This window comes from Trematomus bernacchii, unplaced genomic scaffold, assembly GCF_902827165.1.
Source record: "Trematomus bernacchii unplaced genomic scaffold, fTreBer1.1, whole genome shotgun sequence".
Lineage (NCBI taxonomy): Eukaryota > Metazoa > Chordata > Actinopteri > Perciformes > Nototheniidae > Trematomus > Trematomus bernacchii.
This window is the reverse complement of record NW_022987582.1, coordinates 1,589,550-1,716,050: the sequence shown is the minus strand read 5'-3', so window position 1 is coordinate 1,716,050 and position 126,501 is coordinate 1,589,550. Positions and strand designations below refer to the sequence as shown.

General features: G+C 39.3%; 8 protein-coding genes and 3 long non-coding RNA genes across 14 annotated transcripts; 10 read left to right on the top strand and 1 right to left on the bottom strand.

The window, feature by feature from the left end:
* Positions 1–16,701: 16,701 nt before the first annotated feature.
* On the top strand, positions 16,702–27,731 carry efna1b (ephrin-A1b). The gene is made up of 4 exons (XM_034127618.1): positions 16,702–16,991; positions 25,744–26,039; positions 26,134–26,319; positions 26,462–27,731. Exons 1-4 carry the CDS (start codon positions 16,894–16,896, stop codon positions 26,581–26,583), a joined length of 702 nt encoding a protein of 233 aa, XP_033983509.1. The 5' UTR covers positions 16,702–16,893; the 3' UTR covers positions 26,584–27,731.
* Positions 27,732–29,932: 2,201 nt separating this feature from the next.
* On the top strand, positions 29,933–35,257 carry slc50a1 (solute carrier family 50 member 1). Of its 2 annotated transcripts, XR_004555657.1 has the most exons (7): positions 29,933–30,158; positions 30,373–30,450; positions 30,556–30,679; positions 30,788–30,949; positions 33,947–34,066; positions 34,191–34,423; positions 34,459–35,257. XR_004555657.1 is itself a non-coding variant. In XM_034127617.1 (6 exons), exons 1-6 carry the CDS (start codon positions 30,091–30,093, stop codon positions 34,290–34,292), a joined length of 654 nt encoding a protein of 217 aa, XP_033983508.1. In that variant the 5' UTR covers positions 29,933–30,090; the 3' UTR covers positions 34,293–35,257. The 2 variants fall into 2 exon arrangements, 1 of the variants encoding a protein (XP_033983508.1); XM_034127617.1 differs by having other exon boundaries at positions 34,191–35,257.
* Positions 35,258–41,869: 6,612 nt separating this feature from the next.
* Positions 41,870–50,182, bottom strand: trim46a (tripartite motif containing 46a). 2 transcript variants are annotated; one of them, XM_034127330.1, is made up of 13 exons: positions 49,935–50,182; positions 48,755–49,013; positions 48,100–48,250; positions 47,044–47,242; positions 46,811–46,957; positions 46,640–46,735; positions 45,875–46,128; positions 45,662–45,783; positions 45,235–45,564; positions 44,137–44,366; positions 43,955–44,022; positions 43,066–43,474; positions 41,870–42,221 (listed from the first exon to the last, which is right to left on the bottom strand). In XM_034127330.1, exons 1-13 carry the CDS (start codon positions 49,992–49,994, stop codon positions 42,162–42,164), a joined length of 2,385 nt encoding a protein of 794 aa, XP_033983221.1. In that variant the 5' UTR covers positions 49,995–50,182; the 3' UTR covers positions 41,870–42,161. The 2 variants fall into 2 exon arrangements, with proteins under 2 accessions (XP_033983221.1, XP_033983222.1); XM_034127331.1 differs by having other exon boundaries at positions 42,047–43,474.
* A 468-nt stretch (positions 50,183–50,650) lies between these two features.
* On the top strand, positions 50,651–52,735 carry LOC117480469 (transmembrane protein 107-like). 2 transcript variants are annotated; one of them, XM_034127804.1, is made up of 5 exons: positions 50,651–51,078; positions 51,252–51,319; positions 51,407–51,507; positions 52,066–52,162; positions 52,319–52,735. In XM_034127804.1, the coding sequence occupies exons 1-5, from the start codon at positions 50,992–50,994 to the stop codon at positions 52,386–52,388; spliced, it is 423 nt and encodes a 140-aa protein (XP_033983695.1). In that variant the 5' UTR covers positions 50,651–50,991; the 3' UTR covers positions 52,389–52,735. The 2 variants fall into 2 exon arrangements, with proteins under 2 accessions (XP_033983695.1, XP_033983694.1); XM_034127803.1 differs by lacking the exon at positions 52,066–52,162 and adding an exon at positions 51,901–51,997.
* A 646-nt stretch (positions 52,736–53,381) lies between these two features.
* Positions 53,382–55,423, top strand: krtcap2 (keratinocyte associated protein 2). Its single transcript, XM_034127211.1, has 5 exons — positions 53,382–53,537; positions 54,152–54,306; positions 54,520–54,583; positions 54,723–54,789; positions 54,907–55,423. Exons 1-5 carry the CDS (start codon positions 53,534–53,536, stop codon positions 55,025–55,027), a joined length of 411 nt encoding a protein of 136 aa, XP_033983102.1. The 5' UTR covers positions 53,382–53,533; the 3' UTR covers positions 55,028–55,423.
* A 1,519-nt stretch (positions 55,424–56,942) lies between these two features.
* Positions 56,943–63,966, top strand: LOC117480501. The gene is made up of 5 exons (XM_034127847.1): positions 56,943–57,055; positions 57,960–58,114; positions 58,228–58,387; positions 63,126–63,274; positions 63,405–63,966. Exons 2-5 carry the CDS (start codon positions 57,977–57,979, stop codon positions 63,591–63,593), a joined length of 636 nt encoding a protein of 211 aa, XP_033983738.1. The 5' UTR covers positions 56,943–57,055; positions 57,960–57,976; the 3' UTR covers positions 63,594–63,966.
* Positions 63,967–69,654: 5,688 nt separating this feature from the next.
* Positions 69,655–70,682, top strand: LOC117480118. Its single transcript, XR_004555638.1, has 3 exons — positions 69,655–69,765; positions 70,143–70,285; positions 70,420–70,682. It is a non-coding gene; the product is annotated as an uncharacterized LOC117480118 (long non-coding RNA).
* Positions 70,683–79,626: 8,944 nt separating this feature from the next.
* LOC117480117 lies at positions 79,627–80,605 on the top strand. Its single transcript, XR_004555637.1, has 3 exons — positions 79,627–79,720; positions 80,069–80,208; positions 80,319–80,605. It is a non-coding gene; the product is annotated as an uncharacterized LOC117480117 (long non-coding RNA).
* A 4,448-nt stretch (positions 80,606–85,053) lies between these two features.
* LOC117480119 lies at positions 85,054–86,360 on the top strand. The gene is made up of 3 exons (XR_004555639.1): positions 85,054–85,160; positions 85,780–85,919; positions 86,030–86,360. It is a non-coding gene; the product is annotated as an uncharacterized LOC117480119 (long non-coding RNA).
* A 3,600-nt stretch (positions 86,361–89,960) lies between these two features.
* On the top strand, positions 89,961–90,988 carry LOC117480116 (protein S100-G-like). Its single transcript, XM_034127301.1, has 3 exons — positions 89,961–90,069; positions 90,407–90,546; positions 90,648–90,988. Exons 2-3 carry the CDS (start codon positions 90,412–90,414, stop codon positions 90,765–90,767), a joined length of 255 nt encoding a protein of 84 aa, XP_033983192.1. The 5' UTR covers positions 89,961–90,069; positions 90,407–90,411; the 3' UTR covers positions 90,768–90,988.
* Positions 90,989–98,491: 7,503 nt separating this feature from the next.
* LOC117480115 (protein S100-G-like) lies at positions 98,492–99,519 on the top strand. Its single transcript, XM_034127300.1, has 3 exons — positions 98,492–98,600; positions 98,938–99,077; positions 99,179–99,519. The coding sequence occupies exons 2-3, from the start codon at positions 98,943–98,945 to the stop codon at positions 99,296–99,298; spliced, it is 255 nt and encodes an 84-aa protein (XP_033983191.1). The 5' UTR covers positions 98,492–98,600; positions 98,938–98,942; the 3' UTR covers positions 99,299–99,519.
* Positions 99,520–126,501: the final 26,982 nt, after the last annotated feature.

The window sequence follows — 126,501 nt, the reverse complement described above, 5'->3', positions numbered from 1 at the left end:
GGTTAATGAGTTTGTTCAGTCACAGCCTTGAACGCCTGCTCTCCTCACATTGGTACACACACACAAACACACACGCTGAACTAATTGTTTCCCCTTGGACACAAACATCAGAGACAAACAGAGTTTTGACAGAGACACAGAGAGCTCTGTGGTACGAGGAAATAGCAGCGAAGCCAAACATAGATTGGGTGATTGATGCAAGTATGAAATGATGGGGAGGAGGAGGAGGAAGAGACGAGCAGAGCTTTGACCTACAATCGAGAGCTAGGCCACGCTGGCTCCTTTAGTGTCAGACTTACATAGATGTATTATAATTATTTATAACCAAAAAGAGCCTGATTAAGGGTGTTATTTACCTCTGTTTACCTGCCTTATTTATCATATCTATAGAGAAAAAATATTTACATTTTGGAAATACACATATCTGCTTTCTTGTTAAGAATTATAGGAGAAGCTTGATATCAAGATGTATATCCTGACTGTTATATATAGGTGCTAGGAGGCAAACTACGTAACTTTTGGACAAGCCATACTAACTGTTTCCCTTCATTTAAATTCTTGATGCTAAGCTATGGACGCTATGGACTCTGGACGTTGGCAAGAACGTCATATTATGCATTTAGACAAGAGAGTAGTATCATTTGATCTCTCTTGGCAATAAACTAAAATGTCAACCTTTTTCGTTACCTTGATTTGCAGATTATGATGCTTCACTAAAGGCAGAGCCATAAAGCAACACGTGAAAACATGAAACCTTGGCGTGTTTTTGTTCAGTGTGTACAATAAAGGATATAGTGTCATAATAGTGATGTTTTGAAGGGGAGAGTATTTCTATGCTGCGAAGATACCAAGTCATTGACTGTGGCCTTGTGTATTATGGAAAAAAGATACAGAAAGAAACCCTCACTCCTCAGCAAGATTCTTAGCTTACTCCATTTTAATGTTTATTCAGTTTGCTTGTTTCTTGAAACCCAATCAAACCTCCAATAACAAAGTCCTGTCGGTTTACAAGAACAGACAAGCTACGATTCGCAGGTAGAGATAAATAAACGGGCATCATAGATTTTTAGCACTGAGCAGAGGGTTTCAAGTTTCAGTGCCTGGAATAATGCTGACAACATCATGGCATCACACGGTGAATGTGGTGGAGGGAAACAGAACAGGTTGTGAGTAAACAGGAGTAGTGTTTCTGGGCGATGCACACAGTGTAGTATCAGTGACCTGCCTTACCAGCAGGCATGATGTCACCTTGTTCGAAGTGTGATAAGACAAAAGGCCACGTGGAACCTCAGCTATAGTTTGTTCTTTCTCTCTTTCTTTCTAGTTTCTGAAATCGTTTCTTTGTGGACATGTTTGCTTCATTTTTGTACTAACGTGTTCACTCTAAGTTTTCTGTATTCTTAAGCTTCAAAGTCTCTGTCTTTCATTTTCACATCAATGCACAGTGTTTCTTTTGTACCCTGACACCAAAGTCTATGATCTCCCTTCAATAAGACATTATGGCATACCATCATGCATGCATACATAAACCCATATGCGTATGTACACACTAGCAGATACCTTCCACACACTGGTGCACAAGGCAATAACTATGCACATGCATGCACAAACAGAGACAATGGTGGTCTGAGGAAGGGACAATAGAGGCTGTGTTAGCCTTAGCGAGTGTTGCTGTGCCTGGCTCTGTGGGAGTTAAATGGATTCCAGCCAGACTCACAGAAAGAAAGGTTTCAGACCTGAGTTCACAATTTTACAACGTCTGTTTGGCCAAAACAACCCAGCTTTCAAAGTCCGTTTCAGAGAACAGACGTGAACTTTGCACGTTCACTTGTACGATAAAAGTTTTATTGAGTTATGATAACGATTACAACCGTACATGCTCTCCTTCTCGTGTTTTATATCGCTTTCTCCCTGGCTTTTCTTATCAGTTTCTGTACAAGGTGCACACATCCTGGTTTATAGGTCTCACAAATGTGGAGCTTGCCATGACCTACTGCACGTACTCTTGCACGTGTTTTCCGGGATGGCAAAACATCATAACATGATTTGTGCCACATTCTATTAATCCTGCAATACTAGATGAATTAGCATCTACCCTCATGAGTGTTGAGTGTGTTGGCAGCTTGTACTATGGGAGTACATCACCTTTTCTACATCCTATAGCCTACATCCCATAAACCAGCCAGCTGTGTCTTTTGATGCAAAGGTAACCTATGCTAGGACTCTAACTACAATCTGCCATTACGCACTCTTTCCCTCATTTTTCCTCCCTACACCCTCCTGTTTCTGTCTGCACAAACATCAACTCTCCTTTTCCTCTCTCCCCAACTCAGGCTTGACAGAAACAAGAAAATGTGTCTTTTGATAGATATGTGAGACAGAGTCTGCTCTTTCGGTCTTTCAGGCATCTGTCAATTAAATTCAGTCTGTGTGAATCCGTCTGATCCTCCTGACCCGCAGAGACCAAGCAGGCTGATCCAGGTTGGACTGTAATAACCAGTCCTTCATTTGTGGAGACTTTAGTACACTGAAATGTCTTTTAAGGACACGGGATCAGGGCTGAAATGTCTGGGGAAACTGTCCCAAATACAGTTTGTCCTCCGTCTCTGTTTTTGCATGATACACCCAGGAAAATGTGCAGCCTTTATTTTCTCAGGCTGCTCAATTAACACTGTACTAAGACCAGACCAGGATCCTTTAAGCTGTAGTAGATTTCCGTAACGTTATTTGTAAGTACGGCTTAGCCTACTGTCAGCGCTCTTAAACTATGGACAGAAAGATAGGTCAAGTCAGCCCCTACGGATGGACACAAGTTGAATATACTGTATGTATAGTATATATATAAGCTCTTTCTTTTCATCCAATGTTTTCTTAAAGGGGTCAGACAGACAAGCAGTGCTAGTCATGTTTTGACTGCTGTATGTCCACACATTAGGTCATTCTTTGCAGAAAAGTCAACACCAATCGTAATAAAACATTAACAGTGCCAACAAGCACACAGACGTAATTCAACAAGAGTCAAAAACACCTCGTTGCTCAACCCCGAAGCACTTGAACCCCACCCAAACACTCAGAAATAGACCACACAGTCCCGAGAGACAAATATCATCCAGAACGAGTGCTTTGGGTGTTTACCTAAGAAAACTGTGATTTCATTGACATTTGGAATTGCAAACAACTCATTTTTTCCATTTGAACATGACTACTTTTTTCTGTTTTTAGCTGTCATATGTATATAATTCTTTCTGACAACAGCTGCTCATGTACATTTTTCCGTATTCTGGCTGTCAATCATTCTGGTTCATGTGGCAGAGCAATAATTGGTGCTGTATTGGACTTCACTTAACCTCTTCAGACCAGCCAGCAGGCTATCTTAGTCCTTCACTTATTTAGTTCCCTCTCCTCTTTCACGGCTCCCTTCTTTCCAATCTGGTACTAGTGTCACTTATTTTGCATTTCTAATCTTACATTTTCTCTCCTCGTGTATCTCTTGAACCCAATCTACATATTTCGACCTAAATTACTCTCTCCCGTGGGTAACAGACTCAGACGCTTCTCTTCTCCCCAGCCCTGTACAGTAGATCTGCTCAGTGACACAGAGCTGTTTCTGTAACCCTCAAAAATAAATGTGGCTTTATCAGGACAGAGATCAGGTTACCCCCCTCCATCATCACCCTACCCCCCTTTCTACTCTCTCTTTCTCCTTTCTCTTTCTCTCTGTGTCTGCGTCTTTCTCTTTTAAGATCTCCCCATTTCCTTGTAGCTTTGGAAATATATCCTTACTTACCTAATTCCCCCATTTTACTCATGCCTTAAAATTCACCCTCATGCTCATTTCCTGCGGTCTCTGGTTCCCTTGTGGACCGGAGCGCAGTAAAAGGAATGGCATAATTAGAATCACACACTCTTAATTGGCCCTTTCCCAGCGCCATTCATAACGACTCTATTTAAAATCCCACCCCTGTCAGGGTGCCGGCGTCTGCCTGTGTGTCACTGGAGGCAAAAGTGTGAAATTAAGCTCACCAGAATGCAGTTAAAGCAGTGAACTCTGGACACGATGTGTGAGTGTGTACTTGTGTGTGTTCCCAATATATGTGTGTGGAGTGCACTCATTAGCCAATGTCCTCTAATGAGAGCCACGGGTGGTTTAACACCTCGGCCCTAAAGATGGGGCCTGGCTGAATCGGGCCTGATTGTAATTATGGCCGTCAGTCTGGACAGACGACAGTGAATTAAGAGCTCTCTCTCTGTTCTGTAATTATAAATGTCACCACTGACCTCTTGTATATCTTTGGCCATTTCTCTGCCTTTCTTCCACAAAGACATGGAAGACACACAGCTGGAGATAGAATTTAACCAGCAGCCAATTTTAGTCTGGGAACAATTTCCAGTGGGCTCATGTGCGGAGTGGAGGCCAGAAATAAGGTGATGCAAAACAGCAGGGATTAGTCCAATGAATCTGTGTGTGCGTGCGTGTGCGTGTGCGTGTGTGTGTGTGTGTGTGTGTGTGTGTGTGTGTGTGTGTGTGTGTGTGTGTGTGTGTGTGCGCGCGAGAGAGAGAGAGAGAGAGAGAGAGAGAGAGAGAGAGAGAGAGAGAGAGAGAGAGTGTGAGCACATGAGCACAACCTGAACCACAGTGTGCTGAACTGCAATTAAGATTTTTACTGAGAATAGTGAGAACATACTCAACTTCTGCGCTGACCATGAAGCTTAAACAACCACACATAAAAGTGTGTCTTGCACATGCAAAGCGACACTTCTTTTCTCTGTTTAGTTATAAAAAAAATCCACTTCAAATGTCTCTGCTAAATATGCAATTGCCAAGGCGGTTTACTGTGGACTCGCTTATCAGCAAACATACACACCTTGCAGAATGACAACCTTGAGAGAGCTTGACGTGAGAGCTTTTTCAAGCCGTCATGGTTCACTGATTAATTGAGCATTCATATCATCCAGCAAGTGTACTTTAATGAAATTTCAAGTTTGCTACATTTATATTACCACCAATATTTAAAGCCCCTAAAATACACAGTGCGACGAGCAGGCTTTCAGTGGAAATCAATTTCAAAAGTTGACATTTTATTGAAATCCCTCTCAGTGTTGCACAGTGCATCACATAACTGCTTAATGCAACTGTGGCTCCCAATGATTTTGAAATCCTCTTTAGTCAGGTAGAGTAACATTAAACAGTAATATTTGTTGCCGTGAAGAATGATAATTTCCCTGGATACAAGAGAGACAGAATGGCTCATTGCAAATATGACAGAGTGAAAACATACCTTCACAAAATACAATAACAGACCTAACATACATTAAATGAAATTGTGTAAATCCTTGGAAAGATAACATGATGACAAACAGTGAACAGAGTTAAAGCATTTTGTTGACACTTGCAACACACAAGTATCAAGACAATACATCTGATGTGTTGTTGATAAGAGCATTACATAGTTTCTTGTTTGGAGCAATCACTTCCAAATCTGACATATTTATTTGACTGATTCAGGCCAATGCACTGATAAACTCCATAGTGTTTTTATACCAGAATACTTGGTACCACTTTACAATAAGACTACCCTTATAAAGGATTCATAAAGGGTTTGTAATTAGGTTGTAAACACTTTATTAATCATTAAGAACCATTTATAAACCAGTTTTCATACATCAACACAGGCTCACTATTTGGCAAGATAACTAAGCCTTATATTGGCTACTTAGCGAGAATCAACTCAGTGAGCAACAGATACCAAGGATGCTGGCTGATGAAGAAGACGAAGTAAGCTAGGTAGCCAATATAAGGCTTAGCAGTACAGATAAATGTGGGCTCACCATTTGGCAAGCAACCGGTCACAGTTGCCCTGTTTATCTCATGTCTTATAAAAGCTTATTAATGATTTATAAAGTGTTCACAACCTAATTAATAAATTAATTACAAACTATTCGTAAACCCTTTATAAGGGTAGTCTTATTGTAAAGTGGTACCGAATACACTGTAGAGTGTGAATGTTCACTCCAATTCACAAAGATGCACTTATCGCTGTGATAGGCATAGCCCCTGACATTAACCGGACACCCCCCTTCCCCCCCCACTCCCATTGCTCCCCGGGCGCTGTACAATAGCTGCCCACTGCTCCTAGTACTAGACTCCTGGTACTAGGATGGGTTAAAAGCAGAGGCCAAATTTCACTGTGTGTGCTGTGTGCTCTGCATGTGTGACCATTAAAGAGGGTTTCATCCCTCCCTATTCTATTCTTCTTCTAACCGACTTAAGTCTAATATCCAATAATAGGATTAGATCCTTTATTCCATTGACGGTGAAGAGTAAAGAGAGGAGAGGGTCCCACACACACTGAGACGACCGTCAAATCAATCCTCTGCGATGCCACAGGATTCATTCTTATACTCAATCTCTCCCTTTTCATATCCTCTCCAGTTTAAATTGAACCAAAAACAGATGTGAAATTGCTGTAACAGATTAGATGATAAATACTGAGACTTCAGAAAGATGATGCCAAGTTCTTTGAAGCTAACAGCCCTTTACCTTAAGCCTGTTATAACCAGAATTATTGCGTCTCCCCTTCTTACCTTATCCCTCTGTATGGACGTGGACACAGTAATGTGATTGGTTATAATCCTATAAGAGTAGCAATAGAGACTTTGAGGAAGTAGGTAATCCCGTCCGGTAATGTTCTTCTATCGTTCTTTACGTCCACATCCAAGCTGACCTCCGGCTGTATTACTGTATTACATGACATGCTTACACTGTCAACCGGAAGAAAGAGGTGTGGATAGGCTTCAAGTGGAGTTTTCACAAAGTGTTGTTTTTCCTTTAAACATCTCTCTAAATTGGAATCTCAAATGTTACTAAAGCAGTACATGGTAGGCCTTTAGGAATTCTAACAGTGAATAATAATTCAATATCTGAAGTCTTAGGTCAGTGTTACACCCACTCTGTGACTCCATGTTTCTGAACGATGCCAAAATGTCACCAGGTTTGGCTAGTAAGCCTTTACAGATGGGATGGCAGTGATCAAAGCCAAATATGACCACAATATTATCATTCTGCCTGCACGCACCTATCCAATGTTGATTTAGTTTGGAGTTCACGTCTAGTCTTCCAAACATAATCAAGAGACATGTAATCTGCAACATGTCTTACAACGCACCCCATTCATTTTTTAGGCTGCCGTGTTTATGAATCATTCCACAATGACTAAGTTGTCTTTATTGTCAGCATATTGCCCTTTTGAAAGTCCTATAAAAATCCCCCTCTGGATTTGAACATTTCATTTGAATGAGTAGAGTCCCTGATGAAAAGGCTTTTCCAAAAGAACCTCCCTTTCCATGCAACTGAATTATCCAAAAGACATCCTTCAGATCCCCATGAGCCTCTTTCCTTGCAGGATCAATGGGTGTTTCTGTGTATGTCTAACTGAATCAGGCTATTTCATCCCATTAGTCCATTCTGGTAGAGGACACCATCTGTTAGCTGTTAGGAGCTTGGGAGGAGACCACCGCCCTAACTGAACTTTCGAACACTGCCTGTTTTAACTCTACCAATAACCTCCAAAATGGGAACTGACCTTCCCTCGGCCCATCACCTGCTGTCATCAGAAAACTGGACGCACAACCTGCATGGCCCACTCAGCTAACGTCCATAAATCACTCAAGTGAAGCAGTTCTACCTGTGTTTGGACGAACCGCATGCTGATCAGGTTCTGCAGCCCTGCAATAGGAACATATATATCATCTACCAAAGATACAACATCCATGTGTGTGTGCGTGTGTGTGTGTGTGTGTGTGTGTGTGTGTGTGTGTGTGTGTGTGTGTGTGTGTGTGTGTGTGTGTGTGTGTGTGTGTGTGTGTGTGTGTGTGTGTGTGTGTGTGTGTGTGTGTGTGTGTGGGTGTGTGTGTGTGTGTGTGTGTGTGGGTGTGTGTGTGTGGGTGTGGGGGCGTCTGGTCTGGTTCAGCTCCTGTACACATAACTAGAGGATTAACTAAACAGCTCACTAATCTAATGAGGACATTTTAGCGAGTCCCGCATAAGAGCTAAAGTAGGAAATGTAGTTTAGTAACAGATTCAGATTGTTGTGATGTAACTATTAAAGGCAATCCCTTTGTTTTAGATTAACACTAAACTATCCAGATATAACTTTGAGATGTGAGGCTATGACAACATGAGCAAACAATGTCAAGTTTAAAACAAAATCCTTAATATCTACCAATTCTTTGTATTACTAATGGCCATAAGATTCTACAGATCCACTCATTTAACTTTCACTTTGCCATCATACTTAGATTGTTTTTCTGTGCATTGAGAGATTTAAATGTGTATGATATTTACACCTTTTTTGGTTTAGCTGAAATGGCTAAACTTGACCATCTGGCACAGGGTTGAGCAAGGATTTTAGAAATAAATTAAGTAATGAGTGCAAATTCCCACAGCAGCAACCACATCCAGCAAGATTTTAACAAACCACCAGCAGAACGGAATTACAAATATAACTTACATTTATTAATTCAACTATTAAATGATATATTTTATTAATTGCTCACCCTACCATATTGTCAGAATATTGATTCAAAGCGTTCATTACTAAGCCAGGGATGTCATTCTGGCAGAGATTCTGGCAGCACATTTTTTACTTCACGACATTTAATTGAAAAAGCTCAGAATCACTTTCATAAAATGTCTAATATTAAGGATGTTAATCTTTTTTATTTAACTGCACACATTCCCAGAATAATTAGCAAAAAAATACATTTATACCTTTGGCCCACATCTGATCACTCTCGTCTTTGCCCTGCAGTGGTTTTGCCACATCCACATAACTCACAGTATGTAAACTTACAAAAAAAACAACAGGATTGATTATAATGAAAAAGCCATGTTGTAAGAAGAAATACAAATGTTCTGTATGACCTCAAGTAATACTTGTACTGTAATACATCATCAATTCAACGCTCTCGCTAGTATAGAAACACATATATAAAGATGTTTTTGTTCATGTATGTTTGCCTTTGTGTGGTAATTTGATATCTGAGGACATAGCTGCCACCCACTTGTGTCACTTAGGAGACCCCGGTTTTGGAGATCACCATGGTGACCAGTCTTTGCCAAGAGGTGCACACACCATCAAGTACACATCTCCTGTTTGACTAGAGTGCATATCAATTATTAATGGCCTCTGCTCACTAAATGAATTCCCAGTCTTGTATTAGACAATCTTTTAAATGATCAAACATGAGCTGCCCTTCTGAGTGACTCCTCTTGTCTTATCATTATCAACATTTGCACAATGTGATCTTGGTACTCCTTTACAGGAAATGTGAACCTACAAAAACCTGCAAAAAAAAACGCATGTAAAAGCTTCAAAAGTCTATGGGTGGCTGAGCGTGGGTGGATGTGCCATTGTTATACTGGAAGTTGTATTACATTTACATCTACAGGTGCTTTTCTAGTGGCACATTAGCATTATGCAAAACATTCTGCTCAACAGGGGATGCAACAAAAGATGCAGAGTTAATGGTTAAAGACATGAAGGAGTCTTTGATTTAGTGTGTGTGTGTACGTGTGAGTTTTTGGTTTGTGTGTTTACGTGGAGAAGGGAACAGAGACGGCCCCACAAGTGCCAGACTGAGCGTTCTTGATAAGTAAGCGACTGTGCGATTATGCAATGATCGTGACCATGCCAATGATAGACAATGAAAGAACAGAACAGGAGGCAGAGAGGACAGTGTGACTGGGTTGGATGGATGAGAAAAGAAAAGAAACACCACTGAGAGAGAAAATAAGCATTGCATTGCAAGATAAAGTTGAGTTCTTTGGTATGTTTTTGCTGTTTGTTGGACGGAAACTTTTATGGTGTGTAAGTTGGGATTTATGCTACTAGAAAGCATGCAGTAAACTATATTTGGAGGGGGTCAGCCAATGTGTGCATGCATTTAGAGAATGCTTAGGTATCCATGACACACATACATGCACTTTGGCCTTGCACCTGTAACATTGTAACCTTAGCAGACTGTGTGTGTTTATGTGTGTGTGTGAGTGTGCATCGTAGGACCTAAACTTGGTTAGCAGAAGGCTATTAACTCCTTGCCTTCTCTAACTTGTTTATCCTTTGGGCCTATAGACAAGGACGATAACTCACTGATAAATTGATAGGTTTAGCTTTAACATTTTCCAAAATAAACTACATTGCCATGTAGGGCTGCTCGATTATGGCAAAAATCATAATTTCGATTATTTGGGTCAATAATTGATATCACGATTATTAAAAAACGATTATCCATTTACTTTGAAAACATCCATTTATTTAAAAAAAATGTGAACAGTATGTTTTTAACAGTTGATTACCCTGAACTTTAAGTAAATTCAACTAAAAAACCAATACAAAAAAAAAATAATAATAATAATAAAAAAAAAAAAAATAATAATAATTTTTAAAAAAAATCGTTTTATTTCGATTACGTTGTTTTCGTAATCGTTGCAAGCCAAAATCGTAATTGCGATTAAAATACGATTAATTGAGCAGCCCAATTGCCATGTTGACTCGTGCAAATCATGACTCTCCAAAGAATTTGAGGACATGGATGCAGAGATTTGCTTCCATTCAGCCAGACAGACATTTTTGAAGTTGGAAACTGACGTCGGGCTCGCAGTTGGAATTCCAGGTCATCCTGGAGTAGTTATATGAGATTGAGGTCAAAACTTTGTACAAGCCAGTCAAGGTCTTACACACCATTTATTTATGCCTTCTCATTGTTTGCAGATGCATTTTCATGCTGAATGCCTTCTGCAAAAATCTTGCCACAAAGTTGGAAACAAACTTTTACAAACTCTTTAACATTACTGAAGCATCTAGATGTCCCAAACAATACCGACAGAGGCCAAACCATTACAGGAGTATTTCTACATTTTGAGAATGATGCTTGTTGTGCAGCGTTACAATAAACGATCATTACTCTTAAAGGCTCTCTGTGAAGTTTAGGGCCTGTTGGAGCTGTTTTTGGGTTACATTGTTGCTATATACACCATCCTAATAATGGTATCTAACTATTCTAATGACAGCTGTAGTAACATGCCAAGATATGAAGGTATCGAATATAAGACTGCAAGCCAGTACGTTTTAATGTCAGGAAATTCTGGATGTATATTGAATCAGCTTTGGAAGTGCACACAAAACAGTCTGTAATGTATGATGCCATAGTATACTTATAAACTGATGTCTCTAGAACAATGTAACATTTTCTAGGAAAGGGAAGCCAATCACATCATATATTAATATATCATCTGTCACCAAACAACACGCCTCTGCAGTGTGGCAGCTTTTTCTATATGAGGAATTACTCAAGCGTCTCCAAGTAAAAGCAATAATGGGACGCTTGGCCCGAAGGTGCTAAATTATCACTGTAGCCAATAAGCAATAAACATGACAAAGCTATTGTTCTGTATTGTAGCGCTGCAAGATTGAGATGTTCTCTCAGAGCTGCTCATTTTGAATGTGTCTTTTCAAAATGATAGTACAGGACTAGCTTATGACTCACTTTATATTCAAAGAGAGAACAAATTCTGCATGAACTTTAAGACCTCCTCAGCTGCAGTCTGATCAATTTTATATTTGGCTTTATGAAAGAAGGTCATAAGAGATGCACAGCATAATAACCGAGCAATCTTCTGCCTGGAGGGAAGCAAACACTCTCTTTCTTATTCAAATGCTGGTATGAACACATGTACCACAAAACATGTAGACACATAGTACATGCACATATGAACACAATTATGCACACGTGTACCTAACAGCCATGCATGTACACACACACACACCCACACACACACACACACACACACACACACACACACACACACACACACACACACACACACACACACACACACACACACACACACACACACACACACACACACACACACACACACAAACCACCCACACACACCCTTGGAAGAAGCAGCTCACACCTCGCCCCCATAGAGTACATGTCAGTCCATCTGGGATCATTAACACTATGTTAATGAATATAGGGCTGGGGCCAGGAGCATGTGAGGAGACGAGGGAGGGAGAGACAGAGGGAGGGATGGAGAGAGAGAGAGAGAAAGAGGACAGAAGGTGGGAGGATGGAGGAAGATAATGGATTCTCTACTAACAAATACACTGCCCGAGGTACTTGTAGACTGGGGGGGGGGGGGGGCAGGGATAAGAAAAGATTGAAAGTGAGCGGAATGCTGCAAAAGAGAAAAAAGGACAACACTGAGACAGGGGAAGCAGGAACTGATAGGGAGCAATATAGCATATCACAGAGTAAAAGAGGAGACATTCAAGAACTAGTCAATGTGAAAAGGAAACAAGAGAACGGAGAGTAATCAGGGAGAGATGTAGCCTACTCAGTAAGTTCTAGCCAGGGGCTGATGAGGGCTCTGTGGAAATAACTGAACAGATGAACAGAAGAAAGGGAAGGAAGGAAAGACAGCAGAGACAACAGATGAGCCGAGAGAACAGGCAGGGAGACAGACGAGGAGATACAGTATGACAAATGATGGCCGAGGCAATGCAAGATGAGTAGCGCGGTTAAATATTTCACCGGGGTTTGTTTGTGCTTTTGTGTGCCGGTGTGTGTGTGTGTGCATGGGATTGAGAGTCCCTGGGAGAAAGAAAGGAGGACAGAGCAGCAGGGAGGGAGCGAACGAGTAAAAGTGTGCCTGTTGACTGGGCCAGTTAATGATTCCTGCGGCCTGAATAGTGACACAGTGTTACTCCAGGAGGGAGGGAGGAGGCTCATTTACCCCCTGCTGACATACACATGCCACATTGTTTTATTTAGTTTGTATGTGTGTCCTTGGCTTGTTTTGATACCATGTCAGCCATGGAGATTCCTACAATGGTCAGAGCAGAAACACCACCTCATTACAAGTTTAGCAATGCAAGAATCACTATGTTGTCCCCCAACTGGGCTACATCTAGACACTATTAAGCAGAAGTGTGCCTGCCTGTGTTCGAATGGGTTGACCACCTGTATGCAGATGAATGGATGTGAATAGGGGGACATGCCTTTGTGGTGCCAGAGATGGAGCAGCTTGGCGGAGTGTGCCGCTATGAGCCAGAGGGGGCGAGGGCCCACGGGAGGCCAGGGATAAAGGGACAGAGGGCAGCAGGGTGACAAGCTGTCCACGTGTAGATGAAACAATGCCAAGTGTTAACAAGCCTAAGCTAGCGGTAATGACAGAGGCTGGGTGAACAAAAGGCAACCATTTGAAATGCAATATGTGATCAACTAGAGTCAATGAGGAGCATATTACGGTGATTTAGCCCCTTTAAGGCTCTTTATACCCTTTTCAATAGTTGATCTTCCAGATGACCTTTTTTTTCAATAACAACTAAGGCTATTCTCTGAGGGAGTGGCTCAGAAGGATGGGCACCAATTGCACATCAGCAGCTGAGGCAAAGGCAGAGGCTCCAGGGCACGACGAGTGATCACGTGATAAGTCAGGACAAAAAAAGAGGCAGAAATGTATTCAACGGGATAACATCTCCTGCTTTCCACTGCAGCAACAATGAAGACAGCAGCGGGGATCAGAGCACTCCTACACAACCTAAAACTTTAATAAAAGCCTGTGCAAGCACATACATGTGTATATGTTCATATAACTGCCTTAAGCACTAAGCTGTTTCTCTACCATCCCTGTTTGGTTCTTGTTATGTTTCGGTGTGGCTGACGCCCATGTGTTTCCATGAGCCTCTCATCTATAACACCCTACTTTTAAAGTTTCACTCCAACTCGTGGTTTGATTTACTCTCTCGTCTCTATTAAACACTCCTGCTATATATCTCTGTGTGTTTCAGAAAAACTTCAAATTTCGAGACAGCGATCCCTGACCAACTCTGATCCCTGCCTGAGGCCAACAGGATGAGTGGAGAGGAAGAAGTGAAGGAAAGAAGCAAGACTGAGAATTTAATAGACTGAGGGGACTCCTTTTTTCTAAATAGCTGTCTCCCACATATCCTTAACCCTTTTTTCTTACCGTGCTGATACTTTCTTTTCCCTCTGACACCATCTGTTTTTGTTTTCATGTATCTTTTCACTCCCCACAACTCATCTATATCTGAAAGAAAAGTATTTGCCAAGGTTGAGAGAGTAGGAAAGAAAGAAATCAGGTATTGCCAGGTACAGGTAACGCTACACACTCTGTTTTTTCTACTTACTTACGCAAGTTATATAATTGTGGGATTTCCATAGCATGTTGAACAACTCATGCCAGAAACTGTGACGCCTGGACACGTAATACCTAGGAAATAAACAATGCAATTCCTCTTTGCTGAGAAGTGTATAGCTGTCAGGTCTTCCCCAGACTTCCTTTAATCCACTTTTAGAGCTGTCGAGCTAACACTTTTCTTCTGTGAGTTTCTTTTTTTAGCCATCAAGTTTCTCTGCTTTACTGTCATCCGCAGAAGCCCCGGTCTTCCCTATCTGTATCTATGGGCTGTGGGAGGATTAAGTCTCAAACTGAGAGTCGATCATAGTTTCTATAGCTACAACACCATCATAAGTGCCAGCAGAGAAGACCTAAATGTTTGTTTGCGTGTGTGTACATGTATAGTATGAGGGATCCCTGCCACCTGACGCTTGGCTGCAGCAGCAGAGAGGAGGTGTATTTGTGGGTTGTGAATTTCTAAATGTGTGTTTCTGTCTTGTAACAGGGCTGGTTATGTATCATGAGAGGAGCCCATGTTAGACCCGCGGAAGTCTGCTGGCAACGAGAGCAACTGACAGTGACTCCTAGTATGTTGTGTCGGCCTCTGAGTGGGAACCGGGGTTCCTGTTGCTGGTAGTCTGAAGGCCGTGAATCACTCGCTAGTTTTGGAGCTGCTGTAACAGTATTTGCATTTCAGTCATTCCTTAGAGGAAATCAATACTTATGTTTAAAGCAGTTTCTGGTGTCAGTAGAGCTAAGTGAAAGAAGGTGGGCTTACAGGAATAGCTACTTGTTTATATGAAATCACCAATAGGTTTTAAATAAGGAAAATGTATTGGTAGCTAGGCTTGTTCACATTATTCTTGATCACGCATCACTTCCTCACCCCTCTTCCTCCTCATTTCCCGTCATTTTTTGGCGAGACATTATTGAACGGAAAAGCACCCTCAGCCGTGATTTACCCCCACTGCCTACGGGGTCTGTGTGAGTGTGTGAGTGTGTGTGTGTGTCTGAGTGTGTGTGATCCTCTCAGAGTGCCAGGACGTGTGTCTGCTTGCCCAGCGAAGCCTAGGGACAGTTAGACACTCAGCTTTTCTGAACACACTCACACACACACTCACACACAATGCTGTTACTATGCAGCTATGAACCAGCTAACCGAGGCTGGGGTCCATCCCTGCCCCAGGGAAGCCCTCTCCTGCTGGGGCCTCAATCCCGCTGACACCCTGTGGTCTGGACTTTATCCACACCATCTGTGAGGTTGTTTTCTAAACGTACCTGTCTGGGGACACGGCTAAGCAGAGAGCAGAAGATTAGATTGGCTGATAAGAGGGTAATCATTATTTATTATCTTGCAAAATGTAATTAGCACTCCAGCGGGCCTACACAACAACAGCCTGCAAGAACGCACGTCTCTTTGCAGAAGATTCTCAAATGAACACTGGGACACATTTCTTGTTAGTATATCATATGTTCAAGTTATGTCATACAGAAGAAAGTGCAGCCACATATTTACAGCTCGGTTCCAAAGTCCATGTCAACAAACAGTTTTTAACAATGCATTTTATTGCAATGAAAAAAGTAGTTGACAAACTTGTATTACAACCATAGATTACAACACACAATAACAAGTTAACAACTCAATACAAAACATTTGCAACATACAGTGGGTCACAACATAATGCAACACAGCTAATTAGCAAAGTGTTGCATTGTTACAACATGAACAAAACAATAACAACAAGAAAATACACCACCATAACACAGTGGCTGTCGAAAATCACTTTAATCAATTTTTAAGTAATTCTTTTTAAATGTAAAACGTATTTCCATGTTTTTAAATGAATCCTTCTACCTCACTACATTTCAGAGGTGAATACTGTACTTTGTACTCCACTACACAAAAGCAAGTTACTACTAAGTTACATTTCAAATGTTAGTTTGAACACTGTATGTTTTTGATTGCTGGACATTGACTAGTAAAAGACTATATTTATAATGAAGAAAATGTGTTTTACTTGATCTAAATAATGCATTTGAAATATATTCTGTGATCACTCACCTCTGCAAATTGTATTTTTTTTAAATGTCCTTATTGTATGGTAGCCTTTAATAAATCAAATGTGTTCATCACTCGGTGCTTATTAAGTCTCTCAAAAATCTATTCCATATACTGTAGAGATAAGCCTATTGTTTTTTAATCTATTAACATTTTCACTTGTTTTGTTCATAATGTCTTATCCTATCAGCCCAATATGACACAGTGGCTTACATTTATTTGTTATTCTTCTAAGATGTTAATATTATAATCCTAGTGGAGTTGTTTTTGTGTTTTTTATGTTCCTGCTGTAGAGTAGGAGCAGCTGGAGGAGCGTCTCCAGTGGCTGCTGTAGGCTGGGCATTCAGATTTTGTCTTAATGCTATTGGCTGGCACTATATCGGGGGGTGGAGTGTATGCTCCACAAAACAGACAAGTTGCGCTTATGTGAACCACTGAAGAGTTCCGACAGTATTTGGTGAACTGCATCACTTGATCTGCCTTCATTGCTACTAGAGGACTTTCAATCCGTTGTTGTTGTTGTTTTTCGGTGCGCGTATTTACGCATTCAAAACTTCAATAACAGAAGCGTTTTTTTCAATTATCGCTTATTTAGTTTCACTCAAGCGTCCTTTGGACAGGAGATATGGAGTTGGTGTATCTGATGTGTTTGGCGCTGAGCATCGGTGCTTGGTTCGCTTGTGCAGAGAGGCACAGCGTCTACTGGAACGGCTCGAACCCAAAGTAAGTGCTGATCTGTGATTGTGTGCGCTATATGGCTATATGTCGTGTGCGAGTGATATGTATGTGGCTCAAGTTGTATGTAGTTCAGTCTCAGTCTCACTGCTCTGTCTGTGTGAGTGTGTGTATTTCCCGATGTTTCAAGTGATCTAATTTATCTTATTTGACATGTCATGTGAAGCTTCTATATTGTAGACATTGTGTCATTAAGGCCCGGAGGCTGTTTACATTCTCTAAAGGCTACAACTGGCAACGCTTGTTGTTGTTTTCATTCAGGTGACAATTAAAGGTGCGTGAGACGGTTAAGGTGTGAGGTCTACCTTTTTAACTCGCCTAACAGGATTATGCTCAGACTGTAGCAGCGGGGTTTAAAAGCAGAAGACTGTGAGCAGGATGCCAAGACAGATGGACAGATTCTCCACTATATTTAACCGCAACACATACACAGACATGTACTCCAATAGTAGAAAATAGCCTGACGAGTATGAACTTGGCCACTGAGGCTGTCTGTAGGGTCTGCAGCTGTGTGTGTGTGTGTGTGTGTGTGTGTGTGTGTGTGTGTGTGTGTGTGTGTGTGTGTGTGTGTGTGTGTGTGTGTGTGTGTGTGTGTGTGTGTGTGTGTGTGTGTGTGTGTGTGTGTGTGTGTGTGTGTGTGTGTGTGTGTGTGTGTGTGTGTGTGTGTGTGTGTGTGTGTGTGTGTGTGTGGTGTGTGTGTGTGTGTGTGTGTGTGTGTGTGTGTGTGTGTGTGTGTGTGTGTGAGAGTGTGTGTGTGTGTCATGGAACGTTTATAATTGAAAAGTAATCAGTAGGTTAATATCATCAGTTTTATAAATATACCACATCAAGACTCTGCCGTATGATAGTGATATGGGAAGGTAGTGAATATGTTTAGTGTGTGTGTGTGTCAGAGTGAGAGGCAGATATTGCTGATTACTTTGTTTTGAGGTCAGAAATGTAATGCTATCCTACCACTCAGTGGGATCGATGGAGCTTGACAGACGCGCAATATCGCAGTGCGATTTATTGAGCTTTTAGCGTGGAGCGAGTGATCCCCCCCACGCTTGAAATACAGTATTATTTTATAACTGAGCTGAAACAGAAGGACGGTCCCCGGCCGATCCTCTGCTCCCGAGATAGGTCGATTAAAACCCGCCACCGAGACTAAACAAGGGCAAAAGCCATTATGGCCTTTTAGCCTTTGTCTTGATTACATTACTGGCTCAGGCTCTCTAATTGCCCTTTAAGAATGACAATAGACGCGGGGCTAAAAAAAAATAGCCCCTGCTGCAACAAGGAAAACAATTGTCCTGATAATTGGATAAGAGGAGTCTAATGGAAAGTCCTGTCGTCAGAGCAGTGCTTGTGTCATGGGTTAGTCCATGTGTGACTCACAGGCTGGGTTTGGACCCACCTGAGTTTTACACCTGAGTCACCACACACAGAAGCAAAGAACTCTGGTTCAGGTGAGACAGAAAGAAAAGGTAGAAAAGAAATGTGAAACCAGAGGCTCTTTGGTCTGGAGAGAGAGGAAACTGGAGCTTCAAGTTTTAGTTCAAATAAGAAAGGATAATGAAGACAAAAAGAGGGCAGATATGGAGACCCGGGTGGTCCGCCATCTCTAATCCATCCCTGAACTATTTATGAGAGTTGTATAACGAAAAATCATAAGTCTAATCTCTTTTGTCTAAACATAGACCCTGACACAGACAGATATAAACTTCACATTCAACAATTGAGACTCATCACAAATGTCTGCTTGTACAGTTGAACTAAGACCTTTCACTTTCCCCAATGCTCACTCAAGAGGATAATGACATATAAGCCTAAATGAAACTATAATCGGCTGACCCCTACATGCCACTTGTATTATATGTTATGACATAGTACAGTCTAATCTCCACAACTCTAATCCCTCATTCCCCTCATTAACCTCCCCCTTAACATTACCTCTCACTTCTGTCTCTTGTCCCCTCTTTTTCCATCATCTCCCTTTATCTTCTGGACTCCTGCTTTCTAGCTAAAAGCCCACCTGCCCCAAATCGTTCCCCAGTGATCAATCAGTCACCTGTTCGAAAGGATCATGTTGATCCATCAGCAGGGCTTAGACGGCACCGGGCCGTGGATAATTGATGCTACTTGATTCTAGTGATTGAGAAGCTGTGATTTGTCTTAGTAGGAGGACAGTGACCAGATGGCTGCATTCTGCCCATTCATGTAGTTGAATATAGAGACGTGAAGTACACTGACAGCAGCTGAGGAGTGTGTTTGTGTGTGTAGGGGTGTGTTTGATTTTCACTAACTTGTCAGTACAGTTTAATGTAATCCTATACTTCAAGTCTTATAGGGATTTCATACGAGTGCGTGTGCAGATTTCCTATAGCTGACAGGTGGAAAGCATGTTTTTCTCAGTCTGGTCCAATCTTGTTTTTAGACTACATGTCTCTTCCTGTGTGTGTGTGTGTGTGTGTGTGTGTGTCAGTGTGTGTGTGTGTCAGTGTGACTTGTTGAACTTGTGCTGCCCTTTGCCAGCCTTTAGCGGGAAGTGATTTTGTTTTTGTTTTGGAGAGTACGTGATTATTAGTGTGTCTCCTAGTGAGTGTGTGCTTGCTCCAACGTCAGAGTAAAATAAGGAGTGGCCGTACCCGTAAGCAGCCTAACCGAGACACGATAAAGGTGTGACTCACACTTACACACTCTGGGGGGCAAGAGAGGGAGAACTTGTGTGTTAATATTAGCTACAGCCAGCATTCCTCCCTGCTGTTACTATACTAATCTCAGCTGTGTGTGTGTGTGTGTGTGTGTGTGTGTGTGTGTGTGTGTGTGTGTGTGTGTGTGTGTGTGTGTGTGTGTGTGTGTGTGTGTGTGTGTGTGTGTGTGTGTGTGTGTGTGTGTGTGTGTGTGTGTGTGGTGTGTGTGTGTGTGTGTGTGTGTGTGTGTGTGTGTGTGTGTGTGTGTGTGTGTGTGTGTGTGTGTGTGTGTGTGTGTGTGTGTGTGTGTGTGTGTGTGTGTGTGTGTGTGTGTGTGTGTGTGTGTGTGTGTGTGTGTGTGTGTGCTCGCTGTACGTGTCTCTTCCTCTCCCCATCTTCACTCCTTTTACTCACTTAGCTGGGACTCCTCCCAGAGTGGCCGCTGGCCCGGAGCCCTCCATCTCTTTTTTTCTACTTACTGATTCAAGTGCATTTAATATCTCCAGTTTTCAGCACAGATGTGAAAGCACAGCCTCCTTTATTACCGTTATCTCCGTGTTATTTGGCGTCTTTCATCCATCTAGAGTGGCCCGGGTTTATTTCCCATGCTCCCTGGTATCCGTGCAAATATCTTTATCAGGAGTTTGGTGTAATGTAATATTCTGTTTATCTCCCTCTATGTCTGGCTCTGTCTGCTTCACTGTTATTGAAGCAGCCGGGCCTGCCTCGACACGTAGATTTGGCCTGGAGGATGACTCCAGCCCCCCCCCCCCCCTTTAACTCCCTTTAACTTGTACATTTTATACATTTTGTTCCCTCTATCTGTCTCCCGTTTCAATCATTATTTACCCCTCCCCACCCCACGTCCCGTCTGGTTCTTGGCCTCTAATCTCACCAGACTGAGAGCATATACACACACACACACACACACACACACACACACACACACACACACACACACACACACACACACACACACACACACACACACACACACACACTCCCATACACATAGACACACTTACATAGAGTACAGATGACTTGTAATCTGACCATCTGACCCATAGACACAAAACCATCATCCTGCTGGCTATATTCTATACATATATATATGCCCATGTGATCCTGGGATGTAACTTTTGTCATTTTCGTTAAGCTTTATCCACTATAGTCTGTGTATGTGGGTCAGTGGTTTATTGTGTAATCATTACAATATATATATACATTCCTTAATAAACCTGGAGATGTCATAATGAATAATTCACTCCATAATCTCCCTGATGGGATGCGTCCTTCATCAGAACAATCAATTACAAGCACTATTGGACATTTCATTTAGCCTGCTGTGCATACTTTACATTTAATATCAGAAGGATTTGTGTGATTTCCCTACTGACATAACTGTCCTCTTTCCATACATGCTTATAGAACATACATACTTTCATGCATCATCACACCCAGCACCAGCTGGCTAAATAAAGCAAACTACATTATATATTTCATATATGTGTCCCAGGTCTTTGGGCATTCTCATTCCCGGTCACAGTATCCTTGCACCTCTGTTTTTCTCTCTGCTCTTCCTCTCGCTTCCTTATCTGTGGTCCAGACTTCCTCCCAGTCCCCCCCATTCTCACAGGCCTTCCTCTGTTTTGGCCCCAGTAGTTTTCCACCAGAGGAAGACAGAGCACCTCTGAGCTTTGGCTCTGCTAACATTAGAGAGGCCTACTCCTGCCTAGCACTATCATAGTATGTGTGGGCAAGCATGCGTGTGCGTGCTATGTGTACACTGCTCATTCATAGCATTTCAGGCATACCGGGGCACTGTTGTCCACTCGTAACCCACGGTCGCCCTCTAAGGGCAGAATTGGCTAAATATTTCTCACAGATGGACTCCTGCTCAAGTATTTCGAGGACGTTCTGCCTCAGTTAATTAACACTTTTTTTCAAATATGACAAGTTAAATATTTCATTTTAGAAGAAGTTACTGAACTTTTTCCCTCTCTCTCAGCTAATCAAGACAGACAGAGGAACACAGATTAACTCTCAATGACCCCAAAACATATGAAACCAAGCATGATAGCATTTGGCCTTCCTCTATTCATCGCAGACAGAATAGGAGGCTACAATAACGGAGACAGGGTGAAAGGATTTTGCGGGCAGAGAGGAGGAGGAGTTGAGGCCGGGGTGCAGGGTGAAAGAAGGGTGAACTAGAGAAAGGGATTTGTGTTGAGAAATTAGCCTGGATGAAGAGCGTTGGTATATTATGTCAGCATTAACAGACAAGAGAAAAATAGAGGATAGGCAGAGGGGGGATGGGCTGATTTTAGAAGAATAAAGGAGAGGCAGACGGAGGGAGGAGAGAGGGGACAGTGATGGATGAAGGGAGGGGAGACGTTTTGAATTGAATAATGGAGAAACGGCTGGACTGACCATTTTAAATGCTCATCTCAAGGGCCAAAAGGACTCTCAGTATTTTAACTATAGTGCATAATAACAACACACAGATTAGCATGTAGTTACTACAGTGAAGCTGAGTAGGGACAGCCAATGGTATTGGTGCCTAGTAGAGGAAGAGTTGTCTTCTTATTGCAAGACAATGAGACAGAGGAAGAATGAGGCTCTATTACATTGGAAGCTAATCTAGAAAGATTTAACAGTGTATATTAGATTGGCTCAGTAATGGAGTATCCCACTAGTGAGCAGCTAAACCCATTAGAACCACTGACAGCTCCTCTGCCTGTGTGGAAGGAGGTGTGAAGCTGCTATACCACAGCAAATTAATAGGGTATTAAGTGTACACGTCAAAGTAAAAGTGTGTGAGAGTGTGACTGGAAATTTGATGAGCGCGCCTTGTGAGAACATAGTAAACCTTCCAAACCGCAGCCCTCCCCCCCACAGATCTAACATTCCAGTGTGTGCACACTTACTACTTGATTACCTGCAAAGCAAATGGAGGGGGATGCATCTGTTTAGTGTTTGACGGTGCTGACTTGCTCAGTGTGTGAAACGAATATCTTCAGCGCTGACTCAGATGTTAGCGTGTGTGAGAAGTTGCGACCCTGAACTCTAACCCCTCGACCCAGCTGACAGTTTGAAATGCTCCCTAGAGAGAACGTTGAAAGACAGAGTTACTGTGTCAGTTGTTTGACCGCAACCAGTGAGAGTCAGGCGACAAACAGCGGGACAACAGGGAAAGAGGAATGGCAGAAAGAAAATGAAAGAGGTGGTAGAGCTGTGCAAGGACAATAGCAGGACTTCAAAGCCTAAGTGAGAAGGCCGAGTGTTGAAGAGCTCACCTACTGTCATAACCCATTTTATAACCTTAAACTCACACACACACACATACACACAACTTGCCCGCTGACGTAAAAGCAAGAGTAGCTCCGTAGTGAGAAATGACCTCTTTGCCGCAGAGAGGAAGAACGGCTACAGCCACCTTCAACCCTTGCTGTGTACCCACACCTCAGTCACATGCAAGAAAACTCACACACACACTTCAACACACAAGAGGCTTCAGTAGGCCTTGATAAACAGATGTGCTCATGAGCCCGGAGCATGAGACGCCCTGAATAAGGGTCTTCAGAGAATCCCTCTCCCATGAAAACACTCACATACACACAAACAAACTAACACACGGGAAGTAGACCCTGTGTGGAAAGGAGGTTTGCAACATCTCACACACCTGGCTCTCACTCTCACACACGACATAGCTATCACGTTAACGCGACTCTCACTCTCCCGAGAACTGTCAGTCAGAGGCGAGAGAAAACGCAGAGGGATACGAGAGTCTCCGAGAGTGGAGAGCTTTGATGAGTGAAACGTAAAGTAGAGAGAGCGAGGCGGATGGAGTGAGACAAAGGTTTACTTTGCAATTCTGGCCCTGAGCTTTTTCCAGTTACTTGATTTGTTGCGAGATAAAGATAACAGAATCCCAGGGGGGAAAAGGATTGTTCAAGCATTAACAAAACTGGACATCACAAACATTAAAACAACTGCAATACACTGGTAGTCATATGAGCACACATATAACACATCCACAGCAGTCAGGGTAGTGAAAGCTCCACATGGGGTAAGGTAGGGGTTGAAAGGGCCCTGCAGCCTTCAGGCAATCTGTCTTTGGGGAGGGAAAGGGTATAATTACACCCCATTCATTCCCCCTCCCCTCCTTTTCAAGAGAACACGTTGGCCCCAGACCCCTAACAGCTTTTAATTAGCCAGACCAATGGTGGAGTGCAGGAGGAGGGGGGCAAATGAGGAGGTGAAGAGAAGGATAAAAGGAGAGTTTTCCTAAAAGCATGAGTTGTGAATGAAATTAGCAACAGAGACTGTTTTTGTTGGCTTTTGACAAGCCTGTGTTTCCAAGCGGAGGTAGGCCAGGACGCAGTGTGGGAAAAAAGGTGTATCCTATACAATTTGAAACTACTCTTTACTTCAGAGGAAACAACTAGAGATCTCCAAGTACCTTGTTTTCTTTTACTCTGTTATTACTGCTCCTTCTCAAAAGAAAACAGAGCAGAGAGGAACAAGACGAGAGATCTTTTTTGCCAATTAGGCTGCTACAGACTATGTCTGTTTTTTTCTTTCACTAAAACATGTGCACTTGCAAATACACACAAACAAAGGCGTGCACACCTACACAGGAGTGTACACGCATACAAAGAACCTTTTCTATGCGAGAGCAGTGATTGCAAGTGGAGGCTGATCAGCCTGTTAGCCCTGGATAACAAGTGTAGAGCTGTGCTCAGGGAACAAAGCATGTTTTGACAGGTATAGGTTAGCTCTAACGACACACACAGCGGCAGGAAGGAGGGGTTAGAGGCCCACGATTGGAGCCAGTTTGTCTGTGACTTGACCAGGGGGTCCTAACAAGAGCCACAACAACAGGACAAGGGGGGCTGGGGACACCGTGTCCCTGGCTTTGATGCCGGGGCACACACACTTACAGCACACATAAACAATTGCAGACATACAGGAGCTGTTTTCATGTCACTTTCAATCTCCACAACGCGCTAAACACAAGCATCTACAAGCAGTCATTCAACATACAGGTTCATATGTGGCCCCAAAAAATCAGTTCATCACTGATTCATAGCTAATTAATATCAAAGAGTTCCATTTTAGTGAGGGGGAAAATGTAACAACTCGTGTTTTGTATGAACATTGTCACTGCAAATATGCAGTGCTGCATTTCTAGTAATTGCTCATCTTTCCTCTAAACTTCATTAGGACCGCAAACAAGCATAGGAAGTGAGCAAAGAGGAGCCGGGGAGTCTTGAAAAGAGCCATAAAACTAAATGAAGGGTGAAGATGAAAAGGGAGAAAGAAAGCGACAGTCTGACGGTCTCCACCCACTCTGTCTCTGTCTTTAATGAAATCCCAGAGAAATAAGAGACAGATCTTCAGATGGAGACAGCTAATTAGTGTCAGGCTTCACAACAGGAGCTTTGACACGTTAATGGACAGACACCCAGGTGGACAATTTAGTGAGACAGACACCCAGGTGGACAATTTAGTGAGACAGACACCCAGGTGGACAACTTAGTGAGACAGAAGCAGTTGAAAAAGACTTGATGGAAAAATACACTGGGTTGTATAAGATAGAAAAGTGGAAATGCAAGAGAATGGGAGAATCTTGTCCTTACAAGTGAGAAGTGAATATCTGCTGAAGGCAAAACAGGGGGAAGAGAGCATGAAGGTGTGTGAGATTCTAGCATTTTTTCTCGTTCGTAAAAAGTGAACAAGTCCGACCTGATCCGCCTTTGCACAAGTACAGCACAAACACCCTCACATGGTACCTGACCTACACCCTAGTAGCTGTGACTGTGTGTGAAAGTGTGTTATCGCGTGAGTAAGCCTGTTTGCTGTTGCTGCGCGTGCAAATGTGTGATTAGCCCTCATTGTTACTCTTAAAGTGGTGTTGTATGAGCCATGCTGTAAGGGTGTGTTTAGAAAATTAACAAAATCCCAACAGATAATATTTGTCTCTGTTTTTTTGGTAACTGAAAACATTCCCTGCTCGATTAATACATTTGTGAGTAACCTCCTCCTTTCTTTTTGTCTCCCTTCAGCTTCCTGTGGGATGAGTACACAGTGGAAGTGCGTATTAACGACTATCTGGACATCATCTGCCCCCACTACACCCACGGTGAGGTGTCATCGCATGCAGCTGAGCGCTACGTTCTGTACATGGTGGAGAAGGAAGACTACGAGGTGTGCAAGCCTCACTCCTTTGACCAGCTGCGTTGGGAGTGCTCACGGCCGTTCGCTCCCCATGCCCCCGAGAAATTCTCAGAGAAATTCCAGCGTTTTACCCCCTTTACCCTGGGCAAGGAATTCAGACAGGGAGAAAGCTATTATTATATCTGTAAGTATAATTAATAAAACATTTTCATCAACTTATTGTGATCCTCAGAAGGTATCTTGTACTAAAACTGTCCCCTCTTCCTTATTTTCCACAGCCAAGCCAATGCATCACCATGGCCAGGATTGTCTAAGGCTGAAAGTGGATGTTGCCGGGAATAGCGGCTCTGCAAAGACCAATGTAGAAAAATCCAAGGCAGAAAATACAGGAAAGAGCTCAGATGGAGGCAAAGGGAAGTTACCCTCTGGAGGAGTTCACAACCCTTCTAACCGGCTCCCAGCAGGTGAGGATCGTTCAAACAAAAAATACCAGACAGATGCAACATAGTCACAGCAGTCCCATGTCTGAGCAGCTCAGCTGGGGGTGTTTTACATGCCTGATTGATGAAATCCAATACTGACTCTGCCTCCCTTTTCTTTTCTCAGATGACCCTGCTGCGATGGAGCCAAAAGTACAGAGGAGCGTCGGCAGTTCACAAGCAAAGCTGGTCTCCTTTTCCCTCGTCTTTACCCTGCTCCCAGCCCTGTTAGCCCTGATGCTACACTAAGACTGAGCAGGATGCTGAAACAGAGACAATGTCAACTCAATGCCGGTCATTGGGACCATGAATGAACACAGATTTTTTTATACAGATTTTTTATACGAGCATGGACAGTGCTGTGAGTGTGCGTTTGCGTGTTTATTTGTGTGAATGTGGAACGTGGATCGTTCCAAAGAAGAGGACCTTTTTTATTAGCTTATAACGAGGATGGAAATTCTCCTTTATGATCGTTTAAGATGCACTCTTTTTTTAAAGTCATTACGAACAAAACTTCAAGCAAACCGATAAAATACTTTGTGGATGATTATCAATGTGAAAAGGACAAGAGGAATACATTGTATTCATTATCCCGTGTTTTCAACTTTGGTACAAATTTGTATTGTGCTCCCCATCTCCAAATGTTAGTCATTTTTATTCCTCTACATGTAGAGAAGTTATTAAGTCTGTGTATTGCAAATGTTGTCCTCAACTTCCAGGACTGTAGGATTTTTGTCATGTTGTTGTGTAGCACTCAGCTCCCTATTGTTCCATCTGAAGTCTGTTTTCTCTTTCAAGTCTGTCAAAACACCACTGTGAGATCCACACGGATACAAAAGCAGTCAATCTGGTTTAGCTGAACTCCACTGAAAGGATCTGATTTCACACAATCTTTCAGTTCAGCTATAAGACAACACGGGCTCATGGGTCATTAAACACTAAAGTAACATAATACATTTAATGAAGTGTTTGATTTGATTAGAAGAAATGCACCAGAATCAATTAGGATCCTAAAAATATGTATTATTTTTTGTGTCCCAAGTCTTTACTAGTCGATTACATGTTCTCATTAGGTAGAGAGCCACTGATCAGCAGACAAATATATGAAGATACATTTGAAAACAAACATGGGATTCAGGGAGCTGAGCATCTTCAGTATAGGTTATTCACTCATTTCTACATGGTACACTGGCTGATGTGCAGATGTGTTTCCATTTGCACATAGTCAAACCTCAAACTGAAGGGACTTCCCAGATTACATTTACAGTTGTTTGTTTTCTTGTTAATCATGCTTCATTTTGTAACGGTATATATGTGAATATGTACATAGAGAAAACTATAAGAAACTGTTTTAACATGTGAAAATATCTTAAGTGAAATAAAAAAACGTGACGTAATTATAGTTTCTTTGTTTTTCATTAGCACCAGTGGTATTTATGTTGGGTCTTAAAATCCCGCTGACATCATTGTTATGAATGACACAATATTTTGGTACCGATAAAATCTCTCCTCTACATTTCCAGGTCTTTCCCAACCTCAATTCTCATCCCCCCTTTTCTCTGCCCTCTCCCACCTTTCATCCCTGGGTACACAACTTGCCCTGGCTTAGATTTCACAGTCTGAAAACCAAACATGAGTGGGGTACGATGAAGGAGTGGGTATACAGGATAGTGCAGCCAGAGAGGCCCACGAGCAAACTGACAACAGGGTGTGAAGGTGTCACTCTTGCCTCCTTGTTTACACTATTTTTTTCCCTCCTTTTTTCCCCTTTCTTGTACTGCTCTCTACACACTCTTGGATCTACACAGCGGTATGTTGGAATGAAGAGGAGCACAGTGCACTGACCTTCATACCTGCAAACCTCAGAGCTGACTGAAAACTGCCAAAAGTCACTGTCCCCTGTAAAACCACGCAAAATACACATTCAAATCCAGGAGTTAAACTGAGTTGTTGATATTTCTATACTCACGTCATAGTTTAAATTCACCGCAGATGATCACACAGCCTCTGAAATCTAACATTGATGTAATTGTATAGTTCTGTGCAGGTTAAAGCAGGAATTTCACTGCCCGATGAAACACACCAAACATTTTGGTTTTCACAGTACTGTCTCAATAATGTTTCATGATGTCATACAGCAATGTGCAGAGATTATGAAATGCAAACAGACTGTAACCCTAAGATGAACAAAAGTAAACAGTACAAGCCTCACAAATAAAAAACACCATCAAACTGGAGACAAAGAAGTAGCAACAATCCCTCGAATCAGAAATGTGTATATTTTCATACTTTTACGTTAATGTTGTATGTCAAATCTTAATTGGCACAATGTCTAACCACAGCAATCAGATGTTGCAGAAAATAAGAAATAATTCAGTATTTCCCTCTGCATAGGCGGACCAAAAGTAAAATACAATGAAATGCACTTCAAGTTGTACTTAAGAAAGATATTGGCAAATATACAGTTAGTTCTTCTAGAAAGCAAGAAACCACGTGTACTTAGGAAACATATTGAGATATTTCTACACAAAGTATAGACAAGACAAAGGGTCCATTTAGGAAAGAGCTTTAGATATTGCAATTACAGTCTATATTTTATTTACAATTTAATAACAGGAACCAGAGACAATAGTGCATCAATGTAGAAATGACAATAATCATTATAGGATAAAGTGAAAAATAAAATGTCAGATGCAAACTCTTTCTGTTAAAGCTAAAATAAAAATAAAGTGAAGAAGGGAACATTATACATTAAAGGTCAAGTTTGAGAGATTGTTAAAAATTGTCCTTTTTTAAACTCACCCACTTCTGCAGCTATGATGCTCGGCCTGAGTCGTCTGATCGAAAGGCCAATGGTTGTGGGGGAACAGAGGTAATTCTGGTAGTCCTGCATTTACAACACGCTGAGGTCAAAATCCATCAGCAGGATCAGTGAACCTTCAAAATTCTAATATCTGTCAAGTAATGATTTATTGCTGATCATATACACATATTCCTTAAAATGGTTTGGATTCGGTGAATATTACATGATTAATCTCAGTGTAGTTATATTTTATTATTTTTGACCAATTTAATTTCCTAATCCAAAATCTGAAGTGAAAAGTGTTTTTGGTGAATTGCATCGCTAATAAAACCATTATCCACTACAGGAAATCACCAAAATCATGCAAAAGTATATTTCTTCAAAGTATAAATATAGGATACAATTATTGTGTAAAGCTATTTCACTTCACTGAATGAAGTTATTGAATATTTTTGCAGTATTTATTTTCGGTGTTGCACTTTGTAGACGGTCCCTGAGCACTCGTCCCCAGTCCTGCTTCAGTAGAGATCAATGCAAGTTGTACAGCTCGAAGGACAGCCCGTATTAGCTTAGCCTTATTACTGTTTTAAAGAGACGTGGTTTGTGTTTTAAGAAGGTTTTGTTCTTTGATCGGTAAAGTTTGAATCCGTCTTTCTAACTTACTTCTACCGACTACTTTTTTCAACGTCATGACGACGCGTGTGCAAATGACATCGTTTCAACATCCTATTGGAGCAACCCTTCCCACATGCTTCATCGCACAGCCAATCAGAGCGCAGAAACACTGAGCACACTGATTGCAAACACGGAAATACACAGTGAGATAAGCAGATCGTCCGCGTAGTTATATTCTATCTTTTATTGCAACCAATTTAAGCACTAGTTAATAAAAGCATACCTTGCTCGTAAAACACACAACCAGGTAGACTGTTAGAGTCTTTTTCTCTCCTTCTATGGATTTAATGCCGCTTCTGTCATGGGCCTGCATCGTGTTTACAGTCGGGATGTTCTCGACTGGACTGTAAGTTAAATTGCTGACTAATGTAATCTTGTATAGCACATTTTCCATTCTCGTGTTTATGCTACTTTATTGGTTTGAAGGACACATTAGTGCATTAAAAATAATTGTTTGAACCCATGTTATCCACAGTGGTGTTAACTTGTAAAATAAACGTTACTCTGTCTCTCTGTCTCTCTGTCTCTCTGTCTCTGCCTACGTCTGTGCGTGTATTTAGGACCGACCTGAAGAAGATGAGAGAAACCAAGAGTGCAGACAACATCCAGTTTCTACCTTTCCTTTTCACATGTCTTAAGTGAGTGTGTGTGTGCGTGTATGTGTATGTATATGTGAGTGTGTGTGTAGTATTGTTGTCCTGCTGTCCCGGTCATCACATCTGATGCCCATCATGTTTCCACAGTAACCTGGGCTGGTTGTATTATGGGCTTCTGAAGAAAGATCAGACGATTGTCTTCGTCAACGTTATCGGAGCTCTTCTCCAGATCCTCTACATTATCGTGTACCTCCACTACACAACACAAAAGGTGAGCCAATAAGGGTAGACGGATGCCACTCAGTGCGGTTCCAACTATTATTAAATTGGCACAATCCTGTCTCACATCAACTCTGTGTTTTTTGTGTGTTCATGTCAGAGGCTGGTGACGTCCCAGACTGTAGCAGCAGGGACGGTGCTGGCGTGCGGTTGGTTCTACTTCACCATGTTTCTTCCTGAAGGAGACTCTCAGCTCAGCCAGCTCGGCCTCACCTGCAGCGTGATCACTGTCAGCATGTACATGTCCCCACTCACTGACCTGGTACATGCTCACACGCATTACAAACAAACACAACACGCACAGTGAATGCTCACAGTCAAATGAAGATATGAGGAGATTAAAAAGTATCCTATTTTTAGAAATATGCAATACCCACTGGTGGTCATTTACAGAAATACTTTATTTAGGTAAAATGTTGAGGTAATTGTCCTTTACTTAAGTATTTCCATTTTCTGATTATGTATACGTCTCCTCTTCTACATTTCATAGGCACATATTTTACTTTTTACTCCATTAAGGGCATAAAAATAAGGGTAGACTTAAATGTTCACTGGAGGAAGGGTATATATATATGTATATATATATATATATATATATATATATATAAACTAATTAAAATTAGCTTCACCTTCGGCAGCTGCAACCTTAAAGTAGAGAACACTTTAATAGATCAATTATTGCATTCCAGTAAGATGATGTATCACTCTGAAATGGTCCATTCTGCATCATCAAGATTTGTACTTATGGTGCTTTAAGTATATTTTGGTGACAATACTTTTGTACTATTCGATGATAATGCTACTTTTAGTCAAATGTTTGAGTAGACCTACTTTCACCTCTGCTACCAATATGCAAAGTATCACAGGGACAGACAGTTGCCCGATAAATACACTTTCAAATCTTCCGTCTTTTGAACAAAATCTATAAAATGCCAAGATGAAAATGTAATGCTGCTAAGTTTTTTTTTATCACTCTTAATTGCTTGTTCTGTTGTGCAAATCTAGAAAGTATAAATAATCACTTAATACTTTATCAACAAACCAGTTATGATATACATACATAGGATTGCTCTTCATGTAGTGAAAAAGCAAACAAGATAGTCTTTTGATTTGATCATATGCGTTCCCTTATTAGTGTCATATCTTGTTTGGATGGCACTCTTTTTTTAATTATAATAACTCTATGAGTTATTTATCAAAATTATGTTGAAAGAGTTTAAGAAATGAGCTTAGTGAATTATTGCACAGCCCAAAGTGTAGGCAGTCATTCATGTTACTAGTAAATTCTGTGTTTCCGCCCCTTAAAACCTGTCAAATGACAGCTGGTTTCATGTCTAAGTGTAGCTTTAGGTGGATTTATGTTGTTCCTGTACAGGAGCGCTAATGATGAAATAGAGAAAAGTGGCGCCCAGGGCTTTATAATGATTCTACTGTACAAAGTTTACATATTTTACCTCCAAAGAGATGAAACCGTCACTGAAAAAGAATGCATCCTGTGAAACCTGCAAATTAAGTTTTTAGGCAGGATGTTATTCTTAACCACTTAGTGTGTTCTTAAAGTGTTTTTGTATGTGTCACAGTGCATACACAATTAACAATATTCACTTCAACAACACAACTGTAAAAAACACATGTAGTTTTATTTTTTTACCATGTACCTATACTGAACCTCTGCACAGACAACAGGCAGCATCTGTCCATATCAGTGTCTAAGTATCTGACCTCTTTCAGGTAAACTCTACTTATATATATATTATACTTAGATATTTACCAGTGAAGGGATAAGTCCCCTGAGGCCTGTACTACGAAGCCAGATTTTCCTAACCTGGATATGTTTGAGTTAGCCGGTTGGCCCAATCCAAAACATACGCGCTCTGGCTAAACTGTACTACGACGCTGGTTATCAAGTGGATCGCTCAAGCCAGCCGTGTCCTATCTAGTTAGGTGCGCGTTCACATGAAAGGGGTGGTATTTGGAGCATTCGACCAATCTCAAACATGGACAAGCGTACTGACAGCGCAGCGTCATACTTCCTGAATGAAAAGTGAACTTTAATATTAGTCAAATATGAAGAAGTTAAACTTTAAACATCCATGACTTAAACACTTTATCCAGGATAAAAGCCACATAGCTGCACCTGCAAGGTGAATACAGCTGGTAAAAGAAAAAGCGTTTGAATGCGTACATTAACAGGTTTATGAAATCACTGCCCCGTCCAAGACACGAGTGGATCTGACTTTAATTAGGAGAATTTGACTCGAGTGTTTCGTCAACTTAATGTGTTGCTTAAAATAATACTTCTGCATACAGTATGTGACACTGTGAGTGTTGCACGGCCAGATACGGCTCAAGAAGCTGACTCAAATATATGATACATTATGATGTGATATGATATGAATGATAATGGGACACATCGACGTCTGCACTCACAGTGCCGCGGACTGTACTTAATGTTACTCTGATCCGGTTACTTATGTTGTGGCAGATATTTAAGTAAGCTTTCTTAACGCTAATATTATAATAGTCAGATTGCTCTGAAGATGGGAGGGGATATTCTATTAATTTTCACGTTCACACAGTCAGTTGATTTTGGCCGGCCGTCTTTCCTGCAACGGCAGTTTTTCTGTATTTCCTCTATCCTGTAATATGAATTGATCGCTTTAAACTCCGCACACGGAGTTCTGATTGGTCAGCAGGCGGTGCTTTCACTGAGTTGATCTCTTAGCCTGCAACCTAACCTCCTCCCGAGGAGGTTAGCCGCTCAGCATAAGTTACCATGGAGATCTAGCCCGCTAAAAAGAGAACCAGCGTCGTAGGACCGGAAAGCCCGAGTTTTCCCTGAAGTCAGCCGGCTAAGCGAAAATCCAGCTTCGTAGTACAGGCCTCTGGTCTCTCTCTTTCCTTTGTCTCGTTGTGTCATCTTGTCGCTCCGTCCACTATCCTGTTTGTCTCCTTCCCTCCATCTGCTTCAGAGCACTGAATGACCCTCAGTCAGTTTCCTGCCTTTCTTTTTCTCATCTGCGTCTTCCTGTTATTCTCTGTCTCTATCTGTTTGGGCCTTATCCCCTCGGTTACATTATGGTGTCTCCTTACATCGTACATAATCTTTTTGTTTGCTCTTATTAGCCCCTGTTTGTCACTGCGAATCATATCTTTCACATTACAGAGTTATTTGATCAATATAAAACACTTTAATTACAGCAACTGTAACGTTTTTATTTGTTAAGTTATTGTTATCTCTTTCCCACCTCCCTTTCAGGTAGAGATAGTGCGTAGTCGTGATGTTCAGCGCTTGTCCTTCCCTCTGACTGTCGCCACCTTCTTCACTTCAACCTCCTGGGTCCTGTACGGCCTCCAGCTACACGACCAATATATTTGGGTATGACACAGTGAATATGCACACAAATCACACCTGGTAACACACCTTTTAAAACTGAAATTAAATGTAAGTCAAATGAAAGCTATGGTTTCCTAAATGTTCTTCCTGTTTGTGTTCATTGCAGGTTCCAAACACGCCTGGGATCTTCACCAGCCTCATCAGATTGTATCTATTTTGGAGATTTGCGGCTGTCAATCAAAGCTCACCTGCTTATAGGTCCATGTAGAGATGAGAAAATGAGGGGGGGAAGTAATAAAAACGAAAAATATCTGTTTACTCCATGAAGTGCTGCAGCGAAGACCCCTGCCCATCACCTGTCTTGTACTTTTAATCATACAGAGAGATATTAACTGTTAATGGGTGAGCACTGTTGAAGTGGAGACAGTTTTGTGTGTTCGTTACCTTTTTGGGGAGGTGTTCACAAATAATGATGTGATGGTCTGGTTCAACAGTTTTTTGTCTGCAACTATTTGTTAATCATGTCTCCTTCAAGTGCCTTATGTGAGATCCTGTTTGCCATTAAATATGAATGGCATTTACTGATCTCCCAACATGCCAGGAGACTTGCAATCTGTTCCCAATCCGGTGAATGTGACTCACCTCCTACTAGCCAAAGATGTGGAGTTGAAACTTGCTGGCTGCTATTTTAATATCATATTGTGCTCTGTTCCCTGGTACTCATGTATGGAATAATATAGTATATTAATATTATTCCCTGGTGATGCAATGAAGGTTTCATATCCTTTTAGATTCGGTACTCTCGCTTTTGTATCCTGGTGCAGACACATATATTGAGTTATCAGTAGCAGTAAGTTATATTTGTTATTTCTATTATATATTTCATGTCAGAGTCTTTCTGTTACATAATGTGTATGTTGGATTATGTCCACGACAAAATATTGTCTACTTTTATTGGTAATGCTATTTTTATAAGCTATTTGTATATGAGATTACAAATACAGTAAAAAAATAAATAACACCATAGTGTTTGTTTAAAAGAATGAATAATGTTTATTTCTCTCGTGGCTGACTGTCGTGGGTAATGGAGTCTTGCTTGTCTCCTCATTATAATCTGTAATATGGACATGTTATGCAAATGAAACAGCCGGTTGTCAGCGCTGATTCACACTTCTAAAGTTTGTAAGATCTTTAAATGGTGCCATGTTAATACATTTTTACCTAAACTATCAATGACTTTTGTTTCCTATTGCTTGTTTAGTTGTGAACATGAATGTTATTTTGGCCCAGCAAAGTGAGAAAGCTGCACTTGACCCTTTGAAGTAGGAAGATTTGTGCTGTTGGTTTTGTTTTGAACGCAGTAATGAGCTTATACATGCAGATGTGTGGAGATAAGCGTGTGTGTGTGTGTGTGTGAGAGAGAGAGAGAGAGAGAGAGAGAGAGAGAGAGAGATTGGTGGTTGTTGAACAAGAAGAGACAAAAGCCTGTTTGATGGTGCAGCAGTGTGAATGAGCTTGTTTGTGTGAGTATGTTGATACAGAGAGGGCAGTGGTGGGAAAGGCCATGCCAGAGGTTCTCATCGTGTGTGTGTGTGTGTGTGTGTGTGTGTGTGTGTGACATTGGCCTCTCTTCCTGAGCCCAAAGAGCCTGCCCCTGACAGAGAACACAGACACAACACTGTATTGTGCTGGAGTTGAGTGTTATGTAGAAGAACTAGGCTAAACGTCCTGGAAGTTGGAGATAAATGAGCTAGAGTTGAAAGAGAAAACAAGAAAAAAAGGGGGGAAACTTTTGAGCAGACGATGAGGAAGTAGAAGGGAAGAATGTGTAAATGAGACAGCGGTAGAAACGGTAAAACCTGGGACAAGAAGAAAATAATATCCAGGAGAAATATAGGTTTGGCTTTTTGTATTGTTCTGGTGTAACATGACAGAAGTTTATTTAAACAAAAGACTACAGTCATGCTAGTGGTTAGCTGGGCTAGGCTGTATTTAAGGTACAATTATGATGTGAGCTAAATACTAGCAACAACATAATTCTCAGCAGGTCAATGCTAACATGCTGTTGTGGTTAAATGTTTACAATGTTGACTGCTGGAATTGAGCATGTTAGCATGCTGACATACTAATTGGCACTTAGCAAAAGGTGAAGCTGATGGTAATGTCATGAGCTTATCAAGTGTTCGATCATAAACAACAATATTGAACACATTTCAATGTTGACTTGATAAAGGATCTGGATTAAATGTCAGAAATAAACAGGTGAACAGAATACAGGTCATCCTGAGACAGACCACATTTTTCTTTTAATTCATGAACATTTGTCAATACATTTCCCTTTTGGTGGAACTCGAGTAAAGTCAGAGGATCCCCAAAGTCAGTAGAATACGTCCTCTGTGTGTTTAACAATCCAACCAGTAAACTAGGTGTTCACTAGATGTAGATATGTCACTGGATAAGGGAATTTTATGGATTTGGCTTGTTCTCTTGTAAAAAATATGATCAAAGTTGTATTTATTTTTTGTTAAAGTAAAGAATGGGAATAGCACAGTGCACATGAGTGACTCATTAGGTCTGATAAAGTGGATGCCTTGTAAATAGACATTAGTCTTATATGAGGAAAGACTAAATTGGGGGAAGTTTAGCGGTAAGAAAATAAAAATTATTGAATCATGAGTCCAGGACAAGATAAGGGAGTATTGGGTGTTGTCCATTATTTTACTGAAAGAGACAGACATGAATAGGGTTGGAGGGACAATGCATGGAGTCAGATAGACTGGCCGGACACACCCATCATTCCCAACTATGGTTTGTAAAGAGACAACGTGTTAAATGCTAAGCAGGAAATCAAAGCACGGTCCTTACCCTGATGTGTACACATCTTTGTTCATCAGCCAAATAGTAACATCGGGCCAGTGTTTTGTACATGAGTCTGTGTGGAGGAGTAGGGGGTGAGGGGGGTGGTCAATCAGCCGAACAATGAGTTCAACTCACAAACAGGATCCCTCTGTTTCCTGAAGTAGAGACTGTCTCCTCAAACAGCACACACTGACTCTTGTACTTCTGCACACATCCCTAAAGGCTGTGTATGTACACTACGTTGTCTCTTACAGACACACCCACAATCTCTCCCCCACAAACACCATGTGTGCATTCAGATGTCTATTTGTGCTCATTATGGGCAAATTCTGATCTATGGGTTTTGTTTCCTCCGTAATTACAGACAACAAAGTCTCTGCTAACGTGCAGTCTGCAGACAGTGTGCATACTCAGCATATAAACACACAGGATACACACAGCACTCTTGGGGGCAGTCAGCAGCCTGTGCACTTTCTACCATCAGTAAAAACACACCTGTCCCAGCTGCTGTTTACGAAGAGAACAAGAGGGAAAGAAGGAATGTGCTTCCCTCAGTTTTCCTGTCAGACCCTCACCCTTCCCAGCCATTCCCATTGCTCCTCCTCTCTTCAATGTCTTATCTAATTATTCCCTTGGTCAGCTCCTGTTCTCGAACACTGTCATATCTTTTATTTATCTATATTTCCTAAATCATATCTCTTCTCATATCTTCTTTTACCCTCTCGTTCTCTCTATCAGATTCCCCTTTTAACTTTCATTCCTCTCAAATGACTCGGTGGCCCCTCCATTCTTCTCCTACACTTGTGAAATAGTCACACATCATGTTTGTACTCAGATCATCTGCAGTGATGATCAGGTCTGTCTTGTGAACCTGTCAGCCAGTCTGAGATGGATGTAGATTCAATAAGCAGAGCACAAGCTTTCTCAAGCAGGAACTATTTCAATTCAAGTCCCCAATAAACATTCACACTGAAGCTTTCTCTAAGGCCTTTTTACCGGTGTACATGTCTGTGCAGGCACCACCTTGTTTGTAAAAGCAGTTGCTGCTGTAGCTATATTTATGTGCAGTGTAGCAAGTTGTTTTCTATTCCCAGTTTTACCAGCTCTCCCATCTTAGTTTACAGCATGTTCCCCTTCAGAGCCTGGTGGTTGCACAGCTGACATGCACACTAACACACACCTTTTTTTTAATACACACAACAATTTCAAACATGTGACTTTTCAGCTCTTTTACTATTAACAGTTGTTGCTGTTAGACCTTTGCTCTGTACGGAAATAGATTTAAAGGCAGCCCTCCGGTGTGTCCTAAGTAGTATATTGTGTGGTTCAGTATGTCCTGTCTCTGTCTTCTATTCCTCCTCCTTCCTCTTCTTCCTCCTCCCTCTGCGTCTGCCGCCCTTCAGAATGGGAACAGTGAGTGGAGTGATATGTGGACAGCTAGTAATTAAGCTGTCAGAGACGGGCTATGGACCAAAACACTGTCAGCACGGATGAACATACACATTTCACCTTTGATATAAATCATTTGTCAGGTATCCTCCTATCAGCGGTTCAATAACTGCGCTTGGCACTACTGGACGCAACAACAGCATTGAATGTTACAAGCTCCAAGTTTCATTTAACTGGCTTCAAAAGTTATATTTGCATTCAAATCACAAACTTCTTCTTACTCTTGTTGTGTGCTATAAATCATGTTGTACTTGCATAATGAAAACAGTCACAAAGCAGGTTACAGTTTCCAAAAATATAGTTAACCATCAAAGCTAACAGGTGGTTCCGAATGGTTAAGGACTTTATGGAAAGTTAATGTCTTTCCAGTCTAAAAATGACACACACACTCACCCATAAATACTCACGAAGCCTGAGGGGATTTGGTCCTGTCTGAGCATGCTTTTTACTTTGGCATCCATCCAAAACACACACATGCTGCAGATTTGTGTTTGTATGTTTTTGAGTGGCAACTATGTAAGGTGGAGGTGCAGTGACACACAGAAATGTGTTTGGTGTTGCAACCTCCACAAGCCTCAGTGAGCGGTGGAGATCCATTTTGTTTGACGGTTGTACTGACAGAAAAAGTGTAGACCATAGTTGGAACTTGTACATTGACTTGGGGGATGAAATGTTGTGGAGAAGTGAGTGTCTGGGTGTGTGTGCAGAACACACATGTCCACTGTGATGTGCAGAGGTGCTGAGGAAAGACAGGAGACACAGCTGTTCAGGGGACTTGGAGTCTGTGCTTCTTGCATTAGCAAACATTTTTGCAGCTTCCTGCACTGTATGCACATTTAAAAGTTTGCTACATCTCATTGTGTGTGGGACTTATTCTGCATGGCAGCATTTTGGCTTCATTTCACTCGAACACATACAAAAAACATTGTTGGCTATTCAAATATAGTGGTTTAATCCCAGGTAATGACTTAAAACAGACAATCTCAGCCAGTGACAGTAGATTTTCCATTACAAAATTACATATAAATGTTCATGGTAGATATATGAAATATATTGAAGCAGCATAGGTAAAAATAACTTTATTTCACTATCATCTGTATTCTTCTGAAGCACCAGGTTTTCCCCGTTATTGGTAGCCTACATACTGTACTTTATTTGCTTATTCATCTTATCTTCTGACCATCTTGTTCATCATTAGAAAATATATAAACACATCGATTGAATCATCTTACAAGGACCATGGCATTACACAACATACTTCATGTTGGGTGAAACTGAAGTCAACACGCTTGCGTGCAAACACTGGCTTAACTTTTATAGGGAGGAGTCTTGTCAGGTAAACAAGTGTAAACTAAACTGAGCTGTAGCTAAGTAATGATGCAACCACCAAAACCCTGAGGAGTTGGATTTAGGACTAAAGAGAGGGAACACAAATGTTTTATTTTGATTGGCACATCTTGGGGTTTGAGAGTAAAATCAGGGTCCAATATGGAGTTAATGTCGTTTTTGTTCTACAGTATAGGAGGTGCTATGGTATGTCAATGCTTTCACGTGGCTGTAAATGCAATATACATGGAGCGTGATTATATGACCCTCCCCAAGTTCATTTTCTCAATAGACAGATGAAAATGAACAGAAGCACCAAGCACGTGTACATAGAAATGAATGCTGAGTGATATAGCCTACATTGTCAGATACCCATATAAATAGGTAGCCTACATATAATAGTGGAAAGAGGAACGAGGGGAGTGAGATAAATATTCATCCAGGTGTGACACAATGAATAGCAAGGATTAGCCCAGAGGAAACAAACAGAAGCCGAGTGTCTTAATTTATATCTGACCTGTCATCACAAATGTGTGACCAGACAAGTCGGTGTTGACACATCATGCGTGATGCACCTGTTGCTGACTAACCTTTTTCCACACAACACACGGGAAACCGACAAAGCACAAACAATGTCGCCCCCTGATGGTTCATGTTTATTATTGCATACTCCTTTAGCAGAAAGTGTATTCTTCCAGAGCTCCAACACTAGTGTGATTGCAACAGCTCCTTTGGTGATGTTAAAAGACAATACGAAATCGCACAATACAACCATTGTGCTGTTACACAATCCCTATACTGAACTCTTTCACCCTGTTGCTATGTGTCACTCTGTCTGGGTGAAAATAGCCTGTTATGACTATGTTCTTCTACTACCAGTCCAACTGGCTCACCTACCTTCGTGCTGCAGTCGTTCTGTATCAGGTGTCCGGAGGCGTTTGTTGGCCTTGTACAAAATAGGTTGATTAAATTTAAACCCTGTGGCACAAAAGATCCACTTAACCTGTTCATGCAGATCTGGCACACTTGAGTGATTAGGGGCACGCTTGCTCTTACACGCAGGCATGCCCACACACTCTTACAGTTTTTCCATGACATTTAAACAAGGAGAGTCTGTTTTCATTAATCTGTTCTCTAATACGCTGTTTACAGTCAATACAAATCTGACAGCTTTATAGCTTGTGGCAATTAAACTAACTGTTGCATTCGACCAAAAACATGTTTGTCATTTCGGCTGTAGGGCAGGAACTGTGACAGGTGATGACAGAAACAAAATGTTAAAACCAAGAAAGTACTTTGTGAATCAAATTAAAAGCCTGTAAAAATTACAAAACAGGAAGACATTAGGTTTTTAGGGTAAGAAATTAAAGGTTTCTGTCGGAACTGTATCATGGAAAAATACTTTTGAGTGATATTAATTAGAAAAGAGAGGATTGCTACTGTATAAAAGACAGGTCCTTTATGAAACAAAGCGACTCTGTATAAGAGATATCAGTCATTTATTGTTTTTCTTATGATATGATAGAAACATTCGGCCAGCCAAGGCTTAATCTAAATGAAGAGATTCTGATTTCTGGGATGCTACAGTCGTACAAGTGCTGTGCTGTAACACAAGTCTAGACCCCACGTCACGTCACGTCACGTCACGTCACGTCACGTCACGTCACGTCACGTCACGTCACGTCACGTCACGTCACGTCACGTCACGTCACGTCACGTCACGTCACGTCACGTCACGTCACGTCACGTCACGTCACGTCACGTCACGTCACCACACACACACACACACACACACACACACACACACACACACACACACACACACACACACACACACACACACACACACACACACACACACACACACACACACACACACACACACACACACACACACACCACACACCACACACACACACACACACACACACACACACACACACACACCACACACCACACACACACACACGACACACACACACACACACACACACACACACACACACACACACACACAGCACACACACACACACACACACACACACACACACACACACACACACACACACCACACACACACACACACACACACACACACACACACACACACACACACACACACACACACACACACACACACACACACACACACACACACACACACACACACACACACACACACACACACACACACACACACACACACACACACACACACACACACACAACACACACACAAATCATAATGTATATGAAAATACAGTCTAAGCCAGTTGATTTTTAAATATTACAATAAAGACAATCTCCTGCACTGAAATGATACATAACTGGGCTTTTACATTCTCCAAAAATACATCTTGAGCAGCTAGAGTATAAGTAATAATATGCTAATGTCAACTACAGTAGCAAAAACAAAGCTATAGAAAAACATTTTGAAGTCATTCAGAGCTCATAAAATAGACCTCTTTCATCAGCCTACTTTATCCATCCATTTCTATTAAAATCACATCAAGCAAACAGCACACTTTAATACTGGACAGTAGGCCATGTGCATTGTCAAAATCTGAAACACGGAAAGTATTCACGTTATGAAGTCGGACAGCATTTTGAGAACATTATTCTTCAGAACCTTTTTGTTAGTGTAGCATCTCTTCTGAGAACATTGAGGCAACTGTGAGCGTGTTTATTGAAATGCCACACATATCCACTTTGAAATGCAAAACAACAACTTCATAAAATTCCACCTAGGACTTTTCAGATTGTGAGACATGACATAATGACGTGAGCCTCCAGAACATTACAATTTAACTACCGCAGTAAATTCACAATCTCTTATTCTGGATTATATACACACTGTTAACACTTTGTTGAGGCTACATAAAACAATCAAGTTATAAAATTAGACATACAGTACATCTGAGGTGCTTTTACGAGGCTTCATTTATCTGTATATATGCCAGTAAGGAATCCTAGTTACACTTGCATGCAACATTTTCGTCCAGTCATTCTGGAAAATATGAAGACGTGTAAAAAAGGGCAGATTTTTTTCTTATGCTGCAAACAGATAAACCTTTTTTAAAGGGGATTACTTCACCCTATCAACATAACTCTGCATAGTCTACAATCACTTCAAAGTCCATAGGAGCATGACAAGATTGAGAATAAAGAAAGCAGGAAAACCAAATAACCAAAAGTCAGACTTGATATTCAGGCCAAGTGCAAAAGCAAAAGAACATCTGATATTTAGATAAAGATCTCAAGGCAATTAGTTCTGAACTCAGATGAAGTGGTGAATAAAAACCACCTTTAGCTCTACAGACATCAGAAAAACTGAGTGAACTGTGCACATAAACTGCCCTCACCACTATTTATTTGCTGAGATTTGTTGCACGTGTTTGGATAGTTACCCTGCGTGGTGGCGGCTCTTCGACGCTCCGGTTTGCCACGAGGTCCTGCAGCTGCAGGGCTCCCCCGCCGATGAAGCAGAAGGCTGGACACACAGGAGAGGAACAGTCCATGTGCGCCTCCCACAGGATCCGCAACGAGTGGGCATCGTAGAAAGTGACACGTCCTTTGTCACAGTCCAGACACACTCCCAGTCGGGGTGGCAGGGGAGCAGTGTGAGGGTGAGGTAGGTTATTATGGTTGCTACTATGGGAGTGCACTCCCCCCAGGCTATGGCTGTCCCCCTGGGTATGAGTGTGACCGTGTCCTTGAGGAAGCAGGATTTTGCCCATTCCTATTGTGAGGAAGCAGTAGGGAGGAGAGTCCTGGCCGTCCTCTGCCCCACTGTCATGGCCACTGTCTGGGTCACAGCTTTCGGGAGGCAGAGGGAAGGAAAACATTAGGCTGGATATGTAAAATAATGTAAAGTACACCTTAATTCTAGCTTTACACCTCATTGACAATTCAACACCTTTTTTTAGATTTTTCCAACGAAAAAAAATGACCCTACTCCTACTAGAGATCGGTTGGAACCACTGTATTCTTAGGGAGTTAAAAAGTAATATATTTTTGAGTATACACTATTAGTTTTACTAAGAGTATGTATTGTTCATTAGTAAGGGAACTACTTCTAGTATGTATGTATGTATGTATATATCTAGAAAGTTCAGAATTCTGGCTGCAAAACATATAGATGGATAGGAGTGTTATACTGTCAATAGTTCTTCCAATTGATGGGACAGAGGTCCATTCTGTTTGAGTGGTATAGTGCATTATATTTGTGGTCATAAGAAATTATCTTGGTCGAAGATGTAAAGTGTAGTAATATTTAAGAGGGTAAAATGTAGTTACCGAGGGCTGGCCATGTCCTGAGGGAGATGAAACCATTCTTGTAGCTTAGCCTCCTGGCCTACTCCTACCTGCAAGACAGACGATCAGAAAGACACAGATCATTGGTCTCATCCATTTTGCATGTGTTACAAAGCTGATTACAACAACGTATTATAATACCAAACTAACTGCATCCCCCTCACCTTAACCAGGTAAGAACCAGGCTCCACAGAGCAGGCCCAGTAGTGTCTGCCTTGATTGACAGACAAGTCGCCCACTAGCAGGTCAGAAGTCAAGTGGCATGAAGTGAGTGTGCGGTCTGCGGCCTGCAGAAGGGAGAGGCCTGGCACACTGCGGGCGTACGTCTGGCCTTTACCCAAAGCCAGCCTGTCAGCGTGCAACCCCCAGCGAGAGTGCAAGGAGAAACTCAACACTGAGAGGGCGGAAGAAGAGGGATATAGGGAAGGAAACGGGGGGCAAGAGGGGGGAGAGAGGAGAGAAATGTACAGTAAGGGAGGTGTGGGAAAGGAGTCAGGAGGGAGAAGCGGTTAGATCCTGAAGCTGGGACAGGCAGGCTACAGCAGGCCTAAACGCATAACAGAATAAGAGCGCTAAAAGATTTGAAGGCAGATCAAGAGAAAAAGTTCATTCGAGAGGAAAAGTAGGACTTAGGGGCTTCTACAGCAGAAGAAAACATGAGAAACCAGGTAGGTAAGGTAGCATTCACTGACATAAATATTGTTTTAACCAATCAGATAAACCGCTTTTACGTGGAACAACAGCAACATGGAAAAATGGACCATAAAAAGAAACAATGCATAATGTATGAAAGTGCAAAATAACAGACCTGTAGCAAGAAAGACAGAAGTAGAAAGAGTCTGACTGAGATGAAACTGGAATGGACAATAAGAAAAAGAAGGGTTGGTGCAGAAGATTAAATAAAAAGACAAGGTGGGAGAAGAGGAAATAAAGAGATGGAGAGAAAATAAATAACAAGATTAGTCAATCAATTGAATGAATGGCATTACTGGAAAAATATCCAACTTAAAATGTTTCTACCACAGTTCTTTTTTTGTTACCAATGCAAAACCAACTTGTTTTATGCACTAAATAATAAATATACATTCAAATTCAAATGTCTGAGACTTTTATACTCCCACACGATACTTCTTTGTAATAAATTAGGGTCAATTGCATTGGAAACAAAGAAATTAGAATGGAAAGAGGATGAGTTTTTTGTATTGAATGAAATGTAATATTGAAAACATTGGTCATGTAAAATAATGGATTTCATATCTTACCAGGTGCTGGTGGAGTGTGGAGGTAAACCTCTTCACTGTACTCTCCAAACCCGGCCTTGTTGCAGCCTCTCACCCTGAGCACATACACACTGTCCATCTGCAGCTGATCAACCACAGCGTTGGTCCCTCTCACTTCGTCCAGACGCAGCCACGATGTCGCAGCGTTGGGGGATCTGGTGCCACCCCACGTCGCTGCTGCTCCCCCCGCTCGCCGCTGGTATTCGACAGAGAAGTGCCAAGCCGGGGCCGAGTCCTGAGGGAGGCGCCAGCACAAAAACAGCTGATCGTAAGCAAGTGTCTTCTGAGTGTCGATGACTGGAGCCAGTGGGGCTGTGGAGAAGACAAAACAACAGAGGCAGGTTAAGTCATTTGCAGTAATTTCAGTATACTTTAACACAGTGCATATCAGAGGAACAAAGGTGCCCACCATGTATGAAATCCAAGCTGTGGATGAGTTTAACCTCTTTGGACGTGTCCAGATGAAAGTGTCTGAAGGAGGGATCAGCTGAGAGAGTGAAACATTGAAGGTTTTCTATGGCCTTCCCTAACCTGGAGAGTGAGAGACACACAGATGTCAGATAACCATATCTTACCAATTCATTCCTCTTAAATGTAGGATTCAGCGGACTGTGTGTTTTACCTGCTGTGAGTGACTCTGGCAGCCTGTACAAAGCAAGGTTGATCGGTCTCCTTGAGCAGCTCCTGTGTGTAGGCCATCAGGCCTGCATGCTCCAGCAGGCCCCTCCTCTCTGACACCTGGGAAGACAGGGCTTCCCCCTTCCTGCAGCGGGACCCCTCCAGGGCCAGGGCCAAAGCCCCCTGACGCTCCGAGATGGCCGCCCCCAACTCTCTGATACAGTGGGTCAGCTGATGCAGGGCCACTGAGCTGTTCGCCTGGAGAGAGACAGAGAGGGGAGAACGTGTTGAGATAAAGAGCAATGACTTGGAATGATAAACACAGAATCAATGTTGTAGCTATTGCCCGCACAAAAGTGTGTCATTGCACCAAAGTCCTAGGCCTCTAGAGGGCCAACTTATTATACCTTTAATAGTTGCAGCTGTAGTTACAGTAAACCGGCAGGATAGGCTATGAATGAATCACCATTGTTTTGAAGTACAATAAAAGAAGTAGCTTCCTCTCCACTACAGTATGTTGTTGATTGGTTCTAAACAAATATGCTATTTTGCAAGGAGACATTTCAAGCCAACATCCTACTTTCACCCCGTTATACAAAAACAACTTATTGGTTGATTGTTTAGACAACAGCACAGGATGAATCCCAAAGTTCCTGCTAGTTACATGGGATAGTCATTTTCACAGAAACGTATTGCATCAGAGTCTCTTTGGAATACACTTGCACCAACACAAAGAAAAGGGTTTCACAATAATTGGAAACGGGGTCACCTCCATCTGTTTGTTGGCAGCTTCCAGTTGAGTGATCTGACTCTGTATTGTCTCCTGGTTGGCCAGAATGAAGTTGACTTCCTTGTTAACTTTGTCCTGTAAGACCAGAAGAGAAGTTGACATTTCAAGGCTGCTAACCTCCAGATCTCAACACAGTCGAAGCAGACTCACCTTGAGGGCCTGGTAAGCCTGTGCTATGGGCAACACTTTGTGCCCATGGTGGGCACGACGGAGCTTACAAAGTGGGCACAGTAACTTCTGGCAGTTACGGCAGTACCACAGCAGTCTCTCCTGCTCATGCTCTGTGCACACCAAGACCTAGAGCACAACAAAAGGTTTAAACCACAATGACAATAGAAGGGAAGCTACTATAGTTGATCCACAAAAAACTAAAACAGACAAACCTTTGGTCGAAAGTTGTTGGTGGGTAAAATGTGTTCGTGCTGAGCTCGAGGGGTTCCCCAGGGATGGTAGAGTTTGAAACATTCGTTGCAGAAGTTGGACTTACAGTCAGCGCAGCCCTTTGTAGCCTCCAGAGACTGAGGAGGCTTACAGAAACCACACATGATGGCTATGCTGCCCAGACTCACTGTGTGCCTGTACCTAAAGGGCAGACAGGGCAACAAGGAGATAAGAACTGGGCTAAAGCAATGCTGCAGAAGAAAAAATAGAGAGCCAATAAGGAGCCTTTAAAACTAAACAAAGGGAAGATGGAGCACATCACAGTTTGACCTGCTCTCTTTTCAGTAGTTAGGATTCTAACTCTTTTTACTGCCTGACCTGGATACATCCCCAGCAGCTGCCTTGTTAGTACATCCTGTGCAGTAAAACATGCACCGTCACACTTTTCTGACCAACCCAACCACTGTCTGGGGAGGAAGCAGCTGCTCTCATCAAAATGCTGTGTGTGAAACTGGTAAAGTGCCTATCCCCTTCCCAGAACACTTTTCCAAGCAGCTCCTCTCACTATGATCTCCAACATTTTAACTGATAAGAGAAGAGGATGATTCAAATTAAAGAAGGATATGAAGAACTCTGCTTCTAAACTTCCAGAACATAACTTTGGTTCAATTGCGTGTCTTTCCATAGTTTTGTAGTACAGTACACTGCAGTTTTTGAGCTGTCCCTGCATTCTGCTCTTAGGGTAAGCCTTGAATCAGGAGGAAAGGAAAGATTCATTATTGAAACTCCTTCCAGCCAGTGATTTCCTGTCTCGTTTATTAAGCACTATCGACTAAACCCTTCCTTCGCTGCCGTTCGTTATTACCTGCAGGATTGTTACATTTCTTTTTCTTTATTTATAGTTTCTGTTAATGAGCTCATGCCGAAACATTATCATAGGATGAGATAACAACACACCACAAGTCATGTTTGTGCCAGCACCATCAGCTCTGACTACAACACCCGACTACACTCTCTCTGCTACAGTATAGATTTATGATGTTTGTGTGTAAACGAACCTCTCCACAATCCGCTCCAGTGTGAGGTTGCGGAGGCAGTCTGTCAGGCCTTTCTCTCCGAGCTCCACCTCCTGCTGACAGGAAGGACACGGGAACAACATGGGGGGAAGGGTCGTCTCTTTCCGCCTCCGCCCTGGGTATGTGCCGCACACTGAGGGAAGGACGCAGGTGTAAAGGAAGGGAGATGGTCATGGATAGATAAATAGAGGAGAAAAAAAGAGCAGAACTCAATTTTCCCTCAATGAAATACAAATAGAGCACAGTGATAAATAAATAGGTTAGCTCACTATGGAGGAAACACTGTTTAACCTATATTCAACAGACCCTTACTGCCTGCTTCACTCTCTTCCACGATGGCCATTGCTCTACATGCACTTAAATAAGTTATGAGATGAATGCATAAAGCCCTGGATGCACAGCAGGATACTTATTTGTCAGCAAGATCATCAATTAAGTCAGATTTGAACTGGTCAGTGGCATCATATCCCGGTTTGCAGTTTTTAAATGATGATGTCACTCTAATATGACTTAATACTGAGATCATTCAGTTTCATTTTCGAAGCTAATTGCATGTTAAGCTGCAAGGCCATTTAAAATGCCCATCAGTTTCCTGTACCAAACACCCATACAAGTAAACTCCTCATCCGTTCTGCACCTGTTCTGAGGACTCGTTCCAGGCGGTCGGGCGTTCTGGGTGTTGGTCTTCGTGCCTGTCGAGGGGAGCGAGTGTTGGGCGTTGAGGCCGGTGAGTTGGGCTCTGGAGGAAGGTCTGGAGGAGGGTAACCTCTTTGTACCAACACCTCTGCCGCACACAGCAGACACACACTGTGCAGGCAGGGCAGAAGGATGGGCTGCTTCACCATCTCATCACATACCGGGCAACGCAGCTCCTTTTCCATACTCTTCATGTTAGACTGGAGAGGAAATAGTCAAGAAGAGAACTGTGAGGAGTTACATCGATAAAGGCTGAGTCACTAGAGAAAATAAAGCTGGCTATTTACATTCTGCACCTCCTGCTGTGACCTGAAAAGAATGTATATGAGATATGTAGGTGTCAAGAGCGGGAAGGGGAGCAGAAGCAGATGGTTATGTAGGTGGATTTCCGATGTACAGAGCCAAAAAGGGGCAAATGTTAAGGACAAATAGCATTGCCTGATTTCAAGTGTTAGCCAACCTGCTTTGATATTCAATATTGTCAGCTAGCCTCCCCTTCCCTTTGAACCCTTAATATGTAAACTCTGGCATAGGATGCTTTGGGAGCTGACTATGAGGCGTGTTCAAGGGGAAATGTTCAACTCAAAATGAATATATCTCTCGGTTGTTGCTGCTCAGGCCTCGTTTTTTAAGTGTTGCTGGTTGTGGAGGAGGCCCTGTTCCGGTGTTAAAGCTACTAAACGCAGCATCCCGTTTCTATGACAACGCCATCATCTCTAGTTTCTGATCGTATGCGGCACTTAAGCATTTAAACTACTGCTGTTAGCAACATATTTTGTGGATTAATAATGATTAAAATATCCATGCTTTATATGGTACAAACGTTGGGCTTTGTGCATATGTTGTTGTGGCCTTGCTTTTATGTTTCCACCCACAGTGCTAGCTTTGCTGAAAATCAAACCTCTCTTTGATTGGATTATTGCCAAAATATACTGTAACGAAATAAATGCATCATATTCCTTCATTACGGACACAACCTGTGCATCCATATGGATACGAAAAGGATATATGGCTAAATGATGTGCTTTAATATTAGGACAAAAGATAGACATACTATCACATTTACACTACGCACACGTGGGTTAAATAAATAACGTAATAGAAATGAGAGTCATACTCACACTAATGCGAACCAAAGCGTCCATGATAGAGGTAAAGCTTTGTAACTCCGTTTCTGCCATGGCTGCCAGAGCTCTGCGAAACAAAAGCTAAAATGATTGTTATCTCTGGGGAAAGGCAGGTGCAGGTTGATGTCAGTCGTAGAGACGGAAAAGCCGACCCTGGGCCTCGGATGGTGAACCGGACAACAGATCTGCTGTGGCTGGTTTCAGTGCTGCTGTTGCGCACACGGTGTTTCTGTCTGTCTCAGAACCGCTCGATGAGAAATAGGATGGAAAGGTCCGATTTTAGGCTAGGCTATATCACAGCCGCAATGCACAAGGAATACACATGTTGAAATGCTATCTTATTAGTTTTAATTGACAGCAATCGCTAGTTTTAATTGAACAGGTTATATATGATGTATTATGTATTAAACGCCATTTCTCTTTATACAGTTTAAATATATAATGTTTGAAACGTTTCCGCTTCCTTCTTGTTTTCTCCCAACTACAGCAGCCCTAATACGCAGCTCAGTTTGTCAAAATAAACCTTATGGTTGCTGTTTTCGGAGGTACGTGTCTCTTAACATGTCCAAATTATGCCAAATTGTTTGTGGCCTAGTTTTCGTAGTACCGTTAGATGGCAGTGTTGTGTAAAAAAACACGAGCAGTCCTCTCTCAATTGTTGTCCGTGTCAGGAACCTTTGGAGGCTGGTCGTTGGTTAAACCGGACTGTATTTAGGAATGCACCGGATTATATCGGTTGTTGTAGCAACCGCTTTAAAGCGCAATAGCGTCGGTTCGCATCTGTGGTGTGTTGATGTATTTAGCTAAATATAAGTTGAAGTAGCGATATGTTTGTTAAAATCTATTAGTCTACGTTCAGTGGCGAGCTGTAGTGATGGTTTGCCTTTGATAAAGTTACCTTAAGTATCACACCTCAGCTAAATGCTAATGAGCAAACTAAACTAATCCTAACACTGGTTTAGCTAGGCACGTTTACATACCGGTAAATAACGTTGCATTGGTTTGCCCATCGTATTTTAGTGTAAGTTACTGGTTGTTTTATAGTTGCACCATGTCGGCTGTCAGCAGTCTCGTCCCTGCACGGTTCCTGACTCTCACAGCTCACCTTGTCATCGTTATCACAATCTTTTGGTCGAGGGTAAGTAAAGCGTTTTTTGTAAACACATTGGTTGACATTCAGATAATAGTGTTAGGTGTTTTTAATGATAACAAATACGTGTGTGTCATTAAATATCCTTTCAATTATCCACTGTTTCTCCACTTGTTTGTAAGTGTTTTCGATGCTAAGTGGTTTGAAATGTTCTTTCACAGGAAAACAACGTGAAGGCTTGCTTGCCTTTGGATTTCACGCAAGAGCAGTATGACGATGAAGACATGAAGTAATAAGACAAACCCATACACAAAAAGAGACATAACTGGCCACACACATGCACACACACCCTCTAATATGTCTCTCTTTGCCTAAGGTTGGTGGTGGGATTGGCCGTCACCCTCGGTCTCTTTGCTGTAGAGTTGGCTGGGTTCTTCTCAGGAGTGTCCATGTTCAACTGCAGCCAAGGTCTCCTGTGTATCCTTTACACTGATAGTGTGGGTCCCTCATAGGTGATTATTCATAAGATAAGACAACCTTTACTGATCCCTAATACTCAAGTAAAGATAGTTACTTATGAAAGTCAAATAAAGAGAGATGTATATATTCAATGTTATCATCCAATAATAATAATAATGTGCACACAAAAAATAGAAGCTGTGAGATTACAGCAGCAAGTGCATGGACATCTGTCTCCTGGACAAAGGATGGGAGGTGGGATTTTGCAATTTTAGAAATAAAGACAGCCAGCGAATTGGTGTCAAGTAAGTATAAAAACTAGAACAAGTGATATATTAAAAGTCATTCTAGTTGTCAGTTACAATTCCATGACTTCAAACCTCTGTATATTCGCCTCCTCGTCTACATTAGCAACAGGAGCCCATGCCAGTGCATCAGTGGCTCTGCTTTTCTTTCTATTTGAGCAGTGGGAGTGTGACATCTACTGGTGGATCCTTGCCATTTGCAGGTTAGTGTATACCTACCCAAACGTTTTTCCAAAAAGAGTATTTTTTCCCTGACAGTAACTACACCCAGCACTCGCTGTCCACTGCAGCGCTTCCGTATCCCTGTCTTTCTTTGTAATTGAGAAGTGGGAATGCTGGACCTATTGGGTTATTTTTGCCATCTGCAGGTTGGTGTGTGTTCAGATGACGTATCAGCTTTTCAGAAAGCAAATTCATAGTGTCTCTATAAAATTGAGTATCAGTAAGTATAAATGTCTTCAGGCACTGTCCTCACTGTTGCACTTCTCCCTACATTTCTCTGTCTCTCTCTCTCTCCCACCTAGTGTGCTACCTGCCTTCGTGGAGATTTTTCTGTTTATAGCTGTTTTTGGACTGAAGAAGAAGCCATTATGAAAGAAACTCCTGAAGCTACAAATGAGTGTGGATGTGGACAACTGCCTCGCTGTATCAACAGACACTGTAGCTACAGAGGGTCTGTGATTCAATAATAATGTGCAGAGGAATGAACTGAAAAACTGTGTTTTACTGAGTTACGTGAATACAGTGCACCGACATACATCAAAGGGATATACAGGCCACTCTCTGTCTGTCGTTTTATATTTTTATACATTTAGGTTTTCATTAACCGTAGACATTGATGTGGTTTTATGTTTGCATTCTATCTGTCAAATTTCTATGGAAGGTCTTGAATGCTATTATAATGCCAAATACATTTTGTATAAATTCTTTCTCAAACTGTTGATGGTCGTCAATTTTTTTTGCTCTGAAACGATTTGGCATTTGTGTTTATTTTTGCCTCTCTGGGACATCTGTTTCACAGCATGTAGAAATACTGCTTTCTTCACCCAAATTAGCAGGCCCTCAAATGTAATACCCATTTAAGCATTTGAAAGGTTGAGCTTTTGGTATAGTAAACAGCCTGAGCCTTTTTGTAAATTATGGAACGCATCACATTAATGATTTTACAATATATTCATAAAAACGGGGTTACAACAATGACGCAGAGTTTCTATATTCTGTTTCCCTACAGCAAATGGGTATGGGTATCCTATTAAATTAACTAGGAATAAAAATAAAAAACATCTTATGCTTTAAAAAAAAAAAGCCACTAAATAGCAGAACGAAACCTTTTTGAAGATGCTAATACACTCATTTGCAGTACAGGCTTTCTTATTATAGCAGGAATTCATGGTTTAATTTACGGTTCAAATGTGTCAGCAAACAAAATAAAGGGCTTTCATTATTGAATTTTCGATTGTGTACATGTAAAAAAAGTTAATATGAAAAATAAGAACCAGGTGTTACGAGACTTATAACAGGGCGTTTTATTCAGCAGATAAAATAAAAACAATATCAATCTAACCAGCACAACAACAGGTTCCTCTTGCCTCTCTCAAGACTCCGCCCACTGGTCCCACCTGTAATCTGGACCGGGTGGAGAGGGTTTTTAGTTCCTAGAGCCGGGGAAGTTAGCTGGCACAACCAAGTGCTTAATTCACCTCTGTTTCCTTACACGGACTCTAATTAAACATTGAAATATGGGTATGTATTGCATGATTATTTTATCATTCAAGTCAACTCAACAAGTGCGTTTGTATTCGAAGAGACATTGTTTTGTAGTGCCTAGTTCTGTGTTCTAGCTAGCTAGCTAACGTTAACGTTTAGAAATAGATTACTTTATTAGCAGCTATTTATTTAACGAATGCATTATTATACGTCTGCCATGAGTCACACTTTGTATTGCACTATGTATGTAGAGAGTTGCATCAGCCGTATACATTTGCTGCTACCCTCGGTTGTTTAGCTTATAGCTAGCAGCAATTTGACGGAAACATTTATGAACGAACACTGACGTGGCGTTACGTTATAACGAGTTCGATTATATTAGTGTTTTTACTAGCTGAAACGAACTAGTTTAGCAGTCAAAGCTATACTTCTGTACTCTACTTACTGTTTTCACTTTTGATTGTATAGATATTAAATGTACTTTGTCTGCTCGCAGAGACAAATTCAATCAGTTTAGCTGCAGCTCAAGTGTCCTGCCTCTTCCGGTGTATAACTCCAGCATACTTTTCCAATTATTTTTAGATAAGCCATTGTCTTCCTTGATTCTTGTTTTAACATCTGTGTTTGAATGATCCCTTTGTGTCTTGTAGCAGTGAACACAGGCACCTCTCTAGTGCTGTCCAGTCTGCTGTCAGTGCTGGTATTTGCTGGCATGCAGATGTTCAGTAAGCAGCTGGGATCCACTGAGTGGCTCACCATCGTGGGGGGTTTCCTGGGCTCAGTCCTCTTCATCTGCTCCCTCACTGTATCCTATTGACCTGTTTCAATCCCTGTTGTCAATTACTAAACTGCAACAATCTTTATTACTTCATGCTTTGTTTAAATGTAACTTTTTGTAATCATCACCCCATACTATTGCAGCAAAAAGGTACACACCATTTCTCTGTGTTTCCTGTTTTCTGTATGCATGTAAATACACAGATACCACTGAGGAGATTCCCCTTAACTTTATTTCCAGGCATTTAATAATCTGGAAAATCTGATTTTTGGGAAGGGATTCCAAGCCAAGATATTCCCAGAGAGTAAGTAATGACAACACTTAAATCAGACTCCTGTCGTCACTCCAGTGTGTCTTTTTCTATTTCTATTTTGCTGACATAATACATATCCAAATATTTCTCTTTTCATATATCCTAACTGGTTATTTATTATCTCTTCCAGTTTTGGTGTGCCTGTGCCTATCGCTGTTTGCCTCTGGACTGGTACACCGCGTCTGTGTCACCACATGGTATGTGACAATACCTCTGCAGATCACAAAGACCATAATCAGCTTTATAAAACATAGTTAAAAGTAGTCTCTAAATTAATTTAATTATATTGCTTTTTCTTCTTATTTCTCTTCCAGCCTGATATTCTCCCTCTTTGCCGTGTACTACATCAACAAAGTATCTGCTGCGCTCTACCAAGCCGCTGTTCCCGCGGTAACAGCAGCCAAGGCTGCCAGCAAGGGCAAAAGGAAGAACTGATGAATCTGTTGGATCCCACTTGCATCCAGTGAATCAGTTAATATTACCCAGGTGCTGATGGCCCAGTGCAACAAAGAAGTTGCACATTTTGTAGTCTTGTCTTCAATCCATAACCCTTTGTGTATTTCAGCAGACTTTTTAAAGATTATTTGGAAAGCAACAAACAGTCCCATGACTTCAAGTCAGTCATAGTCCTTTTTTTTTTTACAATGATCTCGTGCTTAGGGTCATAACAAAAAGCCAAACAGCTGTCAACATTCCATTGATAACCTTTTCCTCAGCACTCGTTTTACACTGATTGCAAAGAGATTGAAACATCCCAACCTGTCTATTCATCAGCACATCAAGTTGCTTCTTTTGTTTAATTCATTTTGTAATTAAACTCTGTAAAAAGACTTTTAAGGTGTTTTAATTTTGTCAAACCACATTTGTGCACTTAGCAAATGGCTGTGTATTTGTTCAGGTGGGTGTGGTGATATCCTAAAACATCTGTGAGCTGACATGCTGTTTAGGAAAAAGCAGGGGAGGGAGAGACACATATTCAGTTTGTCTTGGTTATGGTCTTCTGCCAACAGTGTTCCACAAAGTAACCATACCATTGATGCTTGATGATGATAAGTAAACCGGTTATGATTGTCATGTGTGTGTGAATGTGTAATGTCAGGACTGCCATGATTCACAGAAGTCTTAGAGTAATTGTATTTAGACACAATATAAATATGGAATGTGTAATTGTAATGCACACAGGCTAACACAGCATATGGTTTGGTCTATCAAAAGTTCATGTTTTCACTGAGAATGCTAACTTGTGATTTGAAATGATATGGCCATGGTGGGGACAGCGTAAAACCCTGGCATGTGGACAGGTAGTTACTTGTCAGTGCAGTGACTTCACTGTTTGCTCAAAGACAGGTGAGTGATGACTAGTTGAACATTCAAGTGATATTCTTCAGGGTGGTGAAAAGTACAACATGCCATCAATGCCAAAAGGTTAGACAAAAAATATTAGATTGACAAGATAAAATTAAAAAAGATGAAATCATTGAGGATCTCAAGTTATACAATTCTAGTAAAGCTGCTCAGTTGCCATCAGACCGTATGATGGTGCTTCTGGACAGCTTCCAGGTGTGACTGTCTGTGGACAGGGCGTGCCTGATGAAGGATCTTCCTTAGATAAACGGAAGGCTTTAGATAGAGATGGTTAAAGACATCATTTCTACCTTATTTTAATCAATATCATCACAAATCAATTCATGCGAGTTGGCTGTTCTAAAGCAGAGAAGAACGAGTGTGTATTTTTTAAATGCGTAATACCGTTATGTTGCCTATAACAGGGTGGCTGTGGCTATGTGGATAGAGTGCTGGACTTCTAATCAGGGGGTTGCAAGTTCGAGTCCCACTGCAGTCAGCATGTCGTTGTGTCCCTGGGCAAGACACTTCACCCCAAATTGTTCCTGTGGGGATTGCCCACAGTACTGAATGTTCCTTTGGATAAAAGCGTCTAACAAATGACATCATAATGTAATGTATAACAGATCAAGACTCAGGCATGAGAGGCTCGGGCTTGTTCGTACACAGCATGTCCCAGCAAATATAGGATATGTGTGTGTCATTCAGCAGAACTGCGTCATTGCGCTGTGCTTTACCCACCTTAATCATGATTCAAACAAGAACAACTTTGAATAACTGATTGTCTTACGCAGATTTTCCTGATTTGGGAATTGGACCTGGACTTTTCTGTCTAAAGATAACATTATCTTAAATATCTAAAGGAAATATATATGAACAGTAAGTAGCATTAGTAGATTCATCTCTGTATTTCTTGTGGCGAGAGTTGTGGGGAAACTTGGATAGTATTTGCTCATGTCTTTTTAAGTTAGCTCCCTCTTTCTCTCTGCCTCTTTCTCTCTGTCCCTCCCATCATATTGGGCGTTGCCCAGCGGTCTATAAATTGTTGAATACATATCCAGTGAGGGTCTGCACTCTTCACTGAATCTCAAACTACACTTTCTGCCTCTTTGTTTCCTGGTAAGTTTGTTTTAATTACTCAAAAACGTACTTATCTGCTTCCACTGTTGTTTCGTGTTCTTAAATTGCTAGTTTCGACGAAATCTCAAAATCTATTATGAAGATTAAAGATTATTCTTCTCGGTTGGCTAAGATTATTCTTCTCGGTTAAGGCTATGTTTAAATGTGGCTACATAAAACTATTTTTCTTTAAGTTTATTCTGTTATTTCAACATATTTCCTTGGTGAGCTTGGGCGTTGTTGGTGCATTACGCACGACTTTCCTCTTCTGACAAGTAGCCTCTTTTTCGTCTATTCGATTTCTAAAGATCTTCGGGTTTTTTGTTTTTTTTGGAACTGAGCCAGAAATGGTTCAATTGAAGGAAGGGGAGAGGAAGAGTGGGAGGCTTGAGATAAGGATTTTGGTTTATGTGCCAGAAAATATTGTCTAATGGTTAAAGAATTTGCTCTGAGTGCCAGTAAGACCAACGCCTGTATACGACCTGTATTCAAAATCCTAGTTAAAGTATTAGTACTGAAATACACTAAGAACAGTAAGGACAATAACTCATTAACTGACATGTAATGTAATGCAATGTAACTCTTAATGCAGAATAGCCCATTTCAGAATAATGCTGTATTGCTGAATTATAATAATTGATACATTAATATGAACATGTTGCAGCTGGAAAAGGGGTGTGGTTTTCTTTTGACATACTGAGAAGTTGAACAAGGGATCAATACAGTCTTATATTTATCCATTAACATCTTAATTATTGTAGTGAAGGGTGTAAAGTAGCATAACATGTAATACTTAGTTAAAGTAGGCCTACAATGTAATTAAGTGTACTGCTTTACTGCAGTCTTATCCTTCATTGAAGTTCATGTGCAATGTCAAAATGTGTATCGTCTTTCCTCCTTTCAGCCCACACTTCCGCAGCCATGACTGAGTTAGAGAACTGCATGGAGAGTCTGATCAAGGTGTTCCACCGCTATTCTATTGAAGACGGTGATGCAAAGACCTTGAGCAAGAAAGAACTAAAAAAACTGCTGGAGAATGAGTTGCCAACCTTTCTGAAGGTAAGAATCCTCTTCCTTATATCAAATCTCATCTATATCCCTGGTGTACTATGTAACTGTACTCACTTTAACTTTGCACCCTAAACGTGTCTCTTTTGCTAATGTTTTTTCAGACCCAGCAGAACCCCAAAACTGTGGATTTCATTTTGAAAGATTTGGACCAAAACAAAGATGATAAGTTGGACTTTGAAGAGTTTCTTCCCCTTGTCGTCGGCCTCTCAATGGCCTGTGAGAAGTGTTACATGCTCCACGAAAAGAAGAAGACCAAGAAGTGATGGGAAAATATAAGGAAGAATTATGATGTTGAATGTTTAGAACATGAATCACTAATGTGGGACAGAATCCCCAAGTAAAAACCTTTTACAAGATTTGACCTCCTGTCTGTTTTTGAGCATGTCGTGAACAAAGCACTTTTCCAACCTTATTCATGAAATCTTTCTTATGGTTATACACTCTTTACTATCTATTTCGTGTTCACATGGAAACATTACAGTCAAAAAGAGTTCTCCCAATGCCAGATACCTCAGAAAGTCCAGAGAATATTGAGGAGTTCACATCTCAGATACATAATTTTAACCATAAATATCAATGTTCCCTTGAGGCAGCAGATTTGACAGTATTTAAATGGTTCAATATGGGAATGTGCTGTACTCAGATGTTGCAAGATGAACTTGGGTGCAGCACCACATTCCTTTATGGTATGAGTTAGGGTTTTGCAAGATAAGCATGCTCATGGCTTTTTGATAATTGGTGGTATTGTTCTTTAATTTAGATTCCAAATTCATTATCCTGTTTCCTTTCTTGCACATTCTTTGATTATATTTCTCTCACACACACACACACACACACACACACACGCACACACACACACACACACACACACACACACACACACACACACCACATGTGGCACAGGCTGGCTTTTTTTAAATGGACATCCTTGAAAACACCATTGCACCAACCAACACAGAATTCTAAAATAAGTATTATGAAGCAGCTAAAAGGAAGGTCAAATGAAATTGCACATCGACCATAGACCTTGTGTGAGGAGTATAAGGGAGATTTGAATAGCAGGTAATTGTGATCCAAGTTTTTCAAGGAAAGAATATTTCAAAGCCTTTGGGCAATGATTACAAAAACCCTCTCTGTCTTTTCAGCCTGGTTCTTTGGAACGTTGGCATTCACCAGCAGAGAGATCTCACTGTTGAACACACCCAGACTCTCAAATACATTTCAGAGGGAAGGAAACATGCCTTTAATTATTTTAAAAGTAAAACAACATTTGAAGTAAGAATAAACTACACAATTTAGCTGCTAGGCTGCAGGAGTGTGTGAAAAGGGCCTTTAAACAGCTGATAGCTTGATTTGTCATGAAAGTAAAGCACAGGTGTGACTTACAGTATCTCAATAACATTGTCATGAGAGTCTGGCAAGAAAATAAATAAAAGCAGTATCTGTCACTTGGAGGAAAAGCACAGGTAAAAGTAATGATGGCTGAAGGCTGTTTAGCTGTTTTGATTGCAGGGTCTATAATGTGATAATGTAATCGTTACTGTTATAAGTGACACCGGTGCTTTTCCAGAAACTTTTTTTAAATAATCTGTCATAAGTCATTTATAGGCCTTTAATAGGGCTAAATAATGAACTCATTAACATACCAATAAGTGGAAAGTGAACATACTTGATGAAATAATCAAAAACAAATCTTTATAAATGATAAATAAGTATTCACTGTGATCTGGTGGGTCACGTTACATTTTTAAAAGGTATACAAAGCAGAATTTACCCTCACTTCTTTGTCAATAAAAATAGCATAAGCGACTTCTAAAATGATCTTACCTATCATATATGAGGGTAGAGTCACCAGCCCTTCTGTTAACATGCAAGCAAGGAACTTATTTACAGGTCATAACATGTGCAGAGGTTAACGCTATTCCCCAGATCACAGTGATTCATGTATCAGCAAATTACTTATTAATCAACGACAAATACTTTCTTAATGATTATTTCAGGATTAACTAAATGTTTCTACATGACATTTTTGGCTCAAAAATGTGACCTCTGTGTTGTGATGTTGTCATTTAGGTTATCTTGATTTGATAGTAGTTTCATACTTCATCTCATATAAAAAAATGTTCTTCCATTTCTTCCCTTTTCCCAAATTTAAATGGCCTGCTCTTGACATTATATAGGTATATTTTTACACATGCCAGTAAATTAACTGTACCTGAGTATAATTGCCACGAGGTGTCAGTACTTTTACTTGATCATGTCACTCTTTCTATCCCTGTAAATGTATAGGTATAGTTTTCATCAATTATGTGAGAGATCCAAGTAAGTTGGATGTCACAATATATAATAAGAAGTTAGATATCAAAAAGACAGTTAAATGTACTCAATATATTTCTGGCGAGGGGATAGTCACAACTCGGCTATCAGCCTTTAACATCACTGGGATTTGGTCCTTTAAGCAGGAAGTAATGTATGGACTTTATCACGCCACTAGATGTCAGAATACTCTTTTAAAAAAACAATATTTTGTACTCAGATATTGCTCCACTGTTTTTTCTAATTCCACCACTTGAGTTTTATAAGAAAATGCAGCTTAAGTCAAGGTTGTGTTATCTTAAGACACAAAACATCAGTTGAATGGACATCATACATCAAATATATATTTTGTACAGAGAGTGGTGTGTACAGATGATGTACAGGAGTTGTTAGGAACACAGTCTTCATAACAGCTCCTGTACATCCTATACAGTGTCAGAGACTTATCTTGCTATCTGTCGCAATGTCTGTCTGTAAATGTGGAAAAGGTATTTTGGGTATGTTGTTTCTGTGGGTGGAAATGGTTTTTGCTTTCAAAAGTACCTCCTTTGGACCTTTTGTTTGTATACACTACAATATAGAGAAACCTGTATACACATCTGGTAATTTTGAGAAATTCCATCCATTGCTGTATGATTCATGGCTATTATGTTTAAGTGTATATTTTACGACTTTTTGCTCTTGTTTTTTCACTTGCAAAGCTTGCCTTTCTGTTTAACTGGTGGGTTTTATTTAAAATGAAGAGAGCCACAGCAGCATATAGATTGTAATAAATCATTTAGATTAAGTCTTGAAAACATTTACATCTGTGACTTAATGGTAAAACTAATATTTAGAAGGTAGTTCTAAGCTATTTGTGTTTCATTTAAGATCATGTGCTCATGTTCATGGTGCAGACTGCAGAGGTACAGAAAGGCTCCAACAGTGAAACTGTAACTCCAGCCAGCAGAGTGTGGAGAGATGAACTTTTTTGTAATTAACACCACATGATCCTAGGTCTCTATTTTCTTTTCCTCCCCTGCAAGGAGAATCTGATCGTATTCAATAAGTGAAAGTAATACGGCCAAAGTGAAGAGCAGACTGGTGCTGAATGGTTTAATCTAAAAGGGACTTGGCATGGGGCAAAACAGGGTAAGAGAGGAGGGAAATGTTTCTCTTCTGCCGCCTGTGTACAGACGAGTGGAAAATGGAGGCTGAGTTTTGCAACAGTTGAGCAGGATGAGCGGGGAGTGGCTCCAGAAATCCAACATGTTAAAACGGATAGCCAAGACACTCACATTGAGATACTTGAAGACTCTAATCAAGCAGATTTATGATTATGACTGCTGCTGCCAAGTTTAAAACTGGCTCTCATATAGCTCTTTTTCACTTCTTAACTTTTCAAGAGAAAGAGTTTTAAGAAAATAAAAGAAATCACTTTGTAGCTGCAGTAGAACAACAGGAATAAACTACTACTGTTTTTGTTCTGTTCTGGTCTGTCATGTTCTTTTTCAGTTATATAATTGACTAAACTACAACTACAACATCATTTGGTGGTTCCACACATTGCATATTGACAATAAATGAGCCTTAAATGAAGCATTTTCTGTGTTAAAAAAACTCTTGGGCAAACAGGAAATGGAGACAAATTCCGCACACACGCTCACACACACACACACACACACACACACACACACACACACACACACACACACACACACACACACACACACACACACACACACACACACGCACACATACACACACACACACACACACACACAGCTATGACTTCACACTCACCACTTTGGGCTGGGTGCTGACTGTAACTTTCCATTCACTGACATATTTTCTCCAGAAGGCTTCACTGAGCAGCTCCTCAATGAAGAGCCTCGCTTTAGATGATCTACTCCCACTGTTCACCAATGCACACAGACACCCACAAACACACACATGTCAACATGGGTAACAATTGCTCTATAAAACACAAACATAAACACTGTCTTGTATTTATTATGGAAATACTCAGAGAAAGACATGGTAACACTATTTTGGTTGGAAAGGGGGAACATTTCCAGTGCATGAATCACTGCTGGTGGGTGTATACAAGCCCCTGTGTGTGTGTGTGTGTGTGTGTGTGTGTGTGTGTGTGTGTGTGTGTGTGTGTGTGTGTGTGTGTGTGTGTGTGTGTGTGTGTGTGTGTGTGTGTGTGTGTGTGTGTGTGTGTGTGTGTGTGTGTGTGTGTGTGTGTGTGTGTGTGTGTGTGTGTGTGTCTTCTCTTTAAAGGGAGGCTTTCCCCTCAGACTGAAACATTCTCACTTGGGACAGCCGGCAACACAGACGTGATCTCTCTTCATCCGGGGAACTTGAACTCTAAGGTAAGTACTGCTTAAAGCTAATTGTTAGAGAAGGACAGTAGCATTTCATTTAGATGATGATAATGCAAGGCACAATGGAATAGTCAATAAATGGCATTATTGTTATAAATTCATTCATCATGTTAATTCAGGTTTCATCCTATTTATTTACTCTTTAGCCAGTACTTTAAGCATTGGTCTTATGACATATCTCTTACGAACTCACAACGCTTCATAGTTTTGACAATATAGTGTCTACTATCATGTTTATTTTGTTCATTTTATTGTCTATGTTGTCAAGGTATTTCCTCCTTCCTCTGCTAATTACTTACTATCTTTCTCTCCAGCTACAGCCATGGCTCGTCTGGAACAGGTCATTACAAACATTGTTGACGTATTTCTGGAGTATGCTGATGATGATGGCAAAAAACCCCAGTTAAACATTGAAGAGTTGAAGAAGGTGTTGGAGCTAGAGATACAAAGCCCAGAGTTAAAGGTAAGAGACTTTAAACACCTACTTTGCATGACATGCTATTCATAAAATAAAAGTGATACTGTAGACAACCATTCAGGTGGGCTTCTGTGCATTTCATGTTGTTATTGAACTATTATGATGTGTCCTCCAGGATAAAATCAATGCAGATGACATCGGGGAGGCAATGGAGATGTTGGATAAAAACCACGATGGAGAGGTCAACTTCCGTGAGTTTTGTCGGTGTGTGTGTGTCCTGGCCAGATGCTACTACCAGAAGAAGACAGGGAAGGGTGGCAAGAAAGTCAAGGGCAAAGAACCAGAAGCTGAACAAGAAGACTGAATATTACCTGCAAAACCTACAAATGTTTGTATAATATGCATAATATATTTACAAATGGCATCTAGGCCGCAGTATGTTTATGTTATATGTGACACAACTGACCCTGAAAACAGATGCTGCTGCTATTAAGCTATTTGCACATCCATTATTTGCACATCCATTATAATATTTAGGTCACAATATGCATATATTTTATGTGACACAACTGAACCTGAAATCAGTTGTAGCTGGTATTAGCTTTGTGCACTTACATTATGAAACTCAAGCTTGTGTATTAAAGTTGCATGCACAATGTGAGATTCACTGCCTTCATACCTCAGTCATCTGTTTTCAAAGAAAGTTTCATTCCAGAAAATAAACTTCCATAAGTTAAGTTTGGTTTGTTGTGTTTTATTTTTTTATTGGTTTATAGCAATCACTGTACAAGTAGCTGATAGGTATCTGATGTCACTGCTGTGGAAACATGCATTGGATCATCAAACATTCAACAGACATCACCTGCTATGTTGCAGTGCACTCATCACTGTCAGTGCTTCATCAATATAAATGTTAGCTCTATTATTTCCAAAACTACTGACTTGGGTGCAATCAATGGGAGTGATGGGTGTTCATCATAGACTGTATATATAAAGGTGTTCATACTACTTTTAATATCAAGATTGTTTGATTTTGCTTCATTCTATATGGATTTTCTTCCACTCCACAAAGTGTTAACTCACTCCCATTCAGTTTATCAGCAACCACCCCTTTTTATCTGTTCTAGTTTTTTTCGCATAAGGCTGATTGGCTGAAAAGCGGTTTCCAAAATAATACATGCTGCAGGCTATTCAATGGCATAGACAGTGTTTAACTTGGCTGTGGGAGAACAACGGTTGGGCAATTATGCAGCAACAGGTAATGCAGGTTTACCTTTAGTGTCCAACAGAGGGCAACAACACCCCAAAGAAAATCAAATATCAATAACTTTAACATGTTTTAATCATGAATTGATTGTAGCACTATTATTTATTTGCAAATGACATTCAGCCCACAGTAGGTTAATGTTATGTGTGGCATAACTGACCCTTAACACATTTGTGGCTGCTATTAAGCTAAATGCACATCCATTGTGAAACTCAAGCTTGTTATTGGTCCATTATGTTGCATGCAAAATGTGAGATTCACTGCTTTCCTACCTCTGTCTAACTGAGTTTCGGATGTAAGAATGTAAGTTTGGTTTGTTGTAAAATCCTTTACGGTTTATGGCAATCACTGTGTATGTAGTTGATAGATATCTAATGTCACTGCTGTGGAAACATGCATAGGATCATTGTCAAGTGTCCTCTGTTTTTGTGCAGATTCCCCACTTGAAAGGGACCTGAGGACTTTGAGAACAGGATTCCACTCCAATGACACAGCTTATCTTTTCAGACTTTTTATTTAGCAGTTCACTTAACAAATGTCTTTGCTGACTGGGTCACTTTATGCGGGTGAAAAACCTTTGAAAACAAGAATGATGCATTTTAGAATTTGTAAGTTATCAAATAAATAAAGCATGTAAACATGTAAATAAAGCATGTACACAATACATTTGTTTGGCAACTGCTGCCTTAATTATGAATATGTTACACATAGATTGAGCAGACTAAGCACAGAAATATTCATTTTAAACATAAAAACGTTTCTTTAAACCCAAGCTCTTTTAAAATGTCAGCAGATTTAATTAACTGGACTTTACTAGAAATGTTCTTAACAAATCTAATTAATTATTTTTAAACAAGAAAAGATTCTTTCCTCCTTTAACAGAGGTATTCAATTAATTAAACAAGACTTCACTATCAATGCTTCTAATAAATCAAATGAATTCAAACATTCACTTTCCAATACTACTGTCTGGAGTACCTCACAGGTTAAGGACTTCTTGTATATCAGAATCCTTTTACGCCATAAAAGGAGTTAAGAGTATATCTCTCTGTTTTCTGTCTTTCTCTGTTTGGATGTATTTGTGTAAATGAACATGAATCAAACCCAACATTTATCTTGTCAAATTACAAAATTCCAACCCATAAATAAACATTTAGAAAATGACTTATTATTTATGATTAACAAAACACAGGGGGCAGTATTTGCATATTATCTTTAGCTGCACCTTAAGCTCTTAGGAAGCATTGTTTTAGGGTTTTGTTGTTTGCCAATGATGCCTTTAGAAGTTTGATTACAACACGCTTTGCTCAGTGTGAATGTTTCCATACCACTTTAAATATCAAGATTAATTGATTTAGCTTCATTCTATATGGATTTTCCCCCGCTCCATAAAGTGTTCAATCACTTCCATCTGGTTTATCAACAAATATACTCTCTGTTGGTTCTTGTTTGTTTTCATAAGGCTCTTGTGATTGGATAAAAGCTGTTTAAAGAAATACCTGCTGCAGGCAGTTGTAGCAAAATGAGACAGTGTTTTACTTGGCTGCCAGAGAAAGGTTGGACAATGACAGGTAATGCAGGTTAACCCTTCGTGTCAGCAGAAGGCAACAACACCCAAAAGAAAAACAAATAACAATAGCCTTTAAGATGTAATGCAAATTACCTTCAGGCCACAATAGGTTTGTGTTATTTCTGACACACCTGACCCTGAAAACAGATGCTTCTGCTATTAAGCGATGTGCAGAGCCATTGTGAAACTCATGCTTGTTATTTGTGTATAAAAGTTGCATGCAAAATATGAGATTCACGGCCCTCATGCCTCTGTCAACTGTTTGCAAATAACATTTCATTCCTGGAAAGCAACTTCTAAAAGTCTCGTTTGTTGTAAGATCCTTTACGGTTTATGGCAATCACTGTACAAGTAGCTGATAGGTATCAGATGTCACTTCTGTGGAAGGAAACACTCATGGGCTCATCAAACATTCAACAGACATCACCTGCTATGTTTTCCGGGGCACATATCACTGTCAGTGCTTCATAAATAGAAATGTTATGTCTATTATTTCAAATACTACTGATTCTTTTCCCATATCAGATTTGTTCTGATTGTTTCATAAATATCATTGATAGTATATATCTCTTTGTCTTTCCGTCTTTCTCTCTTTGGATGTGTTTATGTCAATTCACATGGTCTAATCCCAACATGTATCTTGACAATTTACATAATTCCCAACCCATCACTGACTGCACATAGAGATTATTATGTATTATAAACAAAAGACAAGGGGCACTAATTGTATTTTTGTATGTATCCACACAATTATCTTCTTAGGAAGCATTGTTTTGAAGTTTTGTTATTTCCCAACTTCTTTAGAAGTTATATTCGAACATTTGCTCTGCAATGGGAATGTGTCCTTACTTTTTTTTTAATATCAAATAGTCCTGTCTCCACAAAGTGTTAACTCACTCTCATCTGGTTTATCAGCAAACACACCTTTCTATTGGTTCTCGTTTGTTTCCATGAGGCTCTTGTGATTGGTTAAAAAAAAGGCGGTTTACAGAACCTAATGCAGGCTGTTGTCTAATGGTTCAACAGGTTCACTTGGCTGCCGGAATAAAACAGTTGAGCGATCAAAACAGGCAATGCAGGTTTACTATTAGTGTCCAACAGAGCCTAGCCACATCCAAAAGCAAAACAAATAGACAAACAATAACGTGTAGAAATTAAATCTCAAAAGGGAATTTGTTCAAATAGTGACTTCATAAAACCACCTGATCATTTATGTGATTAGCTTATAAAATGATGGCTGACAACAAATCAACAACAACTAATCTAAATAGGTTTTTCATTACTTAACGCATGTTGTGGCAAAGGTAAATCATACTTTCTTAATATAAGTTATTTTAATATTTACAAAAGTTTGTGTTCCAAAGCCTTTGATAGCTGCAGAGTGTAATGTAAAAATAGGGGACATTCAGTGTTGTATTTCTATGAAGTATAACCTTTGAATCACTTCAAGTTGTGACCGCACCCATTTCTTGCTCATGTATTGCATTCTGCATTCTCCATGCTGCCTGCTAGGTGGAGCAAGTGTAAATACTGTAAAGAGGTGAAGGGCCTCTGCCAGCCAAACACGTCCTGTCCTCGTGAACTGTCAGTGAGTTTAAATGTAAACATTTATTTCAAAATTCAAATGTAGTGTGTTTTAGAAGTAGAACACATGGTTTCTATATTGTTGGCTGAGGAAGTAAAGATATTCCTTGCGTGTATGGTTATACATTTTGTAAGAATGAACTAATCCTTCGGTTCATTAAGGTGGTGCTTTCAAACAAATGAAAGCATGTAATATAAAACAGGGGGTTCCCTGCAAATAAATGGGAAATGAGTGAGAGCAAATACTTTTACACATGCAGCAATTGCCATTAAAAGACAAAGAAGATCATAAAACATAAACATTTATATTATAATTTGTCTTGGCATTCAGTTATTATGCTCCAAATATCTGGAACAAACTCCCAGAAACCTGCAGGTCCGCTGCAACTCTTACTACTTTTAAATCCAGGCTGAAGACTTTTCTTTTTGCCGCTGCTTTTAATTGAACTATTCACATCTTAAACTGCACTGTAACTTTTAACTTTTATCCATGTATTTTTTCTTTTAATGTTTATTTTATTATCTTTTCTTTTTAATGACTGATTTTAAATGCCATTTTTAAAATGTCTTCCATTTTTGTAAAGCACTTTGAATTACCTTGTGTTGAAAGGTGCTATATAAATAAACTTGCCTTGCCTTGCCTTGCCTTGGCCATTTTTGGATGGACTCTTTTTTGCAAACAACTTTTAAACTGAAACATGCTTGAGTGGATGTAGCAGTAGCACCTGTCAGTGAAGGCCGTTTCATACATGCCATTTGTTTATTTTAGTTCGACACATTATGATGGTTTTGAGGTTCTTCCTTAATTTTACGGGATTTCTTTATGCAACAGCTTTAACGATAGCAGATTCCTGAAACATATCGACAGTGTTGAAGAAAACATTTTAAAACACAGATAATGAACAGAGAATGTAACACAACCATGCTTGGGTTCATATCCAGTTTGTTGTCTCAGTACCTATACTCTGTACAATGACAGAAATAAATCCATCTTATCTAACATAAGTAGGTTACAGGATGTATATTTAGTGTCTGCAGTAGCACAGAATAAAGTTTACATTTATGGAATTACTCTCAAATTCTAGATTAATAACTAAGTTGCCATGTCATTGCATGAATCAGCCTTTTTTTTACCTACAAATCTTGTTTTAACAGAATGTCTGACATCTGTACACACATATTGTAAAATGAAATTAAAAAACATCAGGTGATTCATGTATAATAAAACTCTGACCTACTCCTCACAAACCGGCTTGGCCTGTCCTTTTATGCCATAGAGATGAAGGGATAGACTATAACATTGTAACAATCCTGTATAAAGGTTCATGCATTGATGTGTGAAGTGTTTTGGTTACAGGCAGATTACATAATTTTAGAATATAAAATCCTTCTTTCTATTGAGTAGCTGCCATGTGGGGCCTATTGTTGAGAACATTTGTCAATTAATCAAGTTTGATTTATATAGCCTAACTGTCTCAGGGGGCTTAACATTTGGTATACTGTAGCATACGACCCTTTTTGTTATTTGGAAATTCCCTAAAGAAACACCACAATCAACGGCTGCCGGGTCGGACAGACATGCAACAGATGTTGTACACAGAATAAATCACAAAATAAAATTACAACATACAGAAATAAGTATAATTATCATATGTCATTTGACAACTGAATGGTCAATAATAGGTTTTACAATGAATTGCTCAAACACATCATTTACTTCAGAGTATGTCTATCGTTGTCAGGGTAATGTGAGGTGAACTCCATCTGTAACAAAACCACTTCACATCACTGTACCGCACCTACACACACCTTTGAGCAATGTCAACAAATGCAAAGCAACACAAACATTTATTCACCCTTTCAAACATGATAAATTATGGATCTTGGCTCAGTATTGCACAAAAGCGCTGGAACTGGTTTGGCGGGAGTTGGTCAGATTTTCAGTACATGAATGACTTGGCAAAATCAAGTCTTGGCATGATTTTTGCCTAATCATTCATGGTGTGTAGGCCCTTATAAAAGTAGGCTTTCCCCTCAGTCCAACATCACTCTCATCTGGGACCAAGTTAGTGACACAGACGTGAACTCTCTCTACCTGGGAACCTCAACTCTAAGGTGAGTCTTGATATCAAGCAATATATAGAGTGAGTATGTTTTGTATGTAAGTGTCACATGTTCACATTTTGATCATGATGAGTACCAAATGGCCTGACACAACAGAAAATGACATTGTATAGTCTGTAAACTGGCTATGTAATTATATAATCTTAGACTTTAGAGTGATTGAATTTGAACTTCTGGCTTGAAATTGTTCTTATGTGTACTTAAGTTGAATCTAATTGGACAATATCAATAGTTTCACAAGACTTGACGATATTGCCACTGCACACATCCTGACACCTTTGATTTTCTGTTCATCCTCTCAGTTTTAAAATGATAGAAAGTCTAGTGTTTCATATATAATTACTAAAAAAATATACCTTTTTTTTCAGATACAGCCATGGCTCATCGTCTGCAAGACATCATTAAAAGCATGGTGGAGTTGTTCGTGGAGTACTCTGACGCTGAGGGCAAGATCAGCAAGGAGCAGATGATGAAGATGATTGATAAAGAAATTGAATGCGCTGAGATGAAAGTAAGAACCTCCCTTTACATGACACAGTTACAATGAACAAGCCCCTTATAGATAACACATTCCCTTACTATCCTGCTTCTTCTTCACTACTCAGGTGTGTTTCTTGCTTTTAACAGTAATATTATTTTCCCCAGGAAAAGCTCAAAGCAAAAAAATGCGACAAGAATCCCTGCGACTTCAGAGACTTTTCTTGTTGTCTGGGACAAGTGGCCGTTTGCTGCTACCAAAAGAAGACTGGCCAGGGCCAAGACTGGGAAGACTGCTCAAAAAAGTGATAATGGCATAATGTTACACTCCCTACACGAGAATGTGATGTTTACTGTCTCACTGTCAATTGGTTTTCAAAGGCCCTTCAATACTGGCAAATAAAAAATAAAAATTATTGAGTTTAAATCAACATGGGTGTCTTCATTTGTTTATGGCTCTATCGCTATCACTTGCATACTGTTGTAGTTTATAATGTCATCAATTGACAATTAATGATTTAATTCTACCATACGTTTGAGCGGTCAACAATACATTTTTGAACAATTTTTTCCAATTTAAGTCTTCACAACTCTCTAACTTTCTGTGTTAGTTTCCATAATTGCAAAACCTTTTATCTTTTCCTATTTGCAACAATTAGTTTCAATGCTCTGCCTTTATAAATCCTTAAGCCAGTTCGAGCTGAATAAACATAACGCAGCCGGTCTGAAATTTGTCCAACTATCAAGTATGTTATTCTGAACAAAAGCATGATACAAAACCAACTCTTATTCGCCTTTTCATAAGCTTTTATTAAACAAGATGATATCCTCAACAAACAGATGCTCACAGGATGAATTGCTTAATGTAAATTATGGAGAAAGTAAAACTTTAACAGAGAGGCTTACATAAGTTGGCCCTGGTTGTTGTAACATTTCAACAATAGAATAATAAATAATGCCCAACACTGGTGTATCGTGTGTTCGGCAGTGGCTCAGTCAGGCTTGGAGTGTGAGCCGTATCTATCTATCTATCTATCTATCTATCTATCTATCTATCTATCTATCTATCTATCTATCTATCTATCTATCTATCTATCTATCTATCTATCTAAGGATAGAAGAAGGTGAGGGATTACACTGAATAACAGTAACTATTAATAATATGTATTTATGTATTAGTCATCATATTTCTCATGTGATTAATTTCATGAAAAAATAATATAACATGCAAACATGAGGTTATCCCTATAAGTCATAACATGGAATATGACGGTGAGAAAAAATTATTGTTTTGTATATCTTTCTATAACTACGTATTTGATTTAATCCTTATCAGGCAAAATTCATTTGTATTTTGTATATGTATAAATAATATTCAGGTTAAGTTGTAGATGTGATGTAATGGTGCTGGTTGAGTGTCAGGGCGAAAGGCAGCTGCTGGAAACTGCTGCATCTGAAAAACTGCTTTTTGTAATGATCCATTAAAAATTAGGAAATAAACTCTGCTTGACTGACATTACTGATCTCTCCATCACACTTTACACCTCAATATCATCAGCTTTCACTCTTTTTGTAAGGGTTTTCCACCCAAAAAACTTTAAAACCTTGCAAAGGAAACAGCTACATGACAGATAGGTGTCCATTTGTAATTGACTTCTGGAGTAATGAAAAGCTCGAAACTCAATAGGTACAGCCACAACAGAGCACTGGCATGAATGGTGCTTTGTTGGAAAAATAAGGGTAGGACTCAATAATACACTGCAAACAGTCCAATACAAAATGTGTTTGTTTTAGAGCATATTGTCCACAACAGCTTTACAATAGCAGAAATAATAAAAACTGACAAAGCACAGAAACAGTGGGAACCAGAGCAAATATAGCTCATAGAAAGAAAGAAAAAGAGAGTCGTACAGGACCGGTTGGCGTCTGCAAGTCTCACAATATCTGCTGTCCAGCTAAACATTGTGTATGAATAAACGTACCCTTCAGTTCAGTAGGGTGGTGCTTTCAAACAAATGGATGCAAATAGGAGCAAACAGGTGGTTTCCTTCAAAAAGATAATAGAACAAGAGTGAGAGCAAATGCTTTAACAGATGCAGCAATTGCCATTAAAAGACAAAGAAGATCAATGCAGACTTTACAGTTTACATTTTTTTTTAAAGCTATTATCGAATACCATAAACTCAAAGTGTGGATGTGAGACAGTATCATAAATGCAATTTTTACATTTGAATTTGACATATTATGATGGTATTGAGTTTCTGACTTCATTTTCAGGGTGATGTTAATGTTTTTCAAATGCAGATAATGACCAGAAAATAGTTGTTGCCAAAATGTTAGCATCGTCTAATGGTCAGACCTCTTGCTTGTGTGTGTCCAGTTCCAGTTGCAATTTCCATTGTATGACTCAGCATTTTTTACCCACAACCCTAACTCAATGAGAACTCCTTTTTTTCAAAAGCAGACACACAATGTCTGACATCTGTCGACACCTATTGTACAAGAAAAAAACAGTGATTCATGGAATAAAACTCTGACCTACGCACCACAGAGCAGCTTCCCTTGTCCTTTTGTGCCATACAAATGAAATACTCAATACAAAAAGTGTATCATGGTTCATGCATTATTGTGTAGTATTGTGATTACTGATCTGCCCTGTGGGGCTATAATCAATTATAACTATAATTAATTTTTATTTAAATCAAGGAAATGTTATTTACAAAGCATTCGTCTCTTTACAATTTGTACAGCACACACCCTCAGTGCTTAGATTATTGTAGCGCATATGAAAAAACCTCCACAAAATACACCAAAAGTGGCAAAAATGGCAGAACTTCAGGGAGAGCAACAGCTCCAAGGTTGGGCTGACGGGCAATATATATTGCGTGTTCTGAATAAAAAACAAATTGAAACAACAACAGATAATGACAAAATTGATGTGAATTGGGAAGCTGTATGACCAATAATATAACTTTTAGGTTTTACAAAGGATCAAAACCTTACCATGGATACAAATCAGTTACTTGAGACCAGTATCTATTATTGTCAGGGATAATTATATTTCTCTGTCGTGTAGACGTTTAGTTTACAATTACATAACTATTGGTTGCGTTGCTTATTTCGTAGTGGGAGGGGAAATCTTTAGGCAGGGATACTGTATAGCTTTCCATTTATAGATTTTTTCTCTACAATAGGTTAGGCTTTACAAATCTTAAATGTGCTCCACCTGTAACCAAAACACTTCGAATATCAATGTACTGCACACACATTTAGACAATGTCAACAAAAGCTTAGCAACACAAACATGTATACACCCATGATCTATTTATGTTCTTATGCGTTTGTGCAATACTGCATACCTATAGATGCTATAGGTATGCAGTATTGCACAAACGCACTGGTGAAACTGGTTTGTTGGGAGAACATAAATTAGTGTACAAGTGTTTTTGCCTGGTCATTCATGGTGTGTACACCGTTATAAAAGTAGGCTTTCCCCTCAGTCCAACATCTGTCTCATCTGGGACCAAGTTAGTGACACGGACGTGAACTCTCTCTACCTGGGAACCTCAACTCTAAGGTGAGTCCTGTTGTTAAGCAACATATTAGTGAGTATGTTTTGTAAAAGGAAATACATTAAGTGTCATCTGTTTCGATATTGAATTGTCTTTTTGTACAGATACAGCCATGTCTCGTCTGCAAGAAATCATTAAAAACATGGTGGAGTTGTACGTGGAGTACTCTGATGATGATGGCAAGTTGAGCAAGGAGGAGCTGATGACAATGGTGGATAAAGAAATTGAATGCGCTGAGATGAAAGTAAGAACCTCAACATACTCACTTTACATGACACATGATGGCAAATCACTTACTATCCTGCTTCTTCTTTATTAGTCAGGTGTGTTTCATGATTTTAACAGTAATATCATTTTTTTTCAGGACAAAATCAAAGCTAAAAGATTTGAGAAGCAGGCAGGTTGCATGGCACGTGATGGAGAGATCGACTTCAGAGAGTTTTCTCGTTGTGTGATTTCTCTTGCCAACAACTGCTACCACAAGAAGATAGGCAAGGGCAAAGACTGCGGCGACTGCTTCGATGAATGAATGTAAAACCTTTGAAGAGTTATCATTATAACGTGTGTATATGTAACACTAACTGCACTGAAAATGAAACTTTCACTGTCTCACTGTCAATTGGTTTTCGTAGGCTGTTCAATACTGGTCAAGAATGAATAAAAATAATTGAGTTTAAATCAACGTGAGCATCTTCATCTGTTCGGTTTTATGGCTATCACTTGCATAGTTGTGCTCAACGGTATTGCTGTGGATGAAAATTAGCATAGACTGTATATCTCCAAATTTGACAGATTTCTTAAAATGTAGGTCTCCACAACTCTCAGTCTACCTCTAACTTGTGTTAGGAGTCATCTTTTTGTATGAAACCATTTATCTTTACCTATTTGCAAAAATGTGTTTGAAAGCTCTGCGTTTATGAAGCCATCAGTCAGTTCCATCTGAATAAACAGAATGCACTTGATCTGAAATAGGTTCAAGTATCATGTATGTAATTCAAAACCAAAGACAACTTCTTGCTGTGCTTTTCAATCAGAAACAATCTATTTTCAAACAGGATGAAATCCTCAACCGCCAAATGCACACAGGAGTAGTTGCTGAATGTAAATTATGAACAAAACACAGAAGGCATTTCATGTAAAACTCTAAGGGGCTTGTACAAAATATTCAGAGTTTACCATTATGGCACAGAAATCCTATATTAACCATAGAATAATCAATACACTTGTTCATAGAGTCTTTTCGCAGGTGACCACTTATTCCATCAAACAGCAGGAATGTGTCCATATCACTGTTTTGATTACATAAAATGCTATATTTTCATGAAATCACTATGAATTGTATCCACTCCCACCCCATAATTCACTCCCACTTGAGTCACTCAGGGTGCTGCAGGCCATACCAGTAGGGGAAATTATTATGTAATATATTGAATGATACAGTGTTTAATTAAACTATTTTTGTGAGCAAGCAGGTGTATAATGACAACCAGTTGTGATATAAAGAGTTGGTATAAAATATCATTAAAGATTTTTAAATGCAGCTACTGTCAGTGACAGAAATATGAGTCTGTATGACATGAAACCTACACATACAGGTACTTTGTCTGTGTAAATCCACTCCAACAGTGGCCTGCAACGGACACACAAGACTGCTGAAGCAAGCTACACCAACAGTAGTGGAAGCCTAAATGAATGCTAATGCCAACTTCATAAAGACATATAATGAATCCCATACAGAAGAAACAACACACAAGTAAATTAAGTGTTTTAGTTCAATATGCAACTCCCCCCTGCTTCCTGTCGTTGTACACAGAATATGTCATGGAGGAATCAAACTACTTTGTAAAAATGAAAGGTGAATTTAACAATGTACATGGGATGCAAAAAAATCAAATCCCAGCAAAGATGTCCCTCAGTTGAGTTTATTTCAAAAAGTACCAACTTGAGCACTGGTCTAAAAAAATGTGCCTTTTGTTTGACTTGCCAGTTTTGTAACATCAGTTTTTTTTCATTGTTGTTTTTGAACAGTATACTTTACTTGCACCCTTTTAGACAATGTTTACAGCTTAAAGACTGGTCTAAACAAGGGGCTTATCTTTTTACATGTCAGGGCAGAATGAAAGAGGTTCAACTACAGCAAAGAAAACATTTTGAAAAAAATAAAATAATCATGCCTTTCCTTGATATGGTGCAACACTGTTTGAAATTGAAAATGGCAAATGCAAAATGTGAAGCCCAACAGTGGTTTATTTGATCTCAGAGAATAGATACTGATTCAGTTTACGTCAGTTGAGCATTTTCACCACAGAAGGGATCAACCTACTTACTTTGAGCAGTGTAAAGAACACACCCCACCATGGTATTACTTCCGCCTTTGCAAGAGGCTATACAGGTGTCTCTTTTGTTCTGTATTTTAAATCTCAGATGTGTGTTGTGTGTGTATTCTAAGGTCAAAGTCATTCAAATCATCAATGGTATCATCGTTAAACATTTTCCATGTAACATCTGAATGTCCAAATTGGACAAAACAGAAATAAAATGAAAAGACGGAAATAAGTGAAGCACTATGCCTTCACTGAATTACAGTATAGATTAATGTGATTAATTACATGAATATGAAGTAAGAGAAAGCTCCTAAAATACTCTTCATAGCTACAGCCAGAACAGAGCATTTGCATGACACACACCCACACACAATTAAAAACTGGTTCGTAGTGGAAGGTTTTTTGGGCGTTGGTACAAAGAAAGAGTGAGAGACTATGCAGCACACACAGAAGCCTGCTTTTGCAAAAACAAGGAAGTCACTCCGAACAGTAATGGTAGTGTATGACACTCCAAGCTGAAGTTTATATTCATACATCAAAAACTAATACTGAGCACATTTCTTTTACTTTTGTACTTTTATTTGCAGCAGTAAAAAGTCTGTTGAATATCTGCAGATACTGCCACTGTGTGTCTCAAGTGTGTGCATTTCAACCTTGAAACTGTTTTCAGACATTAAAAAAGAAAAACATGCAGGCACATGATGGAAAACCTTTGAGGCTTCACAGGGGTCCATCAAGAGATTTGTAGACATTTCAGAGATGAGATGTGAACTGATGTTATCTGAACCAAATTCATGGCAATCTGTCCAATAGTTGTGTTATTCATTTCAGTATTTCAGTTCACTGATGGAACAACTACTGACATAAATCAGTATGGCTGTTACTGTAAATCTGTTAAATCTGTATATTCTTCATGAAAGATAGACACATAATTTCAAAAATAATGCTGAAAACCTGCAAATCAATAAGTAAGCAAAGTAAGATGAAACATATTTTTGTGTGAATGCTGTTTGCTCTTCAACACAGTAAATCTTTGGGACTTCGGCATGCACTTCTAATTAACTGGATTATACACAAGGACAAAACCACAAGGCGCTGTATTGCACCATGGGAATTCAAATAAAACAACTTCTATGTTTGTCATTCTAGCAACACGCCTACTAGTGTGTTGTTGAAAAAGATTGGCAAGGAAAGGGTTAACCCTCACAATAGTTTTAGAGTTATTGATTGCTCACCCGACTTAGCAAATATGTTCTGTAGATATGGGTGTGTTTCTGTGAGGACACCAAAATGAAAAACGGTTGGGCGTAGTCGGTGCCTGCAAACATTCCCCACCAGTGAATCATGGAGTCTCCTGACTATGCTTATCCTTTGTTGTGGTATTCTTCTTGCTGTCTCTACAGGTGAATCGATAACACCCATAACATTAAGAATCCGATTTTACTGCACACAGCAACCAGTTGCAACATTTCATCCATCAGACTTGTTTTAACCTTTAGTTTCGTACTTATGTTACTACTGTTTTGCTTCTTTCATAAAAACAATAATTAGAACAATCAATGCATATATCAACTAAAATAGACTAGAATATAAAGAGAGATTCCTTAGTTAGGGTTTTTACATGTAGTCATTTACTTTGTACTGGGATGCACCCTGCGAGGCCAAATGTGCTAGTTTGACTAGCGAAGGATATTATTTTGAAACTTAAATTCGATATTGGCCCTGAAGAAAAAACAACGTTTATAAAGTGTGTCACATACAAACAGAAAAATAACCAACGCAATAACAAAAAGGAAAGTTCACTGCAGCCAAGATATTGAAACATAAATGAATGAAATCAATGAATACAAGCAGAAAACATAATCGGGTCATATAGCATTCGGTGCCATTTAGGTCCCCACCACATTATATCATATATTTTGTATTTATAAGGTCTAAATGCTTATTTGTTTAAAGCTTGGTTTTAAATGTTTATACCCTCTACCATAAAACAACAATGTTATTTAGCCAGGATATTCAAAATTCTAAATAATTACTCTGATTTTAGCACAAGTAGGCCAAATTGCTGTGTCCCCAATTATGTTTGCTCTACTTCTGTAACAGATATACAAAAATAAATCAAAGAAATACAAACAAATTCTACATTTTTGTCACTGTTGTATAACCGTTTTCCTAATATTCCTCACCAAATTGAAATTGTTGTTATCATTTTTATTGAAAATAAAGTGTGTGTCCCCTGTTTGAATGTCCCCCCTGTTACTCTGATTTGAATCCCTCTGGACACGCCCTTTACTATTCCACTATTTGTATGACTCAAGAAGAAGAAGGATACATTTTGAGTGGGAAAATCATCTTCAAGAAGAGTGAATGCGTTCTTCCTTCAACGTTTTTTTAATGTTTTAAAGAACTTAACTGTTGCGGTAAAGCATAACATGTCCACGCTGTTATGCTCCTTTTTAGTGGAACTGATTATTTGTTTTACATTTAGAAAATATGGTGAATATATCTATCAAATATATGTTTCTGTTGCCACCAAGTGCTAGCTTGATTATCATCACGCATGTAGCAATAGCCAAGTTTAGCATAAAATGTCCACCCTGTTGCTATGTTTCACATTAACAGGGTGGACACAGTAACTGGGGATGGTAAAAATAAATGTTTTAAACATAATATCCTGAGCTTGACCAAAATATTTTTCTTATACTTTAACAGGCCATCATTCAGATTAAATTAAAAAAAACATGGACAATTATGTTTTTTATTTTTGAATACCCTAGCTGAAATGGCACCGAATGCTAGGAATGACCCAAACATGTTAATAATATAAATGTCATTAAAATACATTTTTGAAAGTGTTTCAAAAGTTAAAGTTAAAGCCTTTTATTCAAAAGAGAACACTGAGGTAATAGCATTTGTGTCCCTATTCAGACTTGGTGTAATTATGAATATTATGTAAGGTAATTAACACCTGTGTTAAATAAATTGTGAGCCATAGTTAGTATGTAGCCTACAAGTTTGTTGGAAACACAGTGGCCTATTCTAATGCTGATAGTTGCTGGTTTGTTTAGGATTATAAACCATGCTGGTAATGTTGGTATTTCATCTATTTCATTACTCATTGTTACATAGAGTTTGGAGAGTATGTCTCCTACCTCTTTGTGTAATTGCCCTTTTCTCCTCTTAATAAGATAATTGTTATTCTTTTAAAATGACTCATCTAGTTTTCACCTTAGAAGCTCTCTCAAAGGCTGGTACTCTATAAATAACTTTTACCTGCAGGGTCTCAGCTTAACTGCAAGGGCAACTGTTATTATAAAACATCATCCTTTTGAGAGTTTTCTTATAGGTTTGTCACAAGGTAAAACTCTTTAAACCAGGAAGCTTTATGAATACACCCTCTGACATTGTGTAAGCTTTTCCGGAGAGAAGCAATAAAGAAAAATGAAAAAAACAGGGTGTGGGTGCTTGAAAAGTGGGTGTGTCAACCTCTCTATATAAACCAAGGTGTCCGTGTTCTCTTCACAAATCCTACTCTTCCATTCTCTCTACCTACTCAAGCTTTCATTGAATTTGGTAAGTGAACATTTTTCTTTAAGTCCATTTAGACATGAATCATTAACCATTGTGCATTTGAATTGTCTAAATAGTTGATATCTATAATGTAGCATTATGTTTTATTAGTATAGGATTTAAGTGTCAATGCATTAAAACCAAAGGTACATTTAGTAATTACCCCTTAAAGAAAAGATGAGATGGCAACATGTGAGCAAGACTTTATCGCACCGTTTTAAAATAATCAGTAATGTTCACAAGACAAATGATGGTTGGGCAGTAAGAATCTTGATCCTAGCACGCTCCAAGAATCCATTTATAAATAAATAAACACTGAACTACGCAGTCAACAGTATTTTTTCGTTTCAGCAAACATGGGAGAAATGATTGCAGCCATGGCATTATTGATGAAGAACTTCAAAAAGTATGCTGGACAAGACGCAGACAAAGAAACAATAAGCAAGAAAGAACTTTCTGATATGCTCAACGCGGAGATTCCTGGAATGGTCGTAAGTAAAAAAGATGAAGCACTATTGTAATATAGATCTGTGTAGTCCCCTTTAAAAAAAAATTATGTTTTAAAATCTAATAAAAACTTCTGTGGACTTTATCTCTTTAGGGGGACAAAAAACAGTTAGACGCATTCTTCGCCGGCCTCGATGGGGACAAGGATGGCACTGTTTCTTTCGAAGAGTATATTGTGCTTGTAGGATCCTTAATGATGATTCTCAAGGAAATGCTGGATGAATAAAGTTCATGTCATTATGTGTTCTGAGGAAACAACGATAAATCATTGATGGGTTCTTATGTTAGCTTAAAGAACCTGAAAGGTGCTGTCTTTGAGCATAAATCATTGATTTTTAATATCAGATGTTAACTAACAAAAATAAATGTTGTCACATTTTATAACTGTGTGTGTGTGTTATTAAACGAAAGAGATATTGTGAGAACTCCTACAGCCAGCCCTCTCTTTAAAATGCATTTAAAAATATTATTTAGAGCACACTCTGAAATGCCATAGAACATATTAAAAAATATCTCTTGGCTCCTAATTAAGAGATCCATCCTATATTAAAATATTCACAAGTATGTCCCTGTTTAGACGCTTTGCCCTTAAAAACAATGTCTGTCTATCAAATTCTCCCAAGATGTTAACTTGAATTCTTATTCTTACATGAGAATCCAATAATGTGGTTAATCATTAATTAATTGAAGTAAATGGATACCAGGTTTAACATTAGCAAAACTTTATCAAAACATCCAATCCAACTTTTTTAAACTTTAAAACCTCAAGACCAAAGTGCTGTACAGATAAATACAAAATTACACAGTGCAGCTCACAAAACTAAAAATAAATAAAGGTACAGTAAGAACACCAAATAAACAATACAAATATCAGCCATATAGTAAAAAATATATACAATTTTAAAGCAACAATCTGCAAAGTGCAGAACGCTAAGAGAAGAGGTGGGTTTTAAGACTTAAGATTTAAAAGCGGACAGTGGAGAAGTCTGATGTGGAGGGGCAGAGCGTTCCACAGTTTAAGAGCCGCAGCAGCGAAAGCACGGTCTTTGAGCTTTAGCTTGGTTCTGGCCTGGGTACATTCAGGAGCAGGTGATCAGCTGACCTGAGAGGGCGAGTGGGCGTGTACGGGCGTGTTTCAGAATACTATATGTTATGATTATAATTATTGATGTATTAATATGATTACCACAGCTGGTAAAGGTGGAACTATGTTTAATTACTGTATTTACTGCTGGGTAGCTTGTGTACTTTATCCAGGTGTAACTAAATTCTCATTTAAGTGATATATATATATATATATATATATATATATATATATTATCATTAATCCGAATCTGCAAAGTAACTAAAGTTATCAAATAAATGTAGTGAAGTGTAAAAGTACGATATTTACCTCTGAATTGTAGTGGGCTAGAACTTCTTCAAAAAATGCATTCAATTCAAAGATTCAAAGGCTTTATTGTCATACAGTATGCACAGTACAGTGTAGATATGGCAATGGAAAACCTAAGTCCCAAGCTCCTCCAACAATGCAACATGATATAGGACATCACATTTAATTAAATAAAAATAGTGCAATAAGAAACAGAGTAGAACAAAACATATTACAGATTTTGTAGCAGGACCAATTTGCAAGTAATGCAGATGTCAGAAAAATAATACAATAAGCAAAATGATGCAGAGAATGTTAACTTATGTTACTCCTGTTTTGCTTCTTTCATAAAAACAATTATTAGAACAATCAATGCATATATCAACTAAAATAGACTAGAATATAAAGAGAGATTCCTTAGTTGTTTTATAAACTCTTTAGCCTTGCTGTGAAAAACCCTACCAGGCATGCAGGTACCTGTCAATACCTGCATGCCTGTCAGGGTTAGTCATTTACTTTGTACTGGGATGCACCCTGCGAGGCCAAATGTGTTAGTTTGACTAGCGAAGGATATTATTCTGAAACTTAAATTCGATATTAGCCCTGAAGAAAAAAACAACGTTTATAAAGTGTGTCACATACAAACAGAAAAATAACCATAATAGAAATGTTATTAAAATACATTTTTGAAAGTGTTTCAAAAGAGTACACTGAGGTAATAGCATTTGTGTCCCTATTCAGACTTGGTGTAATTATGAATATTATGTAAGGTAATTAACACCTGTGTTAAATAAATTGTGAGCCATAGTTAGTATGCCTACAAGTTTGTTGGAAACACAGTGGCCTATTCTAATGCTGATAGTTGCTGGTTTGTTTAGGATTATAAACCATGCTGGTTATTTTGGTATTTCATCTATTTCATTACTCATTGTTACATAGAGTTTGGAGAATATGTCTCCTACCTCTTTGTGTAATTGCCCTTTTCTCCTCTTAATAAGATCATTGTTATTCTTTTAAAATGACTCATCTAGTTTTCGCCTTAGAAGCTCTCTCAAAGGCTGGTACTCTAAATAACTTTTACCTGCAGGGTCTCAGCTTAACTGCAAGAGCAACTGTTATTATAAAACATCATCCTTTTGAGAGTTTTCTTATAGGTTTGTCACAAGGTAAAACTCTTTCTACCAGGAAGCTTTATGAATACACCCTCTGACATTGTGTAAGCTTTTCCGGAGAGAAGAAATAAAGAAAAATGAAAAAACCAGGACGTGGGTGCTTGAAAAGTGGGTGTGTCAACCTGTTACGTTCCCTCCTAAACTAGGGGTACAAAGGGAAGTAACAAAACACAAAAACAACCGGGCGAGAGAAAAAGAGGAAACTCATTAATTAATAAAAAATAAAAGAGGCTCACCAGCCAATTTGCAAAACAAACTTAAAGTAACTAAAAACAACTTTCTTCTAAAAGAAAGTGACTAAATTAAACAATACACAAAAAGGTAAACTGGAGCACATCTAACAATTCACAAAAACACAGACCTCACACAGACAGAGACATGCTGCACACATGCAGCCAGAGGAGAAGGAGAAAGGCCACTGCAGCCTTCCTCAGGTCCTTTAAGGAGGCCCTGATTGGGGATTGGGAGCACCTGGGGGATTGGGAGCACCTGGGGGATTGGGAGCACCTGGGGGATTGGGAGCACCTGGGGACAATCAGGGAGAGAGACACACAAAAGCACCAACTGCGGCACGTAACACCCCCCCATAAAACACACGTTATACTGCTCACAAGCAGCAAACACCGGAGCAACACCACATCACACAGAATACCCACATCACTCACTGACCACAGATCCACATCGCTCTGAGCCAGGTCCACCGCTTCAGAGACGGGAACACCCACACCCACAGCACTGTCAACGGACGCAGAACTTAACTGCTACTCACCACTCTGTCGCATTGCAACTGGGTGCCGGCCTTTTGGTTTTTCCATAGACCGCTTGGAGGCTGCCACCTGCTTCTTCCGAGCTACACACCCTGCCACTAGATGACCAGGGTCAAGACAAAAGAAACACAATCTCTTTTTCTTGGGTCCTGGAAAAGAAACAGAATGAGAATGTGTGGCACGCCTGTTACGAGCTTTCCGGAAAGAAACACGATGGGGATTGCTCTGAGCCAAAACACCACTGTGCATTAACACAAGCTCATCCGCCATAGTGGCAGCCTGCTGCAAGGAGGTTATTTGTCGTTCATTTAAATGAACAGTATGTTCTGGGACACCGTTTTTAAACTCCTCCAGCACTATGAGATCACAAACTGAAGTCAAGTCGTCAGCCTTTGATGCCTTACGCCATCCGTTGAATAGCTTGCTCTTCTCCATTGCAAAGTCTACAAAAGTTTGGCCAGGTGTTTTCTTTAGGCCACGAAAACGCTGTCTATAAGCCTCAGGCACAAGCTCATGCACTTTAATAGCGCATTTCACTTTTTCGTATACACAATACTATCTTCAACAGGAAGAGAAGAGCAAACCATCTGAGCCTTACCAACTAACTCGCACTGTAACAGCATGGCCCACACATCTTTCGGCCATTGCGAAGCAGCAGCAATGCGCTCAAACACAACAAAGTATGACTCAACTTCAGACTCACGAAATACTGGAACCAGCTGAATGTTGTTACCAACATCAAAAGGAGCATCAGAACCTGACAATGGTTGTGTACCCGAAGAGGATCCCACTGAACCCGTCTGCAGCTCTAGCTGACGCATCCTGAAAGCTGTGTCTGCATCCAACTTTCTGATCTCCAACTCCCTCCTGAGCTGAAAATCTCGCTCACGCTCCTCCTTCTCCCACTGTAGACGAGCTAACCTCACTTTCAACCAGGCATCACATTTAGAACTAGTATGAGAGGACTCAAACAAGGGAGGCCATACTAAACACACAAACTAATTTTCAACACTCACACTATAGTCTACCACCACCATAGACGTACAGCTTACTTGCAACTACTCACCAGCCCCCATTTGTCACGTTCCCTCCTAATCTAGGAGTACAAAGGGAAGTAACAAAACACAAAAACAACCGGGCGAGAGAAAAAGGAGAGGAAACTGACTGCTGAAGCCACAAAGTGATGCTTTAATTAATAAAAAAGAAAAGAGGCTCACCAGCCAATTTGCAAAACAAACTTAAAGTAACTAAGAACAACTTCCTTCTAAAAGAAAGTGACTAAATTAAACGATACACAAAAAGGTAAACTGGAGCACATCTAACAATTCACAAAAACACAGGCCTCACACAGAGACAGAGACATGCTGCACATATACAGCCAGAGGAGAAGGAGAGAGGCCACTGCAGCCTTCCTCAGGTCCTTTAAGGAGGCCCTGATTGGGGATTGGGAGCACCTGGAGGAGAGGCTGCACCTGGAGACAATCAGGGAGAGAGTGAGACACACACACAAAAGCACCAACTGCGGCAGGTAACACAACCTCTCTATATAAACCAAGGTGTCCGTGTTCTCTTCACAAATCCTACTCTTCCATTCTCTCTACCTACTCAAGCTTTCATTGAATTTGGTAAGTCCATTTAGACATGAATCATTAACCATTGTGCATTTGAATTGTCTAAATAGTTCATATCTATAATGTATTATGTTTTATTAGTGCTATGTATAGGATTTAAATGTCAATGCATAGAAAGATTATAGCAATTCTGTAATTTACATATTATAGTGAAATTCATCACATTTGTGGGAATTCTGTCAATTTGAAAATGCAAAGTTGTTTGAAAAGTCATGCAAAAGGTAAGAGAAACTGAGATGAATTGAAGGAGGAACAACAAGTACAGGGAGTTTGGAAATCAGACTAGATGTGTTTGGTTGCCTTGAATTGTTTTGGAAAGATGCAGAATTGCCAACCACACCAAATCACGAATGAGCTTTTTTGTTGCTCCACCCACACATTACTTTATCATGTCTGTTGTTTAAAACCAAGGGAACATTTAGTAATTACCCCTTAAAGAAAAGATGAGAAGGCAACATATGAGCAAAACTTTATCGCACCGTTTTAAAATAATCAGTAATGTTCACAAGACAAATGATGGTTGGGCAGTAAGAATCTTGATCCTAGCACGCTCCAAGAATCCATTTATAAATAAACACTGAACTACGCAGTCAACAGTATTTTTTCGTTTCAGCAAACATGGGAGAAATGCTGGGAGCCATGGCATTATTGATGAAGAACTTCAAAAAGTATGCTGGACAAGACGCAGACAAAGAAACAATAAGCAAGAAAGAACTTTCTGATATGCTCCACGCGGAGATTCCTGGAATGATCGTAAGTAAAAAAGATGAAGCACTATTGTAATATAGATCTGTGTAGTCCCCTTTAAAAATAAATTATGTTTTAAAATCTAATAAAAACTTCTGTGGACTTTATCTCTTTAGGGGGACAAAAAAGACTTGGACGCATTCTTCACCGGCCTGGATGAGGACGAGGATGGCAAAGTTTCTTTCGATGAGTATATCGTGCTTGTAGGATGCTTAATGATGATTCTCAAGGAAATGCTGGATGAATAAAGTTCATGTCATTATGTGTTCTGAGGAAACAACGATAAATCATTGATGGGTTCTTATGTTAGCTTAAAGAACCTGAAAGGTGCTGTCTTTGAGCATAAATCATTGATTTTTAATATCAGATGTTAACTAACAAAAATAAATGTTGTCACATTTTATAATTGTTTGTGTGTGTTATTAAACGAAAGAGATATTGTGAGAACTCCTACAGCTAGCCCTCTCTTTAAAATGCATTTAAAAATATTATTTAGAGCATACTCTGAAATGCCATAGAACATGTTAAAAAATATCTCTTGGCTCCTAATTAAGAGATCCATCCTATATTAAAATATTCACAAGTATGTCCCTGTTTAGACGCTTTGCCCTTAAAAACAATGTCTGTCTATCAAATTCTCCCAAGATGTTAACTTGAATTCTTATTCTCACATGAGAATCCAATAATGTGGTTAATCATTAATTAATTGAAGTAAATGGATACCAGGTTTAACATTAGCAAAACGTTATCAAAACATCCAATTCAACTTTTTTTAAACTTTAAAACCTCAAGACCAAAGTGCTGTACAGATAAATACAAAATTACACAGTGCAGCTCACAAAACAAAAAATAAATAAAGGTACAGTAAGAACACCAAATAAACAAGAATACAAATATCAGCCATATAGTAAAATATATATATATATATATATATATATATACAATTTAAAAGCAACAATCTGCAAAGTGCAGAACGCTAAGAGAAGACGTGGGTTTTAAGACTTAAGATTTAAAAGCGGACAGTGGAGAAGTCTAATGTGGAGGGGCAGAGCGTTCCACAGTTTAAGAGCCGCAGCAGCGAAAGCACGGTCTTTGAGTTTTAGCTTGGTTCTGGCCTGGGTACATTCAGGAGCAGGTGATCAGCTGAACTGAGAGGGCGAGTGGGCGTGTACGGGCGTGTTTCAGAACACTATATGTTATGATTATAATCAGGGGTGCACATAACTGGTACGCATGCGCGGCAACAATCTGAAATGCGTAACGTCACTTGTGTCACAACGCGCCTTTGCGTACCTGATAGGTCAACAAAACACATATTTCGCCTACACATGTTTCTTGTCAATACTGTGGAGTAAATTATTAGACATGTCCAAAAAAAACAAAGACATTAAGCAGCCACGTTGCCGTTTCGCTCCCTGCTAAAATCTTCAGACTTTCTATGACTGATTGAACTGGGTGCTGGCCGTGCCGCGCAGGGCATAACCGACGGACCTGTGAAGCTTCACAGGAGGCAGAGGCTTAGATCACTGGACGACAGAGTTGGTCGCCGTGTGCACAGACGGAGCTGCTGTTAACGTCGGTGTGTACAACAGAATTGTACCAAAACTACGTCAACTGGCTGCGGTGGGAGACTCCCCTGTGCACATTCTGTGCCCCGCGCACACACTGGAGAACTGCGCAAAATCAGCTGATCACAACGTTCACGCTCTGTGGTCAAGCTGCTGCAGTTTTATTTACAACAAAGTGGAGTGAAACACACAGCTGCAAACTTACTCAGGCTGTTAATGGAAGAGTTTGAAATCAGACAGAGGTGGAAGAAGTGTTACTCAAGTAAAATTAGAAAAGTATTATCAAAATCTAGTTAAAGTAGTGACAGTAAAAGTAGTCATTTTGCAGATTGGTCCATTTCATAATAATGTATATGATATGTTTTATAATTATTGATCATTAAAGTGTTTAAAAATTAGTTTGAATGACTTTGTATACTGCAGGGTAGCTTGTGGATTTACTCCAGGTGGAACTAAAGTCTGATTTAACACTTGATTATATTTTCACATCATTCATCCACATCTGTAAAGTAACTAAAGGTATTAAATAAATGTAGTGGAAGAAAAGTACATGATTTACCTCTGAACTGTAGTGGAGTAGAAGTACAAAGTAGCATAAAATAGAAATACTCAAGTAAACTACAAGTATCTTAAATTGTACCTAAGTACAGTACTTGAATAAGTGTACTTTGTTACTTCCCACCTCTGAAATCAGATATGACTTCAAGTCATGTGATAATTTCTTAGTATTTGATCCTTCAACTTGGCCTCAGGAAATGCAAGGACTTCACAGTTTTGGCAACAAGTTTTGGAAAAAGCAAATTGGAGGCTTACAAAGAGACAGGGAGGTGCATCTTCATCTTCATCATCTAGCATGCAAGAAGTGTAAATAGAGGACAGTGAAGGAGACACTGAGGAGGACAGTGAGGAAGACTGCGCTTATTAACACCACGCTTCATGTGGGGTGAGTACCAAACGCTGTCTCCTGGTACTCATCTGAGTAACTCACTCAAAAAGTTATGTGCACACCTGATTATAATTATTGATGTATTAATATGATTACCACAGCTGGTAAAGGTGGAACTATGTTTAATTACTGTATTTACTGCTGGGTAGCTTGTGTACTTTATCCAGGTGTAACTAAATTCTCATTTAAGTGATATATAGATATATATATATATATATATTATCATTAATCCGAATCTGCAAAGTAACTAAAGTTATCAAATAAATGTAGTGAAGTGTAAAAGTACGATATTTACCTCTGAATTGTAGTGGGCTAGAACTTCTTCAAAAAATGCATTCAATTCAAAGATTCAAAGGCTTTATTGTCATACAGTATGCACAGTACAGTGTAGATATGGCAATGGAAAACCTAAGTCCCAAGCTCCTCCAACAATGCAACATGATATAGGACATCACATTTTTTAATTAAATAAAAATAGTGCAATAAGAAACAGAGTAGAACAAAACATATTACAGATTTTGTAGCAGGACCAATTTGCAAGTAATGCAGATGTCAGAAAGATAATAATACAATAAGCAAAACGATGCAGAGAATGTTAACTTATGTTACTGTTTTGCTTCTTTCATAAAAAACAATAATTAGAACAATCAATGCATATATCAACTAAAATAGACTAGAATATAAAGAGAGATTCTTTAGTTAGTCGTTTTATAAACTCTTTAGCCTTGCTGTGAAAAACCCTGACAGATACCAGGCATGCAGGTACCTGTCAATACCTGCATGCCTGTCAGGGTTTGTAGTCATTTACTTTGTACTGGGATGCACCCTGCGAGGCCAAATGTGCTAGTTTGACTAGCGAAGGATATTATTCTGAAACTTAGATTCAATATTGGCCCTGAAGAAAAAAACAACATTTATAAAGTGTGTCACATACAAACAGAAAAATAACCAACGCAATAACAAAAAGGAAAGTTCACTGCAGCCAAGATAGTGAAACATAAATGAATGCAATCAATGAATATTATGTAAGGTAATTAACACCTGTGTTAAATTGTGAGCCATAGTTAGTATGTAGCCTACAAGTTTGTTGGAAACACAGTGGCCTATTCTAATGCTGATAGTTGCTGGTTTGTTTAGGATTATAAACCATGCTGGTAATGTTGGTATTTCATCTATTTCATTACTCATTGTTACATAGAGTTTGGAGAGTATGTCTCCTACCTCTTTGTGTAATTGCCCTTTTCTCCTCTTAATAAGATCATTGTTATTCTTTTAAAATGACTCATCTAGTTTTCACCTTAGAAGCTCTCTCAAAGGCTGGTACTCTATAAATAACTTTTACCTGCAGGGTCTCAGCTTAACTGCAAGGGCAACTGTTATTATAAAACATCATCCTTTTGAGAGTTTTCTTATAGGTTTGTCACAAGGTAAAACTCTTTAAACCAGGAAGCTTTATGAATACACCCTCTGACATTGTGTAAGCTTTTCCGGAGAGAACAAATAAAGAAAAACGAAAAAACTAGGGTGTGGGTGCTTGAAAAGTGGGTGTGTCAACCTCTCTATATAAACCAAGGTGTCCGTGTTCTCTTCACAAATCCTACTCTTCCATTCTCTCTACCTACTCAAGCTTTCATTGAATTTGGTAAGTCCATTTAGACATGAATCATTAACCATTGTGCATTTGAATTGTCTAAATAGTTGATATCTATAGTGTAGCATTATGTTTTATTAGTGCTATGTATAGGATTTAAGTGTCAATGCATTAAAACCAAGGGAACATTTAGTAATTACCCCTTAAAGAAAAGATGAGAAGGCAACATATGAGCAAGACTTTATCGCACCGTTTTAAAATAATCAGTAATGTTCATAAGACAAATGGTTGGGCAGTAAGAATCTTGATCCTAACAAGTTGTTCATCCAATAATCCATTTATAAATAAACACTGAACTACACAGTCAACAGTATTTTTTTCATTTCAGCAAACATGGCCATGATTGAAGAACAACTGAAAGTATTGAAGAAGACCTTCGATAAGTATGCTGGAAAAGACGCAGACAAAGGTTCAATGAGCAAGGCAGAACTTGCTGATTTGCTCCGCGAGGAGTTTCCTGGAATGGGCGTAAGTAAAAAAGATGAAGCACTATTGTAATATAGATCTGTGTATGCCTCTGTTTATGTTTTAAAATCTAATACAAACTTCTGTGGACTTCATCTTTATAGGGAGACAAACAACAGTTAGACGCATTCTTCACCGGCCTGGATGGGGACAAGGATGGAAAAGTTTCTTTCCCAGAGTTTGTCCAGTTTGCAGCAACCTTGCTGTTGATGATGACGGGCTAAATGTAATTTGGCAACATTGCCTCAGAATTCTTTGCCTTAAGGTTATCTCTATAACATCTAGAAAGTACATGTCATTATTATGTGTTCTGAGGAAACAACGATAAATCATTGATGGGTTCTTATATTAGCTTAAAGAACCTGAAAGGTGCTGTCTTTGAGCATAAATCATTGATTTTTAATATCAGATGTTAACTAACAAAAATAAATGTTGTCACATTTTATAATTGTTTGTGTGTGTTATTAAACGAAAGAGATATTGTGAGAACTCCTACAGCTAGCCCTCTCTTTAAAATGCATTTTAAAATATTATTTAGAGCACACTCTGAAATGCCATAGAACATGTTAAAAAATATCTCTTGGCTCCTAATTAAGAGATCCATCCTATATTAAAATATTCACAAGTATGTCCCTGTTTAGACGCTTTGCCCTTAAAAACAATGTCTGTCTATCAAATTCTCCCAAGATGTTAACTTGAATTCTTATTCTCACATGAGAATCCAATAATGTGGTTAATCATTAATTAATTGAAGTAAATGGATACCAGGTTTAACATTAGCAAAACTTTATCAAAACATCCAATCCAACTTTTTTAAACTTTAAAACCTCAAGACCAAAGTGCTGTACAGATAAATACAAAATTACACAGTGCAGCTCACAAAACAAAAAATAAATAAAGGTACAGTAAGAACACCAAATAAACAAGAATACAAATATCAGCCATATAGTAAAAAATATATACAATTTAAAAGCAATAAAGCAACAATCTGCAAAGTGCAGAACGCTAAGAGAAGAGGTGGGTTTTAAGACTTAAGATTTAAAAGCGGACAGTGGAGAAGTCTGATGTGGAGGGGCAGAGCGTTCCACAGTTTAAGAGCCGCAGCAGCGAAAGCACGGTCTTTGAGCTTTAGCTTGGTTCTGGCCTGGGTACATTCAGGAGCAGGTGATCAGCTGACCTGAGAGGGCGAGTGGGCGTGTACGGGCGTGTTTCAGAAAATATGTTATGATTATAATTATTGATGTATTAATATGATTACCACAGCTGGTAAAGGTGGAACTATGTTTAAAACTGTATTTACTGCTGGGTAGCTTGTGTACTTTATCCAGGTGTAACTAAATTCTCATTTAAGTGATATATATATATAGATATAGATATATATATATATATATATATATTATCATTAATCCGAATCTGCAAAGTAACTAAAGTTATCAAATAAATGTAGTGAAGTGTAAAAGTACGATATTTACCTCTGAATTGTAGTGGGCTAGAACTTCTTCAAAAAATGCATTCAATTCAAAGATTCAAAGGCTTTATTGTCATACAGTATGCACAGTACAGTGTAGATATGGCAATGGAAAACCTAAGTCCCAATCTCCTCCAACAATGCAGCATGATATAGGACATCACATTTTTTAATTAAATAAAAATAGTGCAATAAGAAACAGAGTAGAACAAAACATATTACAGATTTTGTAGCAGGACCAATTTGCAAGTAATGCAGATGTCAGAAAAATAATAATACAATAAGCGAAATGATGCAGAGAATGTTAACTTATGTTACTCCTGTTTTGCTTTCATAAAAACAATAATTGGAACAATCAATGCATATATCAACTAAAATAGATTAGAATATAAAGAGAGATTCCTTAGTTAGTCGTTTTATAAACTCTTTAGCCTTGCTGTGAAAAACCCTGACAGATACCAGGCATGCAGGTACCTGTCAATACCTGCATGCCTGTCAGGGTTTGTACATGTAGTCATTTACTTTGTACTGGGATGCACCCTGCGAGGCCAAATGTGTTTGACTAGCGAAGGATATTATTCTGAAACTTAGATTCAATATTGGCCCTGAAGAAAAAAACAACATTTATAAAGTGTGTCACATACAAACAGAAAAATAACCAACGCAATAACAAAAAGGAAAGTTCACTGCAGCCAAGATAGTGAAACATAAATGAATGCAATCAATGAATATTATGTAAGGTAATTAACACCTGTGTTAAATTGTGAGCCATAGTTAGTATGTAGCCTACAAGTTTGTTGGAAACACAGTGGCCTATTCTAATGCTGATAGTTGCTGGTTTGTTTAGGATTATAAACCATGCTGGTAATGTTGGTATTTCATCTATTTCATTACTCATTGTTACATAGAGTTTGGAGAGTATGTCTCCTACCTCTTTGTGTAATTGCCCTTTTCTCCTCTTAATAAGATCATTGTTATTCTTTTAAAATGACTCATCTAGTTTTCACCTTAGAAGCTCTCTCAAAGGCTGGTACTCTATAAATAACTTTTACCTGCAGGGTCTCAGCTTAACTGCAAGGGCAACTGTTATTATAAAACATCATCCTTTTGAGAGTTTTCTTATAGGTTTGTCACAAGGTAAAACTCTTTAAACCAGGAAGCTTTATGAATACACCCTCTGACATTGTGTAAGCTTTTCCGGAGAGAACAAATAAAGAAAAACGAAAAAACTAGGGTGTGGGTGCTTGAAAAGTGGGTGTGTCAACCTCTCTATATAAACCAAGGTGTCCGTGTTCTCTTCACAAATCCTACTCTTCCATTCTCTCTACCTACTCAAGCTTTCATTGAATTTGGTAAGTCCATTTAGACATGAATCATTAACCATTGTGCATTTGAATTGTCTAAATAGTTGATATCTATAATGTAGCATTATGTTTTATTAGTGCTATGTATAGGATTTAAGTGTCAATGCATTAAAACCAAGGGAACATTTAGTAATTACCCCTTAAAGAAAAGATGAGAAGGCAACATATGAGCAAGACTTTATCGCACCGTTTTAAAATAATCAGTAATGTTCATAAGACAAATGGTTGGGCAGTAAGAATCTTGATCCTAACAAGCTGTTCATCCAATAATCCATTTATAAATAAACACTGAACTACACAGTCAACAGTATTTTTTTCATTTCAGCAAACATGGTCCTGATTGAAGCACAACTGACATTATTGAAGACCACCTTCGATAAGTATGCTGGAAAAGACGCAGACAAAGGTTCAATGAGCAAGGCAGAACTTGCTGATTTGCTCCACGAGGAGTTTCCTGGAATGGGCGTAAGTAAAAAAGATGAAGCACTATTGTAATATAGATCTGTGTATGCCTCTGTTTTAAAATCTAATACAAACTTCTGTGGACTTCATCTTTTTAGGGAGACAAAAAACAGTTAGACGCATTCTTCACCGGCCTGGATGGGGACAAGGATGGAAAAGTTTCTTTCCCAGAGTTTGTCCAGTTTGCAGCAACCTTGCTGTTGATGATGACGGGCTAAATGTAATTTGGCAACATTGCCTCAGAATTCTTTGCCTTAAGGTTATCTCTATAACATCTAGAAAGTACATGTCATTATTATGTGTTCTGAGGAAACAACGATAAATCATTGATGGGTTCTTATGTTAGCTTAAAGAACCTGAAAGGTGCTGTCTTTGAGCATAAATCATTGATTTTTAATATCAGATGTTAACTAACAAAAATAAATGTTGTCACATTTTATAATTGTTTGTGTGTGTTATTAAACGAAAGAGATATTGTGAGAACTCCTACAGCTAGCCCTCTCTTTAAAATGCATTTTCTAAAATATTATTTAGAGCATACTCTGAAATGCCATAGAACATGTTAAAAAATATCTCTTGGCTCCTAATTAAGAGATCCATCCTATATTAAAATATTCACAAGTATGTCCCTGTTTAGACGCTTTGCCCTTAAAAACAATGTCTGTCTATCAAATTCTCCCAAGATGTTAACTTGAATTCTTATTCTCACATGAGAATCCAATAATGTGGTTAATCATTAATGAATTGAAGTAAATGGATACCAGGTTTAACATTAGCAAAACTTTATCAAAACATCCAATCCAACTTTTTTAAACTTTAAAACCTCAAGACCAAAGTGCTGTACAGATAAATACAAAATTACACAGTACAGCTCACAAAACTAAAAATAAATAAAGGTACAGTAAGAACACCAAATAAACAAGAATACAAATATCAGCCATATAGTAAAAAATATATACAATTTAAAAGCAACAATCTGCAAAGTGCAGAACGCTAAGAGAAGAGGTGGGTTTTAAGACTTAAGATTTAAAAGCGGACAGTGTAGAAGTCTGATGTGGAGGGGCAGAGCGTTCCACAGTTTAAGAGCCGCAGCAGCGAAAGCACGGTCTTTGAGCTTTAGCTTGGTTCTGGCCTGGGTACATTCAGGAGCAGGTGATCAGCTGACCTGAGAGGGCGAGTGGGCGTGTACGGGCGTGTTTCAGAAAATATGTTATGATTATAATTATTGATGTATTAATATGATTACCACAGCTGGTAAAGGTGGAACTATGTTTAAAACTGTATTTACTGCTGGGTAGCTTGTGTACTTTATCCAGGTGTAACTAAATTCTAATTTAAGTGATATATAGATATATACATGGGCGTAGGAAGCATCCTGAATGTGGGGGGGACATTTTTAACGGGGGGTGTTGGGGCGAAAAAAAATATAGATTTCCTGTATTCTGGTGCATTTTAACAGGTGGTTTGATACTTTTATGTGGCTATACTAGCATGAGGAAAATGATGGGTACATTTTGTAATTTCATCCAGTAGTAAAGAAAGGAAACATATTTGATTATTAATTCAGAGCCGTCTTTGAATTAATAAAAAGCAGTTTAAATGCCCATTTTTTTGTACATTTATATACAACAATAAATATTTGTGAGTGCATTGAGAGATATTGTTGTGGAGAGTCATTTATATATAAATCGCAAAATACATTTGTGAATCCTTCTGTGAGCATTTATTAATATTGAGACTGATCTGACTCCATACAGATGTTAAGTTCACCTAGGAATGGTATCATTGACTTAAATGTTCAAATACATGTTGCTCTTCTGTCTATATTGGTCATATGATGCCCCTTGACTGAAATGTTTCCTGTTCAATATCCCCACTGATTTCCTTAAAATCCTGGGATGAGAGTCCACATCACAATTTACTCTCAACTGTCATTTCCCTTTCATCACTCACCTCAGCAATGGACCTCTCTCCACTGTCCCTGCATTCTGCCTCTGACTCACTCTCAAGTGCCTAGATGTCAAGAGAGGTGGTGAAGTGATCATTATTTATTGAGCAGTATACTCTTTCACATTGAATCATAACAAGTCATACTGAATGTAAATACAACTGACTCTAAAGTAAGTCCCAGTCTGTGACATTGGACATTTTGAAGACTCAAAGTCCCAAGCAGTAGGTAGAATATTAGCTAGTCTATGTAATGTGCACAGAAAATAAATAGTTAACTGAATACTGGGATGGAAATAGCCTATAAGCACTCAGTAAAACATAAACACACACACAAAAAGCTTCTGAATGATAAGAAGTATAATTAAAACATAATGCACATTACCATTTTGAGAGAGTACCTAAATTAAAGAACTCAGAAAATAATCTCGTATCGAACTGAGGCTCCAGTAAAACACACTGACTGTGTCTCTACATGGACATCAGTAAGCCGTTTAAGAGTATTATCCCGGTTATGATGTGTTTACATGAGCAGAGAGATCGGGTTATTCATGTTCCCTGTTTACCTGATAAATACTAGTAACCTGGCATTTCGATGCCTTTTCTCATCTAAACTATTCAGTATTTCTCTATCATGACATAAAGACGAAACTCCTCTCCAGAAGTGAGACGCATTTGCCGCCACCACCGCCATCACTGTTAAGTTAACAGTGTTAACTGATTAACTGCTACCAGCTGATGACTTACTTTCCTCTTCTTTGCAAAAAATGTTCTTATGTCCATGTTGTCTGAGGGAGAAAACATATCAAACCCAGAGATAGTCAGCTTTGATTTTCGCTGTATTAACCATTTCCTGAACATTTGGTGTGTGTGCCTTACCTCCGCTACCGGCATCCTTCATACAACAGAATCTGAGCTGTCCAACTATGACAACACTCCTTGAACATGCGCGCGCTATGTGAGAATCTGCCTTGGTACAAAGTAGCAGTGAAAACATGGTACGGAGTTTCATTGATTTGGGCATTCTCTCAATAAGCAAGTGGAATGGATTTCAATTGATAGTGAAGCACTGACACAGCGCTCTGCAAAGAGCGGCGAGTGGATAGACCGATTCACGGACTTTCCGCATAGTAAAAGTGGGGGGGTCTAAACTAATCATTTGAAAAAGTGGGGGGGACTTGTCCCACCCTCATATAATGGTTGCGACGCCCATGGATATATATATATGGAGATATATATATGGAGATATATATATATATATATATATATATATATATATATGGAGAATATATATATATATATATATATATATATATATATATATATATATATATATATATATATATATGGAGTATATATATATATATATATATATATATATTATCATTAATCCGAATCTGCAAAGTAACTAAAGTTATCAAATAAATGTGAAGTGTAAAAGTACGATATTTACCTCTGAATTGTAGTGGGCTAGAACTTCTTCAAAAAATGCATTCAATTCAAAGATTCAAAGGCTTTATTGTCATACAGTATGCACAGTACAGTGTAGATATGGCAATGGAAAACCTAAGTCCCAAGCTCCTCCAACAATGCAACATGATATACTGTAGGACATCACATTTTTTAATTAAATAAAAATAGTGCAATAAGAAACAGAGTAGAACAAAACATATTACAGATTTTGTAGCAGGACCAATTTGCAAGTAATGCAGATGTCAGAAAAATAATAATACAATAAGCGAAATGATGCAGAGAATGTTAACTTATGTTACTCCTGTTTTGCTTCTTTCATAAAAAACAATAATTAGAACAATCAATGCATATATCAACTAAAATAGACTAGAATATAAAGAGAGATTCCTTAGTTAGTCGTTTTATAAACTCTTTAGCCTTGCTGTGAAAAACCCTGACAGATACCAGGCATGCAGGTACCTGTCAATACCTGCATGCCTGTCAGGGTTTGTACATGTAGTCATTTACTTTGTACTGGGATGCACCCTGCGAGGCCAAATGTGCTAGTTTGACTAGCGAAGGATATTATTCTGAAACTTAGATTCAATATTGGCCCTGAAGAAAAAAAACAACATTTATAAAGTGTGTCACATACAAACAGAAAAATAACCAACGCAATAACAAAAAGGAAAGTTCACTGCAGCCAAGATAGTGAAACATAAATGAATGCAATCAATGAATATTATGTAAGGTAATTAACACCTGTGTTAAATTGTGAGCCATAGTTAGTATGTAGCCTACAAGTTTGTTGGAAACACAGTGGCCTATTCTAATGCTGATAGTTGCTGGTTTGTTTAGGATTATAAACCATGCTGGTAATGTTGGTATTTCATCTATTTCATTACTCATTGTTACATAGAGTTTGGAGAGTATGTCTCCTACCTCTTTGTGTAATTGCCCTTTTCTCCTCTTAATAAGATCATTGTTATTCTTTTAAAATGACTCATCTAGTTTTCACCTTAGAAGCTCTCTCAAAGGCTGGTACTCTATAAATAACTTTTACCTGCAGGGTCTCAGCTTAACTGCAAGGGCAACTGTTATTATAAAACATCATCCTTTTGAGAGTTTTCTTATAGGTTTGTCACAAGGTAAAACTCTTTTAAACCAGGAAGCTTTATGAATACACCCTCTGACATTGTGTAAGCTTTTCCGGAGAGAACAAATAAAGAAAAACGAAAAAACTAGGGTGTGGGTGCTTGAAAAGTGGGTGTGTCAACCTCTCTATATAAACCAAGGTGTCCGTGTTCTCTTCACAAATCCTACTCTTCCATTCTCTCTACCTACTCAAGCTTTCATTGAATTTGGTAAGTCCATTTAGACATGAATCATTAACCATTGTGCATTTGAATTGTCTAAATAGTTGATATCTATAATGTAGCATTATGTTTTATTAGTGCTATGTATAGGATTTAAGTGTCAATGCATTAAAACCAAGGGAACATTTAGTAATTACCCCTTAAAGAAAAGATGAGAAGGCAACATGTGAGCAAGACTTTATCGCACCGTTTTAAAATAATCAGTAATGTTCATAAGACAAATGGTTGGGCAGTAAGAATCTTGATCCTAGCAAGCTGTTCATCCAATAATCCATTTATAAATAAACACTGAACTACGCAGTCAACAGTATTTTTTTCATTTCAGCAAACATGGCCATGATTGAAGAACAACTGAAAGTATTGAAGAAGACCTTCGATAAGTATGCTGGAAAAGACGCAGACAAAGGTTCAATGAGCAAGGCAGAACTTGCTGATTTGCTCCGCGAGGAGTTTCCTGGAATGGGCGTAAGTAAAAAAGATGAAGCACTATTGTAATATAGATCTGTGTATGCCTCTGTTTATGTTTTAAAATCTAATACAAACTTCTGTGGACTTCATCTCTATAGGGAGACAAACAACAGTTAGACGCATTCTTCACCGGCCTGGATGGGGACAAGGATGGAAAAGTTTCTTTCCCAGAGTTTGTCCAGTTTGCAGCAACCTTGCTGTTGATGATGACGGGCTAAATGTAATTTGGCAACATTGCCTCAGAATTCTTTGCCTTAAGGTTATCTCTATAACATCTAGAAAGTACATGTCATTATTATGTGTTCTGAGGAAACAACGATAAATCATTGATGGGTTCTTATATTAGCTTAAAGAACCTGAAAGGTGCTGTCTTTGAGCATAAATCATTGATTTTTAATATCAGATGTTAACTAACAAAAATAAATGTTGTCACATTTTATAATTGTTTGTGTGTGTTATTAAACGAAAGAGATATTGTGAGAACTCCTACAGCCAGCCCTCTCTTTAAAATGCATTTTAAAATATTATTTAGAGCATACTCTGAAATGCCATAGAACATGTTAAAAAATATCTCTTAGCTCCTAATTAAGAGATCCATCCTATATTAAAATATTCACAAGTATGTCCCTGTTTAGACGCTTTGCCCTTAAAAACAATGTCTGTCTATCAAATTCTCCCAAGATGTTAACTTGAATTCTTATTCTCACATGAGAATCCAATAATGTGGTTAATCATTAATTAATTGAAGTAAATGGATACCAGGTTTAACATTAGCAAAACTTTATCAAAACATCCAATCCAACTTTTTTAAACTTTAAAACCTCAAGACCAAAGTGCTGTACAGATAAATACAAAATTACACAGTGCAGCTCACAAAACTAAAATAAATAAAGGTACAGTAAGAACACCAAATAAACAAGAACACAAATATCAGCCATATAGTAAAAAATATATACAATTTAAAAGCAACAATCTGCAAAGTGCAGAACGCTAAGAGAAGAGGTGAGTTTTAAGACTTAAGATTTAAAAGCGGACAGTGGAGAAGTCTAATGTGGAGGGGCAGAGCGTTCCACAGTTTAAGAGCCGCAGCAGCGAAAGCACGGTCTTTGAGTTTTAGCTTGGTTCTGGCCTGGGTACATTCAGGAGCAGGTGATCAGCTGACCTGAGAGGGCGAGTGGGCGTGTACGGGCGTGTTTCAGAATACTATATGTTATGATTATAATTATTGATGTATTAATATGATTACCACAGCTGGTAAAGGTGGAACTATGTTTAATTACTGTATTTACTGCTGGGTAGCTTGTGTACTTTATCCAGGTGTAACTAAATTCTAATTTAAGTGATATATATATAGATATATATATATATATATATATATATATATATCTATATCTATATATATATATAGATATATATATATAATCATTAATCCGAATCTGCAAAGTAACTAAAGTTATCAAATAAATGTAGTGAAGTGTAAAAGTACGATATTTACCTCTGAATTGTAGTGGGCTAGAACTTCTTCAAAAAATGCATTCAATTCAAAGATTCAAAGGCTTTATTGTCATACAGTATGCACAGTACAGTGTAGATATGGCAATGGAAAACCTAAGTCCCAAGCTCCTCCAACAATGCAACATGATATAGGACATCACATTTTTTAATTAAATAAAAATAGTGCAATAAGAAACGGAGTAGAACAAAACATATTACAGATTTTGTAGCAGGACCAATTTGCAAGTAATGCAGATGTCAGAAAAATAATAATACAATAAGAAAAATGATGCAGAGAATGTTAACTTATGTTACTCCTGTTTTGCTTCTTTCATAAAAACAATAATTAGAACAATCAATGCATATATCAACTAAAATAGATTAGAATATAAAGAGAGATTCCTTAGTTAGTCGTTTTATAAACTCTTTAGCCTTGCTGTGAAAAACCCTGACAGATACCAGGCATGCAGGTACCTGTCAATACCTGCATGCCTGTCAGGGTTTGTACATGTAGTCATTTACTTTGTACTGGGATGCACCCTGCGAGGCCAAATGTGCTAGTTTGACTAGCGAAGGATATTATTCTGAAACTTAAATTCAATATTGGCCCTGAAGAAAAAAACAACGTTTATAAAGTGTGTCACATACAAACAGAAAAATAACCATAATAGAAATGTTATTAAAATACATTTTTGAAAGTGTTTCAAAAGAGAACACTGAGGTAATAGCATTTGTGTCCCTATTCAGACTTGGTGTAATTATGAATATTATGTAAGGTAATTAACACCTGTGTTAAATAAATTGTGAGCCATAGTTAGTATGCCTACAAGTTTGTTGGAAACACAGTGGCCTATTCTAATGCTGATAGTTGCTGGTTTGTTTAGGATTATAAACCATGCTGGTTATTTTGGTATTTCATCTATTTCATTACTCATTGTTACATAGAGTTTGGAGAGTATGTCTCCTACCTCTTTGTGCAATTGCCCTTTTCTTCTCTTAATAAGATCATTGTTATTCTTTTAAAATGACTCATCTAGTTTTCACCTTAGAAGCTCTCTCAAAGGCTGGTACTCTATAAATAACTTTTACCTGCAACTTTTATTATAAAACATCATCCTTTTGAGAGTTTTCTTATAGGTTTGTCACAAGGTAAAACTCTTTCTACCAGGAAACTTTATGAATACACCCTCTGACATTGTGTAAGCTTTTCCAGAGAGAAGAAATAAAGAAAAATGAAAAAACCAGGACGTGGGTGCTTGAAAAGTGGGTGTGTCAACCTGTTACGTTCCCTCCTAAACTAGGGGTACAAAGGGAAGTAACAAAACACAAAAACAACCGGGAGAGAGAAAAAAAGAGGAAAGTGATGCTTTAATTAATAAAAAAGAAAAGAGGCTCACCAGCCAATTTGCAAAACAAACTTAACCTCTTAAGCCCTGAGCCTGTTTTTCAGGTCTCAGGCTCGAAAATGACATTCCCAGAACAAATGACCATATCTTCCCTTCTAAAAGGGTTAAATTAATCATCTTTTTTCTCAAAGTAATGATAAACCTGTGAGTTGGATTTAGAAAAGTCAGAATCAATATAGATGTTTTTTTATTTTAAAGAAAATTCAGATTTTACATAGTAAAAAACTGTAAATTATAGTGTCCGTCCAAAAATTATTTTTTACAGATAGTGAAAACTACCCTTGGATGATGGGTTAGTAGACTAAAAGCTTTAGGAATCCAAAGTACAACATATAATAAGTACCCTGTATCAAGATTGATGCAAAACAAGTGAAATTTGACCTTTTTAGAGAGATTTAGCCAAAAAAACCCACTTCTGGGGTCATTTGGGTGGATTTGACCTATCTCTGGCCCCCCTTGCTCGATTTTTCGACCGCTCGAGCCAATGGAATCGAGGGAAAGTTATATACACACCAACACGTTAACAAATAAGGAGTGAGAGTGACGCGTTACCAAAACCGGAAGCTGCATACACTCTGGTGGCTACCATTAGCAGCTAACTTTTCCGCTCCGATTTTTACATAAAAAAAAAGAAAATGGGATTATGGATTATAAATAATTTTTTAAAAGGCACAGGTACATTATCAACCTATGGATCAACAGTTGTAGATTTTTTTTTTCGTTTTAATGCCATTGAACACGTCTTTTGACCTAATTGACAACTACGGTGAGACGATCTGCCGTAAAAGCTCCGTAAAGGTACGTGTTGTGATGTCTGTGTTTGCTTCCCCTGTCGCAATTTAGGATCGGTCAGTGATGATACTATACCTAAATAATCAGTGGAGTCTCAGCTTTAATCGGCTATATTGTATGTGCAGCTACGATAAGTAATAAGGGTATTTTTATCTTGAATTGTGTGCCGCAGTGCGTTAGAATTTTTTCGCTCAGGGGTCATTTAGACGCTTCTTAAGAGACTTGTGTTTTGTTTTGATAAAAATGGTTCATATCTTCAGTTAGCTGAGATTCTTCCCGTTAATCTGGTGCTACACATTAATAGTTTCATAAATGTTAAGAAGCCCGAGACATTATCTCGAAAACAAAACGGTGGGAGGGGTCCAATGGGGGGACCGCCGTGCTTAAGAGGTTAAAGTAACTAAAAACAACTTTCTTCTAAAAGAAAGTGACTAAATTAAACAATACACAAAAAGGTAAACTGGAGCACATCTAACAATTCACAAAAACACAGACCTCACACAGACAGAGACATGCTGCACACATGCAGCCAGAGGAAAAGGAGAGAGGCCACTGCAGCCTTCCTCAGGTCCTTTAATGAGGCCCTGATTGGGGATTGGGAGCACCTGGGGGATTGGGAGCACCTGGAGAAAATCAGGGAGAGAGAGACACACAAAAGCACCAACTGCGGCACGCAACACACACCCCCCCCCCCCCCATAAAACACACGTTATACTGCTCACAAGCAGCAAACACCGGAGCAACACATGGAATACCCACATCACTCACTGATCACAGATCCACATCGCTCTGAGCCAGGTCCACACCCACCGCTTCAGAGACGGGAACACCCACACCCACAGCACTGTCACAGACGGACGCAGAACTTAACTGCTACTCACCACTCTGTCGCATTGCAACTGGGTGCCGGCCTTTTGGTTTTTCCATAGACCGCTTGGAAGCTGCCACCTGCTTCTTCCGAGCTACACACTCTGCCACTAGATGACCAGGGTCAAGACAAAAGAATCACAATCTCTTTTTCTTGGGTCCTGGAAGAGAAACAGAATGAGAATGTGTGGCACGCCTGTTACGAGCTTTCCGGAAAGAAACACGATGGGGATTGCTCTGAGCCAAAACACCACTGTGCATTAACACAAGCTCATCCGCCATAGTGGCAGCCTGCTGCAAGGAGGTTATTTGTCGTTCATTTAAATATACAGTATGTTCTGAGACACAGTTTTTAAACTCCTCCAGCACTATGAGATCACAAACTGAAGTCAAGTCGTCAGCCTTTGATGCCTTACGCCATCCGTTGAATAGCTTGCTCTTCTCCATTGCAAAGTCTACAAAAGTTTGGCCAGGTGTTTTCTTTAGGCCACGAAAACGCTGTCTATAAGCCTCAGGCACAAGCTCATACACTTTAATAGCGCATTTAACTTTTTCGTATACACAATACTATCTTCAACAGGAAGAGAAGAGCAAACATCTGAGCCTTACCAACTAACTCGCACTGTAACAGTATGGCCCACACATCTTTCGGCCATTGCGAAGCAGCAGCAATGCGCTCAAACACAACAAAGTATGACTCAACTTCAGACTCACGAAATACTGGAACCAGCTGAATGTTGTTACCAACATCAAAAGGAGCATCAGAACCTGACAATGGTTGTGTACCCGAAGAGGATCCCACTGAACCCGTCTGCAGCTCTAGCTGACGCATCCTGAAAGCTGTGTCTGCATCCAACTTTCTGATCTCCAACTCCCTCCTGAGCTGAAAATCTCGCTCACGCTCCTTCTCCCACTGTAGACGAGCTAACCTCACTTTCAACCAGGCATCACATTTAGAACCAGTATGAGAGGACTCAAACAAGGGAGGCCATACTAAACACACAAACTAATTTTCAACACTCACACTACTGCATAGTCTACCACCACCATAGACGTACAGCTTACTTGCAACTACTCACCAGCCCCCATTTGTTACGTTCCCTCCTAAACTAGGAGTACAAAGGGAAGTAACAAAACACAAAAACAACCGGGCGAGAGAAAGAGGAGAGGAAACTGACTGCTGAAGCCACAAAGTGATGCTTTAATAAATAAAAAAGAAAAGAGGCTCACCAGCCAATTTGCAAAACAAACTTAAAGTAACTAAAAACAACTTCCTTCTAAAAGAAAGTGACTAAATTAAATGATACACAAAAAGGTCAACTGGAGCACATCTAACAATTCACAAAAACACAGGCCTCACACAGAGACAGAGACATGCTGCACACATGCAGCCAGAGGAGAAGGAGAGAGGCCACGGCAACCTTCCTCAGGTCCTTTAAGGAGGCCCTGATTGGGGATTGGGAGCACCTGGAGGAGAGGCTGCACCTGGAGACAATCAGGGAGAGAGTGAGACACACACACAAAAGCACCAACTGCGGCAGGTAACACAACCTCTCTATATAAACCAAGGTGTCCGTGTTCTCTTCACAAATCCTACTCTTCCATTCTCTCTACTCAAGCTTTCATTGAATTTGGTAAGTCCATTTAGACATGAATCATTAACCATTGTGCATTTGAATTGTCTAAATAGTTGATATCTATGTAGCATTATGTTTTATTAGTGCTATGTATAGGATTTAAATGTTAATGCATAGAAAGATTATAGCAATTCTGTAATTTACATATTATAGTGACATTCATCAAATTGTGGGAATTCTGTCAATTTGAAAATGCAAAGTTGTTTGAAAAGTCATGCAAAAGGTAAGAGAAACTGAGATGAATTGAAGGAGGAACAACAAGTACAGGGAGTTTGGAAATCAGACTAGATGTGTTTGGTTGCCTTGAATTGTTTTGGAAAGATGCAGAATTGCCTACCACACCAAATCAAGAATGAGCTTTTCTGTTGCTCCACCCACACATTACTTTATCATGTCTGTTGTTTAAAACCAAGGGAACATTTAGTAATTACCCCTTAAAGAAAAGATGAGAAGGCAACATATGAGCAAAACTTTATCGCACCGTTTTAAAATAATCAGTAATGTTCACAAGACAAATGATGGTTGGGCAGTAAGAATCTTGATCCTAGCACGCTCCAAGAATCCATTTATAAATAAACACTGAACTACGCAGTCAACAGTATTTTTTTCATTTCAGCAAACATGGCCATGCTTGAAGAACAACTGAAAGTATTGAAGAAGACCTTCGATAAGTATGCTGGAAAAGACGGAGACAAAGATTCACTGAGCAAGGCAGAACTTGCTGATTTGCTCCGCGAGGAGTTTCCTGGAATGGCCGTAAGTAAAAAAAGATGAAGCACTATTGTAATATAGATCTGTGTATGCCTCTGTTTATGTTTTAAAATCTAATACAAACTTCTGTGGACTTCATCTCTTTAGGGGGACAAACAACAGTTAGACCAATTCTTCGCCGGCCTGGATGGGGACAAGGATGGAAAAGTTTCTTTCCCAGAGTTTGTCGAGTTTGCAGCAACCTTAATGTTGATGCTGGTGAGCCCAATGTAATTTGGGAACATTGCCTCAGAATTCTTTGCCTTAAGGTTATCTCTATAAAATCTAGAAAGTACATGTCATTATTATGTGTTCTGAGGAAACAACGATAAATCATTGATGGGTTCTTATGTTAGCTTAAAGAACCTGAAATCATTGATTGACAGATGTTAACTAACAAAAATAAATGTTGTCACATTTTATAATTGTTTGTGTGTGTTATTAAACCAAAGAGATATGGTGAGGACTCTTAGAGCCAGCCCTCTCTTTAAAATGCATTTTAAAATATTATTTAGAGCATAAATAAAGGTACAGTAAGAACACCAAATAAACAAGAATACAAATATCAGCCATATAGTACAAAATATATACAATTTAAAAGCAACAATCTGCAAAGTTCAGAACGCTAAGAGAAGAGGTGGGTTTTAAGACTTAAGATTTAAAAGCGGACAGTGTAGAAGTCTAATGTGGAGGGGCAGAGCGTTCAAACCTGTTAAGCACCAAGCCTGTTTTTCATGTTTCAGGCTCGAAAATGACATGCCCAAAACAAATGACTACAACTTAACTTCTAAAAGGGTTATATGAATAATTTCTTTTATCAAAGCAAGGTTACATCTGTGAGTTGGATGTAGAAGTGTCAGAATCAATATAGATGTTTTTTTATTTTAAAGAAAATTCAGATTTTACATAGTAAAAAAACTGTAAATTATAGTGTCCGTCCAAAAATTCTTTTTTACTTATAGTGAAAACTACCCTTGGATGATGGGTTAGTAGACTAAACGCTTTAGGAATCCAAAGTACAACATATTAAGTACCCTGTATCAAGATTGATGCAAAACAAGTGACATTTGACCTTTTTAGAGAGGTTTAGCCAAAACCACTCCACCTCTGAGGTGATTTGGGTGAAAATGTTTTTTTTCCCATATCTCTGGCCCCCCTTGGTCGATTTGGATGGTTGACACCTCTTTCTGACCGTTAGAGCCAATAGAATCGAAGGGGGAGCTTCCCGCATGCAGGTTTGCACCAGAGTGAAGCGATCTCTCGCTCTGACATTTGGAAACGAAAAAGCAGTTTTATTGCTTATGGATTATCAGAAATCATTTCATCGACACATTGGATTAACCTATGGATTAACTGCAGCATCGTTTTTTTATCGTTTTAATGCCATTGAAGACCAAGGTAAGCCATGTTAGCGTTTCTAGCTACCTAGCTCCACATGTTCTGATGTACGCTTTTGTTTATAGCGTCGCAAATGTTTATCACGGAGTGTTGAGGTGGGCACCAAACGACTCTGTCTCCAGGAGATGCTAATCGAGGGGTTTGCTGTGCATCTAGGATAAGTAATAAGGGAGTTGTGAGTTTAGGTGCAGTGATAGGTTACATTTTTTCGCTCGTGGAAAAATTCAGAGACTGAGTGTTAGCATTGTGGGGTTTTCTTTGGAAGAAAAAAATTAAAAAGATCAGTTGGCTGAGTTTCTTCCCGTTACATGGATATAAAACATTCATAGTTTATTAAATATTAAGATTCCGTAGACGTTGTTTCCTGCAAATGACGCGTTTATCCGCCCGGTACCGGGAGGGCGGTGCGTAACAGGTTTAAGAGCCGCAGCAGCGAAAGCACGGTCTTTGAGCTTTAGCTTGGTTCTGGCCTGGGTACATTCAGGAGCAGGTGATCAGCTGACCTGAGAGGGCGAGTGGGCGTGTACGGGCGTGTTTCAGAAAATATGTTATGATTATAATTATTGATGTATTAATTATTACCACAGCTGGTAAAAGTGGAACTATGTTTAATTACTGTATTTACTGCTGGGTAGCTTGTGTACTTTATCCAGGTGTAACTAAATTCTAATTTAAAGTGGACCCATCATGCTATATTTGAATAGTGTAGGACCATACCTATATAAGGCATATTTATACTTTTTTTTGCAAAATACCAAACAGATCATGCATTTTAGCCTTGCCTCATTTTGCTCAATTTGAAGTTTTTTAGCTCTGTGTTTGTAAGGGCAGATTCTGTGAGAACAGCACCATCTACAGGCCTGGCATATGTACTACAGCGTCTCCAGCGTTTTCGAACGGCAATGGCCGTGGTTGTCTCCTCCTGATTGGTGGAGTTGGCCCAATAGCCGTAGCGCCACTGTCCTGACGTCAGATCCGTTGCAGCCCCTTTTTTAGAGATTTGGGTATGGAGGAAAATAGAGAGGGTTGTGTTTTCTGACACTTGGTGAGTTCCCTGGAACACCGGGGACACATATTCATGTATACAAGACATACAAAAGTGCATTTTGCATGATAGGTCCCCTTTAAGTGAGATATATATATATAAATAATCATAAATCCGAATCTGCAAAGTAACTAAAGTTATCAAATAAATGTAGTGAAGTGTAAAAGTACGATATTTACCTCTGAATTGTAGTGGGCTAGAACTTCTTCAAAAAATTGATTAAATTCAAAGATTCAAAGGCTTTATTGTCATACAGTATGCACAGTACAGTGTAGATATGGCAATGGAAAACCTAAGTCCCAAGCTCCTCGAACAATGCAGCATGATATAGGACATCACATTTAATTAAATAAAGATAGTGAAATAAGAAACAGAGTAGAACAAAACATATTACAGATTTTGTAGCAGGACCAATTTGCAAGTAATGCAGATGTCAGAAAAATAATAATACAATAAGCGAAATGATGCAGAGAATGTTAACTTATGTTACTCCTGTTTTGCTTCTTTCATAAAAACAATTATTAGAACAATCAATGCATATATCAACTAAAATAGATTAGAATATAAAGAGAGATTCCTTAGTTAGTCGTTTTATAAACTCTTTAGCCTTGCTGTGAAAAACCCTGACAGATACCAGGCATGCAGGTACCTGTCAATACCTGCATGCCTGTCAGGGTTTGTACATGTAGTCATTTACTTTGTACTGGGATGCACCCTGCGAGGCCAAATGTGTTAGTTTGACTAGCGAAGGATATTATTCTGAAACTTAAATTCGATATTAGCCCTGAAGAAAAAAACAACGTTTATAAAGTGTGTCACATACAAACAGAAAAATAACCAACGCAATAACAAAAAGATAGCCGCCAAGATAGTGAATACATAAATGAATGAAATCAATGAATACAAGCAGAAAACGTAAAGTAAACATGTTCATAATAGAAATGTTATTAAAATACATTTTTGAAAGTGTTTCAAAAGAGAACACTGAGGTAATAGCATTTGTGTCCCTATTCAGACTTGGTGTAATTATGAATATTATTTAAGGTAATTAACACCTGTGTTAAATAAATTGTGAGCCATAGTTAGTATGCCTACAAGTTTGTTGGAAACACAGTGGCCTATTCTAATGCTGATAGTTGCTGGTTTGTTTAGGATTATAAACCATGCTGGTTATTTTGGTATTTCATCTATTTCATTACTCATTGTTACATAGAGTTTGGAGAGTATGTCTCCTACCTCTTTGTGTAATTGCCCTTTTCTCCTCTTAATAAGATAATTGTTATTCTTTTAAAATGACTCATCTAGTTTTCGCCTTAGAAGCTCTCTCAAAGGCTGGTACTCCATAAATAACTTTTACCTGCAACTTTTATTATAAAACATCATCCTTTTGAGAGTTTTCTTATAGGTTTGTCACAAGGTAAAACTCTTTGTACCAGGAAACTTTATGAATACACCCTCTGACATTGTGTAAGCTTTTCCGGAGAGAAGAAATAAAGAAAAATGAAAAAACCAGGACGTGGGTGCTTGAAAAGTGGGTGTGTCAACCTGTTACGTTCCCTCCTAAACTAGGGGTACAAAGGGAAGTAACAAAACAAAAAAACAACCGGGCGAGAGAAAAAGAGGAAACTGATTAATTAATAAAAAAGAAAAGAGGCTCACCAGCCAATTTGCAAAACAAACTTAAAGTAACTAAAAACAACTTTCTTCTAAAAGAAAGTGACTAAATTAAACAATACACAAAAAAGGTAAACTGGAGCACATCTAACAATTCACAAAAACACAGGCCTCACACAGAGACAGAGACATGCTGCACATATGCAGCCAGAGGAGAAGGAGAGAGCCCACGGCAGCCTTCCTCAGGTCCTTTAAGGAGGCCCTGATTGAGGATTGGGAGCACCTGGAGGAGAGGCTGCACCTGGAGACAATCAGGGAGAGAGTGAGACACACACACACAAAAGCACCAACTGCGGCAGGTAACACAACCTCTCTATATAAACCAAGGTGTCCGTGTTCTCTTCACAAATCCTACTCTTCCATTCTCTCTACTCAAGCTTTCATTGAATTTGGTAAGTCCATTTAGACATGAATCATTAACCATTGTGCATTTGAATTGTCTAAATAGTTGATATCTATGTAGCATTATGTTTTATTAGTGCTATGTATAGGATTTAAATGTTAATGCATAGAAAGATTATAGCAATTCTGTAATTTACATATTATAGTGACATTCATCAAATTGTGGGAATTCTGTCAATTTGAAAATGCAAAGTTGTTTGAAAAGTCATGCAAAAGGTAAGAGAAACTGAGATGAATTGAAGGAGGAACAACAAGTACAGGGAGTTTGGAAATCAGACTAGATGTGTTTGGTTGCCTTGAATTGTTTTGGAAAGATGCAGAATTGCCTACCACACCAAATCAAGAATGAGCTTTTCTGTTGCTCCACCCACACATTACTTTATCATGTCTGTTGTTTAAAACCAAGGGAACATTTAGTAATTACCCCTTAAAGAAAAGATCAGAAGGCAACATAATTATGAGCAAGACTTTATCGCACCGTTTTAAAATAATCAGTAATGTTCACAAGACAAATGATGGTTGGGCAGTAAGAATCTTGATCCCAGCACGCTCCAAGAATCCATTTATAAATAAATAAATAAACACTGAACTACGCAGTCAACAGTATTTTTTCATTTCAGCAAACATGGCCATGCTTGAAGAACAACTGAAAGTATTGAAGAAGACCTTCGATAAGTATGCTGGAAAAGACGGAGACAAAGATTCACTGAGCAAGGCAGAACTTGCTGATTTGCTCCGCGAGGAGATTCCTGGAAGGGGCCGTAAGTAAAAAAAGATAAAGCACTATTGTAATATAGATCTGTGTATGCCTCTGTTTATGTTTTAAAATCTAATACAAACTTCTGTGGACTTCATCTCTATAGGGAGACAAACAACAGTTAGACGCATTCTTCACCGGCCTGGATGGGGACAAGGATGGAAACGTTTCTTTCCCAGAGTTTGTCCAGTTTGCAGCAACCTTAATGTTGATGCTGGTGAGCCCAATGTAATTTGGGAACATTGCCTCAGAATTCTTTGCCTTAAGGTTATCTCTATAAAATCTGGAAAGTGCATGTCATTATTATGTGTTATGAAGAAACAACGATAAATCATTGATGGGTTCTTATGTTAGCTTAAAGAACCTGAAAGGTGCTGTAAATCATTGATTGACAGATGTTAACTAACAAAAATAAATGTTCTCACATTTTATAATTGTTTGCGTGTGTTATTAAACCAAAGAGATATGGTGAGGACTCTTACAGCCAGCCCTCTCTTTAAAATGCATTTTAAAATATTATTTAGAGCATACTCTGAAATGCCATAGAACATGTTAAAATAATATCTCTTGGCTCCTAATTAAGAGATCTCCTAAAAGTGCTGTACAGATAAATACAAAATTACACAGTGCAGCTCACAAAACAAAAAATAAATAAAGGTACAGTAAGAACACCAAATAAACAAGAATACAAATATCAGCCATATAGTACAAAATATATACAATTTAAAAGCAACAATCTGCAAAGTGCAGAACGCTAAGAGAAGAGGTGGGTTTTAAGACTTAAGATTTAAAAGCGGACAGTGGAGAAGTCTGATGTGGAGGGGCAGAGCGTTCCACAGTTTAAGAGCCGCAGCAGCGAAAGCACGGTCTATGAGCTTTAGCTTGGTTCTGGCCTGGGTACATTCAGGAGCAGGTGATCAGCTGACCTGAGAGGGCGAGTGGGCGTGTACGGGCGTGTTTCAGAATACTATATGTTATGATTATAATTATTGATGTATTAATATTACCACAGCTGGTAAAGGTGGAACTATGTTTAATTACTGTATTTACTGCTGGGTAGCTTGTGTACTTTATCCAGGTGTAACTAAATTCTCATTTAAGTGATATATATATATATATTAATCCGAATCTGCAAAGTAACTAAAGTTATCAAATAAATGTGAAGTGTAAAAGTACGATATTTACCTCTGAATTGTAGTGGGCTAGAACTTCTTCAAAAAATGCATTCAATTCAAAGATTCAAAGGCTTTATTGTCATACAGTATGCACAGTACAGTGTAGATATGGCAATGGAAAACCTAAGTCCCAAGCTCCTCCAACAATGCAACATGATATAGGAAATCACATTTTTTAATTAAATAAAAATAGTGCAATAAGAAACGGAGTAGAACAAAACATATTACAGATTTTGTAGCAGGACCAATTTGCAAGTAATGCAGATGTCAGAAAAATAATAATACAATAAGCAAAATGATGCAGAGAATGTTAACTTATGTTACTACTGTTTTGCTTCTTTCATAAAAACAATAATTGGAACAATCAATGCATATATCAACTAAAATAGATTAGAATATAAAGAGAGATTCCTTAGTTAGTCGTTTTATAAACTCTTTAGCCTTGCTGTGAAAAACCCTGACAGATACCAGGCATGCAGGTACCTGTCAATACCTGCATGCCTGTCAGGGTTTGTACATGTAGTCATTTACTTTGTACTGGGATGCACCCTGCGAGGCCAAATGTGCTAGTTTGACTAGCGAAGGATATTATTCTGAACTTTAAAGGGGACCTATCATGCAAAATGCACTTTTGTACGTCTTTTATACATGAATATGTGTCCCCGGTGTTCCAGGGAACTCACCAAGTGTCAGAAAACACAACCCTCTCTATTTTCCTCCATACCCAAATCTCTAAAAAAAGGGGCAGCAACGGATCTAATAAAAACTGATCCAGATTTGAACACTGTCCTGACGTCAGGACGGTGGCGCTACGGCTATTGGGCCAACTCCACCAATCAGGAGGAGACAGCCACGGCCATTGCCGTTCGAAAGCGCTGGAGACGCTGTAGTACATATGCCAGGCCTGTAGATGGTGCTGTTCTCACAGAATCTGCCCTTGCAAAAACAGGGGTAAAATCAAGCGGCAAACTCTGGGGAAGAGCCGGGACGCCAATACGGAAGTGCCACAAACTGTAGTTCATATATTGGCCGATAGGCGATGACTGCAGAAAGGAGCAATTTCCATAGACCCCCATGTTAAAATGCCCAATTTCACAGCAGAAAAAAAACGTTTCTATCCCTGGATGCAATAAATATTATGTATATAGTTAGTTTCCACCTTCATGATTATGAATCTGTGAGTGAATTGTTTTCTAACATGACCCTTTTATTTATATTAGGTCTTAAAGTTTTTGCATAAATTAGGGCGTGGTCACATTGAGTGACAGCTCTGTCAAGTGACTGCTGCTGTTAGCTTCTTGTCTCTCTGCTAGCTGCTCCGTCTCCGTGAAGCTACAGGGACTCTGCCTGCTCAGTTCATCCAGGGAACACGACTTGACCCCGGCCGTGTTTGTTTGTTCTTCATGCTTATATATCGGACTATTGTGACTCGCTCTGTGGTTAAAACAGATGGTGCATGAATGCGGTTTTGTGGTAAGTGAAATTTGAGTATTTTATTTATGTGTTTATGATTTTAATCAGCTACATAATGAATGTGTTAGCGTGTAAGCGAGTGGTAGCTACATCGGTGCTAACGATGCTAATCGTAGCCTCCAAGTTAAAACCATAGACCGTATATATAAAGGTTAAAACGAAATAGACAAGTGTTAAGTGGGATAATACTGTAGAACAAACAGCTTCTGTTTGAGGTTGATCAAATAAGGTCATCCTTGTAACTTAGAGAGATATTTTATTATGTAGGTAGGAACTGTATGCATCGCTAAGGTTAATTTAAATTGGATATGCTCAAGTATGTAGACAAGCTAATGTCGAAGTAGTGTATGTGAAATCAACCTCACAATAAGATGTGTGTATATTACAATTATTAATGTCATATTTCAAGATGATTACTTAGATATTACAATATGGTTGGTTGAGCTGGAGTTCATTATTGAGCTTACACGTTAACGTCACAGTTATCTGAAGAACGAACCCAAACCTTGTTTTTATTAATTGCATTACCAAATTGGTATCAAATAAATAGTAAGCATTGGTAACACAACTTCCAAAGTTACAGTAAAATAAAAAGGACCCTGACTCGGACAATACACAATCCAACATGTTCAACAGAAGAGAATAAGTTATATTGTTTGTACACATGGTACTTTACATATATATATGTTTGTTTAAAGTGCCCAGGTGATGCTGACAGGCTGGACCAGAGAGTGAGAGACAGAACTGGACTCCTCACAGCAGTGAACTTCAGCACAGGTACAAATACTCTTTTTTCATACTGTACAAAGAATCAAGAAAGATATTGGTTTAAATAAATGAAGTATTGACTTTAATACACTGATATATATTCCATTAAACAATACTAAATACTAGATCACCTACACATCAGTTAAGTTGAGGGTTTTTTCCATGCAAAAGGTTACATTTAGATGTTAACAAGCAATATGACTTGTCAGCTTTCTAATTTAATGTATTGAAAGCAAAGCTATTTAACACATAGTGACAACTGCTATTTATCTCTCAATATTGTCTGTAAAAAAACGTGGTAAAAGTGATTCTTTCAGTGAGACAACAGAGCAAGCTTCTACAGTTCCACTACGTTTTGATAACAGTTCAATATTATTTTGATAATAAAATATATTTCAATGTTGATGCATTTCATACTGTTCATTCATAATCTGATTGTCTTTGTAGCTCACTGTTGAAATAAAAAAAAAAACATACCAAACATATAAATAATTATATCTACAGCCCCTAAACACACAAACACACCGCTTTCATAAATAACACAATAATATGTTTTATGTTTCCTGTAATTTTTGTTAGGAAAGGACATGCCTGAAAGACACGACTCAGCATCTCCTCTTTCTCTGAGGGTCAAGAAGAACATCCAAGAGGAAAATTAAAAGCTGATGTTATGAGATTTTAAGACCAGTATAGGACATTCACTAAGAAACTACTTTTATTGTGAAGTCAGCTGATCGAATGCACCTATTTCCACATCTACACTCCATCAGCTGATTAATTCTATTTGCCTCACTTTATGAGCTTCACATCACTTGTGCCTTGTACCGCAGAGTTTGCAACGTCACAAATAAATGGGGCCAATCTTCAGTCAGATGTGAATGTGTAATCTAACATTTTCAGTAGGAGTAATGGACAAAAGGAGTGCAAATACAAATTCAATTTATTGAAATGTGAACCAAAAGTTAATCAAACATGTTTTAAATAAAAAGCACATATGGACAGAAGGTGTAAACCTATTAAATGTATAAGTAAACACATTTAGTCAAATAAAGTGACCGACTAGGCCTGATCAGGTGGTATCAGCTATGCCCAGCATGGGCTCCTCCATCAGGCCTGGTCCTCCTCGCAGAGGAAAGACCCTCAGTCCTCTCCGGCCAAACCAACAGACAGGACGTCCATCACACGGAGGTTTCTCTCTGAAGTCTCTGCAGCTCTCTGGACACCACGCTGTCTCAATCCATCCACACTGAATATGAGAGGGGAAAAATGAAAATAATAAATGCTTTAGACAATAAGAAATATAAAGTTGACTGTTGAGTTGCTCAGTTTTTTTAGATTGTCAATACTATTACTGTATAACTAATATCTCAGGTTAAGAGGCACCTTCAAATAAAGATTGGTCTTTAAATACATTTTGTCTTTTGAATTGTTTGTCTAAAGTCAAGGATCTAGAACTGGTACTTGTAGTTTTAATGATACAGTCTGGTTATAATGCTGTTTGGAGGAGGCCTCACAGGTAAGAGCACTAACTAGCTATCATCACATGTACCTTAGCTTAACTTAAATGTATTAAACGTATAATTATGTGATGGCAAAATATAAATAACTAATGTCATGCAAACATATTAATATTTGCTTGATTCCAGTGTTTAATTTAGCACAATTGCATACAAACGTTAAGGGATTTTAAGATTCTGAAGTATTATGCTAAAAACTCAATTTAGATTATTATTTATAATTTTGCTGAATAGTCTCATGTCCGCTTACCTTAGAAACGTAAAATGCGACGGCAGTGTGCAGATGGGGAGCATGTTAGCTTAGCTTGGTAGCTTCAGCTAGCTCTGGAACTTCCAGCCCGGTGGCAGCAGGTCCCGCCTCGGCTCCGCCTCTTTGCCCTTATTTGGAGCAGGCGGGAGTGGAACTCTGACGCCACTGTCGAGCCGTTAGTGGCCGACTCCGCCTACTAAGGGCTTCTCGGCAACTCTGCAGAATCCTATGGGTGACGTCACGGACCCTACGTCCATTTATATATACAGTTTATGGGTAAAATAGTGCAAATTGAGCGAAATGAGAGGGGTGACGTAGGAGCAGCGACATGTGAGGACGCAGTTTTCTGAGCTCTGCTTGGAAAGAACATTTAAAAAGTTATTTTCGCCTCTTTTCTCGCTCCCGTGGGGTAAATGTGTCTCTAAAGTGTTCAGCTATCTAAAAGTGACCGTGTTTTGATTTGGTTGTACATAAAACTCTCAAAAAATGCCGAAGAGCCAAAGATCGAAGCCAGGCCCAAACGCCACGGACTCGCCTGAGAAAGTCACGGCCGGGTCGGCGGAGCCGCTGTCGGATACACAGACAATCATGATCGCCCTAAAGCAGACTGAGCAGTGTGTGCTAACTAAGATCGACTCAACGGTGACGGCGGCTGTAGGTGAATTGCACACCAAAATAGACAACTTGTCGAGGGACTTAAGATCAGAAATCTGCAATGTGCGCACAGAGTTTGCTAAGGTTGTTGAAGATGTTAAGAAGGAGAACGCAACTTTCGTAACGCGCATTGAAGACCTTGAGGAGGGGGCTAATTGCTATGCTAACCGGGTAGTGGAACTCGAGGCCAAAGTTACTACGCTGTCCTCACAAGTAAACAGGTTGGTGGACAAAACCGAAGATCTAGAGTCTCGACAACGGAGAGATAATTGTCGACTAATCGGTGTGGCGGAAGGGGCTGGGAATATTCGACCAGAGAAAGCCATAGCTCAACTACTGCAGGATGCTCTGAGCCTGGACTACACACCGACGCTTGACCGTGCACATCGGGGCTTACAGCCGAAACCAGCTGATGGGGATGCCCCGAGGCCGATCATCATTCAATTCCACTACTTTCAGGAGAAAGCTGATATTATACGGAAAGCCATGGGAGCGGGACCCATCTTCCACAACGGCAAGCGTTTCTACATCTACCCGGACTACACGCTCTCGGTGAGGAAAAGGAGGGCGGCCTTTACTGAGGTCCGGGGGCTGCTGCGCAGATGCCCTGGTGTGAAGTATGGTCTTGTGTATCCAGCCACACTTAAAATCACAACCTCAGCTGGTGAGCAAAAGTCATTTGAAGACCCAACCAAGGCAAAGCACTACATTGAGACGGATTTGCACCCGTGGGACCCGGAGGGAGAGTGATAATCAATATTGGGGCCATGACAGGTACTGTTGGAGCTGCAGGATAATGTCACAGCCTGTGTCACAGTGACTAAATGTTTGACTGTTAATTACACTACAGTTGGTTGCACTTTATGTGTGGACTATGGACAATGATGAGTCAGGGAAATGACAACAATGCAGATTTTCTTAAGTTATAGCTGTTTGTATCTCCCAACTGTAGGTATTTAAGGCTGTTTTAAGTTATGACCACATAAGTGCAGCAATGTCGGTGCTATGAGAGGGGCCATGTTTCATTTAAATTCATATTGTTCTGCCCTTGCACAGTTCAGTTGAGAGTTTAGGCTAGTCTTGACGTGTTATATGCCTAAGAGTAGGATGAGTGTTTGTAGGGCAGTCTCAGGTTTTAAGAAGACCAGCCCAGGGATCCAGGATGGTAAGAGTTTATTTGTTACCTTTTTAGCTTTTGTCTGTTTTATGGTATTTTTTAGTTTTTCTATTGTTTCATGCCTTAACCCAAGATTGCACATATGTGTTCAGATTTTGCCAGCTTTCAAGTCCAGACCATGTATCCAGTGGCAGAGTTATGGCTCCTGATGCTGTAGACAAACAACAAGGTGCATTCTCTTTCATCAGCTGGAATGTCAAAGGCCTAAATAACATGGTGAAACAGAGTAAAATATTTGCCCATTTAAAATCATTGAAGCCGGATGTGATGTTTCTGCAGGAAACACATCTGAATATTAACTCCCAAAAGAGACTAAGATGCAGTTGGATTGGACAAGTGTATCATTCACGTTTTGATTACAAAACCAGGGGCACAGCAATTTTAATTAGAAAGGGGATACCTTTTGAACTCTCTGAAATAATATCTGATCCCAACGGTAGATATATTGTTGCAGTTGGCAGGTTGTTTAATACTCCTTTAATATTGGCTAACATCTATGGACCGAATTGGGATGACTCACAGTTTTTCATAAACTTCTTTTCAGCTCTCCCTGACCTCAATACCTATAAATTGGTATTGGGTGGTGATTTTAACTGCGTTCTCCATGCCCACCTTGACAGATCCAACCCTAGACCTAATAGTACCCTGTCAACATCTGCGATAGCTATAAACTCCTTCCTGCGCTCCTGTGGCCTATCTGACCTGTGGCGGGCAAAACATCCTAATACTAAACAATTTTCGTTTTTCTCCCCTGTCCACCATAGCTATTCCAGGATTGATTATTTCATTGTAGATGACCAATTACTTCCCTTAATCCCCAGGAGCCAGTACCACAGCATTGTGTTATCAGACCATGGTCCAGTACAAATGGATATGATGTTTCCTGGTAATATAGCACCCCAACGCACCTGGCGTCTAGACCCCCATTTGCTTTCATATGAACACTTTAAAACTTACCTCAGTGACCAGATTGACTTTTTTCTAGAAATTAATGACACCAAGGATATTTCGAGGAGTGTTCTATGGGAATCCCTAAAAGCTTACATCAGGGGACAGGCTATTTCATACACTGCACATAAAAACAAAGAGCGATCTAAGAAACTTAAAGAACTGACACACAGCATTGCAGATGTTGATAAACGGTATGCTCTCTTGCCCACGGCAGATCTTTTTAAAGAAAAAGTACTGCTTCAATCTGAATTTAACACACTTTCGACGTGGAGAGCTGAAAAAAATATTTTAAAAACTAAACAGGTTTACTATGAACATGGGGACAGAGCAGGAAGACTCCTTGCACTTCAGCTTAAGCAACAGGCGGCTGGACAGACGATCCCAAGGATTTCTTGGATTCCTTACATATCCCAAAACTTTCACCAGACTCCCAGTGCTCCTTGGAACAGCCATTAACGGTTGGAGAAATAGAAAACGCAATCAAACTGTCTAGTACAGGGAAGGCACCAGGCCCGGATGGGTTTCCCATTGAGTTTTATAAGGAATACTCCTCAAAACTTGTGCCGGTTTTAAAATCGGTATATGAAGAATCACTGGTTAATGGTAAATTGCCACCAACACTCTCTCAAGCGACAATTTCAGTGATATTGAAAAAAGACAAGGATCCCTCACAGTGTAGTTCCTATAGACCAATCAGCCTTCTTTGCTGTGATTATAAAATATTAACTAAAGTCCTTGCGCAGCGATTAGAAGCCTTTATTCCTACCATTATTGATAAAGACCAAACAGGTTTCATCTCTGGGCGACATTCATTTTTTAATGTACGGCGGTTATTTAATTTATTATTGTCCCCTAAATCCACAGTGCGGCCTGAAATTATCCTGAGCCTTGAAAGGCGTTTGATAGGATCGAGTGGAACTATCTTTTTGCTGCCTTGGAAACATTTGGACTGGGACCTGTTTTTTGTAAATGGATTAAGACAATATATTCAGCCCCTACAGCCGCTGTTAAAACAAACAGTCTTATTTCTGAGTATTTTATGCTCTACAGAGGAACAAGGCAGGGATGATGCCTGTCACCCTATTTATTCGACATTGCAATTGAACCATTAGCAATTGCTATCAGAACGGACAATAGGATTAAGGGCGTTTCCAGGGGCAGCACAGTGCATAAAACATCTCTATATGCGGATGACCTACTTCTGCAAGTATCAGACCCAATAGAAAGCATGCCATATGTTCTCTCCTTGCTGAAGACATTTGGGAGCATTTCAGGTTACAAAATTAATTTGTCAAAATCTTTACTGTTTCCTCTCAATGACTTGGCAAGGCTGGAGGATTATGGTCATCTGCCCTTTAGGATTGAAAATGAGAAATTTACTTACTTGGGTATTGAGATGGCAAGCTCGGTTAAGACTGTTTTTACGTACAATTACAAATCTATCTTGGAATGCACCAAGAATGATCTAGATAGGTGGTCAAAGCTGCCTGTCACACTAGCAGGGCGGATAAACGCTGTGAAAATGACAATATTGCCCAGATATTTGTACCTGTTTCAGATGATTCCGATTTTCATCCCAAAATCCTTTTTTGCCCAACTAGACAGCCTTATCTCTGCGTTTATATGGAATAAGAAGCCTGCACGCACAAAGAAGGCAAATCTGGAGAGGGTCAAATCTGAAGGTGGTTTGGGTCTACCTAATTTCCTATTTTATTACTGGGCAGCTAACATTGCTAAACTCACATACTGGATTACCACATTTGCAGACAAGGAGGGCCCAATATGGGCTACAATGGAGTTGGAGTCCACACTCCCAATTTCCCCAATCTCATCTTTAACTGCCCCCCTTCCATTGAATGTTAAAGTAAGTGAGTTTAACTCAAACTTAGTGGTCCAAAACTCAATTAAGATCTGGGGTCAATTTAGGAAACATATGAATCTGAAAAGCATATGCAGTTTCTCGCCAATAATGTCTAATCACCTTTTTACACCATCCCGTTTGGACATGGCATTTGCTGTTTGGCATAGAAGTGGCTTGGTCTTTTTTCAAGATCTTTTTAGTGACGACAGTTTTGCATCCTTTACACACTTGTGTAGGGATCACAACATACCAAAATCTCACTTTTTTAGATATCTCCAGGCTCAGTCTTTTGCGTCAAAACATTTTCCAGGATATCCGTGTCCACCCTCTAAAGATCTAGCTCACTCGGTTCTTAATGTGAATCCATTTAATAAAGGGGCTGTGTCCAAAATATATACATTGATTCTGAATAACTGCCCTCCCACATGGGACAAAATTAAAAAAGCATGGGAAGGAGATATTGGTGATTCTATTTCAGAGGAAGCCTGGGAAAGCATTGTTTCACGTATACACACCTCTTCTTTCTGTATTAGACATGGATTAATCCAATTTCAGGTAGTACACCGACTACATTACTCCAACGACAGACTAGCTAAGATCTTTCCCAGTGTCGCTCCAACCTGTCCCAGGTGTCATTATTCCCCTGTCTCCCTGGGGCATATGTTCTGGTCATGTCCGTCATTAAGCAGTTTCTGGGCTTCTGTGTTTCGGTCACTTTCTGCAATATCTGGCAGGATACTATCTCCTAACCCTCAAACAGCTATTTTTGGAACTGTTGACACTGGACTAGGGTTCTCCTCCCTCCACAAAAATGCGGTTGCCTATGCGTCGTTGCATGCCCGCCGTCTCATACTGCTAAATTGGAAAGGAAAAAATCCCCCTTCCTATATTCATTGGATCAGGGAAGTGATGCTTGGGTTAGACTTGGAAAAATTGAGATATGCAGTGCGCAGTGCGCTATTTATTACCCATGTTAGAGGCCTTTCCCTCACCTGATTCACTGTGCATTTTTCTTTGACTATTGACCTGGACACTCTGGGGTCCTTAGTTGTGGGCTTGAAGTTGTTATGTACCTTGTCACACTAAGGGTTTAGAAGACTGGCAATAAGAATAGCATAAACTAAAATGTTTGTTTGGGTTATGTGTGTGATGTTTTATATCTGATTATTTACTCGTATACTGTCTATCGTCATTATTTTTGTTGTATGTGTTTATTTTGGTCTATTTCTATTTTTTTTTTTTCATTTATTTTACCTGTATTTATATATTTTTTATATTTGATTTCTATGACAATTCATTTATTTTTGTCGTATGTTTGTCTATTCACTGGGGAATACCACCTGGAGGGGGAGGGGGGTGGGATTTGGGGGGTTTGCAACTTTTTGTCATAAATATTGGACATACTGTATTTGTGAAAAACTGAAAAATAAAGTTGTTAAAAAAAAAGAAAATTGAGCGAAATGAGGCATGGCTAAAATGCATGATCTGTTTGGTATTTTGAAAAAAAAAAAGTATAAATATGCCTTATATAGGTATGGTCCTACACTATATTATTATAATATAGCATGATAGGTCCACTTGAAATTCGATATTGGCCCTGAAGAAAAAACAACGTTTATAAAGTGTGTCACATACAAACAGAAAAATAACCAACGCAATAAAAAAAGGAAAGTTCACTGCAGCCAAGATATTGAAACATAAATAGTATGTAGCCTACAAGTTTGTTGGAAACACAGTGGCCTATTCTAATGCTGATAGTTGCTGGTTTGTTTAGGATTATAAACCATGCTGGTAATGTTGGTATTTCATCTATTTCATTACTCATTGTTACATAGAGTTTGGAGAGTATGTCTCCTACCTCTTTGTGTAATTGCCCTTTTCTCCTCTTAATAAGATCATTGTTAGTCTTTTAAAATGACTCATCTAGTTTTCACCTTAGAAGCTCTCTCAAAGGCTGGTACTCTATAAATAACTTTTACCTGCAGGGTCTCAGCTTAAGTGCAAGAGCAACTGTTATTATAAAACATCATCCTTTTGAGAGTTTTCTTATAGGTTTGTCACAAGGTAAAACTCTTTAAACCAGGAAGCTTTATGAATACACCCTCTGACATTGTGTAAGCTTTTCCGGAGAGAACAAATAAAGAAAAACGAAAAAACTAGGGTGTGGGTGCTTGAAAAGTGGGTGTGTCAACCTCTCTATATAAACCAAGGTGTCCGTGTTCTCTTCACAAATCCTACTCTTCCATTCTCTCTACCTACTCAAGCTTTCATTGAATTTGGTAAGTCCATTTAGACATGAATCATTAACCATTGTGCATTTGAATTGTCTAAATAGTTGATATCTATAATGTAGCATTATGTTTTGTTAGTGCTATGTATAGGATTTAAGTATCATAGCATAGAAAGATTATAGCAATTCTCTAATTTACGTATTATAGTGACATTCATCAAATTGTGGGAATTCTGTCAATTTGAAAATGCAAAGTTCTTTTAAAAGAGGAGGAACAACAAGTACAGGGAGTTTGGAAATCAGACTAGATGTGTTTGGTTGCCTTGAATTGTTTTGGAAAGATGCAGAATTGCCAACCACACCAAATCACAAATGAGCTTTTCTGTTGCTCCACCCAAACATTACTTTATCATGTCTGTTGTTCAAAACCAAGGGAACATTTAGTAATTACCCCTTAAAGAAAATATGAGAAGGCAACATAATTATGAGCAAAACTTTATCGCACCGTTTTAAAATAATCAGTAATGTTCACAAGACAAATGATGGTTGGGCAGTAAGAATCTTGATCCCAGCACGCTCCAAGAATCCATTTATAAATAAACACTGAACTACGCAGTCAACAGTATTTTTTTCATTTCAGCAAACATGGCCATGCTTAAAGAACAACTGACATTATTGAAGACCACCTTCGATAAGTATGCTGGAAAAGACGGAGACAAAGATTCACTGAGCAAGGCAGAACTTGCTGATTTGTTCCACGTGGAGATTCCTGAAATGGCCGTAAGTAAAAAGATGAAGTACTATTGTAATATAGATCTGTGTATGCCTCTGTTTATGTTTTAAAATCTAATACAAACTTCTGTGGACTTCATCTCTTTAGGGGGACAAACAACAGTTAGACCAATTCTTCGCCAGCCTGGATGGGGACAAGGATGGAAAAGTTTCTTTCCCAGAGTTTGCCCAGTTTGCAGCAACCTTAATGTTGTTGTACAGCGCATTCTAATTTGGCAACATTGCCTCAGAATTCTTTGCCTTAAGGTTATCTCTATAACATCTAGAAAGTACATGTCATTATTATGTGTTCTGAGTAAACACAGATAAATCATTGATGGGTTCTTATGTTAGCTTAAATAAATCATTGATTTTTAATATCAGATGTTAACTAAAAAAATAAATGTTGTCACATTGTATAATTGTTTGTGTGTGTTATTAAACCAAAGAGATATTGTGAGAACTCCTACAGCCAGCCCTCTCTTTAAAATGCATTTTAAAATATTATTTAGAGCATACTCTGAAATATAGAACATGTTAAAAAATATCTCTTGGCTCCTAATTAAGAGATTCATCCTATATTAAAATATTCACATGTATGTCCCTGTTTAGACGCTTTGCCCTTAAAAACAATGTCTGTCTATCAAATTCTCCCAAGATGTTAACTTGAATTCTTATTCTCACATGCCTCCAGGGTGAACAGAGAATCCAATAATGTGTAAGTAAATGGATACCAGGTTTAACATTAGCAAAACTTCATCAAAAAATCCAATCCAATCCAACTTTTTTTAAACTTTAAAACCTCCAGACCAAAGTGCTGTATACAACAACAACAACAAAAACAAATAAAAGTAAGAACACAAAACAAGAATACAAATATCAGACATATAGTAAAAAAACATATACAATTTAAAAGCAATAAAAGCAACAATCTGCAAAGTGCAGAACGCTAAGAGAAGAGGTGGGTTTTAAGACTTAAGCTCAGAGAGGTGAGGTGCAGCAGCTCAGAGAGGTGGGGTGCAGCAGCTCAGAGAGGTGGGGTGCAGCAGCTCAGAGAGGTGGGGTGCAGCAGCTCAGAGAGGTGGGGTGCAGCAGCTCAGAGAGGTGGGGTGCAGCAGCTCAGAGAGGTGGGGTGCAGCAGCTCAGAGAGGTGGGGTGCAGCAGCTCAGAGAGGTGGGGTGCAGCAGCTCAGAGAGGTGGGGTGCAGCAGCTCAGAGAGGTGGGGTGTAGCAGCTCAGAGAGGTGGGGTGCAGCAGCTCAGAGAGGTAGGGTCAGCTCAGAGAGGTAGGGTGTAGCAGCTCAGAGAGGTGGGGTATAGCAGCTCAGAGAGGTAGGGTGTAGAGGTGGGGTGTAGCAGCTCAGAGAGGTAGGGTGTAGCAGCTCAGAGAGAGAGGTGGGGTGTAGCAGCTCAGAGAGGTGGGGTGTAGCAGCTCAGAGAGGTGGGGTGTAGCGGCTCAGAGAGAGAGGTGGGGTGTAGCAGCTCAGAGAGAGAGGTGGGGTGTAGCAGCTCAGAGAGGTGGGGTGTAGCAAGCTCGAGAGAGTGGGGTGTAGCAGCTCAGAGAGAGAGGTGGGTGTAGCAGCTCAGAGAGAGAAGGGTGGGGTGTAGCAGTCAGAGGGTGTAGCAGCTCAGAGAGGTGAGGTGTAGCAGCTCAGAGAGGTGGGGTGTAGCGGGTGTGGGGTGTAGCAGCTCAGAGGGTGTAGCAGCTCAGAGAGGTAGGGTGTAGCAGCTCAGAGAGGTGGGGTATAGCAGCTCAGAGAGGTAGGGTGTAGAGGTGGGGTGTAGCAGCTCAGAGAGGTAGGGTGTAGCAGCTCAGAGAGAGAGGTGGGGTGTAGCAGCTCAGAGAGGTGGGGTGTAGCAGCTCAGAGAGGTGGGGTGTAGCGGCTCAGAGAGAGAGGTGGGGTGTAGCAGCTCAGAGAGAGAGGTGGGGTGTAGCAGCTCAGAGAGGTGGGGTGTAGCAGCTCAGAGAGGTGGGGTGTAGCAGCTCAGAGAGAGAGGTGGGGTGTAGCAGCTCAGAGAGAGAGGTGGGGTGTAGCAGCTCAGAGAGAGAAGTGGGGTGTAGCAGCTCAGAGGGTGTAGCAGCTCAGAGAGGTGAGGTGTAGCAGCTCAGAGAGGTGGGGTGTAGCAGCTCAGAGGGTGTAGCAGCTCAGAGAGGTAGGGTGTAGCAGCTCAGAGAGGTGGGGTGTAGCAGCTCAGAGGGTGTAGCAGCTCAGAGAGGTGAGGTGTAGCAGCTCAGAGAGGTGGGGTGTAGCAGCTCAGAGAGGTGGGGTGTAGCAGCTCAGAGAGGTGGGGTGTAGCAACTCAGAGAGGTAGGGTGTAGCAGCTCAGAGAGGTGGGGTGAGGTGGGGTGCAGCCAGGCCATTGAGGGATTTAA

Coding starts and splice junctions, on each gene's coding strand:
- efna1b (XM_034127618.1), top strand. CDS start 16,894: ATGGAGTTGGTGTATCTGATGTGTTTGGCGCTGAGCATCGGTGCTTGG. Junction 16,992..25,743: donor TGGAACGGCTCGAACCCAAA/GTAAGTGCTGAT, acceptor GTCTCCCTTCAG/CTTCCTGTGGGATGAGTACA. Junction 26,320..26,461: donor TTCTAACCGGCTCCCAGCAG/GTGAGGATCGTT, acceptor TTCTTTTCTCAG/ATGACCCTGCTGCGATGGAG.
- slc50a1 (XM_034127617.1), top strand. CDS start 30,091: ATGGATTTAATGCCGCTTCTGTCATGGGCCTGCATCGTGTTTACAGTC. Junction 30,159..30,372: donor GGGATGTTCTCGACTGGACT/GTAAGTTAAATT, acceptor GCGTGTATTTAG/GACCGACCTGAAGAAGATGA. Junction 30,950..33,946: donor TGTCCCCACTCACTGACCTG/GTACATGCTCAC, acceptor CCTCCCTTTCAG/GTAGAGATAGTGCGTAGTCG.
- trim46a (XM_034127330.1), bottom strand. CDS start 49,994: ATGGCAGAAACGGAGTTACAAAGCTTTACCTCTATCATGGACGCTTTG. Junction 46,129..46,639: donor CTGCCAACAAACAGATGGAG/GTGACCCCGTTT, acceptor GTCTCTCTCCAG/GCGAACAGCTCAGTGGCCCT. Junction 44,023..44,136: donor CTGGTTCTTACCTGGTTAAG/GTGAGGGGGATG, acceptor TCTGTCTTGCAG/GTAGGAGTAGGCCAGGAGGC.
- LOC117480469 (XM_034127804.1), top strand. CDS start 50,992: ATGTCGGCTGTCAGCAGTCTCGTCCCTGCACGGTTCCTGACTCTCACA. Junction 51,320..51,406: donor TATGACGATGAAGACATGAA/GTAATAAGACAA, acceptor TCTTTGCCTAAG/GTTGGTGGTGGGATTGGCCG. Junction 51,508..52,065: donor CTGCAGCCAAGGTCTCCTGT/GTATCCTTTACA, acceptor AACTACACCCAG/CACTCGCTGTCCACTGCAGC.
- krtcap2 (XM_034127211.1), top strand. Junction 54,307..54,519: donor TCTTCATCTGCTCCCTCACT/GTATCCTATTGA, acceptor CTTTATTTCCAG/GCATTTAATAATCTGGAAAA. Junction 54,790..54,906: donor CGCGTCTGTGTCACCACATG/GTATGTGACAAT, acceptor TTTCTCTTCCAG/CCTGATATTCTCCCTCTTTG.
- LOC117480501 (XM_034127847.1), top strand. CDS start 57,977: ATGACTGAGTTAGAGAACTGCATGGAGAGTCTGATCAAGGTGTTCCAC. Junction 58,388..63,125: donor AAAGAAGAAGACCAAGAAGT/GATGGGAAAATA, acceptor CTTTCTCTCCAG/CTACAGCCATGGCTCGTCTG. Junction 63,275..63,404: donor TACAAAGCCCAGAGTTAAAG/GTAAGAGACTTT, acceptor TGTGTCCTCCAG/GATAAAATCAATGCAGATGA.
- LOC117480116 (XM_034127301.1), top strand. CDS start 90,412: ATGGCCATGATTGAAGAACAACTGAAAGTATTGAAGAAGACCTTCGAT. Junction 90,547..90,647: donor AGGAGTTTCCTGGAATGGGC/GTAAGTAAAAAA, acceptor TCATCTTTATAG/GGAGACAAACAACAGTTAGA.
- LOC117480115 (XM_034127300.1), top strand. CDS start 98,943: ATGGCCATGATTGAAGAACAACTGAAAGTATTGAAGAAGACCTTCGAT. Junction 99,078..99,178: donor AGGAGTTTCCTGGAATGGGC/GTAAGTAAAAAA, acceptor TCATCTCTATAG/GGAGACAAACAACAGTTAGA.